The sequence below is a fragment of the Hoplias malabaricus genome, chromosome 4, assembly GCF_029633855.1.
Source record: "Hoplias malabaricus isolate fHopMal1 chromosome 4, fHopMal1.hap1, whole genome shotgun sequence".
Lineage (NCBI taxonomy): Eukaryota > Metazoa > Chordata > Actinopteri > Characiformes > Erythrinidae > Hoplias > Hoplias malabaricus.
In genome coordinates, this window is record NC_089803.1 from 65094167 (window position 1) to 65226258 (window position 132092).

At 39.8% G+C, this 132092-nt stretch overlaps 11 protein-coding genes across 18 annotated transcripts in view; 7 read left to right on the forward strand and 4 right to left on the reverse strand.

Moving 5' to 3' along the window:
* The first annotated feature begins 13057 nt into the window (after nt 1–13057).
* Nucleotides 13058–14388, forward strand: pou3f2a (POU class 3 homeobox 2a). The gene has a single exon (XM_066669097.1). It carries the CDS (start codon nt 13134–13136, stop codon nt 14202–14204), a length of 1071 nt encoding a protein of 356 aa, XP_066525194.1. The 5' UTR covers nt 13058–13133; the 3' UTR covers nt 14205–14388.
* Nucleotides 14389–20589: 6201 nt separating this feature from the next.
* faxca (failed axon connections homolog, metaxin like GST domain containing a) lies at nt 20590–32747 on the reverse strand. 2 transcript variants are annotated; one of them, XR_010802277.1, is made up of 7 exons: nt 32410–32747; nt 29707–29842; nt 28726–28922; nt 26765–26982; nt 26385–26501; nt 24151–25547; nt 20590–24098 (listed from the first exon to the last, which is right to left on the reverse strand). XR_010802277.1 is itself a non-coding variant. In XM_066669406.1 (6 exons), exons 1-6 carry the CDS (start codon nt 32607–32609, stop codon nt 25255–25257), a joined length of 1161 nt encoding a protein of 386 aa, XP_066525503.1. In that variant the 5' UTR covers nt 32610–32747; the 3' UTR covers nt 20590–25254. The 2 variants fall into 2 exon arrangements, 1 of the variants encoding a protein (XP_066525503.1); XM_066669406.1 differs by having other exon boundaries at nt 20590–25547.
* A 4191-nt stretch (nt 32748–36938) lies between these two features.
* ccnc (cyclin C) lies at nt 36939–44707 on the reverse strand. Its single transcript, XM_066668171.1, has 12 exons — nt 44538–44707; nt 42719–42825; nt 42356–42440; nt 41701–41770; nt 41551–41602; nt 40874–40929; nt 40285–40320; nt 40109–40200; nt 38975–39042; nt 38718–38797; nt 38381–38499; nt 36939–38279 (listed from the first exon to the last, which is right to left on the reverse strand). The coding sequence occupies exons 1-12, from the start codon at nt 44567–44569 to the stop codon at nt 38225–38227; spliced, it is 852 nt and encodes a 283-aa protein (XP_066524268.1). The 5' UTR covers nt 44570–44707; the 3' UTR covers nt 36939–38224.
* A 1675-nt stretch (nt 44708–46382) lies between these two features.
* ngs (notochord granular surface) lies at nt 46383–52064 on the forward strand. Its single transcript, XM_066669765.1, has 11 exons — nt 46383–46574; nt 47041–47200; nt 47294–47443; nt 47729–47848; nt 48788–48883; nt 49069–49203; nt 49336–49446; nt 49946–50056; nt 50141–50265; nt 50756–51004; nt 51365–52064. The coding sequence occupies exons 1-11, from the start codon at nt 46390–46392 to the stop codon at nt 51450–51452; spliced, it is 1530 nt and encodes a 509-aa protein (XP_066525862.1). The 5' UTR covers nt 46383–46389; the 3' UTR covers nt 51453–52064.
* Nucleotides 52065–52326: 262 nt separating this feature from the next.
* On the reverse strand, nt 52327–59823 carry pgm3 (phosphoglucomutase 3). The gene is made up of 13 exons (XM_066668496.1): nt 59694–59823; nt 58200–58408; nt 57912–58096; nt 57727–57794; nt 57028–57161; nt 55878–56073; nt 55334–55491; nt 55108–55191; nt 54892–54990; nt 54505–54624; nt 54247–54369; nt 53506–53679; nt 52327–53387 (listed from the first exon to the last, which is right to left on the reverse strand). The coding sequence occupies exons 2-13, from the start codon at nt 58404–58406 to the stop codon at nt 53310–53312; spliced, it is 1626 nt and encodes a 541-aa protein (XP_066524593.1). The 5' UTR covers nt 58407–58408; nt 59694–59823; the 3' UTR covers nt 52327–53309.
* Nucleotides 59824–62054: 2231 nt separating this feature from the next.
* si:ch73-352p4.8 (cystine/glutamate transporter) lies at nt 62055–72347 on the forward strand. Its single transcript, XM_066667257.1, has 13 exons — nt 62055–62273; nt 62440–62679; nt 63517–63643; nt 64203–64318; nt 65116–65241; nt 66477–66576; nt 67951–67995; nt 68169–68292; nt 68399–68502; nt 68615–68711; nt 71246–71395; nt 71806–71983; nt 72145–72347. Exons 2-13 carry the CDS (start codon nt 62463–62465, stop codon nt 72207–72209), a joined length of 1449 nt encoding a protein of 482 aa, XP_066523354.1. The 5' UTR covers nt 62055–62273; nt 62440–62462; the 3' UTR covers nt 72210–72347.
* A 1290-nt stretch (nt 72348–73637) lies between these two features.
* Nucleotides 73638–81228, reverse strand: foxm1 (forkhead box M1). 3 transcript variants are annotated; one of them, XM_066667254.1, is made up of 9 exons: nt 81081–81228; nt 79314–79721; nt 78414–78550; nt 78063–78254; nt 77820–77948; nt 77580–77639; nt 77228–77282; nt 76753–76937; nt 73638–76409 (listed from the first exon to the last, which is right to left on the reverse strand). In XM_066667254.1, exons 2-9 carry the CDS (start codon nt 79684–79686, stop codon nt 75618–75620), a joined length of 1923 nt encoding a protein of 640 aa, XP_066523351.1. In that variant the 5' UTR covers nt 79687–79721; nt 81081–81228; the 3' UTR covers nt 73638–75617. The 3 variants fall into 3 exon arrangements, with proteins under 3 accessions (XP_066523351.1, XP_066523352.1, XP_066523353.1); XM_066667255.1 differs by lacking the exon at nt 81081–81228 and adding an exon at nt 80391–80618; XM_066667256.1 differs by lacking the exon at nt 77580–77639.
* On the forward strand, nt 81204–83922 carry rhno1 (RAD9-HUS1-RAD1 interacting nuclear orphan 1). 3 transcript variants are annotated; one of them, XM_066667260.1, is made up of 3 exons: nt 81204–81310; nt 82008–82201; nt 82755–83922. In XM_066667260.1, the coding sequence occupies exons 2-3, from the start codon at nt 82025–82027 to the stop codon at nt 83529–83531; spliced, it is 954 nt and encodes a 317-aa protein (XP_066523357.1). In that variant the 5' UTR covers nt 81204–81310; nt 82008–82024; the 3' UTR covers nt 83532–83922. The 3 variants fall into 3 exon arrangements, with proteins under 3 accessions (XP_066523357.1, XP_066523355.1, XP_066523356.1); XM_066667258.1 differs by lacking the exon at nt 81204–81310 and adding an exon at nt 81710–81813; XM_066667259.1 differs by lacking the exon at nt 81204–81310 and adding an exon at nt 81820–81909.
* A 781-nt stretch (nt 83923–84703) lies between these two features.
* pex26 (peroxisomal biogenesis factor 26) lies at nt 84704–91055 on the forward strand. Of its 2 annotated transcripts, none has more exons than XM_066668644.1 (5): nt 84704–85054; nt 86092–86238; nt 87112–87329; nt 88340–88486; nt 89084–91055. In XM_066668644.1, exons 1-5 carry the CDS (start codon nt 84864–84866, stop codon nt 89260–89262), a joined length of 882 nt encoding a protein of 293 aa, XP_066524741.1. In that variant the 5' UTR covers nt 84704–84863; the 3' UTR covers nt 89263–91055. The 2 variants fall into 2 exon arrangements, with proteins under 2 accessions (XP_066524741.1, XP_066524742.1); XM_066668645.1 differs by having other exon boundaries at nt 84712–85054; nt 88916–89226.
* Nucleotides 91056–91748: 693 nt separating this feature from the next.
* Nucleotides 91749–99584, forward strand: usp18 (ubiquitin specific peptidase 18). Of its 2 annotated transcripts, none has more exons than XM_066668964.1 (11): nt 91749–91878; nt 93195–93270; nt 93444–93540; nt 94198–94337; nt 95625–95704; nt 96536–96670; nt 97128–97223; nt 97330–97488; nt 97589–97720; nt 98079–98119; nt 98282–99584. In XM_066668964.1, exons 2-11 carry the CDS (start codon nt 93219–93221, stop codon nt 98343–98345), a joined length of 996 nt encoding a protein of 331 aa, XP_066525061.1. In that variant the 5' UTR covers nt 91749–91878; nt 93195–93218; the 3' UTR covers nt 98346–99584. The 2 variants fall into 2 exon arrangements, with proteins under 2 accessions (XP_066525061.1, XP_066525060.1); XM_066668963.1 differs by having other exon boundaries at nt 98279–99583.
* Nucleotides 99585–126716: 27132 nt separating this feature from the next.
* ccnd2b (cyclin D2, b) overlaps nt 126717–132092 on the forward strand; it is a 14449-nt gene continuing 9073 nt past the window's right edge. Inside the window, 2 exon segments of the mRNA XM_066669098.1 lie at nt 126717–127194; nt 128516–128731. Coding sequence (XP_066525195.1) covers nt 126997–127194; nt 128516–128731 — 414 coding nt within the window. The 5' untranslated portion in view covers nt 126717–126996.

Genomic DNA, 132092 nt, shown 5'->3' on the forward strand with positions numbered 1-132092 from the left:
CCTCTATTAAAAGGTCTTTGGGCTCTGACGGGACAAGTCTGTTTTCATGAGAACATCAGCATCTTGTTTGTTTGATTCAAATAAAAGGTTATGATTATTTGACCTTAATTTTCCATTGAGCTTTAAGTGCTACTTCTCTCACAAAGTTGTTTGCAGAGACATTTGAATGAAAATTAAATAAATAATGTGTGGTCTCTGACTTTTGCACAATAACATACCTGATATAACTAGAATTTACAGAATTCAGACTGAAATGCAATTCAGTTCCTAGGCTATATTCAATTACTCAAATTTGGTAAAAATCCAAACCATGCATTAGATTAATCAATCACAATCAACTCTCTCTCTCTCTCTCTCTACCTCACTCACACACACACACACACACACACACACACATATGCATAGGCTGAACATAGGCTCAACTCTTAAAACAACCATCAGCCCATTTGCACTGTAGTGTGACAACCACAGCACATCTGTTAATGCAGAGTAATTATGTTTTCATTACACACCACATACACATTTTCACACATAGGGAATTGTTGGGCAAAAGAGTCATGTTATACAGTTTGACAAGTGGGTTAAAATTATGTACTTCAAGCAAAATGATAAAAAGACAAATCTTACCACACTAAAGTGATATGTGCAAAAAAGGAAGAAATAAAAAACACAGCATGAATGCTGGCTGATATGGTTATAAATATAAGGCCCTGCATTCATTCCTGATCTAATGTCCTAATCACATTCTCTGCAGCTCAGCTACAGCTGCAAGACAAGTGATACAGATAAGACACAGAATATAACAATTTATGTGGCAAGTGTCTACTTCTTATTCTAATCATTCAATTGTTTCTACTATGAATGTGTTATTATTTGATAGTTATACATTATCAAGCTCTGCAGGATGAATCAGATTTGTCAGATAGAAAATAAAGCATGTTGTGCTTTTCAAAATACACCAGTTTTAACGTGTACTGAATTTTTTTGATCAACTGAACAAAGCATACGTGTAGGGAAAAAAAATACTTGACTTTGTTAGAAGTCTGTTAGCTTTAATGCAAGTTCCAGACTCCACTCAGCTTAGTTAGAAAAGTTACTTTGCTTCTTTAGATTTTTGTCATGTTTCTGTAACTTTATAAGTGTGGACATTAAATTTACCTAAACTGAAGAGACAGAAAAATAAGAAAAAATATATAAGTAAGAACTTTTAAGAACAGGCCCAGAAGTAAATTGCTTTCATTAGTAACGTAGTAACGTTATTTACTTCACAATTTAGTGAGTGGTTATGCTAGTATTCTGCCCTGTCTAGCCAGCTGGCTCTTTTCATAATAAATGCAATATGAAAGAGTCACAATTTGAAATGCAATGTCATTTTTACAATTAACATTTTAAAATATAACATATTAATATTAACATTTATACCACAGTTAGTTCCGACCCTGCAATGTCTGAGAGACGTTCCAGGAGTGTCAATATTACACGTTAATGGCACTCTGACCGAAGCTCTTTGGGTATCACTTAGCAACCTAGCAACGACTCCAGCGCTTACAAGATAGAACTGTGCCTGGACTTTTTTACCCAACAGGGAACAGGTTGATTTTCTGTTTACGCACCTTATTTTGAACAGAGTATTTTTTTTAGTTCACCAGCTCAACAGCACGGCTCTGAAGCGATACTCTAAAATACTCACTTTTAACTTTAACCGAGAGAACTTGGCATCGTTAGCGCATGTGTTAAGTGTATGATATATTAGGGTGACCTCTTTACCCGGATATGTCCGCTTTTTTAGACTTAAAAAATGTCCGGCCGGAATTTCACAAACGTCCGGCATTTTGTTTTTCTAGAGCTTACATTGAATTTCGAGAAGCGTTTCGTTCACAAACTAGTCCCGCCCTCCCCCTACTCCGATTGGTTCGCTTGAGTGAGAAGGGGCGTGGTGAAGTAGCCTAAAATCTTCTGATTGGACGGTCTGACTGTAGCGCTACCGCTATTGGTCGATAACCTCTGTAAACATTTAATTGGTCAGTCTGCACGTCAGTAGTCCTTTTTCACGTCAGACAAAGCTCATGTACCTACCCTCATCTCGAGCAGCTATGCCGAAACGTAAACGTAAGTTCTCGGAGGAACTAAAAAATAAATTCCCATGTTTTGTGTAGCAAATAAAGATGTAAAAGACCTAAAAAGCACATGTAGGTTCAGCTAAGCATACAACGGCAGCGAGGAGCGCGACCCCATCACGCCCCCCAGACGTGTCATCTTTTTCACCATCTCAGCTCTGATCACCCTACGATATATATCACTACGATCCGAATCCGCTGTAATCAATGGTTAAATCATGACATTATATTGACTTGATGCGTTTATCTCTGCTTCTGTTCTGATTTAGACGGGTTTAACATCGCTCAAGTTAAAGATTCAGAGTTCGTTGAAAAGAGCGAAAAGAAATGGAACTATTTTTCCTCGCGGAAGCTTGATAAACAAACAAAATTTCACTGTCTTCTTTATCTTAAAACCTAATAATACACAGCGATAATGAACTGTGGTATAATTGCAATAATACATTCACGGTTTGTGCTATAACTTTATAACACACCCTCTCGTGTATTATTGCATAAATATAAAGTGGACATACATATACTATGTACCCTACAGCTAAATGTAGCGTGAAACTCTTGATGAATGTGTCTATAAGATGTGTTGTATTTATATAAGCTGCTGCCTAGAGTAGCATCTGTTTTGTTTGATGTACTGGGGATTAATAAGGGCTTATTGTGGTTCTCCCTTCAACATAATAGACTTTTCTATGCTACACCTACAATGACTATTCATGCTTTGCTCTGTATGTATTCTCTATTATTGATGTTTTTCAGAGACCTCATATAACATTTATTTATGGTATGTGTTATGCATAACCTTACAATCCTATTAATTATTGGTAATTTTCCAAGTGTCAACTTTACTCTAATACATGCATGATTGTTCATATTTCTTGATTGAAATTTGGTTTTAATTACTACACCCAGCAGGGTGCAGTGTTAGTGAGGTCTGTGTATAAATAAAGTGACTGTGGGTGAGAACCCAGGCAAGGACCACAGCTTGCCTGAATCACTTGATGCCCTTCAGTCCCAGCCAGAGCAGAGCCAACTGTGTTCCCCTGGGCCTGCAGTCATAGTGGACATGTGGCACAGCATGTGGATTGGCTCAAGGTGATTTCTATGATGCACCTCTCTTCTGCTGAACTGACTAACCGTTGGATCTCTCGGGGTTTATATTAGGCTTTTAATTCAACACTGGATTTAATCTCCTTTTCCAACACTCAGACCAAAGATGTTACAAACATCCAGGTGTCAGGGTTGGGAGCGACGAGGACATCATTTTAATTACAAAAAAAACAAAAGCAAACACAAAGCATTATCTGAAAATAAATGAGCAAACACTCACATACATAAGACCAGACAAAGGAACACTGAAACCAAGAGTCTGTATATACACAGGACTTCCGACAAGGAACACCTGGGAACATAAGAGAGGGCAGGACCACAAAGGAGACACAGGTAGGAACCTTAATGACAAGGAGGGGGGCAAAGGCTGAGACAAGGAAGGAGACAAGAACAAAACAAAACAGTGCTAGTGCTAAAGGAGCACATGACACACAGCAAGGAAAATCAGAACAGACAAAAAACAGACCAGGAATAACACAGAACAGGGCAAACGTGTGACACAACTGCAATGTAGTTGAACTTTGTGCAAATGAAGTAAGGCCAAATCCAAACCCCTTCATGTTTACAGTGAATAGATTCTTATTTCAAGCCTATGATGCCTTCACTTGCTATATATTATTCATTTATGTTCAGGGCATTTCCTTTATGTAACTAAAGACTTCACTGATTCTAATAGTAACTTAGAATGACAATAATCTTTCTATATTCTGTTTACTTCAAGAAGGAGGCATTTATTACAGTAGTGCAGTTAAAACAAAGAATCATTTTAACAGTGCAGTTACTATCTGTCTGTCTGTCTATCTTTCTATCTATCTGTCTATCTATCTATGTCTGTCTATCTATCTATGTCTGTCTATCTATCTGTCAATCTATCTATCTGTCTGTCTATCTATCTGTCTGTCTGTCTGTCTATCTATCTATCTATCTATCTATCTATCTATCTATCTATCTATCTATCTCTGTCTATCTATCTATCTATCTATCTGTCTATCTCTGTCTATCTGTCAATCTATCTGTCAATCTATCTATCTATCTATCTGTCTGTCTGTCTCTATCTGTTGGAGATTCAAAGAAGTAACTGCAGTGTACTGTAATGGCAGATGAAAAGGTAGTACAATTGTAGAATAGTACATAAAGCATCCAAAAGAACAGAATGTTTTAGATCTTTGGGTTTGTTTCCCATGTAATTCACATTCTTTATTTTAGTTAAACCTTATAAGTGTGAGTCTAAAGCAGATGCTGCTAAAAGGAAAAACTTGAGACACTGTAAAATATGATACACCTCTCTAAAGTGAATGTGTCAGCTGTTTTTTGGATGAATAACCAAAAATATATATTTTCTGAAATGCAAACATATTAATAACAGGGATTAACAAATAGTTAATAAATTAACCATGGCTTACATTAGCTGTTAATGGTGATTAGAATGATTTTCAAATCCTCGAGAGAAATGTAACAGAAACAGAAAAAATTTGAATTATTTTACAAAAAATAATAGTCTGCCCTCTGAATAAAATCTGTAGAGTATAAAGCCCTGGGTTGTGGTAACTGAAACAGACCATGCTGTTACTCTGATAACCCTACAGCGTCTTCCGCTCTGCTTCAGGTTTGCATGGCGAGGCTGTACTGAATGGCTCTTTGAGTTTTTTGGTTGGTCTTTTCTCAGGCACACACAGACTAGTCACTGAGGGCAGGTTGGGGGGCCTGTGGTTGCCATGGCATCGTAGGGTCATGCGGGTCGCAGCTGCAAGGTGCAGCTTTGTAGGGGATCGTGAGCCAGAGGGGGGTCCGCTAATCTCCCTCTCTCTCTCTTACACACACACACACACGCGCATTCTCACCCGGTCACAAACAAACAAAGACGCAGATAAGGCCGGACATACATTTAGACAAAGAAATGTACATAAATGGGTCAATACACGTACACGAAATGTAATAAACCCTGCTTCTTTTCTAACCTCCAACTTTCAGCAGCAGCTATGGCTCTGTCTCTTTTCTCTTCCTCACTTTCTTTCATTTTATTTTCACAGAAACACACACGCACATATTCACCCTGTGTCCACGGTCCTTTATGATAGGGGACAGATGGTGTCCTGTCTTAAACCACTCCTTTTCTTTTTTCTCTTTCAGAACGGGGGAGAGGGGCTCTTGGGAAAGTGACCTAAACGAGGTGAAAGCTTTAGTGAGGCTTGAGTGGATCTCAAGAGAGAGAGAGAGATGGGGGGACTCCGTGGTTTGTTGGCCCAACAAAGAGGGTAGAGGTGAAAGTCTGACACAAAGATGGTGCAAGGGAGAAAGAAAAGAGAAAGAAATAGGGAGGGAGGGAGACAAATATGTGAACTAGTGTATTGCTTTATTTGTTTTATTGAGACTTGTCCAGCTAGTCTCCCACAGCATGTGTCTGTCTGACAATTTAAAGGTGGTCTGTAATCTCGAAACAATAAAAGACCAACAGAAATAACTGTTTTGTTAACGGTCATTATTTACCTGTACATTCACACAATAACGGTCCTTAGTTCTTAAAATGGGCCAAAAAATACATTAAGATTTCAGTGAGCTATAGTACTGTATACTAGAAATGCTTGAAAGGCAAGTGAGGGCTGAAATCAACAGACCAGTACTTGTCTGTAAAGATTTGCTGATGCTGATACTGATAAGTAAATATTTAATACATGAATCCATTGGGATGATATGTAAGTGGTGGAGAAGCATAACACTAATTTCCTATTGATTTAACTGAATGAAATGCAAATTATTGTTTTCTGAATATTCTACCACAGTATAATAAATCTCTCTTTATATATCAGTCAAATAGAAACACTTGTCTGATGCTATTTTTAAAACAAAAACATTCAACAACTCTCATATGATTCTGATATAATTGTGCATTTCCCCTCTTTACATCTACACCGACACAGACATGTCCACTAACAGTCTTTCTGTTATAAAGCTGTCATCACTTGTCTGGTGTTGAACTATTGTAAATCTTGAATCGAGCAGCCAACTTTGGCTCTGAGTACACATTTACAGGATCATATCATATTTAGACATTCATTCATTCATTATCTGTAAGTGCTTATCCAGTTCAGGGTCGCGGTGGGTCCAGAGCCTACCTGGAATCATTGGCAGGAATACACCTGGGAGGGGGCGCCAGTCCTTCACAGGGCACCATACACACACACACACACACACACTCACCTACGGGCACATTTGAGTCACCAATCCACCTACCAACAAGTGTTTTTGGACTGTAGGAGGAAACCCACGTGGACACAGGGACAACACACCACACTCCTCACAGATAGTCACCTGGAGCGGGAATTGAATCCATCATAGGCGCTGCTGCATCGTTTTGCCCGATTTCCCTCCATGTTATCACTTAAAGACGCAGTGGAAGTTTAGAGCAGATTCTCTTACTCCACACCTGGCTACACTGGCCAGAGATTCACTTTGTTCACCAAAGCTTTTGCTACATACCAATTTACTCTAGCTTTTAGCCGCTGTAGCATGCCCATTAGCACTGAACTGGACAGATATACTGCCATTTTAAGCTGCGGTTCAGCCATTTATATTGATTTGGACTGATATACTCCAGCTTTAACCTGTAGTGTAACCATCCAGATCGATTTGTCCAGATTTACTCCAGGTCTAATCTGGGGTGAGCCCATCTATATCGATCCGCTTAGACTTTCATGGCTCTAACCTTCTGCGCTGCTGTGAATATTCCAAGAGACTTCAAAAGATCTAGAAAGGCATTCCCCATTTCTACCATAAGTAAAAGCGACACTAGCAAGGCTTTGCTCTGCCGAGTGAAGACATATTTCAGTGTTTCCCCCCAGCAAGTGTTCCACTAATGGTGTTAAGCTGGAGGATTGGGGGGAGGGGGCTTGTGTATAATGGCATCTCCTATAGTGTTTAAGTTGTGATTACAATTTTACACGGTCGTATACAGTCAGAAACAAGAAATATGAGCACTGAAACTATCAGAGAGAAAGCCCTCTATGTGCAAAGGTGCGGATGTGTGGTAAGTAAGCATCCTGCCTGGCTTCACATCATCCAGGTTGGTGCTTCACATTGTTGGCAACACTCTGATGTCCCAAAAATATATATACTTTGTCTAATAAGAAGCTTATATAAATGTAACTATCAATGAAGCAATCAGATTAAAAGTTATATAAAAAGGTTCTTATATTATAAATTATATTAAAAAGGTTCTTAGCACTCACACACCTCATTATTACAATGCTTCTTTGAAGAACCATCTATTGAAAGGTTCCTGAGGAAAATTTAAGAATGGATTCCAGAATTGGTTCCAGTACTTTACCAATCATAATCACCTTGTCTTTAGTTCATTAATTAACTTGTGGGAGATAATCTGCAGTCCACTGTAGATACGGGATACAACATGTGAAATATTTTATAGCTAAAACAATCTAATTTCAGAATTATAGCTGGTTATTACAGCTCACTCCCTCTCCTAGCTCTGTACAAACATCACACAGCATCACCCTTTCTCCAGAGCTGAATTCTCCTTTATGAATACATAACTTTCTTAGACAGTCTCCAAATAGAATATAAAATACAAGCTGCTCTTATCTGGTCATTTTCTTTTAGAGCCTCATCCCCTGGGCCGTAAAATGCACTCTGCCATTAAACTATCCGGGCAGTGTTCTAACTTCTTAGACTGTTTAGCAAGGAAGAGCTAGACTTAAGCTTTGCTTAAATCTGTGACAACTTCCAAATACCGTAATGGTTACGGAGTGACATATCATGGACTTAGCATAACTGCATAAGCCTCTCAGTCGAAGATTTGCTCCCGTTATGTAAATAATACCCCTAATTAGGCTGCTAATTACAGCATCCTGCACAAAGACAGAGACACTAGGGCCATGGGATTACCTAGTTAATCTGTTGATGTAGAGATGCATTCAGGCAAGCCAGCGCCACTGTCTGTCATAATGCGCATAAAATTCTCTTAGTGATGGCAGCATAATCCCATCCTCAACCAACCTCACTGATTCTACACCGACTGCTCTTTGGCGGAAATAATCAGCAGAGAAAGGTGACAGTGTTGGAGATGATTTTTAACCTCTGAAATCATAGGAGCCAGTCTGTCGGTTTATTAACAACTGAATTATAAGCCTAGGTTTCTAAGACATTTCTAACAGGTTAACCACTGGGGAGATTGACTGTGACTGGACCAAGCTGACTCTTGATAATGAGGTGTGAATTGTGACAGCGGTAGAGCAGTGCAGTCTGTCATTTTGGGTGTAGGAAATGATTTTTCAGAAGATTCCAGAATTCCAGAAGATTGGGTGTTTTTGTGTGAAACAGACAAAGTTCAGGAGAACTCACCAAGTCTGAATTGTTCAGTGTTCTTGACCAAAACAAGCTTTCCAAAATGCCTCTAAAAACTGCCTCATATAAAATATATATTAAATGGCCATGATGTAAATAAGGCACAGATGTATGATTGGTTTCATGTAAGATTTTGGATTGAAGCGTATTTTTAAATGCATTAACGCAAGGTGAACCTAAAGGTTATTTTTGGTGTATGATGATTTATTTTTTTATAGAATAAAAGTACATTGTTTATACTGTACACACTGTGATCCATTACAATGGTAAAGATATCAGACTACGTTTCTCTGTACCACATCATTGCACATCAAACCACTTTTAAAAACATAATGCAGACTTTTCTAAAATTTTAGGAAGAGCTTTTAAGGGCTAAAATATGCCTCTGTAGCTTAACTCTGAACAGTAGTTTTAAGCCTATCATTTATAATATCCAAAATCCATATACTAATACTGAAAACTGATACAAATCCCGCATCCCCTCTCCAATTTTTATTTTACAACAAATCTTCTACACACAAAATGCATTAATTTTAGGCATAATAAACCTGGTCTAAGGTGAAGCATAAAAGTGTTAAAAACAAGGTAAAAAAAAAAACACAATAATGCTCTCAAATTAAAACAACCACATTGAAATAATGTAGTACACAATTTCAATACGAAGAACCTATTTTTGTTAGACATTTAAAATGGGATGAACTCTTATTTTGTATTCACACTCAAATAATATACAAAATTAAATCAAATTACTTCAATAAATATTAAATAAATGTATTTATCCAGCAGATGGATTAATAGCTACTCTGCTACTGTTGTTTTTATTTAGGAGTTAATGGAAATAAAAGAAATATGCGTGTGCTAGAAATCTGATATTAAACACTGAGTTCATTTGTCAACTGATAGTTAGGCATTTTAATAAGCTTTTTTAAAGAAAATTACTTATAATATGGTGGTAGTTTATGACCCTATTCTGTGTATATGTCATTGAAAAATCATAACATATTCCATAATATATTTTTGATATTTGTTCCCACATATATGTACAGTATATATATAATTCTTACACAAAATAATAGTATATTATTTATAAAATAAAAAAAAATCCTATGTCATGATTTTGTGTTTCATCTTAACCAAATATTTTCCACAGTTAACAGTTATAACTTCTAGATCTACTATGGATTTCTAAAGAGAAGAGCGAGAGTTTGTGTTTTAGAAAGAATGGTCCAAATGGTCCATTACACAATCAGTCTGCTCAAGCCCATAGTAACCGAGAGGGGGGCTAGTTTTAACTCTACGCAAGTGGGCAGCTTTAGGTGGTGGGCTTTTGTGTACTGCTGAGCTGAGAGCATTTGATCTAATGAGGTGTGTGTTAATATTGGACCGAGTCTTTGTGTGGCCTATGTGTGTGTGTGGGTGTGTGTGAGAGTTTTCGGTGCTGACCCCAGTGTTGATGTCCTCAGTGGGAACCTGCTGCACTGAACTAAGCTGAAGGTCTTTTATAAGGAGGATAATGCCAATTCCCCTACAGCTGGCCAACACTATCAAAGGGAGAAGGAGTCCCGGGATTACACATTTAACAAGGCTTTTGTGAGGACTAATTGCATGTGAATGTGGGGACAGTGGGGGCTGCTAACCCAACCCCACTCATATCTACAACATGGCTCACCTCAAACAAGCTCTATGGGGAATGGATGGGGGCTGTGTGGTGCTGCTAAACATATAAGGAAATGTACAGAATATATTTGAAGATACACAATACACAACAATGTTCTGAGAATTTGTGAACAGGTTACAACAAACATATCAGACTTTCTTTGCTCAATTCTCTGTTTAAACTTTTTAAGTAGGACCACCTAGAGATAAATTTGACAGTTATAAATAACGTATTGAAATAATGTGATAATAGAAGGTGTTTTGATCGCGTTAGACAGGTTTTACAGAGTAGTTTGTGCAGTTAATACATACTGGTTGTTGCTGTGTGCCCTAATACTGATCTAAATCCTTTCTTTTTGGTTTTGAGTGCAGATTAGGTTTCAAGAAGGTCCCATTATATGTTCCCAAAACCTCTCTCTGATGCTAATGCAGTATTTTGTTATGCAACTGGGTGTAAATATTCTACACCCATGGATGGACAGATTACATGCTTTGTTTTTGTCTACAGTATTTTTTTTTCATTCATTTTCTGAACTTAACAGACTGGAAAAAAATAACATTATGTAAAAACATGTCTGTGGAAATGTTATGGTAATTTTTTTTACATTTTCAAAAATGTGTAATTTGTCCAATAAATGGACATTGTGCACGAAAATGTTTAAAAGTTGACAATTATAAGAGGTGTTCAAATTTTGCCATTTTTAGTATCTGGAAACATACACATATTAAAAATAATAATAATCCTGGGCCACAATTAATCATCACTGATATATCTGGCAACCAATGGGATATTAAATGAGCCCTTACATCCATGTAAAGGTCTGGCGTTCTCTTAACAATTAGATTTATATTTCTCACCAAGTTTTTCAGCTTTTTATTTAATGTCAAAGTGACTGAATGTAGAGTTTATTTCACGCAAAGCAAGCCTTTTTTTTTTAAATTCTGTGCTTTAGATGAGTGGATGTGCTGGAGCCAACAGCACCCACTAACTTCCACATCTGCATACACATAAACCATTAAGCTTCTCACATCACTGCATGACCGTGTTCAACCATCCTATTAAGCTATTATGGGCTTTGGGCAGCTAACAAACTGTTTTACCCAATTAGAGCATGAGAAATTGAATCACTGTGGCATGGGGTCGATATAATTACTGTTAATTTAACGCTGCAATACTTTATCACTAATTTTGTCGGCTAACTTTAAAAGAAGAAGAGGAAGAAGAACCAGATCAGAGGAGACAGATGTATAAACTTGTACCCTGTTTTATGCCGGAGGAGGGAAAGACTCGCCCTAATAACGAGATTCGCATCATTTATATGTTATTAAGTCGTGTAATTGAATGGCCTGGATTTTTCATATGACTCTATTAAGGTAATGTGTTTTCTGTCTGAGTCTAACACGAGTGTCTAAGCATGGAGGCCTTGTAATTATAACAATTACATCCCAATTACCACAAACGTCCGTTGGCTTTGAGTAGGCCATAGCCATTATTTCTCTTATCTACTCATTTGTTTTTACAGTAGTTACAGACTCGGCTGGTTCTAGATAGATTGGGGCTGTGGTCATAGCTGCAGAATGTGGTTCTAGACAGTTACAGGCTGCGGTTAGCATGTAGTTAGATGCTGGAATGTTCCGCAGTGAGAGCTTGAGACGTGAGCTCTGGTGGAAGTGGAAGATAATGCATCTCGCCTGAGGGGACCCGTTGGTCCCCTCAGCTCTTCTCTCCGGCCATTGTCCCTCAGCCCACCGTTAAAACACGGGCCTTTGGCGGGAAGAGAAGAGCCTCGCGCATCTGTGACGTGGACGGCGTTTCTTCATTCATAGCTCACCATAGCAACGGCAGAGGCGCGAGAAACACGCGGGGAATACGTGTGTTTCTGTGTGTGTGTGTGGAGTGGAAGAGGGGGTGTCATGGTATTATTGTACACCTTTCATTATTTATCATGGTTTTTATTGTTAGACCATATTATTATTATTATTATTATTATTTTATATAATAATTTATATTATCTTTTCTATATATTATAAAATAAACTTGTATTATTCTTGTTATTATTAGTAGTAATTGTATATTAAAAACAGTAATAATAACAATATTAATAATTATTAAATACTTTAATAATAGCATTATTATTATTAGCCTATTATTATTATTATATTATTCACGTAAATATAAATTTGTCAAAATTATTTCCGACTCTTACTGTAGGGCACGACTTTCTTGCTTTATTTACGCTACAAAAGTTTACTTTTTAAGTCCTTATTTCAAAATGTCGACTTCATTCAAAGTTCTTCGTTCTTTTTTCAAATCTCTGATGGCGCGAGCAGCGAAATATGGATTATAAATTCATATGAAACGATTTTTCTCTGCAGGTTAATCAATAAGGAGCTGATTTTTCTCGTATAAATCCGCTCTAAAACAAACGAACCCGGCGTGCAGAGCTGTAGCCCATCAGCTGTGTAATGTAGGCGGTGGATGTGAGATAGGAGTTTGAAGCCGGGTCTGGGCTGAGGCTGTGGACCGAACCCTGTCCTGAGGCTGAGGTGCTGCTGTGTGAGTCCTCCGCTCAAACTTCCCCTCATTGTTCTGCCCTCTGTGATGTGCCGCGCTCCAATCAGCGCCTCGCTGTCAGGGGCAACGGCGTCTGTCAGCCACCTCCGACCAATAGCGGCGCGGTGCTGCGGAGCGCGAGGCGGACCTCGGGGAGGGTGTGTGTGAGGGGGGGTGTGCGCGCGCCTCGGCGCTGGGGAGCCGCCTGTGGCACTAAAGTGAAAAGTGAGTAAGCGGCGCTCGCGCTGCCCCCCACCAACCTCACCAACACCACGACCACCACCTCACAACCACGACCACCATCACCTCCAGCAGCACCGCCGCCGCTCGCGCCTATCGCAGCCATGGCGGCTGCGGCGTCCGACCACTACGGCGCGTCCTCGGAGGCTGTGAGCGCGCAGCAGCAGGCTCCGTCCTACGGGGACGCGGTGCTGCTGCATAACGAGTACGCCACGCTGCAGAGCGGCGCACACGCGCTCGGGCACGCGCACCAGTGGCTGGCGGCACTCTCGCATCACGGGGACGCGCCGCCGTGGCCCTCGAGCCCGCTCGGCGAACAGGACGTGAAGCCCGCGCTGCAGGGGGACGGGGACGATCTCCGGCACTCGCCGGCGTTACAACAACAACAACAACAACAACAACAACAACAGCAGCAGCAGCGAGCCACTCACTTGGTTCATCCGCACGAGGGCGCGCATCACACGGCTTGGAGGACGACTAGCGCCGCGCACATGAGCGCGCACAACGGGCAGGGCGTGATGTACTCGCAGTCCGGCTACGGCAGTTTGACGGCGGAGGACGAGCACGGGCACGAGCACGAGCACCAGCACGGGCACGAGCATGGGCACGGGCATGGGCACGGGCACGAGCACTCGGACGACGACGTGCCCACGTCTGACGACCTGGAGCACTTCGCCAAGCAGTTCAAGCAGCGGCGCATCAAGCTGGGCTTCACGCAGGCGGACGTGGGCCTCGCGCTCGGCACGCTCTACGGCAACGTGTTCTCGCAGACCACCATCTGCAGGTTCGAGGCGCTGCAGCTGAGCTTCAAGAACATGTGCAAGCTCAAGCCGCTGCTCAACAAGTGGCTGGAGGAGGCCGACTCCACGTCGGGCAGCCCCACGAGCCTGGACAAGATCGCGGCGCAGGGGCGCAAGCGCAAGAAGCGCACGAGCATCGAGGTGGCTGTCAAGGGCGCGCTGGAGAGCCACTTCCTCAAGTGCCCGAAGCCCGGCGCGTCCGAGATCAACGCGCTGGCGGACAGCCTGCAGTTGGACAAGGAGGTGGTGCGCGTGTGGTTCTGCAACCGCAGACAGAAGGAGAAACGCATGACGCCCCAGTGTGGAGCGCTCGCGGAGGGCAAGGACCGCTACGACGACCACCACGATCACGACGACCGGACGCCGGTGCCGTGACCTCGCACGTGAACGAGCTGGACTTATCTCTTATTTGTGCCCTTAGCGGCGGAGGGAACGGCGAAAGAGAAAGAGAAGAGAAAAACAGGAACGCGGGGGGGAGCCCAGAGACCCCTGAGGCACGCCGCGCGTTTTCTTATTCAATACAAGCGGAGGAGGCGGCGAGGGTGCTCCGGGGAGACGCTGCAGGAACGCGGCACGCACTAAAAACACTCCGAGCGAGGAAGATGAAGGGTATGAGCCCGAGGAGGCGCTCCGTCTGGTGGGAAGAGAATAGTGGGTTTGGGGGGAGAAAGGTGCCCAGCACGCCATCTTCCCTTCATTAACACAGGGAAGAAAAAAAAGAACAGCGTGACAGGACTGAAGAGGGTCTGCCATTCCATTTCAGCCCAGCGACAAGGCTTATTGAAATATAATTATTATTATTATTGCTATTATTATAATTGATCTATATCTACACTCTTAAAGATGGGGTTCTGTAGAAGCATACTCACTCAAAGGTTACTCTCTGACGTTTAGCCTTTGTATGTTATATAGAGCACCTTATCAGTGCTATAGCACCCATTATCAGTGTTAAATAAATCATTATCAGTGTTATAGGGGTCTAGGCCTACAGGACCGTTTTCAGTATTATTCAACACTTGTGCAAAAATATAGGCTTCAGAACCCTTTTCAGTCCAATACAGAACCCCGTTTGTAAGGAGTGTATTTATCTCTGTGGTTTTCCAGGAGCACTGTAACCAAGCTGTCCTACCTCTGCATTTTTTTACACCACTGGTTTTGCTGTTAACAAAGGACTGCCAGGTTCTGTGACTGTGAGCAGGGTCCTGTCTCTCAGAGTCCAGTGTGCTGTCTCTCTCTGCTGCTGGACCCACACACAGCTCTGAGAGCTGAGAGAGAGCTGTTAGATGAGCAGCGGAATCACACACTGCAGCAACCTCCAGGTCTACGTTTATTTAGTACTGACCGAGGCACAGCGCCACAGCAACTGACCACAGACCAGCCACTGTCCTGCAGTGGCAACACGAGACTGACAGAGAGAGAGAGGGAGACAGAGAGAGAGAGAGAAAATGAAAAAGGCAGTGTTTGTAAACGCAGATGCAGTCTATATCCTCAGTGTTGACCTCTCTTCAACGTTTTGATCCTGTTTTCAACGTGTGGTCCTGCAGGCTTTGCACTGGCCCTGAGGAGCATCTGTAGACACAAGCTGACAAACAGTGGACATATCAAATACAGAGCTGTTATTATTCAGTGCAGAGAAAGTCTCTGCAGTGCAGAATACCGTTCATTTCAAGATGGGGTGATTGATTAATCTGGAAAATTGGGTTCTGGGCAAATAATAATAATAATAATAATGCAAAATACTGTGATGTGACTGGCCAGGTTTTACTGCCTTTGCTTATGGCTGAAATTTTCTATGAGCTTGTAATAATAATAATAATAATAATAATAATAATAATAATGGTGATGGAGGCAGTAACACCTTAATGTAAATCTCTACGTGTTTGTTTGTATTTTGTATTTATCTCTTTTTAATCAACCAAAATCTGTTGATGGGACCGTTTCTGTGAGCCTGCCTGCCTTTTCCTCATTCTCCTCAGTCCAGCAGCAGCAGCTGTTGTCAGAGAGCCTGAATCAGATGAGCACAGCCAGACTGATGAAAGAGACGCTGGGCTGTGGCCTGTTGTTTTTCACGGTTCAAGCTTTCAGTCGCTGGTTTTGTCTCGTTCTGTTCCCGGAGCCAAAGCACAATCTCCAAACACAGAGTGTAGCCGCAGAGTCCGAAACTGTGTTCATCACTGCTGATTCTCGAAGGAGAAAACCACGCTTGACTGTAAACTTGCACAATTTTCTAAGGAAAAAAAAAAAAAAAAAAAGGAAGAAGAAATTTTGTCAATTAAAGGACCACTTGCTTTTCCAGACCAAGCTGAGTGCATACGAATCATATTCAAATGTGTGTGTGTGTGTGTGTGTGTGTGTGTGTGTGTGTGCTCTGTATTCAGTGGTGCTGTAGTGTAATGTAGTTTAGTGTAATTTGATGTGGTTTAGTATAGTATTGTAGTGTAATGTAATGTAGTTTAATGTATTGTAGTGTTGTAGAATAATGCGTGATGTGGTTTAATGCAGTGTAATAGATTGCATTTTTATGAGTCTGTTTAGTGTAGTGTAGTCTAATGTCGTGTAGAGTGCAGTGTAATACGGTGTAGTGTAGTGTAGTGTAGACTATACAGTAAACACAGCGGGTCTGAAGCCCCTCATTGTTCTCTCTGCGCCGAGGAGTTCATTCAGCTCAGAGATGAACACACACACACACACACACACACACACACTAAGGTAGGTTATTTCACCACACGGACAATAAAAAAGGCCTAGGCTGACGTTGCTGTATTTCAGCCATCAATCGCTTTACAGTGAATTCAATCTGAGTTTGTTTTCATTGCGCTGAAATTAACCGTTTTAAACGAAATCATATCCATATCTTTTTTTATAGCCTACAACCTACAGCACACTGTGTTTATAACCAACCTCTGCAATCTCCACGTTCTCTCCAAAGCTCATATTCTCAGAAAGTAAACAGGAGCCTTTAGTTGTTTTAAAACATAAGATTAAATAGCGGCCATTTCCGACAAAAAGAAGTCCCCCGACCCCCCTCTGTTTTTAAAAATAAATAAAATAGATTTAAAATTATTTCTAAAAATGTCGCAATATTAATAAATATAATAATACACTTTGCACTGGATACAGGCATATTATCAGTCTATATCTGTAGGAATCATTAAAAATATAAACTGCCGTTAATTTTAAACTAATTTATATCTGACGAATCTTGTGTGATTTTAATAATTACAGTTTTCCTTAAAAAACTGTAATATTTCGACAAGAACGATAATAATAATAATAATAGAACAATATTTTATAAATTATTATTATATTTGTATTTTGTAAAGAAATTGAATTGAATGTGTGACCATTATCTGCTGCGTATTTGGAATCACAGATATAAATATATAAAAAAGTCAAACTACGACATAACTTACTTTCTTCTATTATTTTCTTTTCTATTCTATTAATTTGATTTTTACATATGTGTTGTTTTCATTTTTCCAGGTGTAATCTAGTCTTCAGTCCTACAATATGAATTTGGTGTATTTTTCTATTTATTTATTTATTTATATCTTTATTTATTTTTACTGATTAACACACACACAAACACACACACACACATTTTAATTATTTGGGTTTGACATATCAAATTAAATATATAAAACCCATTTGATAGTTCAGAGTCATTACAGTTCATGATTAACTTCTCAATATACATGTCTCATGGATACAGACCGTCTTCTCCAGATATACAGGCTCCCTATAACTGCTGAGACAGAGCAGTATACTTCACAAACTGCTTAGCCTTCCTCTTTCCCAATCCTCCAGCACACACAAACACACACACACACACACACACACTGAAGGCAGATAAGGGCAAGGCGAGTCTAGGCTGGTGTTGTAGCTGTAATATTTCTTCACAGTTTGTTTTGTTTTGTACTGAATCAAATCAAACCGTCTCTGGTGAAAAACACAGACCGCAGTTTAACGATAAGCCTTATATTGCCGATATGAACAAGAGGAACACGAGCCTTGCGCGCCACCTGGTGGCAACACACAGTCTTACATCTTCAAAACATTAAACGCAGACACAAGCTTTAATTTAAAGCTACAGAAAACACAGGCGAAATCAGGTGATCATTTGCTCTTTAAAACTGTGAGTAAAAGATGTGTGACAGACCTGAGAGGGCAAACGTTTTCTATTGGAATTCTTCTTTATCTTAGTTGTTATATTTGCTGAGCTTGTGTTCGGCCTTCTGCCTGAAAGTTGCTGCAGCAGCCATGTTTGTTTAATTATTTAATTTAAATATTTGAATCAGCTTGATCTTGTCACACAGTGTGACAGAGGATGTAATTACAGCTTTGATCCAGAGAGAAAATAACTAAATCCTAGAAATATCACCGACTTAAAGGTACTCTGAGCTGATAAGTATATGTCAGTGAGATATGTGTGTGGTGTTTCTATAGCCCTGAAGCATACTCTCTGGAGACTCTCTCAAGAATACTCAGCTTGATCTCTGTACTCTCTGTCATTGTGAACACATTGTTTTAAAGTGAACATTTATTTCACTTATATTTCTTGATTTCTAGGGCCAAGCAGCAACAGGTTTTTATGTAATCCCTGAGCTGTAGAACGTAGACAAAGTCATTCTGGTGTAAAATGGCTGACTGTAGAGAAACATAACAACTCATTTTGTTTACAGTGCTGGTGACCAGGGCCATGATGTCTGCCGGGGAAATATATTTCATTTACTGTGAAGAACATACAGAACTACATACAGTATACACATATTCCAAGATATTTATGTTGATTATTGTAAATCAGGGGTAAATCTAAAAAAGCTCTGTGTGTATCTACACTCTCAGAAAAAAATGTACAGTAGAAGTACAGCATTGTCCCTAAAAGTACAAACAGTTTAAACGTATCTTTAAAGGTACAACAGTGGTTTTAAAGTTCAGTTGTGATCTCTAAAGGTCTATTACATTCTCCAAAAGGAGAGGTGAATATTTGCAATCTTTCATTATAGATCTGTGTAAAATATAACACCATAAAATAAGTCCTGGACACGAAATGGGGCACATGAAATAAATTATAATAGAATATGATACAATTATGTTAATTCATTCATTCATTATCTGTAAGTGCTTATCCAGTTCAGGGTCGCGGTGGGTCCAGAGCCTACCTGGAATCATTGGGTGCAAGGCGGGAATACACCCTGGAGGGGGCGCCAGTCCTTCACAGGGCAACACACACACACACACACATTCACTCACACCTACGGACACTTTTGAGTCGCCAATCCACCTACCAACGTGTGTTTTTGGACTGTAGGAGGAAACCGGAGCACCCGGAGGAAACCCACGCAGACACAGGGAGAACACACCACACTCCTCACAGACAGTCACCAGGAGGAAACCCACACAGACACAGGGAGAACACAAAACACTCCTCACAGACAGTCACCTGGAGTGGGAAATCGAACCCACAACCTCCAGGTCCCTGAAGCTGTGTGACTGTGACACCTACCTGCTGCGCCACCGTGCCGCCCTTACAATTATGTTCCTTAACTAAAACCAATGACAGCAAAATGTACCACCACAGTGACAGTTTTTCTAAGAATGTATTCACTATGAATGTAATTTTTATATATTTTATTACAGTTTTGCCAAAATATCTCTCAAAAATAAAGCAACATTTTAATGCTGAGAGGTGTATTGTTTAGAGGAATCAAACACAGTGACAGGTTTCTGGGGACTATTGCCACTGTAGTCAAAATATTCACTCATTTCTTTAGTTTGGCCCAGTTTTGAAAATCTGGTGGAATTCCGCTTCAAAAAGTGGCATATAATTTAAAACATTTTCCTACAAGTGTAATTCTAACAAACACTCTCAGAAAAACTGTCAGCACAGAGGTGCACTTCGGGCGCTTTTTCAGTACCCGAGGATCTTTAATTGGGAACGTAACTGTGCAAAATTGTTGCTGTCAAAAGGAAAAGATACATCTCCAAAATAGGAAAAAGAAAACTAATATTAATTGCAGTCCATGTAAAATGTTTTATTCCAATTCCCTTTGGTCCATTCATTCATTATCTGTAACCCCTATCCAATTCAGGGTCGCGGTGAGTCCAGAGCCTACCTGGAATCATTGGGCGCAAGGTGAGGAATACACCCTGGAGGAGGCGTCAGTCCTTCACAGGGCAACACAGACACACACATTCACTCACATCTACAGACACTTTGGAGTCACCAATCCACCTACCAACTTGTGTTTTTGGACTGTGGGAGGAAACCCACACAGACACGGGGAGAACAAACCAACTCCTCACAGACAGTCACCCGGAGCGGGAATCGAACCCACAACCTCCAGGCCCCTGGAGCTGTGTGACTGCGACGCTACCTGCTGCACCACCGTGCTGCCCCCTTTCGTCCATTCTTCATGAAAATTTCATGCAATGTATAGAACAGGAATGTGTGAGTGTGTGTCGCCCTGTGAAGGACTGGTGCCCCTCCAGAGTGTGTTCCTGCCTTGTGCCCAGTGAATGAATGAATGAATGTGAAGAGCAGCTGCTATGTTCAAATGATACAATAAACTAAAAATCAACAAAAATGGAGATGCATGTTTTCTTTAGACAGCAATGATTTTCTAGCTCAATTTTATACATTTCCTATTTCAACTCTAAATTTTATATAGTTTTCTTTTCAAAAGACTCCCATCTCGTTTCCTTCTGGAGAACAGAATGTGGCACATGTTCAAAACTGGACGTTAAGGCAGCTGTTGTACCTTTTTAATGATACATTTACAACACGAATACCTCGCCTTACAGGACTGACGAAACTTGACTTCAGCAAAATAAACGTGATCATGAGACAGCAGCACAGGTATATTTCATTTTAATTTGGAGGACTTCATACAGCCGTTCATCTCTAGGTACTATACATTCATAGGAATCATTTTATTACAGATACTCATCATGTACATCATCCCCTTCCCAAAAAATCTACGTTAGATCCCTTTCCACACAAGGGTCATTTCTCTCTCTCACACACACACACACAAACACACACACAACTGAAGAACGAGGGGTCAGTGAAGGTTGCTAATATTTCACCTTTGACCTGCTTTCTCTTTTGCATTCTTCCCCACAGCTGTTACTCTGAGCTGATTTGGATTCCTTTGAGCTGTGGTTCGGTCCATTTATCTCACGAAGACTGAAATATCCTGCAGCTTCAATTTGACTTGAAAGTTCAGTGTGGAAGGCTGCACACTTCCAGAGCTTAAATGTAAAGAAAAGGTTTCCTGAAATGACTTGCCTCTTTGAATGTGGTGCCCCAGCTGCTGCCGCTCTCAGGTGATTTTTAATTCAACTTTAAAAGGAACACTCAAGCATGTAGTCGACCTTATCTCTCTGTCTGCCTTTCCTGTCGCACGGAATGGATCACCATGCAAAATATATTTACAGAACTTGATCAGATGTCTAAAAACATTCATATAAACAAACAAACAAACAAACAAACAAACAATGGGCAGGGCTTCAGTTCAAGTTTTCTGTTCGGTTCGTTTTTAAAAACCACGTAATCATTCCTTTTTTTTTTACATCTACATGTTTCTCTGCATTTGTTGCTGGAAGAACATTTTTGATACACTTCAATTACAAAAGAATATTTCCCAAATAGCTCCTAAACAGAAGATTATATGCGACGAGTTATTGTTAAAATCTGAACCCTGTGAGTCTCTGCAAATGAACAAGATCCACCATTTTAAATCTTCAAAAACTCTAACCCACTCACGCATTTTTACATCCATTCTGTACAAAAATATATTAATAAATAAATAAACGTCCAAAGAAAAACCCAAATAACACATGAATTGAAGAAATGAAACAGCACAAATCAACATCTGATATATACAAATAAGTCATGGCTATAAGATTTAAACTGAAGGCTGTGGACCACTCGTGTAGATGAATCAGTGAGATAACTGAGACTGAGAGAGGGAGGTCATGTTATTTGTGGACTGAATTATATTAGTGTAGTAGGCTGTTTTTGTTTCTGTGCCTTTAAGGGTGATATTCATTTTATATTTTTTCTCTCCATTTAAAAAAATTGCAGCTGCCTTTACAGTTGATCTATAGAAATGGTCCAAACAAGTGGCTTCAGAGTGGTGCAGTGGTGTAAATGTTGGCCCTACCACGACCTTTAGGTAAGGCAGTTTTACTAAAACATTTCATGTAAGAAAATGGGAGGGGCTAAACTGCTACAGGTTAAATGGGTGTTTTGTGGTTTGTTTTCTTCATACGGACTGCATGGATTGGGTGATAATGGCATGTTTTAACATATTTTCACACTTAAAAATGTATACATACTACATCCAACTGGTTTATAAAAAAAAAAAGATGTAATATTCCCAGAAATGGGCACTTTAAACAATAACCCATTTTGCACAAATGTTTTAAATATCACACAGTAAGGTGCTAATTATCGGTTATCATTTTAAGTCTAGTTCCATATCAGTGCATGTCCAACAAAGGAAAACTGAGAAAAACACAACAGACCCATGAACAATGTAAGGGAAATTATGCAAAAACAGGTAAGAGGTGCACAGTAGAGCTGGCCGTGTGTGTTCCTGTAAACAAGCTTCAGTTTTCCATGTTTGGCACAGTAAACCATTAATGCACCACATATAATGCCAGTTTAGAGTCGGCACCTTGAACGTACAGATGTACTATACAAAAGGCAGATTACTGAAGCTGCAGCCACTGTTCTGATCAGCTGTATGGGCTCCATGCTCATGGCCCCGTGTGTGTCAGCCACCCATGGGACAACTGCTTTATAAATTCTTCCTCCCAGTGTATTCATGCATGACTATGAGTCATTCATGCACCAGATGGACACACGCGTGCACACACACACACACCCTACCCTGCCCTGTCCCTCCCTTATCCACCACAATAAAATCACCAGTGTTGACTGAACGCTTAGCATGCATCTGCATATGAAACTCGTTTCCCTGGCACACCTCCCAGTAGCATTTGCTGAAATTTTGCACAATATGTTTGCATTTCACAGCACACAAAATGATCTGTTTGGCTGGAAAGAAGAACACAGCCAATGACTGAGCTAAATCGAATGGGCTAAGAGTTCCAAGCTAAAGCAGCTTAATGCTTAAGACTGTGCTCCAGGAACCTGGATATGCATCTTCACTAGGCATAAGCCTTCCGCTGGGCCTGGAACTAGGTATCAGCATACAGCACTTTTATTAGACAGAGTGAAATACTTCAGCACTATCAAAGGTCAAATCATTCAACACCAAATGACGGTGAGTATTCAACCTCTGTATGTGTGAGCCAATGTGAAAAGCTGGTCAAAAAAACATAGTTATTCTTGTCTAAGTGTGTTATGAATCTGTGCTTCGTGATTAGTTTGAAACGTCAGCACTCCCTTCTGGTTTAAGCCACACCCACTTTTGGGATATAGATTACGAAATGACATCAAACTAATTACCATTCAGGATTCACCTTGGATTCGTCTGCATTGAACGTATGATTTTTCAGAACAGAACAGAACACTCCAGATACAGATCCACAACAGATACATATCAAAGCACATTTATGCCATTTTCTGATCACAGTGTTAAGTTGCTACCTTTGGCTCAATCTAACTGTGTCTAATCACTTTAAGTCATTTAAGGTCCTTTTCATGCATGGACGCACATCCATTATGACTCATTTGACTGGAACAAGAATCAGCAGTTTAGTATTCATTCTATTCATTTCAAAGTATCCGCAAGCCTAAAAACAAGAATCCGAAGTTTTCCCAAGACCTTGAAATCTTGCATTCTGAGCCAAGAAATCTATCCAGTAGGTGACAAAAGCTGTGTGTTTATGTGCTTGTAACATAGAAAGGTAGACTCGGAGTTCACTTAGACTGAGGATGCATGTTGTAAAGAAGCTTTAAGAGTACTGGCAACACTGGTGAATTTACTGATTTCTGATTGGTGGACTGGAACCAACCTTCTTTGGTAAAATTAGACACGTATTATTCTCTTCTGTTGAAGCAAAGAAAAGCATCTTACGCAAACGTCAAATAAACTAGAAACTCTTTACAGGGAAGGACACTCTCAGACAAGAACCACACTCTCGACATCAGGCACCAATATACATTACACGTGTGTGCTGTTTGACAAACACGTATTGGCTGCTCTCGCCCTCTGAGCACAGAGAGAATATTTCTAGAATGTGGTGATTTCACTGTCAGTTTCTATGTAGCTCCTCAAGCATAATCACCGGAGCCTTGTATATCTAAATTAAATAGCAAGCTCAGCCGTGGCCATAAAAAAAAAACAATGGCCATACCAATGCAACCCACACCATGGGCAAAATATGTATTTTGTTGGGCCCATGATTTCCATGAGTCTAGCACAATAAGCCCATGCATGCATTAAGCACAACATACAAAGCAGATGGATTACACAGACAAACACATACAAGCGAAGGCTACACTGAACTATTAAGTTTTGGTGTACTGGCTTTTATATAAAAAAATAAAATAATTAATTATTTTTAAAAAATAAATAACTTAAGAGAAAGGCTTAGGCCTTTTTGAGGATGCCAAGGTTCATTTAAAACAAGCCACTGCAATTCCAGAATGATTACGTGTGCATTAGGCAGTTAAAATCATTAAAGAAACCCACACACAATTAAATGCAGACACTTCCATTTGTTCATCTTCATCTACGAGAATAAACCTTCCATTTAAATATTCCAATTGTTATGCAAGGACAAAAAGCACGACCACCTGGTAACTGTCAGACAACTATGGGTCATCAAGGATTTAAAGGGACATATTTAGGGTGTTTTGTAATAAAACTTCATAAGGTTAAAACTGATTTGAAGGCAGCAGAACAAGCAGGACATCAGCGTAAGACTGTGGAGGAGAACCAGACTTGTACACAGCAGAGTCCCAGGGCAAACGTTAGGTAAAACCTACTGGCATGAGGGGCCTTATGGACAGGTCGCGGAATAGTTCCTAAAATATTCACGTTCATATTAACATCCACACAATAATGAATCTAAGGAATTAGATCTGTTCGTCTCCAAATGAGAAGTGAAAACACGGTGGGAGGACGCAACTAGCACAAGCAGTGGTCTTTCACTATGGAGGGAATGATTCGGCTGTCCCTCATTTTGATTTACTTTTGATATTCACTTAAGAACTTTTCCTGACCTGATTTCTCCCTCCTACCAAGACTCAGAATTAGTTTGCATGTAAAATGTGACTATACTATATACCATACGCCACACTTCCAGTCTCGCAATCTTAAAGAAGCTTCACCTTCCTCATGAAGGTACATTTTGCTTAGGTTCCCCCACTTCTGACCGATGGGAGGAGCCTTAAGGAAAACAGACTGGCAGGACCTCTGCAGACGCCCCACAGTGGATGGAGTAATCAACACTTGAGCTGCTCCGTATCTGAGTAATCAGCCTCCATGTCAGAGTCAAAGAGGGAGCGTCCAGTGGGGTCGCTGTCCAGCGACGGTGAGGTGTTGGACTGTGAGAGCGTGCTGGGCTCTTCGGGGAAGCTGTCGCTGTGTGAGTACAAGCCCAGGTCGGGCAGCTGCGACGGAGAGTTGGGTTCATCACTTAAGCCATCGTAGTAGAAATCCTCAACATCCACAAACCACTCGGGCCAAAATTTCCTTCGGATTCGCTCACAGTACATGGCTAGATTTATAAATTCACCTACAGAGATTAAAGAGTTCAGTTAGATAAACAGACACAAATCAAAACAGATGCTCCAGCATAGCTCAGATCAGTCTGTTTACTATATTAGAGTCCTATTAGTCGTCTCTGTTAGAGACCAATTGGTTTATATTAGAGTCATACTGTTTCCTGTGAGCTTATGATTGTGCACATTTCTTTAATCAAGAAATAAATGATGATGAATTTGTATTATCTTCTTTTATATTCATTCATTCATTCATTATCTGTAAGCGCTTATCCAGTTCAGGGTCGCGGTGGGTCCAGAGCCTACCTGGAATCATTGGGCGCAAGGTGGGAATACACCCTGGAGGGGGCGCCAGTCCTACACAGGGCAACACACACACATTCACTCACACATACCCTCACACACTCACACCTACAGACACTTTTGAGTCGCCAATCTACCTACCAACGTGTGTTTTTGGACTGTGGGAGGAAACCGGAGCACCCGGAGGAAACCCACGTGGACACAGGGAAAACAGTTAAAATAGACAAATGAATTTTGCTTTCCTCTAATTTTCAAAATACGTCTTGCCTTATTTAACAGTAAGCTGTAGAATGAAAAACAAAAGCCTGTGGGCTACATAAGAAAACATTTAAGGAATAACTTAATTCGAATAATTTTAAAAGTTTGTAGTATATAAAATAAACAATAGCTTTAAGAAATTTCTTATGAAGTCCTTGGTGTATGTTTATCTATATAGGGTTTGACTAACAGTCAGTCAGTTCCACAGAGGAAAACTAATGTAAGTACATATAAAATTGGTCAAAGATATAATTCACGTACAGAAATTTGAACAAGGTTGATGACCTCACCCTTAATAAGCTGCTCCGGCCGCGTGCCTGGTAACGTCCACATGGCCTGGGCAAGATGACCAAACACTGCAGCATCAACTGTAGAAACCTTGGGGCCCATGAGGTACTTTTTATCTCCTTTAGTTAAAAACCAAAAAAGAAAAGAATATATTATGCTTTATGAAGGACACAACAAACAACTGGATATGCAGTACACTCCCCTTACCATAAGGTGTCTCCACTGATTTTGTATGATTTTTTTAATGTGTTTTGAAAGAGCTGATATCAGCCTGGAAATATTCTGTGTACACGTTCCAATTATCCATTTCCCTCATAATTACCTTGTACTTATCTCTCTCTCACACACACACACACACTATAGCACTCTCTCTCAAACTGACCAAGCAGAGTGGCGAGGGTGCGCATGTCCTTCTCCATCAGAGCATAGATCTCATCCTTCGAGAAGCGCCCAATGCCATGGCCGTACATTTCTTTCTTCACCAGGCTGCCAGTCACATGACTTAAGATCCACTTCAGGAGTTCGCTTAGAGGCCCGCTCACAGCCAACATGTTCTTAGTTTCCTCCACGTTATCAACCCACTGACAGTAGGCTATCGTCCTGAAACAGACACATAAACAGACACATAAAATAGTGGTAAAATTTCACAGTAAACAACGTAGATCCTACATTTGTCTCGCTCTTGTGCTTGCATTGCTTTAGGAACCAAAACCACAACTAATCCATTTAGACAAGGCCATTTTCCAATACTTCCTCTTTCCAATGACATCTCTGTTTTGATTGGTTGCCCTGTGTTTTGCCCGGACTTAAACAGTTTATTTGTGACTTCAGCATGAATGTTTGGGCCTAAATATCTGTATGCTGAGTAGAATGTAACGGTTAAGCTTATTGTCTCCATAACATCACAAAAACATCCATCCATCCATTATCTGTAACCCTTATCCAATTCACGGTCAGGGTGGGTCCAGAGCCTACCTGGAATCATTGAGCGCAAGGCGGGAATACACCCTGGAGGGGGCGCCAGTCCTTCACAGGGCAACACACACACTCACACATTCACTCACACACTACAAAAACACTTAATTCTAAACAGATTTTTGAATAAAGGTAACTTTTAAAAATCTAATATTTGCAACTTCAAATATCATTTTAAAATATGTTCATAAAAAAGTAAGAGAAAGCCTGTTTTCAATAATAGAGACCCTTTAAGAAAATAAGCACAGCATCAGTATCTTTAGTAGATTTGAAAGGTTGTTTATATCAAAATCCCAATGGAAAAACTGAAGTTGTGTTGACATTGCAATTTAGCCTATGAATACAGAGCTACAGAGTACACTATAGGACTGTCCCGTATACCATTTTTAGGGCTTCGGATCTTCTGTCGCAAACTTTGGCGAATATTCCAATATTCGGTGTGTGTGTGTGTGAGTGTGTGTGTGTGTTTGTCTGCAACTCCCACTAACTCTCTCCCTACCTCATATATACACAGTGTGGCTAAGGGCACAGAGTACATGAGTTAGCCAGAGCCTCGTGGGGGTGGTCTGGTCTAATTTGAGGTATAAATCCGACTAAATGAACTGTAGCATGGCGTTGTAGGTTGTTGTAGGCTTCGTTCAGGACTTTTATGTTGACGAGGCTGAATACGGGATTGAATACGATAGCCACATTTATAAAAAAAAAAAAAAATGAATTCCTGAATCTCAAAACTAAAAACCTAAATATTTGACTAAAAATAGAATAAAATAAAATGATAGGCCTGGAGCTTAAAATATAGAGAATAATCACATTTAAACCAAACTGTCATTGTCAGTTAACAGTATAAACCAAAAACAAACTGTGGAAATTATTCAGAGGATACAGGAGGTATTTTTGTCTTGTATCAGTCTATGCTAAATACACAAATGACAGTTACATACAGTATGTCCCTGCATTGGCCCCACTACCTCAATTACACACATCTTCATCTTCCCCTGCTGCAGCACACACTAATAAGCAAACCATACAATAAGCAACATGCTACAAAATGTCAGATTTATTAATAGGCTTATAGGAATGCACTAGTTGACATAGCAGAAGCAAAATATTGCAAAAAATATGGGAAACCCAGCTATTCTGCCTCATTGAAACTTGTGGAGAATGCAAAAAATTTGCCCCTGCACACACAAGCTATTCAAGGTCCTCACTGTAAAGAGCAGCAGTCTTGTGAATTACTGGTTTCTATTGTCCTTTATAGGTGAACTTCTACACTGAAACTAACAAAACTAATCTTCCTATGGTGTGCTCCTGCGATGTTTACTTCTTAGCTTCTAGCCTGAGTGGTAAAAGACATGGTGAGTTCCCTACCAGAAGAAGTGCTCCTCCACCATCTTGGTGATAGCCCGTGACACGGCTTTCTCCTCAGGACTCAGACTGCTGTTCAGATTTACACCGAGCTTCTCTTCCAAGAAGTCAATAATGAACTCTGAGCCATAGACCTGCTCCTGGTTGTACTCAATCCATGGCATCTTCCCTTGTGGAGACAACTTCCCGTCAAAGAAGTTCTGTGGAGATGTGTAAAACCAATGGGAAATTAAGACAATGCCTTATCCCTTACACAAAAACTAGACTATACTGCCAAAAGTATTTGCTGGTCTGCTTTCGCACGCATATGAACTTGAGTGACATCCCATTCTTAATCCATAGGGTTTAATATGATGTTGGCCCAACCTTTGTAGCTATAACTTAATATATTACAGCTATACTACATCTTTAATTTATTCCTGATCTAAACTGAAGGCTACATGAAGTTTGGAGGTCTGTAGCGACTGGCTGCAGAAAGTTGGCGACCTCTGTGCACTATGCGCCTCAGCATCCACTGACCATACTCTGCCATTTAGGCCACTTTGTGGACGAGCTGCTGTCGTTCCAAATCACTTTTCAATTTTACGAGTAAACTCGTTGCACAGGTGGCATCTTATCACCATAACATCCTGGAATTCAGTGAGCTCCTGAGAACAACCCAGTCTTTCACAAATGTTTGTAGAAGCTGTCTGCATGCCTAGATGATTGGTTTTATACACCTGTGACCATGGACGTAATTGGAACATCTGAATTCAATGATTTGGATGGGTGAGTGAATACTTTTGGCAGGTAAAAACATTAAAATTTTTTATAAAATAATAACCCAATTCTCTGCCAAGGTTATTTAGTTCAGCTAACTTATAAATAAATAAATATATCCATATGATTGTATCATAAAGGCACTGTTTTCTGTTTTCTTTTTTACGTATAAACTAAGCTCGCTGCTGCTGATTCATTTTATGTTTCTGACAAGTCAAGTAGCACCTGATAAGGCAGGTCTGCCATGCGCAGGTAGGTCTCCATTTTCAGACAAAAAGGAGACAGGCTGGGAACTCCATTCTTGGGTCGGGTGAACTGGTGAAGGATAATGGCGTCTTTGGAATCCAGTTCCTGCTCTTTTCTGTGAGACACGAGAACAGACAGTTATGAGACATCAGTACAGAGTCGGACTCTCTACATGAAGAGGCAAAGGTGATTCCTGCATGTCCAGATGCACCAAAAAACCAAATAAGCAAAAGAACACTGCTACAGAATTGGCACTGTCACTAATCTTCAGTGGACAGAGTCTGTGAGTGAATGTAATATCAGAATAAATCAGACATTATTAATTTAAACTTTTTTTGTCTGTATTATCATCATCAAATCCATGAGGATGTGAAACCCAACTCATCTGATCTTAGTTATGTTATGGAGATCATATGTCTTCTCATTGGTGGCTTTTAGCCAATACTTAAATATATGCACTGCTTTAAGATTAAAAAAATTATTTAAATGATTTTGGTACAGTTTTTATTTTCATTTGGTGTTTTATTGAGTTTTGGCAACTTAAATAACATAAGTGTTGTTCAAGACAATTTCCCGACTAACCCGAGCTCAATATATTCCATTAAATGCTAAAAAGCAAAAACCGTTTCTGGCAACTCAATTATTTGTATTGGATTACACCAATTTCTCATTCATTTGCTTTCGCCCGCCCACTCGGACAAGACAAATTTTACCGGAGAAGGCTGCTTCAGTTTGCTCCACACACACCTTATTGTGGATAAGGCACAAAAAACTACCAGGGTGAGGGTTATAATAATTTTCATGACCCAAATATGTGGTTTATTTATTGGTGTGTTTAGGTTTGCCCGTTTTTCTGTCGTGTTGATGGTCTGTGTTTGGTGGATATAGGCAGAATTAGCCGGCTAGCTTTCCTTAACTCTGTAAGAGACAGTGTTATAACCGCTAAGAACACTTTTATGACCCTAAGGTGCTTTTGTAATTTAATTATTTACTCACTTTGAGACTTAAAACGTAACAAGTTAAACAGAGGGAGAAAGAAGTTACAATTCTATTCCGGTTTTTATGAATGCTCTCATGTTTTTGCATCAATGTTTAAATTGTCTCACACTCAGTTGACTGAAATGGAGTCTTATAACTGAGACAGTTGAGAGTAGTTGGCACAAAACACAACACATTGCATTTATTTATTTGTTGACCCAATGCTTTATTTTTTAGTGACTCTACTTGACTCAGCACTACTTGGCTTTTTTGCTTTTCCATTAGGCAAATCAGGTACCTTTTATCTGAAACCAGGTTCTTTTATCCCTGCTTGCTCCTGGTTCCAGCAGAGAAGGGACTAAACCTTTACATGTAAAGACTGCAGAGCCCTGACTGGCCAGCTACAGCAGTAATCACATTTCTTTTTATCTGACTCACAACAGCAGCTCATAAAATTATGCTGTGGGCTTTTGAATAGGTTCAAACAGTCATTGGATCGGTGGCCTATTGGCTAGAGCTGGATGGTGCAACAAGGAAGGAAAAAAACTACCCTGGTCTGCCAGACCTGGGGAGCAAGGCTGTGTCATATTTTGACTCTTTCATGACCTCTTAATTCAAACCAACCAGAAAAATATCTGCATAGAGACAATGACACCCATTGTTCTGTGTTGACCCAGAATTACCCTGATCAGGAAGAAGTCTAGTAAAAATGTATTACCACACCTTGCAACAGCAGTTAATTTTACAGGCAAATCAACTCAGTTCCTAAGTTCCTAGGGAAAGCCCATGATGTATTATGCTATACACAGGAAACGGTCGCTGTCCAAATTGAAGTGGTGCTGAAACGTGCATAGGATTACTGCTGTAGCCAGTCTCTCACCGTGTTCTCAGAGCAGCAGGCCTCATATGTGACTCAAAACAACACTAGGCATGTTTGTGTACAAGCTGTTCCAGCTTAGACTACCACCTGGCTGATAGTTTGAATGAATAGAAGCATTCCACCATGTCATCATCAATAAATCAGCCCAAAGAAGCCGTCATGTAAGGTCACGTAATCTAATGTTTGTATGAAAGGGTGATGCTCTTCTCATTTCTAAAATGGCCAGGCTCTTTTAATCTTCCTGTAACCGGATACGTTTTGTAAAGGGCAGCATAGACCAAGACCATTACTCCATAAAAACATTACTTAAGAGGTCATTAAAGGTCGTTCTGAAACAATAGCAAGGTTGCAGCCAGGTTTGGTCGCAATAACAAGAGGCACTCTCCTCTGAGACCAAACCCTAGCGATGCTACTGGAACTGTTGTCCTTGACCAAACATGGAGCCCACTACTACAGTCTGCTATTATTGGGGGGGGCGGGGGGGGGCATTAAAACATACTTCACAATAAAAGCCCCTATACTTGCCCCCTTCCTGTAATATAAGGAATCACTAAGGACGGATTATGACACGTTTAACTGTTTTGAAGCTTAATTTGTCTTATTTTAAACGTAATTCCCAGTGTTTATCCTCCCTCTACTGCAGGCTAGCGTTAGCGCCTCCCTCGCACAGCTCAACAACCCTGTTACATTCAGTAAAATTAATATTTGTACAAAAACACAAGTCTCTGCATTGCTGTTCATATATAAAATCGCGGAGTTAATACGTATGAAGCCTGGTGACCGTGTGTTGAAGTCACCGAGAGGCTGTTAGACGCTGCAGTTACCTGACCACCAGCAGCTCGTAGAGTAAATACGCGGCGGCGGCGAGCAGCGCGCCCCCAGCAAGGCACAGCGTCCTTCGCCACCACGAGTCCGTCATGACCGCGGGGTCGGCGCTGGGCGGGCGACCGGCGAACACGAGCAGGCGGAGCCCCTCAGAGCGACCGAGCCCCAGCCCGAGCCCGAGCCCCGCGCCGCGCTGCATGCCGCCGGGCGGCCCTCCTCCGCGCGTTCAGCGACGGCCTCCTCATCGCCCGCAGCGCGCGGGGCGCGGGGCTCCACACTCCGCCGAGCCGCGGAGCACTCTCAAATCAGTCCGCCGCCACAGCGACAACAACAACAATCTCCTCCGCAACACCCCACAACCTCCGCCTCCGCCTCCTCCGGAGCAGCAGCTGCGCCGCGGAGAGTGGCGTCATCACGCGGCCCGAACCACGTGCGCACGCGCACCCCTTAAAGCTGAACTCATTTTAATAAAGAAATAAACAAACACAGAGGCAGCTGTGGTCTAGGGTGTGTGGGGTTAATCCACACTGAAGGATACAGTTAGCCAGCTAGCTAACGCCTTAGGGCTTACTTTCTCTTCTTATTGGACAGGCTGGAGTTCAGGGCTTAGGTTAGCTGGCTAAAAGAAATCCTGCTTTGTGGTATATGCTAGCAATGATAAAATCCTGCTTTGTGGAATGCTGTCCCAGCCCCACTCCCAAACAAATCACTGGGCTGATCAAGTAAATGTTTCACTGCAGATTTTCACAAAGCACTTCACTAATTTCCCATTTTCCCAGTTTTTTGAGGCAGCTTGGAAACTCAGGAGTGAGCGGAAGTTCAAGAATTGCTTCTGGACACTCTTCCTCATGGCTGAGCTGTTGTTGAACATAGATGTTTCTATTTCCATTTCCATGGCCCAAAGTATTCATGCCCAAGGAGGACCAAGTACTACATGGGATTGATTTTAGTTGATAATCTGACAGTTACTTTATAAACATACACTGATTTGATAACTTTTACCTCTTCTTGACATGAAATTTTAATGTACACGTGTGAATTGACTGTAGAAGTAATGATGGATACCTCCCCTGGTCTTTTAACTGATATAGATAATAGGATTAGATTGTAGGGCGGCACAGTGGCCCAGGAGGTAGTGTCTGAGGAGTAATTGTGTCTGCGTGGGTTTCCTCCCACGGTCCAAAAACACATGTTGGTAGGTGGATTGGCGACTCAAAAGTGTCCTTAGGTGTAAATATGTTTGTGTGTTGCCCTGTGAAGGACTGGCGCTCCCTCCAGTGTTTGTTCCTGCTTTCCGCCCAGTGATTCCGGGTAGGCTCTGGACCCACCGCGACCCTGAACTGGATAAGGGTTACTGACGATGAATGAGTGAAAAAAACATACGATTGTTTATTTCTGTTTATTTATTGCTTATTTTTAAATGTTTATCAGAATGGCACTATACAAAAAAAAGGATCTCCTTGGCCAATACTAATTCATGATTTATCCTTGAATATCACATTGGTCTAAACATACACCACTCCGTGACTGGTTCTCCTTAGCCCTGCAACCCTGTTTTCTTCTGTTGTCAGTGGCGCTTTTCATTACTTACAGTTCCACCCATTCGTTTTTTTGTTGTGCATTTTCTATTTTCAAGGCATACTGTTTTATACAGGGGTTAGACAATGAAAATGAAACACCTGTCATTGTAGTGTGGGAGGTTTCATGGCTAAATTGGAGCAGTCTGGTGGACAATCTTCATTAACTGCACACTGCACCAGTAAGACCATGTTCATCCAATGGTTCAAACACTGTGTCCTGAAGGCGGTGCCGTGTATCAGGACGAAAATGCACCAATACACACAGCAAGACTGGTGAAAGATTGGTTTGATGAACATGAAAGTGAAGTTGAACATCTCCCATGGCCTGCACAGTCACCAGATCTAAATATTATTGAGACACTTTGGGGTGTTTTGGAGGAGCGAGTCAGGAAACGTTTTCCTCCACCAGCATCACGTACACTGCAAGCCCGGATTTTATATCTACTTAAATAAATTATGTACGTTGAACTCAACAGTTTAAGTTTTATTGCATTACTATCAAATGTAAGTATATTATACTCATATTAGTACTCATTTAAATCTATAAACAGTTTTAAGTTTAATGAACTAAAAGTTGTACGTTTTAAATTGATTAACTTAAAAGCTTAAATTAAGGTAATTTAACAGAAAACTGGGGACCCCACCATTTTGGGGTTTTTTTCAGCAGAGATGGTTTTGTTTAAATTAAAGAAATTAAAGAATTAAAGAAATATCTGGATTTTAATCATGACTTTTTGATGAGTTATTTGACTACATATGGGCTAATTGGAAAAATCATGTAATTTGGTTTTGTGTAAACTATTCTTCTGAAGTGTATCAAAGATACAGATTGATATAAAATAAATCTGAATCAGATTCTGCACTACTTTATGCTGAAGGAGGCATATACACCAGAATAGTAAAAATACAGGCCTGGAATTCTTCAAACTATTATTGGACAGAATTACATGGTTTCCAGATGTTTATGGCAGATTCCAGTTTTTATGGCAATTAAAGCAACTCTGGTAGTTGGTGGACAACATATAATTAATTGTTTTGCTTGTCAATTTAATTTTTTCTGTTAGGATGTGACTCAGTCAAACCTCAGTGGGACTCCTCTGTGTTGATCAGGAACACCCTCAAGTAAACCCAAACAAAGTGGGTATCATCTTGAAAGGCACTGTGGTGATGGATGACCTGGCCAATTTACCCCAGGCCACCTGTCTTCTGTTTGGTCTCATCTATGCTCTTCACCTGGACTACCCTAAGGGCATGAAAAACACTTTCTGCTTTATTCAGCAGGTAATGCTCAACCTGAGTAGTCGTGAACTATCACCCAAAATTCAAACATTAAAGAATCAGCTTGCTGTGTGAAACTGAATTCAGGAAGGTTTTTGTTCCATGTACAAAATCTGTTGTTTATGTTTTTGCTCTGTTTGCCGTGTACACAATATGGCCTAAAATTTGTGTGCACCTGTTTGGCTCTAATTTTAGTAGAATTTTGTCATTAGGAAGCATTAGTTTAGAGAAGTCATATTCTCTGTCTTTTTCCTCCCCCAGTGGCTATATTATCTATGTCAGGACAGCTTTAGTTCAGATTTAAGAGCTCATTTTCTTATTTATTATTTTACATTTTAACCACTACATGGTAGCTATGGGGTAACTGCATTTAAACTTGACTAATTTTTTTTATTGTAATGTTTAAAATAAGTTTTAGTTGAATTTTAAGAGCTGTTTTAGAGGACATGTTCTCATGTATTTTTTTTTAATACATAAGAGATTTTGCTTTCATGAGGTAAACATGTAGAGTTCTGCTCAAAGTGTTATTAAAATAACATTGTTTTTCAGGATCAGTCATATTTTCAAAAAAAATATACAAGTCTTACAATTTTCTCCAGGAGTATAAATTTGAGTACAACTTTATATACCATTGTATATAAGAATGTTTCAGCAAATTTTCAGGGTGGTGCATTATGTCCCTTTGATGTTGTATTTCAAGGAAATAATAAAGCACAAAAAGGACTGTATTGGTCTGTCTTGTATTTTCATAAATATTTCTAATCAATAATAAAGTTAAATAGGATTAAAAAGAAAATTTAAGTAGAAATCAATTTCATTTACTTCAACTTATGATGTTAAGTAGAATTACTAGGTAAAGGAATTGGTATAACAAAAACAAAAAAGTTAAATCAACTTATCCTTGAGGTGTAAATTCCTTAAATTTAAGTAAACTCAACTTATCCAGGCTTACAGTGTAGTGACCTGGCCACTATCCTGCAAGAAGAATGGCTTAAAATCCCTCTGACCACTGTGCAGGACTTGTATATGTCATTCCCAAGACGAATTGACGCTGTATTGGCCGCAAAAGAAGGCCCTACACCATTCTAATACATTATTGTGGTCTAAAACCAGGTGTTTCACTTTCATTGTCCAACCCCTGTATATAGTTTTATATCCTTACCCTTTGAAGTCTTCCCTGGTCTTCCTTTTATAACCTTCCAATTATGTTTATACTTGAACTAAACAGCACAAAAAGTAAGCAAATTTGTGTTTGGTAGATTTTCTTTGTTGTAACAATGCTTCTTTGCAGTAAATAATATACCATTGGAGTCTGTCCATTTTCCTTTTAAGTGGTCCCACATGGAACATGCATTTGTGGGAGGAGCAGTAGAGCCGAGTATGTGGGTTGCACCCATGAAAAATGTGCCAAATCCTCTTTGCCAATGCAAACAGCCATGTTTGCAGCTTTAGGCTTGTGCTGGAATTCATTTTAGAATCCTTAAGAGATTGAATAAATATAAATACAAAATTTTGTTTTGGAGTACATTTCACAAAGCCCAACGTTACAGCACCTAAAATATACTTAGAGTTATATCTGTGATTCAGGTAAAGCAGTTTTGGTTACTTTGTATTCCTAAAACTCCCCTTCACACTTACAATAACTCTCACATATACAATGTTCAACCAGCAGCTTTATTGAATAAGGCATTCAATATGTGACACAATTGGGGGGGGAAGGGGAAAAACACTCATACTCCACTGACACACCGCTTATCAAATTTACATGAAAATCATATACACAATACCTCCTGCATCACAAAGGGATCATATTTGAGCTGGAGTACACACAAGGTGTTTAAACATTCTCACCACAACAGCACCGAGACCGAATTTTTAAAATCTCAGCCACTGTAGGATGCAAGGCCACTGTAAGAGACCCAATGACCACATGCCTCCAGTGATGCCTCCTTTCACAAATCAACAAAACCAATAAATCTCAAATAAAACACAAAAATGTATGTTGAATACTGGCTAGGAAGAAAATCTTGATTTATACAAAGCCTTTAGACTATTCTGAAATCCATGTACAGAACATACTACATCTAACAGTACAATAAGCCCATAATCTGTTTGCCAAAAAACATGAAATCAGAATGATTTGGTTATACACAAGTACAACAAACGTACAACAAACTCAGAGTAAACAAATCTGAAGAGTATTTTTTAAAATATACATTTCAAAAGCATATTCCCAAGTGCAGTTTTTGGAGAAAGCTGTGAATGAGCACTTCTAAAAGAAATGATAATAATAAAAATATAACATACTTTCTCATTCACAGTGCCTTCGTCCACCCACGAGAAAAGGGGGAAAAAAAAAGAACAAGAATTAACCCATTAAGGATTTGATTACACAGTACAAGGGTCCAATGAGATCACACAGCCCTGTGGCCAATCAGTTCACAGTCTGCCTTCTGTGGAGCAGACCATTTCCCTGAGGAATGCAAACTCTTATGTTTTTAGTGAGAGGCACACACACACCCACAAAAAGAAGAATGAAAAATGTATCAAGTTTTCTTGTTCCCACAGTGCACCTGCTTTATGGGATTTTTCAAGGAAGTTAGGACCAAGAACATAAATGAGCACATTTCACAGACAGGTGTGTGAGCTGTGTGTGTGCGTGTCCATAGATAATCCAATCGTAAATGACAGTAAAGGCATAACTCCGCAGAACATCAGAAGATTCCCATCATTGGTTAACTGAGGCCACCTTTGTGACTGTATACTGTAAGCACAGTCAGCATTCCATCTGCTTTTACTGGTGGATGAAGACAGAGAGAGAGACACAAAGAGAGGCTGCAAAGCAGGTCTGTGTTCCCTTCAGTTTGGAGAAGAGTTCAAATGACCAAGATATGCTGCTGTGTTTAATGTGGCCTGCCTGTGTTGACATGCCTATGCTGATCCAGCAGGGGACGCCTCATGATTGACTGTATGAGCTGTTCTGATTTCCATTGGAGCTCTGGTCATTCTCACTGTGGACCAATATAATAATGGCAGTAAACATGTGCCACATGTAAATATTCACTGTTTTTTATTTAACTAAGGTAAGGAGTTTGCTCAGTTTAGCTCATACCTGTTGGGTGGGGGCTTAGGCTTTGGCACCTTGTTTAGTACAGTAGGCATTTCTTTTCTGTCATCAAAATTTTTCCACTGATCGTAGAGCTTCAGAATGACCCTTATGATCTCCAAGATCTGTTTAAAAAATATATCACAAGTCATACTCCGGTAAATTCTTTTCTTAGTAATTTAATTTGACTTAATTGGAGCAATAATGTTAGTTTGTTTATTAAATTGTTAGATTAGTTAAAAACTTCTTTGCACAAAGCTTTGTGACTGAGTAATTGGAAAATACTCTCTCTCCATGTAACCACATAAAGTAGTGCCGACAAATATGTTTAATATGTTCCTACCTTATCCATGTCCACTGAAAGCTCTGCAAACCACTGCCGGGCATCTTTCTGCTGCACCACACATGCTACATGCAAACACGCTGTGAGGACAAGAGGATGCAGAAAAGAGGCTTTAAACACAATCCCAGTTGTGAAAAGCCATACATACTAAACACTGTATCACAGCACGAAGCAGCAAGAGTAAAATATAATAAAGCAGTCTTGTACAAGACTCTGACCAATACATGCACTAATTCAAAATGATTAAAATCACTTACCAAGGGCAATCATAAATGGTGGATAGAGCAGACACAGGTCTGTCCTGTATGTGTCATTCACTATCCTCCTGTTGTAACAGAAACACATATTTTAAACATATGCTGCATCATTCACACTGAAAATTATAGGAAAAAAATGCATGGGTCAAATCTTGCGCCTAAATACACGCTACTTTTTTAGCAGAGTATTTCTTTATAAATCAGTTTTTGCATTAGATGTTACTTAAGCACATTTCAGACCTGTTTTTGTGCATGGGCACCCTTTATATAGGACTTGTGTGGACTGTGAGGAGCTTTGTGTGTTCTCCCTGTGTCCGCATGGGTTTCCTCCGGGTGCTCCAGTTTCCTCCCACAGTCCAAAAACACATGTTGGTAGGTGAATTAGCTCAAAACTGTCCATAGGTGTGAGTGAATGTGTGAGTGTGTGTCACCCTTCGAAGGACTAGCGCCCCCCTGCATTGTGTGTTCCTGCCTAGTGCCCAGTAATTCCTGGTAGGAATCACTTAAGTGTGTAATCTTCCCACATAAAAAAATTGCAATACAATGGAACCTCTACTAACGAACGCCTATACTAACGAACTTTCCAAGATACGAACCAGGCATTTGAATATTTTTTGCCTCCACCAACAAACCACGACTCTAGAAATGAACCCGAGCCTCCGCCAAGCCAGCGGCTGGAAATGGCCATTGACCCCAATAGGCGAGTCTCCCAGCACCCAGACTTGAGTCATTGACCCTTTTTCTCTCGTTCTCTCGACCCTCGAGCTTTGAAGATTAGCAAATTGTAGCTTTAGCAATTTAGCATTAGTGTAAATAGCAGACATCGAAATTCGTGCTAAGTTAAGCCATATCTACACTTCGTCTCCCCACATTCACCGCCTACTCTCCGTTATTCCAGAAAGTGAGAAAGTTGTTTTACTTGAGCTAACATTATTTGACATTTACATTAATAAAAAAAAAAAAACATGTATCCCTAGTCAGGACGATTGTGGGACTCATTAGTTAAAATTATCTATTTAATTAACCTGGAAACCCTCACTGAAACTAAAACTTAAAGGAGTGCTCTGGCCAAGACTGTGAGCATTAACAAACGAAATTATGCACATCATAAACTCACACAATCACCTTTCTTACCATGCTAATGGAAGCAGCATATCCTCCTGCCCCATGTCCTGTACATACTGAAGTAAAGGTCTATAGGGGTGGTACACGATCAGACAGCAATCCTGAACACAGTAACATACATTAATCAGTGCACCAACACCAATCAGGGCATTTAGAAACACCTGCTGTTAGACTGGCACACTCACCATAAGCTCTAGTAGGTAGAACTCACATTCCAAGATCTATGATGGAAGAGATGGGGAATAACATGAGAGTCAGGGCTTAGGGAGTGAATGGAGAGACACAGATGAAAAGTTGATTACACGTCTCTGTAGCCCGATAAATCATGTGGCAACTGCACTAATCATAATCCCTGCCTTGATTGTCGACCTACACAAGCAGATCAATAAATGTTCCCGCAGCTTCTGGACAGCTGAGGCATTACTCTCCAAGCACATGACACACAGGCCAAAATGAACAACCTCATGAGTTATCAGAAAACACTTAGCACATGCATGCGATAGTAGAATCACTGCCACAATTTTCCACAGCAATGAGACTTTCACACCATGATGGCAAGAGTGTGTGTAGAGTGCCTCTACGCACGTCAAAAACCGTGACACACTACAAGACTAAGGAATGCTTCATCACTGAACCCATGCACACGTGTGTGTGGAAGTAGCGTTCCGAACAATCTAGTGAGTAAGTCATTTTCAAAAGAGTGACAAAACTCAACCAGCACATTACACGACCAAACTAAATTTGACATTTTATAATGTTGGAAGTCTTACTTACATGGTTCATTCTGTAGGGGAACTCCTTAGGAAAGGCATAAGAGAATCGCGTTTTCACTGTTGAGACAAACAAGATTGTGTGTGATTCTCAAGCAGAAGAAGCAACAGTCCCAAGATTAGTGACATTAATGTCATTAAAAAAAATTAAACAAAATATAAGAGGTATTTCCTTTAAATTACTTTGAAAATCTTTTGGAGCTGTGTGTATGCTTCTGAATGTGTAGAACTGCATGAAAATATTCAACTCAAAGATGCACAACAATATCAGAAAAATATCATTATCAGCAGGTATTTGCTTAAAAAAAATGTTCAGGCAAAATATATATTTTAAGATTTAACAAAATTTATCTGGAAGGGACAAACATTAAAGTGATGCTCAACTACTTCACTCAAGTTTCTGCATTTTGTTTGATTAATTTTACAGAAACAATAATGCATATCAAATCAAGTTTGATGTAACCTCAATCCCATTTTAGATAAGCTTTTATGTTTATATCAATACCTGCATCAGCAGATTAAAATATCAGATGTAAATATCAACCCACAATTTCCCAATTGGATTTTCCCAACACAGCTGTCAATTTTCTAAGTTATTTATTTCTGTTGCATTTTATCTCAAATGAGCAACAACTGTTTTTTGATAAGCTAAGTGACAATTTTTAATATTAATACACTTACACACAGAGGTTGCTGCAGAAATAAGGCGGGTGTTGGATACTACTCCAAATTCCTGCAAAAAGAAAACACCCACAAATGAAGACAAGTTGAGTTTTTCCCCATTTTCATAAGTAAAAAAACAAGAAATAAATATTGGAATGATCTATTCACCTCCACTTTTGATGCTAGAAACACACAAGTAGGAGCCATCAGTACCGGGTCTATACTTTTTAAAGAATACCTGGGGAAAAAAAATTATTGAAAATAAATTATTATTATTATCTTAACTTATTAACTTAAATTAAATGCACACAAATGACTGGAATTAATTAAAATTTACACATTTATAATAATTCATAATACTAAACAACTTATAGCTGCGGTTTTGTTTAATTTTATGCTACTTTTCACAATGGAGAGAAACTGTATGTTGTATAAACATAATGTTATAAAATCTTGTATATAATTTTATGGATTTGCCAAAAATTTAATTTGGGGAGATTCACCTTATTCTGTGGTGTAACAATGGTTTTAGAAACGGTCAATTTCCAAAATCAATTAAACATCTAAAAATGTGTCTGTGTTCATTAAAAATATGTCAATTTACAATTTTTTCCAAGAAACAAAATACACAAATGCCTTAAAATCAGTTAGATATAACTCTACCCCTTGATTTCTTGATTTATGAATATGTAATTAGACCCTGTTTTGATCTCTTAAAGGAACAGATGTCTTAGTGTTGCAGTGACTTGTGAGCACTACTTCTATTATTGGACATGAAATTACCCAACCCTGTTAGCTGTGTGATCGTGGAGACATTACTCACCTCGCATAAAAGCGTTTGAAGTAGACAGTCGCTGTAGCAATGACCTGCTGTCTGAGTTTCAAGTGCTCCCCCAAGGCCTGGATCACTGAGAGAAACATTTAAACTCATGAATCTCAGCAGTGCTTAAAAATCATTACTAAGGTTTAATTACAATGTAACAGAACAGGAGATACCTGTTTTAATACCATGTTAACATGCTCAGTTTCTTCTGCTCTTCAATTAAATCATATGCATATTGTCCCTTTACTTCATCTGTTAATTGATATTTACATTTATAAATTACAATACACTTTGATCTAAGACTAAAACACAGAACTAGTAAAACAAAAAAGTAAAGACATTTTCATTTATATGGTTCTTTACCATTTGCAAAGAATATCTGCAGCTTCCAGTACTCCTCTTCTGTGAGGAACTTCAGATCTTTTTGACGCTCTTTTAACAGGTCCTGCTTGTCCAGCACCCACTGCAGGCTAAACAGAGTGATATAAAAAATAGAAAATTAGAATACATAATTATATAGTGACATAATTTAAAGTGGTTTCCAATCCCAGTAATTAAAACCGACTGCAGTTTTGTTTAAACTGCTTTACATGTATTATAATTCAAGTCAGGTGACTTTTTATGCATTTCTTACTGGAGTTTATATGTAAATATTTAAACCAATCACAAACAGGTCGTCACAAATTACAAGCATTTCATTCTTTCTCTAAAGACTAACTCTATTTCCTCTTGTATATTCCTCTATAAGTGCAGAGAGCTTTGCATTTCAACACAAAATCTTCTAATCTTTGAGCTACTGGGATTTATAAATGTCATGGCAGTTGTGTGAAAAGTAGACCTTTCATTTTGCAACCTCAACAACATAAATTATGTAGGATCCTGTGATTTCCTCAACAATTAAGAGCTAGAATTTACTTGTAAAAGCAAGAAGGCAAACTGAGCAAGATTCTCCCTCCTTATTACAACAGGAATTCCATCAATTTCTAAAATAACCTACATAATTAATTTGCTGAAATGTAAACAAAGACACTGAGTCATGTGATGTGAACTGAAACTTTCAGTAAAGAAACCTATGAGTCAGAACTGTTCACTGTGATGGTGACAGGAACCAGATATTTGACAAGTTTATTGCCTTTAAAAGCTGTAGCCTTAACATATTGCATGGATTTATTACAAACACCGGTCCTGATGCCTGAGATATTGCTTTATTATTTTGCACAAATACATAATAGATACTTGCATGACATTGCACCGCAAAACCATGGAAAGAAAACCTTGTTTAGACTTACTGCTATTATCAACAGAACATTCAAAAACATTAACATTTCACTTGTAGTTTTTGACTGTAAATAAAGTAACAACATTTAGGTTGCAGACAGCACACTCCCAATCCTCACCACTGTCAATAATCTGAGCTTGTATTTTTTCTAGAATTAATCTTTAAACAATGAAACGTCTCTGAATTAATAGTTAAGTGCTTAACTAAACAACCAACTAGAATAGAGCTACAGACAATGCACTAATCAGCCATAAACTTTAAAATGACCTATTTTTCTACACTCATATTGATTTTCTCAGTCCCACTGACCATACAGACTCACTTTGTAATTCTACAATTACAGACTATAATCAATTTGTTTAACTGCATATATCATTAGCTGCATTTCATCGTTCTTCGTTAAATCATAGCTATCTGTGGTTGTTCTTATATTTTGATAAACAGGATTAAATTGAGATTTAAGAAGTATGCAGAGCCACAAATATGCCCAAGCCTGTAATTATAGAACAGCAAGGTGCAGCTATATATCAAGTGGAGCTGATAAAATGGACATTGATTTTAGAAACAATGGGGTAATATTAATGTTATGGCTGTAGCACAGTGAATGTAACGTTAACCGTTCCGAGCTATTTTGCTAAGGTGAGCTCCCAACAACACAGCAGGATTTTACCTCAAATTAAGCACAATCGTTTAAAACACACATTTATATATTCATAGACAGTCGAATAAAGTGTTATTTATCAGACAGGTAGTATAATTAAGTTATAAAGAGCTGTATAAGGTTATAATTTTGGACAGGAAAGCGGTTTACTGTTTCACGGCTTTATCTTCGCTAGCAACCGCCAGGCCCCGAAACAAATTATTTACTGGTTGCCACAGCGAGTCTGCACTGAAAATACTCACTAATGTGAACTCTGCCAGAAGTTCCCTGCCATTGTGCCCGGACTGAGGTAGAATAGAGAATCTTAAATGAACTTTTAACGCGTAGAAAATGGACTCGTACACCAGTTCAAACAGCAGATAACAGAAAACTGCCCCTACGCTTTGAGTCCGGACAAGAACAGGCTCCGGAGAGACACACAACCACCACTTTATTGCCCCCCTCAGGTCATTGACTACAATGCCGCAACACTCATTTGCATTCAATAACATGACAGATTTAGAAATTATTTTCAAGACAAAAATAATTTAGTGTTATAAATATTTGCTTATATATAAGTCTACACATTTGCCTTTATTTAGTATGCACTTATATATGATTACGTCATTATTCTCTGGCCCCGCCTCCACTTATTCCTGTGCCGCTCATATGCAGTTGACAGGATTGGATGCTTAAGTATACGACGTAAGAAACCCTGGTCTGAATCTAATCATTCGAGACTCTCATTAGAACACTGCAGTTTCCAAATGGAAATATATAAATTTAGATGTAAATGTAATTGTACATGTACATTATCCTCCTCCAATATTTACATAGTGCAGTTTCTGAGGTGCTGAACCCTGAGTAGTGATGACAGAGGCACCATTCTCCTATTACAGTTCAGTGGAATATCACAATGATTTTGAAACAGTAAATGTAATCTAGAAATACTATTGTGTGTTCAATCAAAGAGCTAATATTAAGTCATTGTTAACTGGTGGGTATCTTGGGTTTAAATTAAAATGGCCAATTTCTCACATATAAATATTCTGCCATCATAAACATGTCTGATATGTACTTAACTTCCTCCTTCGGAATGTGAACAGAAACGTAATCTGTCCTTATACACATAAACACATGTTAAGGTGAATTCACTGACATGGTCAGAGCAGCAAAAATAAAGCCGTTCAAGTGTTGTCACAATATAGGAAATTTAGAAAATTAACCCAAAAATATGAATTAGGAACTATTAATGGGTGGCATACTGGCAACACAGGAAGTGTTTACTCTCACAGAGCTCTAGGGTCCTGGGGTTGTGGGTTCAAACCTTACCTCGGGACATGGTCTATGAGGAGTAGGGTGTGTTCTCCCGTTGTCTGTGTGGGTTTACTCCATGTGCTCAGGTTTTCTCCCACAGCGCATAAACATATGATCGTAGGTCTATTGACTGTGTGTGTTTAATGTGTGAGTGTGTGTGTGTGTGTATATGTGTCCATGTAATGGACTGATTCTCTGTCCATTGTGTATTCCTACTTTACACCCAGTGATTTCAGGTATGTTCCGGCAATAGACTATGGAGCAGTACTGTCTTCTCTGGAGGGATGAAGCTCTGTATCACCAGTCCAACTCATCCCAAAGATATTGGATTCAGAACTTCCGAGAAGACAGTACTGTTCCATAGCCTATAGCTGGAGAAATTTTTTACCACTCAACCCAATCCTAGTTGAACGTCTGTGTTCAGTGGGTGTATTCACTCATAGAAAAAGATGTCTACAAACGTTTCCATATCTAGTGTATGATATCATTAGTAATACGAATGTGGGCGTGTCTGTCAGATATAAACAGTGTGTGAGCAATTCAGGGCCTAAACACAGTCCGTAAATTCTCCTCCCACAGGCCTCCACGCTCTAATTAAGAAAGTTCCCGCCTCTATTTTTATCCCCTAAAGGATCTTCTCGGCCTCCTGTGAGATGTTTATGATTTCTGCTCGCTCTCAGACTGGGGCTCAACATTCCAAGGGAGGCGTGGTCGTCCTAAAGGCCCGGATATAAGCCCCTCATTAAAGAGGAGCTGCAGTGGAAGTTGAGCTGTGTTGTGGAAGCCCCCGGTCTCACAATGAGTAAAAGCCCAGAGAGAATGTCCTCCTACAGGCGGCACTTTGAGGGTGCGCTCGCCGCCTCCTCCTCCTCCTGCCACATCCGGGTCTCCAGCCCGTCTCCCGTGCGCCGCTCCGCCAGCTACAGCCGCGCGCGCAGCAGCCGCCGCGCACTGTCGGGCACGCGCACTCCGCGCATCACCAGGTAAAGCTATACATATCTGATCTCATCACTTAACTTTATTCTCGTCTGTCTGTTTTTCCGATTCTTTCTATTCTTTCTTTCTTTTTGGTTTGTTTTGAAGTATCCGTCTTTATTCTTTATTTCTTCCTTTCTGGCTTGTTACTCACTTATTTACTCGTTCACTCACTCAGTATCTGTGTTCTCCCACTCCCTTCCTCACTCACTCACTCACTCACTCACACTATAGTCTCATATTCTTTCACTCACTAACTCAAGCACTCAATACTATCACATTCATTCACTCACTCACTCAGTCACGCACTTGTTCACTCATTCAATCAATAACCCAAGCACTAAAATCTCTCCGACTTGCTCACTCACTCAATCACTAACTCACCTTTAGCATGGTGAAAATTCTTTCTTGTTCAGTAATTGCATGTGCCGTATTTTGCACCTTGCCCCACTGACTGTTGTTTGTTCTTTGCAGCAGTGTGAGTATGGGTGCTCTGTGTGTTGGTATGGGCATTGGAGGAGCACTGGACCTGGAAGCTGCTGCCGCTGCCAACCAGGTATTCCTCAGCACACGCACCAGTGAGAGGCAGGAGATGGTCACCCTCAATGACCGCCTGGCCATCTACATCGAGAAGGTAAGGCAAGCCTTCCCTGTGCATTTGCCTGAGAAGTTGTGCATATGTTCTTTGTGGAAGGCCTAAAATAAAGTGCGTTTGGTTGTTTTGAAGGTGCGCTCTCTGGAGCAGCAGAACAAAGTGCTGGAGACTGAGATCGATGCGCTGAAAGGCCGCTTTGTGAAGCCCTCAGGCCTGCGCATGATGTACGAGGAGCAGCTGAGAGAGCTGAGAAGGATTGCTGATCAGATGAAAGTCCAGAGGGTGAGAGATCTATAGGATGATACATACAGGATAGAGACCCTCTAACACACCCTCATAGACCAGCCTTGTTCCATTTTTAAAGACCTGTTTCTTCCTTTTCCTTGCATTTTATTTTGACATTAAAGTCCACTGTGTAACCATTGGTAGTCAACTACTGTAACAGAAACAACCTGTTAGACTCTAAATGGTAAGAATATATAATAAACCATCATCCAGCATTCATCCAAATGTGTCTAAGTGCTCACAAAGATTTTATTTCGCTTACTCACATCTGTCTACCTGAAGGACCTTGCCATTGCTGCTAAGGAGGCCATGGCAGGGCAGCTAGAGATGGTGAAAATAAAGTATGAAGAGGCCCTGGAAGCCAGGAAGAAAGCTGAGCTGGAGATTAAAGCTTTCAAACCGGTGAGTTGGCAGCTTGAATTCTTCATAGAGTGCTCTCATGGTGAATAAACAACATAAAACCAAGAAGCTACACTATATGTTTAAGTTTGTGAACACCTGCTAAACAAATCAAGGGTTTAAACAAATTAATAGATATTGTAACATTGTGGGGCGGCACGGTGGTGCAGCAGGTAGTGTCGCAGTCACACAGCTCCAGGGACCTGGAGGTTGTGGGTTCGATTCCCACTCTGGGTGACTGTCTGTGAGGAGTTGGTGTGTTCTCCCTGTGTCTGCGTGGGTTTCCTCCAGGTGACTGTCTGTGAGGAGTTGGTGTGTTCTCCCTGTGTCTGTGTGGGTTTCCTCCGGGTGCTTCGGTTTCCTCCCACAGTCCAAAAACACACGTTGGTAGGGTTGGTGACTCAAAAGTGTCTGTAGGTGTGAGTGTGTAAGTGAATGTGTTGCCCTGTGAAGGACTGGCGCCCCCTCCAGGGTGTATTCCTGCCTTGCGCCCAATGATTCCAGGTAGGCTCTGGACCCACTGCGACCCTGAACTGGATAAGGGTTACAGATAATGAATGGAACATTGTGGTGAAGATTTTATAGTATTCGGCCTGAAGAACATCAGTGAGGTTAGGTGCTGATGTTGGATGATTAGTTCTGGATCAGAAACATCATTGCAACTCATGCTAAAGGTCAACAGAGAACACAGTGCCACTCCACAGCCTTGGTTTATTAAATTTTATTAAAAATAACTAGCACTTGCTTATGGGCATGTTGACCTTAGCCTCATGTGTAGATGCTCCAGAGTGTACCATTCACAATAAATGCAGTTGATTATAAAGCTTATAGACATGTTCTGTATAAGACAACTCTTGGTGTTATAAAGAAAAATCAAATATAATTACATACCTCTTAAACTTGTTTGTCTTTGGTCACTGATAAAGCTGTTTTGTTTTGCAGGATGTTGATGCAGCAACGTCAGCCCGCATTGCTCTGGAGAAACAGCTGGAGAACCTGGAGGTGGAGCTGGAGTTCCTTCAGAGGATTCACAAACAGGTTAAGGGCTCTTTTAATCATACAGTGACATTCTGTTCGTCAGTGTTTCTCAAACTAGAGCCTCAGATGCATCGTTTGTACTGTATCACTACTCTCTCAAAAAAGGTTCAGTAGAGGTACATTATTGTCACTAAAAATACTAAAAGGTGGGTTTGTTTCTGTGTTTTATCATTTCATTCCTTCAGGAAATTGAAGAACTGATGGCTCAGATTTACGGAACCGTGGCCAAGGTCGATGTGTCTTTCTCTCTGCCTGATCTTTCCTCAGCGCTCAAGCAGATCCAGTCCCAATACGACAGCATTGCTGCACAGAACTTACAGGTAAACAAATAATTAATATTTCCTCATAGTAACAGCAACGTTGCACTTGATTTTATTCTGGAAATTGAGTTGCAATATATTTAGAACAAAACGTTAATAATGCATGTGTCTCATCTCAAATTTGTTCCTCAGGAAATGGACGCCTGGTATAAGGCGAAGTTTCAGGACCTGAACTTAGCATCAACACAACATGTAGAATCCGTCCGAGGCCTCAGAGAGGATATCAATGCATACAAGAAAGACGTTAGTACAGAACTTCTATATTTTCCTTCACATATTACCAAAATGCTTTACAGTTTACAAAATGCTGATAATCAGAACAAAGAATTGCAGTGTCTATATTACACCTAACTGTAGGTCTAAGTATAGACCTAATTATTTCATGAATATAAATTTTTTATATGTAAAATATCATTACATATAAATATTCTAAAGCAATAGGATCAGTTTGCATATTTGTAATAATTTCATATAATAGTTTTCTGATGGAACGTTCCAATCTTGGGACATCTGGTTCCTTTCTCAAAACACCAAAGAATTTTATAAACTGATCAAACCACGCTGGATAAATTAAAAATGAATGTTCGGAAATCTATGGCATACAATTTTATCTATTATTTGCGCTACATGTACAATTATGCATAACATTTGAAACATTTATGGAAATCCCCTGTAACACGAACCCTCCAGGTTAATTCCATGTAGGAGCACAGCCATCAGTCGCTTTCTATTCATGTCATAGATCCAGAACAAGGAGCGTGAGCTTGAGCTCCTTAAAACCAGGAACGAGGCTTTGCAGGCCCAGATCCGTGAAGCTCAGGAGAGACACAGGAAGGAGGAGGACGTCTTAGAGGTGAATAAACCCCTACATGTCCATGTGGCATCTGAATAAAAACATCAATAAGTACTTACAAAATCTCATCTTGTGCATTTTTAGGCCCGCATTGAAGCTCTGAAGCTGGATATGAAGGCTGTGAAAGAGAAGATAACTCTGCTGCTGAAGGAGTATCAGGACCTGCTGAATGTGAAGATGGCTTTGGAGATTGAGATCACCACATACAGGTTGGCCCTGTCCCTAAGCCTTGAGGTTCTCTTTGAAGTGCTCAAGTTTGCAACATTAAAAACAGACACTTGAAAACAGAATAAGACATTTGGCTCATATTCCTTTAACTGTGATCATAAGAATAAGCTAAATAATGCATTTATGCTAACATGTGGTGTTGAATATACTTGCTGCTCAGCCTTCTTCTCTATTTCTGATTGGGGTCAGTGTCACCACCGTGTCTGCCAAATTATTATTTCATTATTATTTATTTGTATCCATGTTTGGTCATTTTACAATTTTGGTATATCAGGAGTATTTGGATATGTAGGTTTGCATGCTAGCTAGCCATAACACAGGCTGTTGTTTTCAACCACATACACTCACAACTCACTACCATTCCCAAGGGAATGACTAGTTTCAATAAAGAGTGATGTTTGCTTAATTATTGGAAGACCTTCCCAAAACACTGCTGCAGAGTAAATGGACTTTATTTCTGTGGTTATTTAGGAAGCTGATTGAAGGTGAGGATAGCCGTTTGACGACCATGGTGCGTGGCCTGTCTCTGATGGGCCACAGCACTCCTGTGAGCATGGGATTGGTCGGTGCATCAGGGGTCAGACTCAGTGGAGCTCTTGGTGGAACAGCTGCAACTTCATCAAAGGTCACGTCCTCCTCCACGGGCATCCAGGGGACAATGCAGGAGTTCACCCGCGAGCAGGCAGTGGAGGTGACAGAGAGGAAGACCGTCCTTATCAGGTAAAAGTAGTCGGATGTGCCACAATATCACAGATAATACAGCTCTTAGGAAAAGGGTAGTAAGTGGTGAACTGGTGAACAATCTCAATTTGAAGTCCACACTGCAGCTAAAGAAACCTTGGATAACAGAGATGTACTGGCTGGTGGACGCTAATTAAGAGAAGATAATCCTTTATTAGTCCCATAGTGGGGAAATTCACAATTGATAATTGATAGTAAAAAAATGAAATGAGGTCTTGAAATCAAACTATAACTTTAAATCCAATGTTCCTGAGGGCATTAGGAGTTTCCACTGAAATGATATTAATGAAACCCTAAACAGCTGAATGTGTGACTAATGCCATCTCTCTTTGGGTTTAGAACAGTTAGGACAGAAAAGGACGTTGTTCAGAGTGACACACAGGAATGCACCATCACCATCTCCGGAGCGGCGGATGAGACGGAGTAGACTTTTCAGAAAGTGCATGACCTTTACCTTGTAGTTCTACCAGAATCCACTTCCTTTCTTTATTCTACAAGCAGGACTTAAGTAAAAGGAAAACTACAAAATGGCTAGGACCGTTTTTAAACAGTCTAAACACAGGCCCTATCCTCAGATAATAATTTCAGTTTTCATTTATGCTTTAGCCATCAGTGAGAAAAGATATCTCTCCCTCTCCCAAATCACTCAGCATGATGGTAGACATCTATAAGCTAACATAAAAGAGCTAGGTGCTTATTGTTCTCCTCCAAGTGTGTTGATCTCCCCAATAGCAATTGGCAAAGGGTATTATTTATACATGACAACATTACACCACTCCCCCCTGAAATGTACAACCAATTCAATCCCAGCCAAAAAGGTTCAGTTTGAAGTGTTTTCCTCATCTGAGAATGGAGGAGAAAACAGATTATTCTAAAGAGAACGTGGTAAAGGCTCATGTCCCAAATAAAACGTGAAGCTTTAAGTTTAACCCTGAAGCATGGCAGATGACAAAATAACAAGCCATACTCCTCACCATCTACCTCCTCTCATGGTGCTACACTGTCACGACTAAAACTCCTAACAGTATTCAAGCTTTTAACCTCCTCTGTGTCCTCTGTATCTGTTACAGTATACGCAACAAATAAATCTTTCTGCAAAGCAACACTGAGTCTTCCTTTAACTGTCTGAAAGACAAGGAACCAAAATTGCTGCTTTGATGCTGTTTGTTTGGAGATTAGATTGTATTCAATATTTTAGAATACATGTAAACTGAGAAGTTATTGAACATAAAAAAAACCCACACAGTAATTATGATTTTACATTGACTTTAATAATGTTTAGAGCTCTCAACTTTAGAGCTCAGTCATTTTAAAATATCCTACTTTAGAAAGCATTAGATTAGACTTTAGAAAACATTAGAAAGCATTTATGCCTAGCTTCAGCTGTTCCCTTGACAAACGAGAAATGGATTATAAACAAAGTTTAAATTTCCTTCTTAAGATGGTCTTTTTTATTTGACAGTGTACAAAATCTACTTCATAGAAAAGACTGATTATCCAGTTGAGGAATGCTTAAAGTGCAACAGAGAAAACAGAATCCAAGTCATTAAGTAACAATCTCAAACATTCAGTTGTGTTCAATGTCTCATTTTCAGAATCAACATGCATTAGATTAGTGTCCCATGAAAAACTACACTTCAAAAGATATATATGGTGATACCATCCCTAATTTAAGGCCCCAGTTGTAAAAAATATTCATTATTCAACATTCATTCAAATAATTTGCACATTCATAGTGTCATCATTATGATTAATAGAACACTTTTATTACTATTATACACTGGCCAAATATTTGTGGACACCCGCTCCCTTCTCTGGAAAGCCTTTAGACAAGATGCTGAAATGTGTTTGAGAGAACATGATGGCATTTAGCCATAAGAAACTAATTCTGGATCAAATATGATATTTCAACTAATCCCAAAGCTCCATTACTACAGAAAACGCAGTAGCACTGCCCCACAGCCCAGTGTTGAGGAGCTTTACATCACTCTAGCAATCACTTCACATTAGTCATGGTAATCTAAAGCTCATGAGCAACTGCTCCAGGATATCTCACTTCATTCGGTTGTTTGGCTTTAAAAAGACTGATACAGTATGTCTACACAAGCTGTGTGCACATTAGAATAGCTGAATTCATTCATATATAAGGGGTGTCTACAAAAATAGTTGGACAAACAGGTTTAATACATACAAAAAGAGTGTATATTGCTGTTCATAGGACAGCACTGAATCTTTAAAAAGGTTTGTGTGGGGGTGTGTGTGTGGTGTGGGGTCAATTTAAAGGCTAAGGCTTCTCCCCAACTCCTCCAGCCAGGCAGTATACAGCCAGACTCACTTCATGCGCCAAGCCATCCGCACTCTCCTGCACACACAAGTATGTTTGAGTTACCAATGCAGCTGCATATGTCTGATATGACATGGATTAAAATCAACACTTCAAATCACATCATGAAACGTCATTATGTTGTGTATATAATTACCTGTGTGTCAGCCTCAGCATATACCCTGACCACGTCCTCTGTACCCGAGGGTCTAACAAAGGCACGGGCTTTTGTGTATTTCTTAACCAGAGAATCTATGGCATCTTGTAATCCTGCTGGTGTTACTGTACGTCGTTCTGCATCTTTCGTATCTATCACACGCCTGTCAGCTACCTACAAAAACAGAATATTAACATAATAAACATTCAAAGAGTATACAGGAGGTCCTCTGGTTACGTCAGTCCCGAGTTACGATGTTTCATAGTTACGACACATCTCCCACACTGCATAAAGCCTTGTTTCGACGCAAGTGGTTTTGCGTCGTAAACGTCGTAACGTGAACTTCGTGTTTGGTGTTGCGCGGCGGAAGAATACACGGTTACGCGGCTCGGGACCGAGGAGGATAGGATAGGATAAGTGCTTACAGTATGTTATTTACGTACAGTATGTACGTATGTTCCGACTTACACCGAAAATCGGTTTACGACGTGACGTAGGAACGGATTAACGTCGTAAGTCGAGGACCCCCTGTACATACAAAAGTCAGGCTACTTATAGTCTCGACCTGGCAGATTCTCTAGGGAGAGAGTCTGGTACATTTTCACAAAAAAAAAATAAAAAATTGTGGCCAAAAACTGCAGGAAAAGAAATTTGACTGACAAAAGGACCAATCACAAGTCTGCCATTTGGGCATGACATGTATGGGGAGGCAGATATTCAGGTAATGATGAAGACACAAACCTTGACTTTGAGTTGGCGGTTGGGTAGGTCTGTGTAAATGCTGTCCCATTCCTGGACAGTCATTCCTTTTACAGCCAGCACAGCTTCAATCACCAGCATATCTGAAATAGCATCGCCTGTAGCCTACAACAGGAGAGAAGCAGAGAGAAAGCCAGGGAGTCGTTAAAGCTTCAAAAAGAGTGAAGACATGACTGAGACAATAAAGACTGAGATTTTACAATAGGAATACAGGAAACAATATGGTTGTGGACATTGCACCTGGTTGATGAGGTTGATGGTGTTTTCTAGAAGCTCTGCTGCATGTTTCTTTTCATCACTCGCATTTGTGTCTTTGGCTAGCTGCCTGATCTGCTCCTCTGCTTTTTGACTGAACAGGACCTTTAATTGATCATAAGAGACCAGTTAATTTAATTGTAAGCATTTCTGAACAGGATTGAAAAGGATTTGTTGTAGGATTCCAATGTTCTGGAAATGATGCTGTGAAGGCAGAGGGATTGGACAAAAATTGATTTATATTTATCAGCAATTCAATGTAAAAGGCTCAAGAAAGTTGGCATCCATGTGTTTACAAGGTCTAAACAAATAATCCTTAAACTATATCTTTAAAGAGTTGCTGTCAACTACAGGTATTGCAGCTTAACTTACTGTTCCATGCCCATTGGCTTCAAAGTAAACTCCAATATCAAAGTTCTGAGCTGCGTGGTGAAGATGCTTCACACCCGTCTTTGTACAGCACACTGTGACCTATTTATTAAACATATGCAACAGTAGAGAATCAAAAAATGCAAAAAAAATAAAAGGCTCTAATGAAACATTATAAGTTATGAAACCTTAATAAACAAAAATAGCAGGACAATTTACCTTCATGATGTCTTCCAAGTATAGTGTGGAGCTTCCATTAGCATACGCTGTTTGTACAACAGCAATTTGCAGGTTTAGCCCTGCCTGGAAAGAAAGAAAGGGTTAATGAACAAGGTAGTAATTAGGATTTATTAATACATAGTTATTGGGTAAAATAGACCTATTTTTTATGGAAAGTTGGAGAGTGTATTAGTGAGGTGAACAGAGGATTTAAAGTGCTTTCTACCTGTGTCAGAAGCTCTTTGAGGTATGTGCTAATAAGAGTAGCAATTTTGTCTCCATCCAGCAGATGGAAGCACCCAACTGAGTCATTGTAATAGTAAACAATACGATCCGCATCACCATCGAATGAACAGCAACGCTGGCCTGCCTCCATACCCATACCTAGAGAATCCGAGAGACAGAGAGCGTGAGGGAGAGAGAGCAAAAGCGTATAAAAAAAGAGAGATTCTGTTACATTCTTTTAACTATCTTTGTAATATCCAAATACACTAGTGAAGTCAATGTCACTAGAAATGAGAACACAGCATTCCCTTTTCAAACCTAGTCTTCTACAATAAAAAAATGTAAAAAACCCGGCAAAATCATTTTCCCTTTGAACCTTATTACTGTGAAGTATTTAGGAGTCTAGAAAACAAGAAGCAGGGAAAAATTATTTTTTTTCCTCATATGGCCCCTGATGCCAATGCCATGATTCCATACACCCATAGACCTAACTTGCTAGAAAACAAAGTGGGAGAGTATTTTAACGCTAGGTTCCTCGCACAGACCTTTAGGAGATTTCTGTTGTACTTTGACGTAGTCAGCTCCACACATGTAGTTGAGTTTGCCATTGCTGCCATCGTTAAATAGCAGCACCTGCAGTGCAGATTCGAGAAATATCTCCAGCTCTCTCAGTTTCAGCGCACCAATCCCATTGGCACCATCCACCAGCAGCCTCTTCTGGTCATCTGTGTGATTCTTTGCCTGAGACACAAATGCACACATTATGCTGTTGTGTTTACTTATCACATTTTTGATTAATTTTGCTTTTTTTTTTTTAAACTACACAACAACAAACAATAGCAGATTGCTCATGTTGAAATATTTATACATTTTAAAGTGAAAAGAACTGTAGTCTAAAGTAAGGGGAGGGCTGTGACAATTCAGTTAATCCAGGCACATACTGACAACATTATTATAAAGTACTATAAATAGACAAAGTCAGGGTTTCACAGACTAGAGGTCTGCATTCGTACAGGAATTGAGGGTCCTGTCACAATATTGTGCAGTGTGGGACTAAATTTCAGTGTCCTGCAAAAAAGTGGGCAGTGACTGAGGGAGTGGGAGTGGGTGTAGAATAATCCTGCAAAAATTAATAAAAACTGTCTAAACAAATAAATCACACAATTATCACAATAAAAACCATAATAGAAAATAACAAAATTACCAATAAAATATGAATAAACTCATTCTAAATATCTGCAAAGCAAGCAATCATGTGATTCATGTGGGAGTAAAGTCTACAAATTTTTGGAGGGTGTGGAATGAACTCTAGAGGGAACATCTCACACAAAAAACTAGAGAGAGTGCTCTGTGTTAAATCCAATCCTTAAAATGACTCAATAAAGAAAAATGTCCTGGAACATGAAAGAACATGGCCATCTTTCAGAATGCACAGTTGTTCATGAGTGATTTAGAAAACAATATATTTTACCTATTGATTTCTCTGTAGTTATGAAGATAACATTAAACAAAAAAGATTATCCCCCTAGTTAATCCAACCACCGACATCAAAGCAATGAAACCTAGACCATTATCAATTTTTCAGCCATTTTACAGAAGGGCTCATTAAGAGCCCAGAAGGTAGGTAAATATCATGGGCTTACATGCAGATGTGTAACTCTAAGTCAAGGTGCAGAGGTAGTGAGGGGCTCTTACATTCTTGATGAGTTTAATGAAAGCTTGGGAGATTTTCTGATAGTAGCCCTGTAATGTGTCAGTACCATAACTACCATTGGTATTGCGACAGCGGACCATATAATGCAGCTGAGGTGTGGTAACAAGGCCATAGTCTGAAATAAACACACAAACAGAAAGAATGGGCTGTTACAATATTGAAACAGCACCTTTCACAAGTTTTCTAATTCTCAAATCATTCATTAGAACAGGTCTTTCCACACAACTGCATATATAAACTTAAAATAATCTGTATATTTAATATGAAATATAAGTTGGTTGAGTCTGTGTGCCTTTCAGGCTTTTATTAAGAACAGGGAAATGCATCCAAATAATTGGGAGCATGTTACTGAAGAAGCAGATTGAAATACATAAGTATAATTTATAGATATTTATTGGTATATTTTCCCTCCATTAAAAAAATACCCTTCTGTGTTTTCACCATTTTGCCTTCATATAGACAACTGGAATTAAATTATATGACAACATTCATCAGAAATATTTTCAAGCACTTTTTAAAAACATTTTTGAACCAGTAACACATGACCATATAAACCTAGGTGGTAAAATGAATTCTACCACAAAAACTAAATAGAGATATTCCTATATTAGTCAGTCATTGCGTCTGGTATCAGTCTGACTGACTAGTATTAAAAGTTAAAAGAGAAAGGCAAAACAGACCTTTACTGTTCCCTCCTAAACTGGAAATTCCATCCAAAACAGCCTGTGATAGGTTTTCACTGCTTGGCCTGAATGACAGTAAACAATCAAACAAGAGGGTGTACAGCATTAGTACCCTTGCTAACTTTGTGTCATAATACTAAAAACAAAGTCTAAATATAGAGTGAGACTACACATTGGGCTACCTGGTATCTCTGCCTATGAAGACGCTAGCTGTCTCACTCATGTTGATGTCTTCTTTCTCAATGATGTCCTTAAGTACAGTGCAAAGAGCCTCCTGCTCAGCATTGGCCAGCTGTGTAGCATAGCCTTCCCAGGCTGGGGTTACCATCTCCCCCATAGGGTCAATCAGTTTCACACCGTTGTCCTCCTGAAAACACAGAGGAAATGTATAGTCAGCAATGTATGTAACTAGCAGGTGGAAAAGCAGCATTAATATGCTTTTTGTACTGTTCGGAAAATGAAGGGCTGACCTCCGGGTTGTGAGAGGCAGTGACCATGACTCCGATTGTGGACTTGGTCTTTTTGGACCTCAGTGTGGCCAGAAGGCCCATGCGGAACATCACATGGTCCAAATCTTTTGCCGTAGTGCGGAACCCTGCCGTGCCGTACTGCAGCATCAGCCCCTTTGGTTTGGGATGCAGCAAGGATTTCTGGGAGACCTCCTGAAACTGGGCCATCTCTGCAAAAATCCCAAAGGAAAAAAAAATCTTAAGGCATTTTCTGTGCTCATGTTGTAGGTCTCAGATCATCTCTGATAATCTTTGAAAAGTAATGTAAACGAGACAATTCAATCTATAATAACTGCCCAAGCTAACAAATACCATCTGAAACCCCATGTCAGCAACTGACCTGGGTAGCAGTAAGTTTTGTTCATGGGTCACATATGAATGACCTCAAGGATCAGTGGTGGGACAAAGATGGCTTAAACACAGGGCTGCACACAACCCAACATGGGTCCATGTAGATTACATATATAGAGAGAAACTGGGCTGCCCCCCGTCTCCCATTAAGAGATCAGTCTAACCAGTGCGTATGTTCAACTTGATTCCAGTCAGCCCATGTTCAACCCATGTGCGTTTAACTGACTGGCTGGCCCCAATCCTCACTCTCAAATTATTATATAATTTTAAAGAACCTGTGAGTGGTGCCATTGTTTTCTATGAATTATACACTTGTACGTCACTGTACTTTGAACAGCCATGTATGCTCACCATGCTGTTGTCAACCAAACACAGTGAAACAGAGAAATATATTAAAAGATGATCTCATGACTTTGTCTAAGATTGATTCGACGAGAAATGGTATGGTTCCTACTTCCTACCATGGAACATTTCATATAAAAAATCATCTTAAATACTTGGTTTACATCCTAATACCCATAATGTGCAGGTAAGTCTATACCTATTTAAAGGAAAGGTTTATGTAAGATTTTTTTCTGCTCCTGGGGGGTGGGGGAGTGCAGTTATAAGGCAGTTTTTACTGTGCTGAGCCCAGTGTTGTACAGACAGAGCCTTTTTTTCTCCCAATTAGAGTTCAGTGGTGTAGCACAATAATAGTTAAGCTGTAATTTGAACGTAGAAATATTACATTAGGGTTCTTTAAGACAGGCCTGCATAAACAGAGACAAGGCAGCTTTTCCTCTTATAAATGTAACGTGCTATAGGGGACCAACAGTCAACAGCGAGGACTTAAGATATCAATATGAAAGACTGAAACAGCGCAGAAATCAGTAACTTACAGTATCATATGGCTTTAAAAGAAAGTGGTCTTTTCGGCCAGTTAGACCGCGGTACTTTGGCTACATGCAATCAGTTCAGTGAAACACGGTCTAGAATGAATGAGTCTCTATGCAAGCTAACTGCTAAACGCTGGTTATTTCTAGTAGTGTAACAAATATTTAATGAATAAACGCGTTGTTTATGTCTGTAATCTAGTACAACAAAATGTGTTTTTGTGGAACTCACTTCTGTTCAGTTCACGTAGCTCTCACCGTTCAGCTGAATCTGGTTCTGATGAACACTTCCTATTGGTGATGTGGCCGCTGTGAGGGTTGAGGTGTGTTCACACAGATCACATGCTGCACGCTTTCAAGACGCAGAGCAGAGAGAGAGCTGCGTTCAAAACCGCGCAGCACCACGTACTCATGACACTACACCGATCAGCCATAACAATACTACCACTACCAGTACTGCTGGATTTTTTAAACCCCTCAGTGTCGCTGTGGGACTAAGAATGGCCCACGAACCCAAAATATCCGGCCAACAGCATCCAGTGACGCTGTGGGTAATTAGAGAAATAATTCATTTATTACAGATGAAATATTACAAATTAATTTGTAACAATTTCACTGTAAATGCCATTTGTAATTTTTGTTCTGTTTAATGGGAAGATGCAGTCCTGTAGGAATTACAATGTTTAATATAAACTCCACTTTAGTCTGGAAGGGGGTGCAGCAGGTAGTGTCGCAGTTACACAGCTCCAGGGACCTGGAGGTTGTGGGTTCGATTCCCGCTCCGGGTGACTGTCTGTGAGGAGTGTGATGTGTGTTCTCCCCGTGTTCGCGTAGGTTTCCTCCGGGTGCTCCGGTTTCCTCCCAAAGTCCAAAAACACACGTGGGTGTGTCCATAGGTGTGAGTTGCCCTGTGAAGGACTTGCGCCCAATGATTCCAGGAAGGCTCTGGACCCACCGCGACCCTGAACTGGACAATGGTTACAGCTAATGGATGAACGAGTGAAGTCTGGAAGCAAGTGGAAGGCTGTATGTGTGTCGACATTGTCTCTTATTTCACATCTACATGGTGGACCAACAAGAAAAAACCATAGGGTGGACGCAGTGTTTATGAAGTCCAGAATCAATGCTGTGGCTGACTTTTACCAGGACAAAATACCTGTGTCAGTGTCAAGCAGCGACTACACGCTGTGTGTGTGTGTGTTTACTGTAACAAACAATGTATGTTTGCTACATATGGAAAGTCCTCTTCCCATTCAGTACTGTGTATCTTGCAAATGCATCAGGAATCTACAATGACTTCAGTCCTTTGAAAAAAATAAAATAAAATAAAAAAACAGGATATAAAATAAATCAAACAAGTTGGAGAGTTACTGATCCAAAAAATTAATTCCCCAGAAACATCTTCATTACTGTTAATGTGGTTGTTAATGTTTCTTTGAATTTTGAAAATCCCTTGTATTTTAAACCCTTTTTTATTTTTATTTTATATATTTTTTTATTTGTTTAGTTATATATTCACAAAACTTTCTATTAGTAGCTTACATACAAGCAATCTTCTTTGCTTCACTTCATGTGTACTGGTTACCTAAAAACAAGATTAAAGTTTAAAACCAATCTGGTTACAGATAAATATACAAGGTACCTGTTACACTTCACGGGTTTCCAGCAATTACACACATGGAGGCTGCATATTAACAAATATATATTAAATTCAGTCCTGAAGAAGAAACAAATATTTGTTCATAACCAAAAATGCAGCATAACATTTAAAATGCACACCCAGGCTTTGTATTTAATTATATTTAAAAAGTGGAGAGCAACTATTCTTTTTAAAGCAGATTGGAAAAGCTGTCAATATAATATAAAACTAATATAAATATAAAGCTGTCAATTATGCAGTAAGTGTTTCTAAATGGGTTTTATGCTGTTTCATCAATTCCAGTAAGTAGTACCTTTCAATGAGCTCATGCTAAAATTACATTTTTTAATACTTTCATGATCTGGAAGTAGTGGAAATTGCTATGATATTCCAACCCACTGCAGAACGCAGATGTGAGATTTAAGGTCCTGGATCACAACTAGAAAGAGATTTCCAGGAGATCTTGATGATGGAATATAGCAGATGACCACAGACAAAAGCTGGCTGTTCTTTTATAACACTGTGCTAATTCAAAATACATAAAAAGGGTCACTCTATTATCTTTCAGTCAACCATTAATGATGTGCAGAGAACACCCAGTAGGAGCTCATCTTCCTGTTCATGTGTGAGCTACCTGGTTTTTTGGATAAATGTGTCTGTGTGTAACAGTGTTACGCTGTTGGTGTTTTATTTCTTTATCTATTTATTTATTTAAAGCTATGAATATATTGGGGGGGCGGGGGGTCCTTTCCTGTTCCTGAGAGAGAAAACCAACTCTACAGCTGTTTCAGCAAGACAAGGGGCCTGAGGGGAAAGCTGGGGCCTGCGGGGCGTCTTCACATGTTGGATTCCTGTGTCATGCTGTTCACACATGCACACAGGGAGCATATGAACGCGTGAACACACACACACACACACACACACACACTCACTCACACTCAGAGTGGTGCTGTGTGGCCTTCGTCACTCTAAACTGTTTAATTGCTCATGTTGATGAAGTTGGGGAAGACTGCTGGCTTTGTTCCCCTCCTGAACTCTGAGCTGGGGGCCCGAGTTACCACGGTTACTGTTCTAGAAAGTACTGAGCCAGCTGAGGGTGGAAACGGTTTTCAAGACACAGTCAACATGAACATGTGAGACAGCACACAGCCTTCAGCAGCAGCAGTTAACTTGGTAAGTAGTTGCGTTACTAAACTACTAACTGGAACTGTACCAAATGGAACATATTATAATACTACAGTATAGAATAGGGGAAATGAGGGGGCTTTGCTTTCCTCCAAACTAGTAAACAAGTTCACTTCCAGCAGTTTGGCAATACAGTTTATGCATGGTTTTTCAGGGCGTCCATAAAAAGACAAAAGCATGGGGGGATCTAAAAGAGAGGCCGTGGCTGAAAGTGACAAGGATGAAGGAGTTCATCTCAGACGGAGGATCAGTCTGCTGCCTGCTGTCTCCTTCATTGTTGGCACAGTGGTGGGCAGTGGAATCTTCATTGCTCCCAAAGGTGTGCTGATGAACTCAGGCAGCGTAGGGCTGTCGCTGCTGGTGTGGGCACTCTGTGGGGTCCTCTCCACCTTCGGTATGTGCGCTTTTTTCTTTTTAAACAAATGTACTCTATATTGCCAAATGGCCAACCATTGTGTGAATTGTGTTCAAAATCATGAGTATTCATAGGCAACTTGTAGCAGAAAGAGACTACTCTGGGCTCTGTGGGAACAGTTTACATTAGCTGTTGGAGCATTTCTTTGCGGATTTGATTCCAATCAGTGTGTGTTTATGTATTGATGTAGCTAATATAACATAATAGCTGTATAAGCCAGTTGTACATTGCACATTTTACACAATGTTAACTCTGCACAACATATTCACACTTCACTGTGCTACTTGCATTATAGCATTGCACTGTTCTTAGCTCTTGTTTCTATATTTTCCCTTATATTTATATTTTATTCTTTGCCCTTGCATCTTTCATATTTCACCTTACATTTTATTTTATTTTTGTATGCTCTTATAGTTTGCTCTGCTTTACCATGTCCTGTACATGTTAATATACACTGTAAGGTGGATTCTATTGTGTTGTGTGTGGTGCTACTGGCTGATAAATTTTATTCTGGATCTAATAATGATAATAATAATAATATATAAGAATATGATATCAACAAAGACAGGACAGCAGATAATCCAAACTAATCCCAAAGGTATTGATGGAGCTCCACCAAAATGCAGTTTCAATACTTTAATCCCCTCTAGCTAACTCTTGGCATTGGGAACTTTGTGCCACCATAAAAAAGAACAATCTTCTGATTATGAGGCATGTCTAAACTTTTTGGGCAGATGGTGTGCTTTCAGTTCCTTTTATGGATGTCAAAACACAGATCTGATTTTTAGTTTATGTGATGTGTGTTGCTCTTTGTAGGTGCCCTATGCTATGCTGAGTTGGGTACCAGCTTTAAAAAGTCTGGAGGTCATTACACATACTTACTGGAGACCCTTGGTCCACTTCCTGCGTTCCTGAGACTATGGGCTGAGTTCATTTTCATCAGGTCAGCTGTTTTGTGTTTATTCTGTATTTAAATATTCTTTATATATAGAAGAACAGATTTAGTCATTTTGTGTACAAAGCACAGTCTGTTGAAGATGTCTGTCTGATTGCCTTTTCAAAACATACCCCTCATTCCTAAAGTCAACACCATTCCCATATACTAACATGCCTTGTTAAATTCAGTGTATTTATGTCACAAAACAAATATTAACATATATCTCCTTGCTAAAAGATATTTAGCCCTGCCTTTCACAGTGAATGTCTGAACTTCTTTTTGAATGAAGTGCTACACTGGGTAGCCAATCAGAAGGAGATTTATTTACATACATCTGTCTTAAAGGAACAGTAGCACCCATAGTTTATTGAACTGTGAGGAATATAGAGAGCTTGGAAAGTGTCATATAAGATAATACAGCCACAAAATACAACCACATAAATGTTATTAGGGGACCTGAGTAAAAAAAATAATTAAAGGAAAAATGTAGGCAATTGATCCTTTTAAACCTACCGTACAATGATTGATTTATTTTCTTTGGTCTGCTGTTTTTTCTGTGTTCTAGGCCAGCGGTGGCCTCTTATGTGTCACTGGCTTTTGGGCGCTATGTTGTAGAACCCATTTATATGCCATGCCCAGCTCCTCCAGCACTGGTCAAACTGGTCAGCATCTTGGGAATTAGTGAGTGGTTTTCAGTAACAAAATTAATCTTATTTTATCATTTGTTCATTGTTTTTTCATCTTTCAACATATAGCGGGTCCGAATGGAAAAAAAAAACTATTTTGAAAGTCCATGATCCAAGTAGCATATTTAATATATGATAATATATACTTCTATTTTCACATAGAAAAGCAATGCAGCGGTTCAATGGCTGTTTTTGCTGACAGATGTTTATTGCTGACAGATGTGGCTTGTGTTATATTGAAAGCATTGCAGAAATCTCAGTGTTGCGAAAGGCCTGCATTATTTCTGACCGAGATGATTTATGTTTCTTTAATGTGAGTATCTTGTCACACCCACAGACAAACATGTGATGAGTATGCATCTGATGCATTACTAACTTGTAACCAATGAATAGTTGCAGCTGGGGTGTGGAAGTGGTGGCAGAATTCTTGCACTGTTTACTGAATTCTCTGCTCTAAGACATCTACCACACTTATTATTTTTTATTATTTATTAGTTATTATTTGCTGAGGGGTGTTTGTTTATTGTATAAAGAGAATGATTTAAATGTTGTAACCTGCTGTGACATTAGTGTCAGGAAACGGATTAATAAACCACAATGGTGCAGTCCTAATATACAAACCTTCTATAAAATGGCAATCTTAAAAGAGAAGGAAAACGCCTTCTTAATGTAAGTTATCCTTAAAAAAACTATTCCAAATAATTCCAGCAGCTTCAATTTATGCAAATAAATGTGTAAACCAGACAACAACAATACACACTATTTAAGCATACTGTCATGTTTATATTTTAGCATTTGTGGTGGCGGTGAACTGCTGGAGTGTGTCATTGGCCTCTCGTACTCAGGTGACTCTGACCTTCATCAAACTCTTTGCACTGGCTCTAATCATTGTCCCTGGCATCATGGCTCTCGCTAAAGGTAGGAAATGTAGATTGTTGTACTCTGGTACACTAAAGAAGCCACAGGGAGCATTCTGAATATTAAATTACTTGTTATTTTCATTTTTAGTTCTTTACCATTGTCTTGCATAATTAAAGGCTAAGTACCACTTAATGGACCTCCATGAATATTTCACATTATTGTAGTTACTGACAGATATAAGTATGAATTAAAATGAAAATAGCAGCTTAATTTACTTTAAAACTGACAATTTTATTAAATTGACGGAAAAACCCGAGCTCGCTACGGAAATTCTTGAACGCGACCATGACGTCACTGGTGGACAACAGCTGAACAACGCCGCGGTAAAACACCGTTATGACTGAGTGTTATGACAGTATCTAGCTAAATAACCAACATTATTCATGACAATAGCCTAGCAATAAGCTAAACTCAAATTTAGAGGTACCGTTATTCTTGTAAATGTGATCGAAGTCCAACTCGAATTCATCCGACACTATAAACCTCCGTAATGCAGCTACGTAGCCGAGTATAATCTGAGCCACCAAGTTTAGCGAGTCAAGCTAACGTTAACTAACACCAACTAAAACAGGCGAAGTGAGTGTCCTTACCCTGTTTACCTCCATGTTACAGAGGCTCTTGAACACCTTTCGTTGGAGTCCTTACATGCCCATAATGTTGGAAAAGCGCCAGTGAAATGAGCTACAGATAACGGAGTGAGCGGATGGTCCTTTCCAAAGTGCCCGTTTAAAGTTGACAAATTTAGTCCATTTTCTGGATATTTTGGGATCTTTGGGCCATTTGTTCACAGATGTCCCACTGTACATTGAATGATTGCAGCCAAAAACAACACACCTTTTCGTCATTTTGCATTAAATTAAGTGCAGCTTCTAGAGTTGTTGTCCACCATCTACGTCACAGGCAAGACGCCTATTAGAGTTTCCCAACACCGTTGGGGGGGGGGGGGGGGACAACGGTCTTTTAAACCTTATTCCTTGAATCATTAAGAAATAACATGTTTTCTGACTATCAATAAACACAAGTTAGGAACTCAAATTCCACTGTATTTATTTGTTTAACACTTTCATAGAGCTGGTACTTAGCCTTTAAAATGGAATTGTAGGATGCACAGAAAATGTTTTATCTTGCAAGGTTCTAAAGAGTATAAAAAATATGTATTTTATTAATTTCCTTGACCATTGTCATCAGTTTTGAGTGATTTTAGATTATATTCCTTTTCTCCCTCACATCAGGACAAACAGAAAACTTCCAGGATGCATTTGACACTAAGACCTTCACCCTGACCAAGCTTCCTCTGGCCTTCTACTCAGGTCTCTATGCATATGGTGGATGGTGAGTATTCATTAGGAAATATAATCATTCAAAGTAGTCTCATGAAATACTCCATTTTAGAGAAACCCGTCAAATCAGAATTGTTAACAGTGTAGTGAATAGAACCAAATACTGCAATGCCCCTAAAAGTTCCTCAGACAAAGTTATTAAAATGCTGCAGATCACTGCAATGATTGACAGTCGTCCTAAGATAAGGTTTTCTCCCAGAACATTTAACAAATTTACAGTCTGGGCATGGACGTAGAGTACTTTATATTTTTAAATAATGCCTAAAAGTAATTGCAGTCCCAGGTTCATATCACCATGATTGTAACTGAAACAGAATCTATATGTTTCTCAGAAATGTGCCCATTCTTGTCATGGCGTTGCTTTAACCTGTTGTTAAATTCCCCTTAACAGAATGCTTTCTGAGGAAGCTGAAAAACACCTAGCTTTTTTGCCCAAGGTCCTTGGAAATTAAACAGTGACAGTGAAGTTAAAGAGCAGAATGCCAGTTTTAAATCCAGGGTAATCATTTGGAGGGTAAATTACAGGAATCGTAACTCATTTTGTACGTAGTAACATATTCTGGTTATGGGTTAATTTTTGTCTCAGACCTCCACAGGCTATTTAACATTTTTTAAAGCAAATTGTAACCTGGTTTGCCTCTTGTAATAGATCCTGTGAGATTATGTATGTGTACATCTTTCAGTCATTTTCTAGTGGCTGTTTTTTAGATACTGTGGTCTTCCACATTCCTTAACATTATTTAGCACTTCTACTAAATATCATTTGGTTTTTACACATCAGATTTGTTATCTGTGTCTCTAAGGACATGTTTAGCCTAAGGTTCAAAATTTTCCCCAAAAATATAGTCAGCCCTAGACATGTAATTAGTTGTTCTATGCATAAACTAACAGTGTATACACATAAACCTAGACACGAAACAGCTGAGCAGTTCAGTAACAGCTGGTTCTGTTAAATTTGTGCTGTACATAATGCAAAGGCATAGTATTCAAATCCTTCCAAAATGTGGCACAGGTGCAGGACACAAATAATACTAAAGAATAAATATGTGCACACACTGTTAAACAAAAGCTACCTTATTCATTCATTCATTCATTCATTATCTGTAACCATTATTCAGTTCAGGGCCTACCTGGAATCATTGGGTGCAAGGCGGGAATACACCCTGGAGGGGGCGCCAGTCCTTCACAGGGCAACACACACACATTCACTCACACACGCACCCCTACGGACACTTTTGAGTAACCAACATGTGTTTTTGGACTGTGGGAGGAAACCGGAGCACCCGGAGGAAACCCACGCAGACACAGGGAGAGCCCTACCTTATTCATGTACAGCATAATTATTGACATCTTCTTTATCTTCCAGGTTTTATTTAAACTTTGTGACAGAGGAAGTTATCAATCCAAACAGGTATGTAAAACTGAAAATAAAAATATAATCACCCCCAATATTACCTCGAATAACAATTAAACAAAATGGAATTTCAACAAAAACATCAATGATGTAGAAAGTCAGTAGAGTTCTTCGGTGATACTCCATGTTCCTGTAAAATGCCTCTAAACTCAGACTATTGTGCCCATCAGAAACATACCATTGGCCATCAGTTTGTCCATGATCACGATTACTGTGTGTTATGTCCTGGTTAATGTGGCATACTACACTATGATGACTGGAGACGAGCTGTTGATGTCAGATGCTGTGGCTGTAGTAAGTAATAATTTAAAAGTTTTTAAATATTAAATCACTTTATTTTAATTTGCAAAAAGGCAATTATTTATTGTTCCATTTATTGTTTTATATTGACTGTAAACAGACCTTTGCCAGCCGAGCTTTGCAGGGTGTGGCCTCAGGGGTGCCCATACTGGTCTCTTTGTCCTGTCTTGGAGCCCTTAATGGAGGGTTCTTTGGAGCACCAAGGTATGAATTCCACAACTTACACAACTACAAGATGTCCTTAAATTCTGGAATGAGTAAAAGCTATTATTTCAGTGCACAGGCTGAAATCACCAACGTGTTTGTGTGTGTTTAGGATGCTGTTTGTGGGAGCCAGAGAGGGACAGTTTCCAGCCATTTTTTCCATGATCCACATACGAAGAAAGACGCCACTACCTGCTGTACTGCTGCTGGTAATGTACAATAGCATTCATTTTTATTAGGTTTTTATGTGTTTTCTAGCCCAATGAGTATAAGTATGATCTACTGATGTGGAAGGATAGATCTGGATCACAAACCCCTGCTCATTCCAAAATTTCAAATAACACTTCATCACTCCAAAGAACAAAGTTCCACTGATCCACAGCCTAATGATTTATTCCCCTCTAGCTCACACTTAGCATTGAGAATTTTGCACACGCAACTGCTCTAATATAGAGTGTCCAAATATACGTAGGGTTTTTCTACTGAGATTGTACAAGCTGTCCACAGTGGGTACTCTTTAACACTGATAAAATCACTTATTATAAGGAGCAAATCTGCAAATTTAAGGCATGTGTATTTGTGTGAGAATATTTGGTTTGTTTAATTTTCTAATGACCTCTTTGTTGCCCTGTCAAGGACTGGCGCCTCCTCCAGGCTGTATTCCCACCTTGCGCCCAATGATTCCAGGTAGACTCTGGACCCACCGCGACCCTGAACTGGATAAGCGCTTACAGATAATGAATGAATGAATGACCTGTTTGTTCACTCATTGGTTCAGTCATTGCAGTGTTTGACCCTGATGAATATTTCCATCCATCCATTATCTGTAAGCGCTTATCCAATTCAGGGTCACGGTGGTTACCTGGAATCATTGGGCACAAGGCAGGAATACACCCTGGAGGGGGCGCCAGTCCTTCACAGGACAACGCACACTCACACATTCACTCACACACTTACACCTACGGACACTTTTGAGTTGCCAATCCACCTACCAACTTGTGATTTTGGACTGTGGGAGGAGGAAACCCACGCAGACACAGGGAGAACACACCAACTCCTCACAGACATTCACCCGGAGGAAACCCACGCAGACACAGAGAGAACACACCAACTCCTCACAGACAGTCACCCAGAGGAAACCCACGCAGACACAGGGAGAACACACCACACTCCTCACAGACAGTCACCCGGAGGAAACCCACGCAGACACAGGGAGAACACACCACACTCCTCACAGACAGTCACCCGGAGGAAACCCACGCAGACACAGAGAGAACACACCAACTCCTCACAGACAGTCACCTGGAGGAAACCCACGCAGACACAGGGAGAACACACCACACTCCTCATAGACAGTCACCCGGAGGAAACCCACGCAGACACAGGGAGAACACACCACACTCCTCACAGACAGTCACCCGGAGGAAACCCACGCAGACGCAGAGAGAACACACCACACTCCTCACAGACAGTCACCTGGAGGAAACCCACGCAGACACAGGGAGAACACACCAACTCCTCACAGACAGTCACCAGGAGGAAACCCACGCAGACACGGGGAGAACACACCACACTCCTCACAGACAGTCACCCGGAGGAAACCCACGCAGACACAGGGAGAACACACCAACTCCTCACAGACAGTCACCTGGAGGAAACCCACGCAGACACAGGGAGAACACACCACACTCCTCATAGACAGTCACCCGGAGGAAACCCACGCAGACACAGGGAGAACACACCACACTCCTCACAGACAGTCACCCGGAGGAAACCCACGCAGACACAGGGAGAACACACCACACTCCTCACAGACAGTCACCCGGAGGAAACCCACGCAGACACAGGGAGAACACACCAACTCCTCACAGACAGTCACCAGGAGGAAACCCACGCAGACACAGGGAGAACACACCAACTCCTCACAGACAGTCACCAGGAGGAAACCCACGCAGACACAGGGAGAACACACCAACTCCTCACAGACAGTCACCCGGAGGAAACCCACGCAGACACAGGGAGAACACACCAACTCCTCACAGACAGTCACCCAGAGGAAACCCACACAGACACAGGGAGAACACACCACACTCCTCATAGACAGTCACCCGGAGGAAACCCACGCAGACACAGGGAGAACACACCAACTCCTCACAGACAGTCACCAGGAGGAAACCCACGCAGACACAGGGAGAACACACCAACTCCTCACAGACAGTCACCCGGAGGAAACCCACGCAGACACAGGGAGAACACACCAACTCCTCACAGACAGTCACCCAGAGGAAACCCACACAGACACAGGGAGAACACACCACACTCCTCACAGACAGTCACCCACAGGAAACCCACACAGACACAGGGAGAACACACCACACTCCTCACAGACAGTCACCCGGAGGAAACCCACGCAGACACAGAGAGAACACCAACTCCTCACAGACAGTCACCCGGAGGAAACCCACGCAGACACAGGGAGAACACACCAACTCCTCACAGACAGTCACCCGGAGCGGGAATCGAACCCACAATGTGCGACACTTCCTGCTGCGCCACTGTGCCGCCTGATGAATATTTATTTACTTTAAATTTTACTGGAAAGGACATGTATACCATCACCTGATGTGGAAATGCATTTTTGCAAAACAAGAATGATGGGAAGGTTATCTTTTTTTTAATCCAACATTTTATTCACGGTTATCAATGTCAAACTGTTTACTATCTATGTCCTTACTGTTAACAGTACCCTCTTGTGATCATCATGGTATCAAGAGGAGAGATCTTTCAACTAATCAACTTTGCCTCCTTCTCACGCTGGTTCTTCATTGCCTTGGCGACACTAGGGCTTCTTGTCCACCGTTATCGGTTCCCAGACCACCCAAGACCCTTTAAGGTTAAAAACTAACTAATGCTATTTTTAATTGATTTTTCACCATTTTAAAAATGTAAATATGCCCCATATTTTAAGTTCATATTTTGTTTTGTGAGTTTACTTCACTAGACTTACATACATTTTATATTTTGAGCTCACATTTAATATGCGGTTTGTAATAAATATTTTATTAAAGTGTATAAAATGAAAATAGAAGTATTATTACGTGTGGTGTCAGATTATTTAAGTCCACAGTGCATCCTGTACTGGAGAAAATACTGTAAGATCATCATCTATAACCACATCCAGATCAGGCTTGCCAGTCAAATATTAGCATAGCAAATATTCTCCATAAATATTATTATTATTATTATTATTATTTTAAATACAGGAACCCAAACTTGTGAACAATGTACTGTGTTTTGTTCCAGGTTCCACTAATTCTGATTGTGACCTTCACAGTGGTGTGTTTCTGCATCGTGGGCATGTCTCTGTATTCTGACCCTTGGAACACAGGGGGCAGTTGTGCTCTAACACTTTCAGGAGTCCCAGTATACTACCTGACAATTAAGCGCTCTTATATACCAATCCGATGGAAGAAAGCCTTTAGTGAGTGGACACACACTTACATTCATTTGAAAATCCCTTTTTGACACCATTCTTATAAATGGTTAATAAAACCTACACCATGCCTTATTAATGTCAGCCAGTTTAAAATAGCAATAGTATCTCAGTAACTCATACAGATGTATCATTTCTGTGTTCTTTAGATTACTGCAGCCTACACCTTCAGATCCTGCTAGAAGTGGCACAACAAGAAGTTCAGACCTACTGACGGAACATGAACATTCCTTTCATTATACCACAAGATCATGGATTAGATTGTTGTGATATTGTCATTGTACAAAGAAAAACATGCATTTCCAAAATAGTAACTTTTTTATATAAAAAAAACCTTAGCTTTCAATTGAAGTCAATGTAAAAGATTTTATTTAAAATAATTAAATATCAGGTATTTCTATTGGTCCATTCTTAATGAAAACTTCACACATGAAGGAAATCAACAAAAATATAGATACATTTATTCAGACAACCGCACAATCTTAAAACATTTACATGTACTTAGACTACTTTTAATGTAGAATAATTTTAGTATAATTTAGTTTTGTTTATATAGAAAACTGACATTTTCAAATGACAACGCTTGAAAAAATCTTCAGTTACATTTTTACTTGTCAGTTGCATATATGTAAATCAGTCACATTTAGACATTTTATTCAAAACCATGTCTTTAAATTCAAAAACCACATAATGGAGCTGGCATGTAACACCCTGACTGCTCCACAAGGGGCGCTATTTCTCACATAATCACTGTGAACTAGCACCACCAGATTGTGGTGTGCTTAAAGATAAGCTGTTAATGCAGCAGGTAGGTGTCGAAGTCACACAGCTCCAGGGACCTGGAGGTTGTGGGTTCGAGTCCCGCTCCGGGTGACTGGCTGTAAGGAGTTGCTGTGTTCTCCCTGTGTCTGTGTGGGTTTCCTCCGGGTGCTCTGGTTTCCTCCCACAGTCCAAAAAACACACGTTCGTAGGTGGATTGGCACCTCAAATATGTCCATAGGTGTGAGTGAATGTGTGTGTTGCCCTGTGAAGGACTGGTGCCCCCTCCAGGGTGTATTCCTGCCTTGCGCCCAATGATTCCAGGTAGGCTCTGGACCCACCGTGACCCTGTACTGGATAAGGGTTACAGATAATGAATGAATGTTTAGTTAATGCATTTCGACTGAAGGTTATAATCTCAAAGCAATCTATAAAGTACAACAACTGCAACACTCCTACCCCAGGAAGAAATATACTTCACTCTTTGTTTACACTAGTTTTCCCACCCTCCACTGATCATTTCAGTAATTTCTTATGAGCCCAGTTCCCAAAGAACCCAATAAGGAATCTTAAAGTGTTCTTAATCCAAAAAAGCATTTTATTCATTAGACATACTCAATTATATAATAGTGATAAACAGTCTTACTTCTGTCCTACTTTTTACTATTCAATAAAACAAAATGTAAACATGTTGAAAAAATCTCTTTATTTAGATTTTATAGGTAAATTAAAGTGGGTGTGTGGGAGGGGATGTGTGTAAAAGGTGCTGGCCTTAAGCAAAATCAGCCACAAACAGAAGTGGCTTGTAAATGTGCCCCAAAGAAAAGACAAAGATTTAAATACTCTATATACAAAACAGAAGGGTTTAATGAGACATGGCTTTCGAAAGTTTAAACTTTAAACTGAACTTCTACAATACCATAAAAAATCACTTTATTTGCATAACATTTTTGACATACATGCATCAAAGTATTTGAAAGTTACCCACAGTCGCAAATGAATAGATTTTTTGCAATTATTAGCTTATTGTATTCGGATTGAAACGCAACCTTTGACTGGCCACACAAATCAATTTGCTAACAACTGTGTTTTGGAATTACTATCAATCAACAGCATTCAGAGATGGGATTTGAAGACAGATTTGAGGCTGAGATACTACTCTATATTTCCAAAAACCTTTTCTAAATAGTGAATTCTCAGAGATTATGGCACACATATTGCGGATACCACTTTTTAGCTGCACATGAACAAATAAGCCTAATGCAAAACAACAAACAGAAGTGCACTAAGGCCTGTCATTGAAGTATAAAACTACATTCTCTGAAATAGTTTATAATCCAGAGACAAACATCCAGCACCAGCATCTGAAATTATTAATGCTCTTTGGCTGAATCTTATCAAATGATCACAATCCAAAGCATTCCCAGAAGCGTAGAGGATGTTACTGAAAGCAAAGTTGGTATGAACCCTCATTAGTTGCCTTGATTTAAGGATTATTGTATGAGAAAGTTGTCTCCCATCTTTTTGACATAAAAGGTAAGTCTGAACACATTCTCTTAAAGCTCTTAGGACATGACCCATATATACAAAACAAAACCATGTAAATAGCATAAGGTATTGTAGAATAGTCTTTGGGTTATTATTGCAGTTCCCAAAAATCCAAAAGCAGAAGTCAAGCCAAAAAAAGGGAAAGTATAATGTATTATCGAGACCAGAGCTGCGTGATTGGCAGGGAACCTGTTATCATACCATGATACAGCCACTAGACTTTCTCTAGTTTATAGGTCGGACAAGTTGGTGTTGTCAAATCTAGAACATTCTCATAACTTGCAGATTTTAAAATCACAAACTGCACTTTGCGTGTTGACTTTTAATATAGGGCTGTTACTCTGTACTGGAGGCCGATTCTGATTATCAGTTAAAATATAGTGAAGGAGATTTAGAAGTATGCATATCTAGTCAATGAGCTGCCTAATATGAAATATACCCATTTGTCCACATTATCAAAAAAATATCAATAATGAAAAGCAGTTATAATCCAGGCACATTGTTACAGTATAATGAAACTAATGTGCTTTTGTTTTGCTCAGCCTCAGAACTGTATTAATTCCTGCAACCAAGTACCAGAACCAGGTTGTTCAGCCAAGGACCTGATTAAGGTCACAATAATGAAAACCAAAACTCAAAATTCTCTGCTGATCAAAGTAAGGGTTTGTTTTCAGATGGTTTTATTTTTATTCCTGTTGTCCTTTAATCACAGCTACACTGGATCTCCTTTACTTACAGGTCCTTTACTCTGTAGTAGTGTCTCTATGGATAATGTTAAATCTGTGCACCCACTTACCCCCGTTCTTCATAAACTGCCAAATACATACATACATATAATTAAAAATTGTGCAAATTCAATTCTAAATACATTCCTTCGACAGTTCCACTCTCACAATTCCTCTTTTAGAAGCAGAGTGAAACAAAGACACAGACAACAAAAAAATAATAAATAAAGACGCAAAAATCCATTGATGTTACAGAAGAACCATATTTTGTTTCCTAAAGAAGATTTCTATTTCAGGTTTTAATAGGCCCATCATATAAAGTGGTTCTTTGTAGACAGTAGATCTGGCTATTGCTCCTAAGGACTAATTTTGCTAGATTTATTTTTAAGAGTGTAGAAATAAACAGATACAGAGGAAACTAAAAGGTAAAGATCAGGGGGAATATCTATTTATATAACAATTACATTAAATAAGTGGAAGACAAAAGCAGTGGAAGGCAGTGTTAGCAGCTTGGGAGAGGGAGAGAGAGAGAGAGAGAGAGAGAGAGAGAGAGAGAAAGAAAATGTGGTGGAATGGTGGATGCAGCAAGTTTATTTGAGCTCGGGAATTAATTGGGACCAGCTAATGTTGGCCATGCCAAGGTCATCATCTTCCAGAGCAGAGAAGCTGATGTCTATAAGGATCTTACTGAGGCTGTCATTCATGGTGTCCAACACCAGCCCCTCAGTCAAGGAGCGGTTGGCAGCCCCCACTTGCAGCTGGCGCGAACAGCTGGGTGTGCTGCGCAGTGGTGAAGCTCGGCTGCAGGTGAGAAGTTCACGTGGGGAGTTAAAGAGTGGCAAGTCCTTGAAGGGCGTGCTGTTTAAACTGAAGGTCATGTGCTCGTGTCGCTGTGGAGTGTGCAGTGGGCCACTAGGTGTGCGAATGGGGCTGAAGTCTAGCACTGCTTGGCTGCTTTTGCCCAGTGGGGTGATCCTCCATGGCTCCAGACCGGTGGGTGGCTTGCTGGGTGTGGAGGAGGCCGGGTGGCTACTTTTGATGGGAGTTTTGAAGGTGTAACCTTGGCTAGGGCTGTCAGCCTGAGGCTCGTGTTTGAGTTCCAGATGCTCTGGTTCAGCTTCTCCTGTGTCCTGGCATGCAGAGTTATCCAAGGCCACACCAGAGTCAAAGAAAGTGCTTTCAGGGAAGAGCAGGACAGGCTCTTCATTGGAAGGCAGGACCAGGCTCTGTTTACGCCGAGAGCTGCTATTCTCCCTTTTTCTGGTGCAGGCTGCTGTAGCTCTAGGGGTTTCAGAGCTGAGAGGAATGCACACAGGCTCTTCCTTTATCACATCTGCTGTGTATGTGCACACATTCGCTGGGCTGGAATCGCTCGTCTGAACCTTTCAACACATCAAACAACTTGGTTAAGGCAAATACTTGGTCAAAATTAATTTTGAAGTAAATTATATAAAAGAAGGAATGAAATGTGCAATTATTAGTCATTGTACGATATACAACTAAATGTTTAACCCATTTGTGGCAGTGAACACACCCACACATGCACTAGGGGCAGTGAACACACCACTAGAGCAGCAGGCAGTTGGGTGTCAGGTGCCCTGATTTCACCCCAGAAAAAGACAAATGTATTGATTTTGAAGGAAATTGTATGTTGTTTTAATCTTCAGTTATTGTTTATTATTTTCCCTTCTCTGGCATCTACTTCGTCATGTGAACAGACTGTACCTTGGGGGCAATGCGGACCCTCTTCCCTCCTCCACTGGAGCTGGGAATGGAGGAGATGGAGCTGGGCTGGGGTGTGGAGAGAGGGAGAGGTGCTGAGGAGGACAGGAAGACTGACTGAGCCAGTGGAAGCTGGATGGGAACCAAGTATGAGTCTGTACGAGGCAGGAGAGGCTTCATCCTCCTCTCTGAAGAAAATGCAGATATTATATGAACAACTTTATAGGTTTATACTGTCGTTTTTGCACTTACGGTAATAAACAGTCAAATGCAGATTTAATAAGTTCCACTTGACCTACTAGCTGTTCTTTACACTGATTTGCTTTAATTAAATAAGGAAATGAAGGTTTATTGTAAGTTATTAATTTCTTTTCCTCAACTGGAAAGATCTGCTATCATTTCCTGAACTCCAGTTGCAAATAATAACAGTAATATTAATAATTCCAAAGTCCAGGGGCAAAGACAAGGGTACACCCACCTGTGCTAGTAGCTGGCATAATTTTTTTCTGATCAGGTATAACTCGCTTCTGGTGCTGCGAACACACACACACACATTAAGTTTTCAGGTTATGTACGCAACAGTAGCAGTTTCCTCCTGGTACAAAATTCAAGTTTCTGTCTACAGCTCCTAGTAAGGATGCAGATGTATCTATTCACAGAAACAAAGTTGGTAATGTAGAGATGAACATGCTTCCTGCTATCATTCTGAACTCTTCAAGTACTCCTGAAAAAGAAATCATCTCGCTGATGCTGATGGAGAGATGTGCCCTCACTGCAAGACTGCCATAAGAGGAGTTGTGGAAAAGAGCAAATTTAAAAACGGGTCTTACTTGTTGGTCACAGACCTGTGTGGTCTGAGGGTAAAGGGGAGCCGCTGGATCAAACATAGGCTGTGAGGGGTTTGGGAAACAAGAAGCATTGCCACATTCATGAGAAAACAGTTTGGTTTTTATGATGTAAGGAAACAAAACAAACCAAAAAAAAAAAAAAAACAGACCACATGTATTTTACTTGAGTGAATTGATTCCAAACTACACAGTGTTTAATATGAGGTCAGATGATATACTTACCTTATAAACCTGGTCTAAGGTAAGACAACGATTTGCCTCTGGTCTAATTGTCCAGTAAGATATTTTGTTGTCAGATGTGGTTTCCCGGATAAATATGTCATGCAGTGAAAGATTATGTCGAATGGAATTCTGACAAAAAATAAATTAATGGAAAATTTTTATTTAAACATACCACATACCATACTCAGCTGTGAAAATCAATATCTATATGGACCTTAAAAAAAAGAAGGCCTTCTAAATTACCTTCCAACCGGGTTTAGCCACATTTCGGAAATAAGGGAAGTGATCTTCTATCCAGTTATAGATTTCCTTCAGAGTCATCCTCCTAGTCTTCTTGCTATTGATGGCAAACTGTATCATTGCCATGTAAGAATACGGTGGCCTTTCTGAATGAGGGCCCTTTACTTCAGCCATCTCTTCCTCTGCATGCATTGGCTGAAAGAGGAGACAAATGCTGGTTTAAAAAACGTCTAATGTTATGACTGAAAGATGAAAAGAAAATCCTCCACCATAGACTAAATGTAGGGATCCAGTTTTTTTTGTTTTTTTTTAAACTTCTTTTCATTCAGTCACTTTGCACCTTTCAGCACATACCTGCTGAAGCTGAAGATTCTCTTTATCTGATTCCTTCTTTGCCAGCTCAGGATCGAGGACATCTGTGCTCATTTTTCCCAGCCACTGGATGTTTGTAAGACTGTTATCTAAAAGACTGCAATCTGCTTTTCTTTTCACTGACAGACCATAAAAATATAGAGAGAGTTGTGTTAAAATAAAATAAACAAAAATCTGTATGATCAAAGGGCTCATGGATGTAATATTTTCATGCAAGCAGCAGAATGAGCACAGGAAAAATTACAAACACAAATTAGGTATGTGAATATACATCATTAAGTATTTAAAAACGCTATAAGCCTAAATGTTTGTATACAGCGCCTATAACAAGCGATTACAAAGATATGCATCAACACCTCCCTGTGTTGTGTCCAAATGTGCACACACAGGTTGTATAATGTACACAGAAAAGGATTGCCAATAGTATAGGATGCTCTGGAGCTGCTGCACAAGCCTAATGTCAACTTGCTCAATGGCTAACGTGGGCTGTACAGACATTACAACCTAAGAATTTGGTCTGATGAGCAGTAGGGCAAGTGTGACAGAACAGAGTATCTTGGGATGAGCTGGTTTTGTACATTTGTGATCCAGATCAGCTCATCCAATATCATTACCTGATCTTTTAAGTTTTGTGTGACTTGACTGCAATGAAATTCTCACAATTTTCAAATATCTAGCGTGATCTAGTGTAAAGCCTTTCTACGAAAGCAAAGGAAAAACACATTAAGTTTTGATGCCCTTGAGTTCAGAGGAAAACATTGGCTGAAAGTGTCTACAAACATTTAACACAGTGCAGATGATCAACACATACAAGGTTTACTAGGATCCACCACAAAAATCTGTGGTTTCACCTAACAACACTAATAGGATGGGGGCTTTTACTTGATGTTACTCCAGACTCTGATGTGGCACTGACGAAGGGGCTACCTCCATTCTCCAGACTACTGCTGCCACTCAGTAAAATGAACTTGTTTGGCCCTTGAGCGCCACATTCCTTTCCTTTGGCAGTCAGTGCACCGATGACACTTTGCAGATCTGCTGTTTTGGGGATCACCACCACCTGTGTGTCAGGCATAGTAGGATGGTCCATGATACAAATGCCATGAGGAAAGGACTGAGCACTTGGGGTAGTGCCAGCTGTGGTCTGAGGTCCATCAGCCTTCTCAGCACGTCCATCAGCTTCACTTCTCTGAAATGGCAGCTTCCTCCTCTTGAGGATAATAGGCCTCCGGGGACTCTCCCTCATTCTGCTCATATCAGAGTGACTGGGCTGTCCAAGTGGTTGGCAGTCTGGAGGAAATACAAATTGTTACATCTCAGGGGTGGTCAACAGGGCAAATATATCTTGACAACAGGCCCCACGATATTTTGCTACACAGACATAGTGCACTACTGGAGTAAAATTTAAAGCATAAAGAACGCTGCACATCAACTGACCAAAATACACAGGATTGATTATACTCTTTAAACACGCTTGATATCCATGATATGCTCAGACATGCATATTTAAATTCAAAGGTTTGGGAACAGGTTAAACTCAGCATATGAATAGCAGGTTTGTGCATGTTTAAGGGTGTTACCTGTAGAGAATGTTAATTATTGTCATGTCAAATCTCATCTGACCACAGGTGTTCATCTTTTGCATCTGACCGCATCTTTAATGATGCCATGGATTACATCATAATTTGATTTTGCATGTGTTAGTAAAATCAACGTATAATTATTCCTGCTCAGTTTGATCAGATGCAGTCGTGTATCATGATAAAATATGATGTCCATAATTTGCCAATAACCGTTTATCACGATACAAACCAAATATGGTCATATCGCCCACCTCTATATCACCATTAACGTCAAGTTACAAATTGATACAAGTTACAGATATATTTGTAATTCACATGAAAGACGTACAGGACGACAGCTAGCACTAATGCTATCGTTAGCTTTCTTAATTGTCACCTGAAATGTTGAGCTGTCGTTCGCTCAGTCGACGCAAAATGCTTTCAAACGACTGTTAAGAAATGAGGCGCTAATTTAAGGTCAAAGCAGCTTAACGTAGAGGAGTATCTATCGTTATTTATCACACTATTGTAGATTTCACTTCGGTAGAAACTTAAGGAAAGCAGCGGAGATCAGGCCGTACAACCTTCGAATAAAAGCAAATCTTCTGACGTGCTCTCATTTAGAACACCCTGCCGTTAAACCTGGCCCTTTCTACTCTGTAGAGGCTTAATGCGCGCACACAAAGCGTTAAGACACATTTTGGGGCTTGTTTTTGATTAATGAGATGGAGACAACTTTAAGGGAGAAGGACAAGCTAATGCTGAACAAGAGACTGCGTCACTAACGTTAGGATAGCTATTCATGACCAATTTTCCTGTCACATTTTTTAAAACATAGAGCACTACTGAGAAACTGGAATATTATTTGCACTTGCTCTTATTTCACATCAGCTCCAGCTAGATATATATATATATATACCCGTCCTCCATGCTTACACAAAGAGCTTAAGCCTAATACTGCTGGGGGCAGCTACACTAATGGATTCAAACGAGAGGTGTTAGCCACCATGTTTTCACAGTCCGATCTGAACTCTAACCACGACTGGATTCAGCCATGAATAAGCGATCGATATCAAAATAAGCAAACCTTCATATTACGGCCAGCTGTGAGTGTATGACAGATCCTTGTCTCGCTGTAATAAATAAACAGTGAAATGTCTGCAGATGGAAGTCTCCGTCTTTTCTAAACATCAGCCTCTGATGAAGTTTGAATTTTGGCGCAGTGGCGCTGAGCACCGTCACGTGATGTGGGTCTGCCCAATGGGCTCGGTCCTGACATGGCTGCCAGGGTGTCGGCTCAACTGAATCAGAGCATAAGTATGAGTCGACTCTTTTGAATACCAAACCATCCTAATCTGTCCCGTTCAGTAGCACAATATATGTTTTTTTTTGAGTGTTTATTGTTGTTGCTCGTAAAATTGGCCGGAGTATAATGCTTTTTTTCCATACACTTTTTATTAACGTCGTTAATAAAACGTTTCTACCTTAGTAAATATAACAATTGCATTGTTTGTTTAAAAATAATCAAATTTTGTTATGTATATATATATATATATATATATATATATATATATATATATATATATATATATATATATATTTTTTTTTTTACTGGTTGAAAGAACGAAACTAGATGAAGAAACAGAAATCCGGCTTTGTGGAATATCCCCAATGTAGCAGACTCTGGAATCGTTCCCATTTGTTTTCCAAAGTGGACTTATCAATGGGAATCGACTCTCTATGTTCACTGAAATGATCCGACTCGGAGTCGAATTGTTCACTAAATAAACACCGGGAAGTAGGCTCGATAAACCTCGGAGGTAATAGAGAAAATATTTAAAATGTTATAACTTTATAGATGATTCACAACAAACAGTACACGACGTAAACCGATTGAGTGCGAGAGAGACCCTACTGTACTTTGAAAGTCATATCGCTGTGAACATTTTCTCATTCCTGAAATATGTCATTGCAGTCTTTAGAGATGTTGTGTTTCTCCCTTTTTCTGAAACAGGGTTATTATGACTTCCCATGCCACGCCTAACACGAAAAAGGACTTTGCTGAGTCCGCAAAAAACTCAACTTTTATTTGTAGAGCAGCCGAAGAATGGCCCGAAGCACGATTACGGGGAGCAGTTAAGAAGCGCCATTAATCCGAGGACATTTATATCAGAACAAACCCAGCAGAACAGCGCGTCTACTTCATGGGTAACTATCCATCAAACATGGGCAATTCATACCTCAGCTTTGTTCCAATTGGACAGGCTTGGCCGTGGGCTTCTGTAAGTTACCGGCCTAAACTCAGAAATCCTGCTTTGTAGAATAATAACAATAATAATAATAATAATAATAGTAATAAAATATCCAGTTTTGGAGTTTTATAAAATAGGATTTCTCAGGTTAGCCAGATAACTTAAAACAAAGTTCCTGTTATACAGATACCTGTTGGACAATCCTCAACGCTTTATTTATCTAGCTAACTAATAAAAGTGATTTTAATGTGGATTTTACATTATGATATTAGTAGAGTTCAGTAAATTTCTGTGTATTCCCTCATTAAACCAGTTTATTCTCCATGGAGCATGCCCTCCAGGAGGCCACGTTTAATATAGGCTTAGTACAGAATCTGTTACATCCCAGCCTCCAGGTGTCGAATCATTTAAGAAATTATCTTTTAAGATTGCTTTTTTAAATTACAGTTCACTCATGGGCCTCTCTTAAGCCAGCCCTGCTCTAAGGAAAGTGCTTATGTCTACTACAGGTGTCTCCTCAGTTCCTCTTACTTGAAGACAGAGCTGTCAGACGAAGTGTACGTGGAAAAAAGAAGAATCGACACCCCACACACACAATGAACTCAACCTCCATTTTGTCTTTGCCTCAAGTTAGAAAAACAACTGCATGCAAATACTCTGCATTATCATTTCAGACAAGTGCAGCACTTCCACAGCGAGGAAACAAGGCCCTCTGCAAAAAGACTGCTTTATGTGCTGCGGAAACCCCAAATGCTCAAAGTGTAAGGCATTTTCAAGGTGATAATAATCAGACTGTTTCTCCAAACAACCAGAATGAGGTTCCTACAGACAGTTCAAAACAGAGGACCTCTGTCTCTGCAAAGAGACAGACAGCAACTGCATCAAAAGCTACTGTAACCTCCTTCAGGGCCTCAAAAATTGTAAAAACCCCACTTGGTTTCAAAACTGGAAAATCAAGTAGTCCAGACTCTCTTGATACACCTACTTCAAACCGGAACTACACACCCAACACGAGCAATGATTTCACCCCTCCTAATATAGAGACTCCTGAAATGGCACACAGTGAACACTGCCATTCATCTTCCATTTTCCGTCTTCTCTTTTCTCCAACTCAGCCAAAGACTCCACCAAGAACTGAAAGCTTGGGCCTGTTAGTGAAGGACACACCAGAAAGAGACTATGGGTTAAAAGTGACTTGGAGAAGAAGAAAAAAACTGATGAATTTATTTACAGAACGTGGACAGCTATTAGTCAATGAAGCAATGATCAATGGTTGTACATTGTGATTAATAAAGGAGAACTGGGCTCAAAAATTGACACTACATTTAGTTTGATTGACCAAACTTCCAGTTTCTGGGGTTGAGGGTTTAATTATGACCTTGGGTCATTGCGTATGAGGAGTTAGGTGAGTTTACCCTGGGTCTGTGGGTATAATTTGGGTGCTCAGATTTCTCCAGCGGACTAAAGACAAATGTTGATAGGTGGATTGGCTACTCAGAATTGTCCCGAGTTGTGACGGGTTGAGTGTGTAGTGCCCTGTGATGGACGGCCTGAGTTGCTCCTAATAATTCTGGCTAGGCTCCAGGCCTACCTCGCCCCTGCACAGGATGAAGCGGTTACAGGACATGAATGAATAAAATAAAATTGGATTTTCTATAATACTGTATGTCATAATAAAGAAAGATCATGTATTTGCATTGCTTTTTTTTTACATAAATATGTGCTGCATATAAAAATGTCAGAAATGTTTATTTTGGATGCTAAGCTAACATCACACAATAAAATTTGTTAACATTGTATCTTTTGCTAATTATCCTGAAATACATTAATTGTCATTTTAAACATATTTATACAACGAATTGATTAAATACTAGTCATCTCAAATTTTAGCTTAAAGTACGTACATAAAATATTAGAAGCTAAAATTTCATATTTTTGCCTTTTGTATTCATGACAGTTGTCCCATATTTTAAAATAATATTTTCACTCTTCATCACCCACTCTAATAAGAAAACAAAATATATATCACAAATTCTACATGAGGAGAAAGAACACTTCAAGTATGCTATGTTTAAATATATTTGATTAAAGGGAAATTCGTGTTGTTTGGACAGGAATCATGGAGTTCAAGTACAATCTGTCAGGTGCAATATACTGATATGTAGGAAAAGACTGGAGATTTAATTTAATTAAGGAGCTTCTGCGGCAGCCTTGAATTCAAGTATGGATTTTTAAAGGTGTTTTAAACACACAGCTATAGTGTCCAAATTTATATTTATGATTTTAGCATATAAAGGACAGTGGGTTGTTAAGGGGCTTTTAACTTGTAAAGTGTCATTGTACGGAAACAGCTGATACTGTGGTCGCGTTCCAATAACCGTTTTTTGCAATGCCTCTTCAGAAGACGTCCTCGCTGTTGTGCTCTCCTGGCGGAGGAAGTTGTGCACTCCAGGACCACCGTATTTACAACATAGTTGGAACACAGCCCCCTGAGCTGCGAACATTCCCAGAAAACCCATCAGCGTTAACTTCTATCTGGACACTGATTGTACAAAGACCACCTATGTGAATCGTCACTCAGCGTGTGTCAAAAAAAAAAATCATATCTTTAAATCGTCATGAGGAGCTGCTCTTCGGCTTCGGCTCCAGGTCGTCTGTCTAATGTTACTCCTGTGTGTTTACTCGCCCCTGGACTCCTAGATGCTGCTGTCGACCAGTTAATGATCAGAAGAGACTTTCAGGCTTCATTCGATTCCTGTGAGAAAGGCCTGCAAAGTTTAGTCCACTCGGAAGTGCTTGAGGAAAACTGGTGAGTGAACTCTGAAGTGTCTGTTCGCTTCAGAGAACAGTGGTGTTGAGATCTCAATTATCTTTTCCCATGCAAATAGTTCCCTCCAAGCTAAAGACACAAAATAAGCGTTTTCACTTTACCATAGTACAGTACGCTGTTGTTCAGTCAAACACCCACCCCCACCCCCAAAAAATAAAAATAATTAAAAAAATAAATGAATACATAAAAATCCCCAAATTACTTAAATTAACCTAGATATAACTCTACAACTTTCCCTTCATTCAGTAGGTTATATGTAAATCTAGGAACATGCTATTAGTCCCTGCAATGCCTCCAAACATGGTTGCATTTTTCTCATGTTAGGAACGTAGGACAAAAATAAAACATTCATTTAGGTGGGTCCAGAGCCTACCTGGAATCATTGGGCGCAAGGCGAGAATACATCCTGGAGGGGGCGCCAGTCCTTCACAGGGCAACACACACACACACACACTTTTGAGTCGCCAATCCACCTACCAACATGTGTTTTTGGACTGTGGGAGGAAACCGGAGCACCCGGAGGAAACCCACGCAGACACAGGGAGAACACACCACACTCCTCACAGACAGTCACCCGGAGGAAACCCACGCAGACACAGGGAGAACACACCACACTCCTCACAGACAGTCACCCGGAGGAAACCCACGCAGACACAGGGAGAACACATCACACTCCTCACAGACAGTCACCCGGAGGAAACCCACGCGGACACAGGGAGAACACACCAACTCCTCACAGACAGTCACCCGGAGCGGGACTCGAACCCACAACCTCCAGGTCCTTGGACCTGCTGCGCCACCGTGCCACCCAAAAATTAAACAGAAATAGAAAAAGTAATTAAAAAGCTGCCGTTTTGATTAACTTTGGTGTGCTGTGAAACAATGATTAAAGTTTCAGTTTTGTGACAGAGATCAAAGGTTAATTGCATAGGATCTGGAGTAAAAGTTTGTAAATTTCATAAAGATTTGCTCCCATTAGAGACAGTTTAATTAACCTAAACGTTTGATTCTTGTAGGTCCAGGCATGGAGAGTTAAAAGCAGCACTTTGTATAGTTGGAATTCAAGCTTTGGCTGAGCTCAACCAGTGGAGTGAAGTCCATACGTGGGTGTTGAGGCACTATGATGAAACAGAGAAAATTCCTGCAAAGATCATGCAGATGTGGTAAATCAGTGCCTAACATATATGCTATGTCTGATGTTTGTTTGTTTTGGTGTACACTATTAACATTTACGCAAGCTGAGTTATAACATTTAAATGGAGTTAAATCAGAGCTGACCCTCAGAAAATTATACTGTTGGAATGCAGAATGTTCATAATTATTATGGATTCTAATTTAAGCTTTCCTCTGCCAATATGTTTAGTACTGTGTAAAACATTTTAGTTTTAATTTTCCAGCCTGAGAAGCCTGATATTATGGTTACTCCTCCTTTGTGAATGTATAAGAAGTCTTGATCAGCTATTACTTGTTGATTTTGTCCAAGTAAGAGAATATTAAGCAAGCAAACAGTGTAGCTGAGGCAAAACAAGGAAAGCACTATGTTGTGGAGGATCTTCGGCCTGCAAGCTACACCTGGAAGTGAAATATCAGAGTGGCGTAAAGTATGTCTATAGCCTTAGTATGTCACAGTATGTCTACTCCACATGTCTACACCACAGTATGTCTACTCCACAAGTCTACACGTCAAGTCAGGTAGTAGATCAACTACTAACTAATCAGAAAACAACTTGAGACATCACCTAAATTGGATGAGTATTCTAGATTTGTTGTTTATCAGAAGAGTGATGCATCAGAAACAGAAGAGGGTTCTTTCTCCTGATAATAAATAGTGTTCTGTGTTTTTTATGTTGTCATTTGTGTCACTTGCATTTAGGACATAATGTTATAAGCAAGATCCATAATGTGCTTCGTACCTAAACATCAGAAAACAGTAGTAATCCAAGGGAGAAAGGCCAGAGGTTTTGGAATGATTGTAGGTTATTATGTTGACAATGTAACGCCAAACAAATGACTTGTTTTTCTTTTTACCGTTACAGCATTCTTCTCTACACCAAAGTGGCTGAGCAGACAGAAATGCAGGAGTTGGTCCAAACCTGGTTGCAGTCCTCCAGTAACATGAGACAGCCAGGTTACAGCAGTGTGGCTGAACTTTACACTCTGCATTTTGTGCAGACACTGGACCAAACCACAGAAGCCACAGAGGAAATGGAGGATAAAGGAGAGGTTTCCCTTAATGAAGTTCATAAAGTACAAGGTATGGTTCATGACAGGCTTAAAAATGTGCAACTTACACTAGCTTATAATGCTAGTTAAAGCACGTGTCTAGTGTAACCGTGCGACATATGCATTCTGCTTGCAGGTAGGTCACACTGCAGGTCCTAAGTGGTCTTATAGTGGTCTATTTCCATTGATGGACAAGGTGGATGACCACTATTTAAATTTACGATGTGCAATTGTATGTGCCTAATAAAATAGCTAGAGAATGTGGTTGCAAAGTCTAATCAAGATTTGCTGGTCCAGTGTGGTGCAACTGGTAGGTTCGCTGTCACACAGCTCCAGGGTCCTGGGATTGTGGGTTCGAGCCCAGCTCTGGGTGACTGTTTGTGAGGAGTGTGGTGTGTTCTCTCTATGTCTGCGTGGGTTTCCTCCGGGTGACTGTCTGTGAGGAGTTTGGTGTGTTCTCCCTGTGTCTGCGTGGGTTTCCTCCGGGTGACTGTCCGTGAGGAGTGTGGTGTGTTCTCCCTGTGTCTGCGTGGGTTTCCTCCGGGTGACTGTCTGTGAGGAGTTGATGTGTTCTCCCTGTGTCTGCGTGGGTTTCCTCCGAGTGACTGTCTGTGAGGAGTTGGTGTGTTCTCCCTGTGTCTGCATGGGTTTCCTCCAGGTGCTCCGGTTTCCTCCCACAGTCCAAAAACACACGTTGGTAGGTGGATTGGTGACTCAAAATTGTCCCTAGGTGTAAGTGTGCGACTGCATCCAAGGTGTGTTCCCACCTGGCGCCCAGTGATTCCGGTTTTGTGGATTAGCGGTTACAGACAATGAATGAGTGTATGTGTGTATACCAAGGGATGTTAAGGTTATGGTTAAAATTAAGGTTGTAGTAAAGCTGGTACATCTCCACAAAACGAATGCAAGTCTATGCACTGTCCCCACAAATACAGGTGTGTGTGTGTGTGTGTGTGTGTGTGTGTGTGTGTGTGTGTGTGTGTGTGTGTGAGAGAGAGAGGAAAAAAGAATATTTCTAAACTCTATATGGTTCTACCTCAGGTTCACTGGCCCAGAGGTTGAACTCTGTGGTAAAACTGTTCTACAGAGGCCTCTCCACAGTTGGTGCCAATATCAGGTCTCACTCTCTTCGTCAGGCTTTCCTGCTTCTGTTCCTTTTGTACCTGCTGCTTGTACGCATGGACCCGGGTAAGGAGAGTAGTATTATTCACAATGACTGAAACTATGCATATATTTATCAGGTTGTTCATAAGGTGGAACAACAGCTAGTGATTTGATATAAGGTCTTAATGTAAAATCAGAGTTATAAAGGTATACAATGTCACATATAGTGTGTTCTAATTTTCACTTGTGCTCACCTAAAAACCTAAGCAGGTACATTAGTATTCATATTATGAAATGGATATTTTTTGACCTATTATTTAATAATTATCACTAGCATATTTTGGTGTAGTTCAGATGTAACACTGCATAATTTGTATTTGCAAAAATATATTTGATAAACCTTTGACAGTTCTTCATGTTTAAACATCTTCAAAAATACTAACAAATGTCATTGTGCGTGGCTTAGGTTTAAAATGCATTTTTTTTTTTTTAAAACATGTCTTTAATCCACAGCTTTACCTTCAGCTTTTCCGTGGATCCTTCGGCTGTATAGACTCCTCCAGCAGATGTGGAATTCCATGTTTGGACCATATTACAGAGCTTTTTCCTGAAAGAAAGATTTGCACACTGTGACATAAAGGAAAATGACACCACTCATATACTCTCTGTATGTGCTTACAGTGAACACAACAGGGATATCCATCCATCCGTCCATTATCTGTAAGCGCTTATCCAGTTCAGGGTCACGGTGGGTCCAGAGCCTACCTGGAATCATTGGGCGCAAGGCGGGAATACACCCTGGAGGGGGCACCAGTCCTTCTCAAGGCAACACACACTCTCACACCTACGGACACTTTTGAGTCGCAAATCCACCTACCAACGTGTGTTTTTGGACTGTGGGAGGAAACCCACACAGACACAGGGAGAACACACCAACTCCTCACAGACAGTCACCCAGAGCATGAATCGAACCCACAACCTCCAGGTCCCTGGAGCTGTGTGACTGTGACACCTACCTGCTGCGCCACCGTGCCGCCCACAACAGGGATATGTGAGAATTCATCTGGAAGAGTTGGGAGATATCCAGGTTCTTCTTGAGTTTTCTTCATGTGAGTGCAGAGAATGATGCAGCACTACAACTTTGTCATCAGTCTGACATGGTTTAAGTAGATGTATAGGGGATTGGGGTACTCTGCAATTTCCTTTGGGATCAATAAAGTTATCTTAAAGGAGAGGAGAATGTGATATGGGGAAGCTGAAAGAATGGAGCTGAAGGTGGAGAACATTCAAAGGTAAATTCGAGGTGAAGGTGATAGATGCCGCTATCTCAGCAAAGGAAAATCTTGCTTAATTGCAAACCAATTTAGGTTTTTAATAAAGTCCAATGTACAGATGGCGATGCTTGTGATGGCCTTGTAGATGCTATGTGTGCTTTACGAAGAACTGAACGTTATTAACACACAAAATTCACTAGTCTGCCCTGTCTGCATTCATGAAAAAGGATGAATTTTAAGTTAGGAGGGATTCTTTATCTTGATATTTTGTTTTTAAGACAAACTTACTGTGTAGTCTTCACTGTATATAGTTGAAAAAATATCCACTTGGACCTGATTAGTATGTAGTCTAACCATTTGTTTTTTGTCAAACATTACGCAACTAGTTTCCCACAGACAAGCGTTGTTTCGTTTCTGCGGTATAAAGTGTCAGGGTGTGACATAAGAACAGCGCTTGTACACTTTGGCTAAAAGCCAACTGAGTAACCTTCACTGAGCATCTTTAAAGCAAATGTGGATCTATGAGTGGGTCTAAAATACTCTTCATGTCTATATTTCAAAGTTGAATAGATCCTTAACAGATAAAAACATTTTATCATCAAATAAAATGTCAGAATTATATATTTTCTTATCATCTTATCATCCATATAACAGTTGAAAAACCGAGAGTAGTCATGACAACAAAAACAAACAATTTAACACTATTGCTTCCAACCAAAATTTTATAATGGAGTAGCACTATTGATTACAATGAACCTAAATTATAGAAATGTAATTCTAATCACAAACATTATTAGGCCTTTACGAAGGTCCTGCACAGCCTCAACTCCCACCCCTCTTTTTTTTTTAATCAAATATTCATATACAGTAGTGCATGAAAGTATGAAAATCCTTTAGAGTTTTCTATATGATCCAATTCTCCAGAGAACTTGTACTTTCATACAAGTCCTAAAAAAAAAGTAGATACAGTGAACCCAGTTAATGGTGCCCAATTACATATTATTATCATTCAGTTGACTGAGCCTGACTGTAATGCTATAATGCTATATAATGCTAATCCTAGAGGTTCATATACATTTGCCACATATGGAGAACTTTAATACTGCATCATTTTTCTGAATAAATAAGTAACCACATGTCTCATTTGTTAGATTTGGTTTTCTGTATCTAGTTTTAGGACTTTTGTGATAATCTGATGATACTTTTGGTCATATTTATGCAGAAGTATAGACAGTTCTAAAGGGACCACACATTTTTGAAGCTGCTGTCTGCTGTATTATAGCTCTCGTGTGCTATTTAAATTTGCTGTTGTATTACAAAAGAGAACATAAGACTCCAAGGGCAGTGTGGTATTGAACGTTACCCAAATATCTATTAAAAAAGCAGTCTTGCATGGTTTATGTGCCTCCATTGTTTCTGCTTATGTGGTACAAATTAGAAACTCACACTTGCAGCTGTACCCCATTGGTGTGTTAGGTGTAGAGACTTGTTTATTTACTTGACCACCATTTTATGCACCATTCCCACAAGTGCTCATCACACCCCACCTGCTGAAGTCAGTTATTCACAACAACCCACTGTGCTGTTTAACACAAACCGGTAAGAAAACATCTCTGAATATTACTTTGAGCGTCATGTATTTAAAGGAAACGCACTATCAATCCAACTTTTATTATGTTAAATTAAATTAATGGAGGGTAAGCACAGAGTCTGTCCAGGTTCTGTCGTTATGCTTTGATTACTTACCAAAAAAGCTAAATTATTCTGCCCTGTGTGACCCACATCTACCATTTTCATGGCCCTCTTGGAACATGAAACGATGGCACTGGAGTGACTGCTCCTGCTTCCCACATGAAATTAATATAAACCGGATCTTGGTGGCCTGTATTGCCCTGTTGAATATTTTTGATATTTGGGCCAGTTTCGGTTTATATGACCATTTTCAGTAAAGACCAGGCGCCCACATCGCTGATTACCTGGTGAATGCCCTCGTTTGAGGTTACAACACTTGCACTTTAAACTCGCCTGGAACAGGAACTCGGTGGATGATTTTTCACGGTGTAAACAGAAACCCACGAGCGAAACGAAAGCGAAAGTACCGAGATAGTTCTGTGTCGAACCTGAGATTCGTTTTGGATGAAGCTTTCTCAGATCCTCATGTCGTGTGTTTGACGACGACGAAGACTGGGAGCAAACGGAAAGGTTAGTGTTAGGTTTTGCATTGATTTTTAATCATGCCTTTTAAACCGTGATGTCAGAAAGAACACATCGCACTGTTTGTGATGAGGTTTTCAGCAGAGCTGGGGAAAACTAAGATCGAATTTTATTTAGAAATTCATTTAGAGTCGCCTTCCCTTAAACCTTCTACATATATAGTATATATCATACAGTAGTTCATATTTTGTACAAAACCGGTTTGAATGAGCAGTTTGAAACTTGAAGTTGTAGAAGAGGCTAAATGCTTCCTGGTGTTTGTTTCATTATGAAAATTATTTTTAAAAGGAATCACACCGAATTTACCAAATCTCCATTTCAATTATAAAGACGTGAACAAGAAGTTGTGAATCATTCAGAGAGGGGAGCCGTTGAAAGCGCCACTCTACGTAAACGTATGCGGTGTTGTTTACATAGCAACCAGACGTCATTAATGTCTAACCCATGACAGACACAAAGCCATCACATGAAATGGGTTAGAATATGAAGCCTGATGACTGATATTTTTTTATTTATTTTTTGTCAGTTTTGAGAGCAGCATTTTAATACACACAGAATTATCTACATCTTTATCTCTCTCTTTCAGATTTTCTTTATTTTTCGCATTACTGATTTGTCATCAATATCATCTATAAAAACACAGGTTGTAAAAATGATTTTATTTGAACTGTAGATTTCAACATCACTAGTTTCACCATCAGAAAGTGTTTCTGCAATGGATTATAAAAACGCAGTATATTTTAAACCGCATACTTTAGCTATGAAAAATGTACATAAAAATGTCTACTTTATGTCTCCAAGGAGTTTTTGATTGAATACTTGGAACAAAATAAAAGTTTATTTATTTATACCTGTAATACATGTAATATGTGTCTAATACATTTATATAATATTAAATAATATAATAATAAATGTTGCGGCACGGTGGCGCAGCAGGTAGCACAGCTCCAGGGTCCTGGAGGTTGTGGGTTCAATTCCTGCTCCGGGTGACTGTCTGTGAGGAGTTGGTGTGTTCTTCCCGTGTCCGCGTGGGTTTCCTCCCACAGTCCAAAAACACACGTTGGTAGGTGGATTGGCGACTCAAAAGTGTCCGTAGGTGTGAGTGTGTGTGTGTTGCCCTGTGAAGGACTGGCGCCCCCTCCAGGGTGTATTCCTGCCTTGTGCCCAATGATTCCAGGTAGGCTCTGGACCCACCGCGACCCTGAACTGGATTAGCGCTTACAGATAACGGATGAACAAATAATAAATGTTGTTGTCTGTTAGCATATAAATATTTTCAAATCCATTTTTCTCTCTATCATTAGCAAACTGTAATTATTTTTTATTGGATGGGAATGTCTTGGCCAAGTCGTACCCTATGGGATGTCAGAAGGATGTATGGTAAGCTTATTTATCTATTTATAAAGAGCTTTTGTGCAATATATTTTATCTTCTAAAGCACCCTATAATAGAGTTTGATGAAGTGGTGCATGGCTTCTTGTCAAACAGAGACAAAGCAAAAGGCAAAGATGAGTGTTTAAAAGTGTTTTGTTATCTTTTACACTTCCTCGCAGGTGTGAGGGGGCTCATGAACAGTGGTCTGTCATGCTGCATAAATGCTCTGCTTCAATGCTTTTCAGCCACAACAGAGTTAGTTGACTTGCTCAACAGGTTAGTAATGTTTCTTCAGTGCTTCTTATGTTATAAATACAATATTTGGCATTTATCTAGATAGGAAAAAATCTATAGGTCTTGGATGGTTAGGTTTTTGTGAGCCTCAATTTTTTACCTTAAGGGGCATTATGTCAGAAATCTTTTCTTAAACAAGATGTGTATCAGTCAATTTCACAGCTTCACATACAGTGCTTTAGTAACACCAATAGAACTAATTATCCTTTCTTTGTAAGAGCATATATGTCCAATCGGATGTCCAGTCAAAAACATGTATCTCCCAAAATAGTAGCTTTACAGGAGAAGGACAAAATGTTCTTAACATCCAATGAAATTGAATGGAGCATTTGTCTTGGTCCATGCATCATGAAATTTTCACACAGTGTGAAGGACAGATGCTTTGTTCAAATGCTGTAATAAGCTATAATTCAACAAAAATGGAGATACATGCTTTTAACTGGAGAGCAACAATATACAGTTGGTAAGTGTTCTTTATACATTAATGATACACCTAAAATACGCTCAGAAGGCCCAGAAGTAATGTGGCCTGTTTGTTTAAAATATTAAACTTTATTTTAATATTGAACAGCTAAACAGTTAACATTGCGCATGTAGAACAGTCATCTTTTTTCAAAGTGGACTGTATTGTATGTTTAGATGGCAGACACAAGATGAATCTGGAGATCCCTACAATGTTCCTCTGCAGCTTAAGAAAGCATTACAGGCAATGAAGGACCAACACCAGCATGCTCCTCATTATGACTTCCTAAACTGTCTTCACCATAACTACATTTACAGTATGTACATTTACATACTGTGCAGACTTTAGTAATTTACATTGCCATTGTCCCACTGCATGCAAAACAGTAATTGCACAATATCATAAAACTTTAATGCACTTCTAATTAACTTCTAAAATAGTGGTCATTAACCGTGGCCTTAGAAATACGACTTTCAGATGCATCTGTTTTAGACACAATCTATTGGAAAGCATTAAGTGAAATGGTTCACTGTTCACAAGTTCACCATGACCAATCCCAAGAGGTGGCTAAAGAGTTGTAATGATTCCCAGCATTGACATATGGAGCACTGGAACTGTTAAATAATCTCAGGAATGAGTATATAATGTGCAATTATTTGTCATTGTACAAAGTACAATGAAACGTGCCTTCTGGATTTAACCCATCTGTGGTAGTGTGTGGCACACACACACACTAGTGCACTAGGGACTGTGAACACACACCCAGAGCAGGGGGCAGCCATCCCTGGTGCCCAGGGTGCAGTTGTGGGTTCAGTGCTATGCTCAAGACTTTGGATCCATTAGGCCACAGCAGCCTTCTCAGAAATGTAGAAGATATAAGTGCAGCAAAGTAACTAGTAATAACTTTCAACTCAGCAGAAATTTGGACGAGTCTGTAGCCACAAACTTGAATATAATGTGTGCCTTATTTTTGAAGTTGCCAAGATATCAGTCACACCTGCTATAACTAAGTAACTGTTTCATAAGTTCCAGATTGGCTGGAGTGATGCATGTATGGTAGTGTAGTTGGACATGACTGGGTAGGGTGTTGGATACAAAGTTGAAGCTAAACTCTGGAGGGAAGTGTGTCTTCAGGACGAGAGTTGGTGACCACTGTTGTAGAGCTTAAATTAAATCATTTTCTTGACTGCACTTAAGGCGGCTCTACATTTCCCTCTTACCCAGAAAGCAGCCAAGACACGTTAGGTGTCTAAACTTTACCTCTTTTGTTTTGCCATGTAGTTTTTTGCCTACATTTTCTTGCCCTGTACTTTTGCAATTCCTTTTATACTTTGGCAAGCAATGACATAAAAGGTGTTTTAATGTTTAAGGATGCAGTTTGTATAGTGCTATGTGGCCAGAAATAAGCTTCCATTGCTTGCCTCATAGTTAAAGAAGCATTTGACTCCCTTATTTCTAAAATAATCAAAAAAAATGCCACACTCTAGTTTTATAGTTCTAGAAGTACACAGATGTAGATTAAGAATAAGAGACTTTTGTGAACCTGAAATTGGCACAGGAACTTCCTGTTTTCTCAATGAATAAATTTTATTATTTGGCGTAGGGCAATGTCAACATGATGCTGATGAATTGTTCCTTGCCATCCTCAACCTTATTCAGCAGCAGATGTCTGACTCAAACCTGGTGGGTTATGATGTCATTTTTAGTATTGTAAAATGTGATGTATTACTATACGTAATTTCATTGTCAGTGTTGTGAATGCTAGTTACAAATTTCTTAATTTTTACTGTAGTAGGAGAGAATTAGACAGACAGTGTCAGGAATCACGGAGCGGACTGACGGAAGCGGACGCACTCGCTAAAACACATTACTTTATTTAAAAACAAAGAAACTTTAACAGAAAGCTAACACAGGGAGCTAACAGACAGACACAGTGAGGTAAGCTGACTAAACTAAAATACAAAGAGCTAGACAGACTAAACCTAAAACAGAGAACTAAAGCAAACAGGAAAGAGACAGACTAAAGACCTTGAGTAAGCTAAGTAAACACAGAGAGCTAAAGCTAAACACCGAGGGCTAGAGAAAACACCACAGAGAGAGAGAGAGAGAGAGAGAGAGAGAGAGAAACATCACACTGCAACAATGGTGAGAGAAACAAATGACCAAAATACATGACACAGACAAGACACACCTGAGACAGATAACGAGGAGGACGGACAAGGAGGCGGAACAAAAGCGGGACAAGGGCGGAGACATGGACAACAAACAAACACAGCCATGTGCTAAATGAGCACATGGCAGGGACAACAGACAAGACAGAACAAGGGCGTGACAATTAGACATTTCTAGAACATACTTTAAACTGATAAAGTATGCTTTCAATAGAATAACATTTTTCTTATTTTGCATTTCCAGTGTTCTTTAAATAAATACATTAAATTAAATGTAAAATTAAAACACAATAGATGTATTACAGTCATCATTTATTATTTGTTTTTTGTTTTGTGTTCCCAGGCTGCAGAGATCAAAAGACTTTACAGAATCGAAATGGAAGCAGAGATTCGCTGTTTAGAATGTACATACAAACAGTGTGTCCCTACCTTTTTTCTCAGTCTGCCGCTACACCTCCGTGAGGGCAAGAACAAACTGGTAAAGAAATAAATACTGTTTAATAAAAAAAAGTCTTGAGTACCTGCAAACTAGGGATGCACAACAATACTCAGATCATAGATGTGTGGCCAGGTAAAATTCTTTTAAAAACAAATACTTGCACAAAATATGTGCTTTTGATACTGAGACTCAGATTTGGCCCATATTTTAAACAAGTTTATCACACTGTGGAAGAGCAGAATGTTTATGCGACACTTTACTAAGAACAGTAAGTGGCCGTACATGGGGACTGATTGTCAGTTACTTAAACAGCGTGTTAGACAAGCATACTTAATGCTTTCAGTATGGGTCCTCAGTAATGCAACTGGTGGGGTCCTCAGTAGGAACGAAAACTGCCCATCAGTCCTCTATATTAACAAAGTCCTACTCAATTAAGCATATGTGTCTATTGCATAAAAATGCCATATTATAGAGTGGTAGATGTTGTGTTTCCCAGGAAGAGTGCATCAGTTTGTTCTTAAGCGAACAGCAGCTAGAAATTGGTGAAGAATTCTGGTGTGACAGGTGTGACGAAAAGCAGCCAACTGCTCAGGTACAGTTTTAGAAATTTATAAATCAAAGATACATCATAAAACAGATAAATCAAAAAATAATCTAGAGAAGCAAATAAACCTGTCATAATTGTAATACTTATACAGGCATTTAAGATTGTGACCCTGCCATCCATCCTGTGCATCCATCTGAAAAGATTCAGAAGTGATCGTGGCTTCAGCAGGAAATTGGAGTGTGAAGTTAGTTTTCCCATGTCTTTCAATATGGCTGAGAATGATAAAAAAGAAAACCCAGCTGCAGAAATGGTATGTTTTACTGAGATGTATCAACTGCATTTACAGCATGGATTTAAATGCTAAACACTAATGAAACCTTATTTGGTATTATTTGTATTTCTGTTCTCAGCGTGAGGCTTCATACAAACTATATGCAGTTATTGTGCATTCTGGATCATGTGCCTTTGGACATTACACAGCATACATTCATTCAGTGCAGGAAGGTGCATGGTATTACATCGACGACAGCAGTGTGTATAAGGTGAGAGTACTTAACTAAATGTAATAAAAATAATTATGTAAATGCTGCTATTGTATGCAATGGTTTTGTCAGTGCAGACAAATCAGTGGAGAGGGGGTGGTCTCCTACCCTCCTCCAAAAGATACATAGTGTAGTTTCTGCAGTGCTGAGCCCAGAGAAACAACAACAGAGGCTCTGTTCTCTCTATTACATGTCAGTTGCTGTAATTTTAACTTAGAAATATTACTAGTTATTAGTGTCCCTTTTAAGCTTGTTCTCTGTAGCAGATTTACTGTACAACTCTGCACTTAAAGAACCACCATGACACAGAACTAGAATTTCAAAAAAATAAATTGTTCCTTTGTCTGCACACTTATAGGCCAGTTGGAAGGAGGTTCAGGGGACATATGGAGGATTTGGGTATGATGCCAACTTTTATATTGATGCCAACATTTATATTGCTACATTTTTAACATAGAAAAGTATAAGTAATTTCTAATAGAGCTGAGACAGATGTTTTGAATTAAATTTGTATTTTTTATGATTTCCATGTGCTGAATATGATCTTCTGGTTTCCAGCAGGACTGCATATATGCTACTGTACAGGAGAAACAGCTCAGAGACTGTACAGGAATCTTCAGGATGACATTTGGATCAAGATAATTAAATGATAATTAAATAATTAAAAAAACACATACTTTATGTTTAGATATTTACACTGTATCTCCAACCATTTGTAGAGGACCCATATAATTACACAGATATTCATTTGTGTGTGCGCAGTTTGTATAATTGTCTTAGAAAATCATAAAATGAAATGGGATAATCTGGAACAGCTGCACATGAGAGTAAAGTCACCATGGTCACTGGTATTCATGGGCTAGAGATGTATGAAATCCATTGCTGCTGGACTGAGGAGCAGTGGAACTGAGTTATCAGTGGGGCTTTGTCCAAGACTCCTCAGATGAGTTAAAGTGGGGGTTGTGTGTCCAGAACTAATCATTTAACATTGGTATCTTGCCTCACTAATATTTCAAGTCTTCATGGAAATGATTATATACCTAGAGTAAGGCCTTTCTAGAAGAGCAGAAGCTGTCGCAGCAGCACAGGGGCATAAACCTCCCCATTAATACCCTTGATTTCAGAATAATGTTGGATGAGCTGGTGTCTACAAATTGTTACTCATATAGTGTAAATATAAAGTACATTACATGCATTATTTATATGATCATATGTTTGTGTCTGATTTAATTTAGATATTTATAACAAGGTATTTGGTGCATGAATTACTAGAGGTGGAAGAAAACCAGCAAAATTATTTAGGAAAATGCCTATTTTTATATGAAACCAATGTGTTTTGGTTCACAGCCTAAATGGCCATTTACATGAAAAAACTACAACCATGCTTTGCCTGTCCATTTTATATCAGGAGAACCAACCAATAGGAATGAAGTAGGAGAGCTCACTTAATCCTGACCTTTGAATGCAAGCAACTTGTGTGTGTGAGAGCAAAAATAAAGTTGTGTTCACAGTGGGGCAGGTTTTTCAGTGATTTGACTTGATTCTTGTGGTACTAGTTCAGATGTCTTCTCATGTGAAGCTATATTTGGATTGTCTTTGAATGATGTATGATATATCTTTCTTATTATTGTGTATTTACATTTGTAACTGTGCAGCCTTCCATGTTGATGGATGAATGAGGAAGTCATGTTTATGTTATATTTAAAAAATAAAACATTTAAAGAGAATGTATGTCAGTTATATTTTAATAGGGACTTGTAATAGGACAATAATTTTCTTGATGAATAGGCTGATATGACTTTATATAAATGTACTTATTACACTGTATTGACAGAAGATGTTCACTGTCAGAAATAATATAAACTTTTTCTGTATTCCCTGTTTATCTTTTATTCTTATTTTTTCTCATTTTTCTATTGTATTACATAATTCTCTTGCTACAGACCAAGGGAACTTCATGGACCAGTATTTTAAAATTAGTATAGAATAGAATTACAGATAATCCACTCATTCCTAATGTAACAGAAGCACTTTTAAGGTGGAAAGTAGAAGAAGCCAAAGTGTGTTATTTGTGGCAGAAAGGTTAGCGCTAACACAGAGTTAAAGCTAATTGCTACTTTGGCAGGAAAAACCAGGCATGTTTGAATGTCTGTTTGGACATACCACTAATAAGTAAATAATATAATAATATATGTGTATCACATTGTTCAATAGGGATAGACACTAATATATTATTTTGATGTCTAGTTTTGTGTCTAAAATTTAGACTTATCATTAGCAGATGCTACATCACTATATGCCACTAAAATGTTCCTAATGATAAAAACATGGGATGAAAGTATTAGTCGATGTTAGATTAAACGATCAGTAACTGTGTCACATGATTTTCTTTCCTTGAAAGGTTTTGAATCACTGAATAGCTGTTTCAATGCAAGCAAATGCTGTTAAACAGCAAAAACAATGTATCAGAGGTAAAAGTGTCATGACTCCGTCTGTCCACAATGTGTCGCTGCAGGTACAGAGTGGGAAAATGGCAGTACTTCCCCTACATTGATGGAGGGTAAATACGGCAAACGTTCAGAGTTATGTAGAATAGATCAGTCATTGAGTAAGACAAGCATGAGGAAATAATCATGCTTACAAAATTACCATCTGTTTTATTTATTTTTTTAACTTTTAGAAAAATTTCTTCATTATTTTCCTTGTTATATTAGTTAAACGAGAGGACATAGGCCACACTTGTTCAAAGGAATAAACTAGTGGGTGTCAAACAAAATATTTTACTTTTGCTTTGCCATTTAAAAAAGAGGACAAGACACATAAAGCCTCTTTAGATTTATTATGCAGCAGTTCAAAATCTCTCTCCATTTATGTGTAAAAATCAGTCAGCAGGAATGTCAAAATCTTTGGGGCCACCTCACAAACATACTCTTCACAGGGAGTTGTGGCCTTGCCTCAGGATTAGTGTGGATCAAAAGATGAAACTTTTAAAAATCCTCCTATTCATGCACCTTTTGGCCCTCTTGTCCCCTGTTGCACTTAACCTGCCACCTGTCTAAGTGAGGCCTAATCCTTCCTACTCCTTCACCTTTGATGCAAGTAACTTGGCTTATTTATTAAAATGCTAAATTTTAAAATGTTGAACGTTGTACATCGTTCTTTGACTAGAGTGGAGCTATATCCTTTTGATCTGCAGAAGGTTTACACCTGCACTGTAAGCCAGTAAAAACAAAAGAATTAACCTAAAGCCTCAATAGTTAAGGCAGCTTCATCAGCAGTCTGCTAGGAACCCGTGCATTATATAGTGTTTGTCTTTCTAGTCTGTACTAAGTGCAGGTTTGGAAGTGTGATGGGTCGTTTGAGATCTTTGTGTTTCCTCCGAAACCTTACCATTGTGACATTCAGAGCCTTTGATGCTTTGTTGATGAATATCTGGACACTTCAATGTTTATGGACATGGGATGAAGAAAGTCATAAATACATAGTGGGGGGAAGGCAGTATGAATTGGTTATTCACAATGTGATTAAGTGTGTGCTGAAATAGAGAATTTAAAAGAAACTTTATTAACAACCACAGGTGAGCAAGCTGAAGGCGAATCTGGCAAGAAAAAGTTCCCTTTAAGCTTGAGGATGAAACCTTGAATAGAACCAAGACTTACAAGTAGGCCCTCACCTCCTGTGTCAAACAAATTATAAATAATAGAGTTTTAATATCCAGGAGCTGCTGCATGGTGACCACAAAGGCCACAGATGTAGTGTAAATGTATGGAGTGTAGCAAGTACTAGGAAAGGAGGGTAGATAACTGGTCTCAAGTCAGGTGAACATGATCCTCCAGCAGCCAGTCTTCCATCAGTGTGCCAGGAGCGTGACAGAAGGGCAGTCATTAATTCAAAGGTAGTAGAGAGGTGGCATTAGTTTGGGGTGTGTTCTTGGATTATAGAGAACATGAATATTGTCAGAGCGTGGTGATCTAACTACAACAGCCAGAATGAAAGGAGAGGACCAGAAACACTGGCATCTCCCTGTTCCACTATCAACAAACCTGTACTAGCAGTGGGGTAACAGCACCAGCATTCCTGTTTGCCACAATCGCCTATGTCATTAGATCCCTTTATCTCCAGCTGTTATCTAAGGGGAAATGTTAATTACTAAAATCTACACTAAACAAGTAAGTTTCCAGCCTAGACTTGAAAACTGTCCCTAATATTGACTGAAAGATTTTTCCAGAGTTGGAGGCTTTATATGAAAAAGATCTTCCACCTGCTGAAGTCTGAATTCTTGGAACTAGTAGAAAGCCAGTGTCCTGTGATCGGAATGGACGTGATGGTTTGTAACAGGACATGTACTTGCAGGTATTCAGAGGCAAGACCGTGAAGAGCTTTGTTGAATTTAATCAGAAGCCAGTTAAACGCTGATAGAAATAGGCTGAAATGATCAAATTTTCTGGTCTTAGTAAGGACCCTGGCTACAGCATTTTGAACTAGCTGAAGCTGACTTAGATTTTTGCTGGAACATCCTGACAACAGTGCGGTACAATAATCTCACCTGCAAGTAGATAAATAAAAGCAGGCACAAATTTTCTGCGTCCTGAAATGCTAGGGTATTTTTTAATTTAGCAATGTTTCTAAGGTGAAGAAAAGCTAGTAATGTCACATATATGTTTGTCAAATAATACATCTTGGTCAATTATGACACCATGATTTTTTACTGCTGACCCAAGTGCTACAGAGAAATCTGCTGTATTTAACCTTAAGTCCAACAGTTTACTTCTTGCTGCTTTTGGACCCAAAAAGAGAACCACTGAAAGTATTCAACATCCAGTGTTTTACATCTTTTAAACAGTCATTGATCTTATTTAATCCAAGTTTATTGTTTGTTTTGGCTGGTATGTACAGCTGCGTATAATCAGCATAACCGTGGAAACTGACATAATGTTTGCTTTTAACTGTGCCCAATGGCAGCATGTGTAATGTGAATAACAACGGTCTTAAAACAGAACCTTGAGGAACTCCATATTTTACTTTTGTATAAAATGGTACACCTTTTACCTTTACCAAACCAAGTATGTCAATTGCTCTGTGTCTGGGTTTTGACATGGGGTGTCATGGGCTCATGGCCATTTCTGTCAGATCCTGGTTGAGAAAACAAAGATGGCAGACACAAAGCAAAATTAGATTTATCAAACTTATAAAAACTTGATAGTCCAGTTTTGTATGTTTTTATTAGCACATTTGCTAGTTCCTACATCAATTTACATAGCATCTAACTAAGTAATTCACTCAACCAGGAGGTGGTTAACCAGTAACATTTGTCTAAAAAAATGACCTTGTTTGATTTTATATTTATATATATATATATATATAATTATAACCTTTTGGTTTTGTGTTCCCTAGTTCTGACATTGTTTTATTTACATAGATATGGGCCCATTAAATTATTCAAATGTGTTCATGGAAAAGCAGTGTTTGGTCTTTACTCAACATATTAAAAAGTCCACTATTTAATATCTTTTTAGCTTATTTTGTAGACCACTTGCTTTCTTTCATACCTCACAACAGTTTTTCCACTGCAACCCACCACCTTTAGTAGCGCTCACACGCTTTTGTGTTCAAAATAGTTCTTTGTTGCTGAATTACTGTATAAGTCCTTATATGGTGAGTATGTATTTATTGCTCTGTCTTGTGCCCCTGGCAGCAGTGTCCTCTACTCACCTAGATGATGTTTGTTATTTTTGGACATAACTGACCTTGTTTTGGCTCTAAGTTCAGGGCTGGTATATATACTGCCAAGGAGGCGTGACTACATATTGTAACTTCTCTAAGGTCTTCTTGATTTTTCTCATCAACCACAGGGCCTGTCCCATCTGAACAGGCCTATTTTAGCTTTCACAGTTCTCAAGCAGGGTATGTTAGCTGCTGAACCATGTAAGATTTCCCCACCTCAGCAGTTATGTAATGATTGCGCAATGAGGAAACTTCTGCATGTGTGGGGCCATGGGTGAAGTTAGTGTGCTTCTTACTGATCTTTGCTTTGGGATAATGCTTGCTCTTGTAATCCTCCATGCTGAAATGAGCAGCTAATAATGTACTGCAAGCAAATATAAGTTTGTTATTCATTTGTCCAGTTAGAAGTCTGGTGTAACCAAGTTTACTTAACAGTGCATTAAAAGGTGTCATAGCATGAGACTGAAACCGCAGTGAGAATGTGGTGCTTCACAGCGGTGACCATAGTGAAGTACATACATAAGCACTAAGCAATGAGCTTGCACTCATTGGTGCTGCATGAGTTTTGCTCTAGGTCTCTGTCTGATGATACAATGGAAAATGAAGTAGGCTGCTCTGGAAAGTAGTGTTCGTGTTTTGGGCATTGAATTTCGTGTCTGTCTGCTTGGCCTTATTGGTGTGTGATGTAGTTTATCCTGGTTGATGGCCTATTGGTCATTTCATTATAGCTCATGACCCATGTCAGCAGTCTTTAAATGCGCTTACTGAAATTAATTAGTGAAAAAATGACTTCAGATGTAGTTGATGAGCAAAAACGTGTTTAGTGTTTTGCTTCTTCAGTTTAGCACTAGAGGAATGAGGCGAATGTTACTAATGTTAAAAGTCAATGTCAACCAAATCATTTCTGTAAATACAACCACAGAACTTGTCTCAGTCTGCATCAGCATTATCTGTAAGATTCTGCATGCACACTGGTGTGGTTTCCACACAGTTCATCTTACTGTAAACTTTGAAAATGAAAATAACTTTTGTCACTAAAAACTGCAGACAGCCTGCATTATGCTTTTAAAGAAATGTCTATGGGAGAATTTATGGAACCAAAGAACCATGGCTTTAAAACATTTTTCGTATTCTTTTTAACATTGTACAGCTCTAGTTCGCCTGTACTCTTTTTTGTGTTCCTGTTCTAATGAAATGTGTTTCCTACTTTCGGCAAAAGCCATCTGCAGAAAGACGTGAACCGCTCTGGGCTCGTTCTGCTCCCTAGGAATTTGGATCTCTTCCTTTGGAGCCAAGAGGAGCTCTATTCTAGGTGATTTCTAGGAACAGGAATTCTGCACGTCCAGCGAATGTGGCTTAGACAGATGGGAGCATATTCTGCCTCCATTTTATTGGTCCTGTAGAAGTGATTTGTGCAAAATGGTTTTCAAATATGTGTGTGTTAGTGTTTTAACAAGATGTTTTGTCTGCACACCCTCTCAGCTAACAGAGAAGCTCATATCACAGCGTCCGATCAAACTGTTGAGAGCCCGTATCCCACTCCAGTGAAGCGATCCAGCAGAAAGCATGCTCTGCCTGTAAACACAAGGGATGGATTCAGTCTGTACATGCTACTACAAGGCCTACATGCTGCATCTGCTGAGACATGCCTGCTGTTCCCAGGCCAGGGCATTTATTTGCACACAAGATTCTCAGTCTAGTTTATTTCTGAGTAAATCTTTACATAATAAACTCAAGTCTCATTTCAAAATTTACTGAACTTTTTCCTTTCTTAACAACCTTCTTTCTCTTGTCACTGGTTATGTAACAAATCGTCTTCTGACACTGCTGGTTTACAGATGTTCTCTGCTTTAATGATATTATGTGTTAGGTCATTTACCAGGGATCCATTAACATACTTTATAAGGATGGAGGCCAATTTAAGTGCTCAGAGGAGACAGAGAGGAACAGAGAGAAAGCAAGAGATGATAAAGTGTGACAGAGAAAGAGAGCATGAATGGGCTTCCTCACACACTGATCATGAACATTTATGTTATATATGCTCACTGTCCATCCATCCATCCATTATCTGTAACTGCTATTCCAGTTCAGGGTCACGGTGGGTCCAGAGCCTACTTGGAATCACTGGACGCAAGGCGCAGGGAATACACCCTGGAGGGGACGCCAGTCCTTCACAGGGCAACACACACACACTCACATATTCATTCACACTCTCACACCTATGGACACTTTTGAGTCGCCAATCCACCTACCAACGTGTGTTTTTGGACTGTGGAAGGAAACCAGAGCATCCGGAGGAAACCCACGCGGACACGGGGAGAACACACCAAACTCCTCACTGAGCTGTGTGACTGCGACACTACCTGCTGCACCACTGTGCCGCCCATATTGTCACTGTCCAATTACAACACTGCAACTTCTTAGCTTTCAATGGAAGTCAATATAAGAAGACGTTGGTAGGTGGATTGGCGACTCAAAAGTGTCTGTAGGTGTGAATGTGTGTGTGTCTGTGTTGTCCTGTGAAGGACTGGCGCCCCCTCCAGTGTGTATTCCCACCTGCGCCCAATGATTCCAGATAGGCTCTGGACCCACCGCGACCCTGAACTGGATAAGCGGTTACAGATAATGAATGAATGAATGAATGAATTCCCAGTAATTCTGGAGCATTTATATTGATATTCAGTGGTTTAGTGTGAAATGCTCTATTATTTTTTCCTTCCTTTAATGGAAATAAAAAATAATAGAGCTATTCACACAAAACCATTTTGAAGTATTTGGCTTAAATCTTGGTGAATTAATTATTCAATAAAATTAAAAATTTAATTTTAATAGTATCTCCTATGGCAAATATTTAGACTGCTAAACATAAGTGATTTATAAATGATTGAGTAAGTTACAGGTCGGTTAATTTGCATTTAAAAGGGATATAGGCATATAAGCAGATAAAAATGTGTTGTAGCTGTTTAGAATATGGCTGCAGCACTGTTTTTGCAAGGGTAAATGAGAAGGCAAGACAGAATGTTCCAATGGAGGATTACTCTCTTTAAGATGTTTTTCAAACCATACATTCCCCATTGCCATCTTTTTCGTGAGTCCATATTTGGAGAGCCGCAGATATATTTATTTTCTTCCCAAACTGTTTCTCTTTCAGCAGCCACGACTTACCTTCACCATCAGAGCCTCTGGTTCTTCTAGAGATTATTGCTTGTTTTTCTGTGTTCTTCCTCCATGTTTCCAACCAATCTAAAGGCTCTCTGGGTGGATCTGTTTATTATTGCCTCTGCAGCTCTACTTTGGCTGTTTGTGGCTGAAATCATGTTACAGTAAATCATCATAAAACTGGGGCCAGCTTCACTGACTGAATTTTAGTGCACACCAATATTTTACACATTTCCTTGCAAAAATGGCTGTATATGTTGTTATAGAAAGGTGTTCAGAATTTAAACAGCTTTGTATACCACACAATTAACACATTTAAATGTTTTTTTAAGTATCTTAGAAATAATCAGGCGGTGGCTGAAACATTAAAATTTCTGATTTGCCATCCATGAGGCTTATTCAAAAAGTGCTGTCGATATGCAGAGATATGCAATTACATTCATTATCTGTAAGCGCCTATCCAGTTCAGGGTCGCTGTGGGTCCAGAGCCTACTTGGAATCATTGGGCACAAGGTGGGAACACAACCTGGAGGGGGCGCCAGTCCTTCACAGGGCAACACACACACTCACCCCTACGGACACTTTTAAGTCTCCAATCCACCTACCAATGTGTGTTTTTGGACCGTGGGAGGAAACCGGAGCACCCAGAGGAAATCCACGCAGACACAGGGAGAATACACCAAACTCCTCACAGACAGTCACCCGGAGCGAGAAATGGACCCACAACCTCCAGGTCCCTGGAGCTGTGTGACTGCGACACTACCTGCTGCACCACTGTGCCGCCCCTATGCAAATACAATGGTTTTTAATCAATAATTCAACTGTATTTGGAATATATACTAGATTAGTCTTATATATGGACTCAGGATTTAAGTTAAAATATGTTTTTAACTATTTTTAAACTTTGAAACTTTAAAATGACCTGCTCAAGGTTTACACAGAAGCAGGGAACTCTCAGATCAAGCTAAAAACGTCAAGAGCCCTGTATCCCAATCTCGCTGGGTGTCTACTGTTGACATTCCTGCTGCATTCCAGCTTTGGAAGTTGCCGCGGTGTCTGTTGAGAAATGATCAAAACAAATGTGCTCTCTGCCGAGCTGGGTGTGCAGTTCTGTGGGAAACTTCAGCCAGCGCTGATGAGGACACCAGTGGAATGTGTGGCATCGGCGTGCCTCACCAGGATTCTATCTGCCAAGGGAGGAGGGCCAGTGGAGAGATACAGTAGATGAATGATGGCTTTATAACATCTGCTTTCATCTACTTCCTATCATGAAGCTGTTGTTTTTTGGCTCCCATTGTGATGAGCATCTTTACATTTTCCAAAACATTGTTGCCAAACATTACTGTGTTTGCCTAAATAGACCCATGTCCAACATTATTATTGTGTGTATTTTTGTCCTCCTACACTTGTGGTCTGATGTTTGTGTGGGTTTATCTACCACAAACAGTCATAAGTCAAACTTAATGTGACTATTTTTAAACCTTTCTTCATCTCTTAGAAATAAACAGGCTGTTTTTGGTACTGAGCCTTTAAAGACCTCCTAAGGACCTCAGTTCAGATTGGCTGCCCTTTGTTCTGCCTCACTTAAATAGAATTTGTTGTTAAAATATTACTTGTTATGGTGGGGAAAAATGCTGTAGACTGACAGTTTTATAAAAGGCTGCTATATGCAGATGTGTCACCTAAGACTGTTTGGAGTGAAGAGCAAATGAAGTTTGGAAAATGATGAAATGATGAACTTAAACCCAATATTTTGTTTTTAAAAAGAATAGACAAATAGGTTTGTCTTGATATGAATGCCGATTTTGGCTGAATTTAGCTGTTGGTATTCATTTATTTTCAATGCATGTTTTCACATACAAAGTCATGTACAATGGAACTCTCTACGCTGAGGTGATTTATGTTTTGTGTTTTGAACTGTTCATACTTGTTACTAACTGGAGGGAATGTCTGTTTCAGTTGGGGCTGTACCTGACATTGCTAGCTGTTCATTTAAAAACATATTTTTTTACATAATGCCTGAACATGTTCCATGGAATGATTTTCTAAGAGCGTTCACAGGGATCAGACCTAAATAATAGGTCTGTTATTATTGATGTATTTATGTTTCATTTTCATGGGATAAACCTCATAAAATATTAAATGTACCAAAAGGTTTGCTTTCTTGTTAAACAATTCTGTGTGTGTGTTTATCTGTGTGCTTGTGTGGGGGGGGGGTGCAATTGGAGAAAGATGGAGGCTCTGTGTTGCTGCCTCCCCACATGCTGCTGTCTGTTTAGAACCTTTGATATCTGAGGAGAGTCCTGCTCTCCTCTCTGTGGATCACTGTAAAGAATAAGAGTGGCATTTAAAGTGCTTTTCATCAGTCAGACCTCTTCTCCCTGAGGTCACAGCTCATGTTCTGGTCATGTTTAGATCTTGCAGGGAAAAACTCATTCAACAAAAAGGTTCATGCCACTCTTTTTAACAAGTGCTCAGTAAGTGTAGAATGGGACTGAAGCCAATATACGGAGAAGGCTCTCCAGAAAGTAACAGTAGGTAGTATTTACCTTTAAAATTACTTCAAAATCATTGTGATGATCCACTGACATGTAACAGGAAGAACAGAGCCTACGTTGTTGATACTCTGGGCTCAGCACTGCAGAAAACAGGACAAAGTAACTTTTTGAGGTAGGCAGCTCCATCCCATAATTAACCATCCAATATCACTACCTGACCTCACAAATGCTCTTGTGGTTGGATCTAATTTTGACAGAAATGTTTCAACATGTACTGTAAACATTTGCAGGGGGACATTTACTTTTGTGCATAAATTGTACCTTATGATGGTTATTATTGCAGTCCACTGCCGGTGAGGTCTATGGGTATCCATGAATCACTTTTGGGTTGGGGGAGCTGTTTAAAACCTGGCAGATAACTTAATCCTCCTTGTTTGTCTCCTCGTTGCCTCCTGTGAGGATGTTCTGGTTCATATTTACTCCCCCCAAGGCAGCGGCGGGGTAGATGACATCATAAGCGTTTTAGTAATTGACCCACCAGCCTTCTTTAACGGCGGAGAACACACAAGTGGAGTCTCACACACACAGAGACATACGCACACACATACACACACACACACACACACACACACACAGGGGTTTTTCCAGAGAAGCGAGAGGCCCTGTTTAAGGGAGAGAAGACCAAGCCAACTTTAAATGTCACAAATGAATGAAGGGCCTCAACCCAAAATGAAATCCTATCCAGGGTGCCCCAGGGATGCTGTCTTTGATCTACATTAAGCCAGGCGCATATCTCAAATCACTGAAGAAAAGAGACATTACATCTTTGCCCTGTTATGACATTGCAGAAAGAATTTTCACATGTTCCTAGGATCTAGTGTATTTTTTTCGTCTACCCTTCAGTTTGGCAGGCATTCCAAACCCTGCACAGTCCTCTAATCGCAGGCCAAACACTAATACTGCTATCAGGACTTGATATGTTTTAAAAGGTCTTTGTAGAGTTTAAAGATACACCTTCCAGTGCCTTGGAATGAAAAACCCGGTAATTTCTAAGGAACATGCTGAAAGTTTCTATTATGCACACTACCACTGGATTTGATCTTAACACTTCTGTACACTTACTCACACAGAAAATGATAAACAATAATCCGCACACTTTGCTTCTTAGCTGTGAGTTTTAAGTCCGATTTATGCTGAGCATTTTTAAACAATGCCCTCATATAAAGGTGCTTTTCAAGTTTCTGTGCCAAAAAAGAGAGGGTTTAAGATACTGATATTACTGCAGGAACTTTCCAACGGCACTAGACTGCCTCTCTGTCACATTGATAAGACACTGGCAATGCCCATTCCTTTCAATACCCTGTGAAACATTTGTGCTCTCACCATAGAGCCCATTACCTCACTGCAGTAACATTTGATAGTGTCACTAGCAGTATCTGTGGTCTCATTTAACAGATGGGAGCTGGATGGACCTCTGCCTATGCACTGATGTAATTTGGTTGAGCGTGAGAGTGTGTTCTCAGACCAAAAGGTTCAGTCTGAAACACCATGACAACTAAGCACCATAACTCCCTCTGAGAATATTACACCTGAGTCAGCAGGGTATGGTTTGTGTCCTCCTCATTTAATGTTCATTTATGTTTCTTGAGAAAGTTCTTGTAATTTAGGTAAATATACATCTGAAAGACTAGTTGGTCTGCTACTTATTTTCATCGGGCATTGGTTTGGAGAAATTTGTTCCAACAGCAGCCGTCCTTCGTATTGTGTGATGAATGGACGAATAGAAATCTTCCCTTTTACACTGACCTCCAGTGAAAATTAAGGAGGTTCCTACTTCTATAAAGTTACTGGTTTGGAGATACATGTTTTGATTTTGAGCAGCAATGATATATTGATTAACATACTAGGAGGACAGAGATAAATACTACATGTCCTATCAGTGCCAGGGGTGTTTCTAGAATATTTATTGTATTGCAGCACACAAGAATTTAGAGTGGAACAGCTGTACCACCTCTGCATAAACACTAAATAAATTACTTTGCCTTTGGGTGAGAAATGAATAACAAATTAAGATTTTTTCCCTAATTATATTCATTTTGATTATATGCACTTTTTAGAAGAGTATTGCACCATTTGACAAAAAGTCCACCCACATTTCTTCCTCTGATCACATAATTGTGTAATACTTGCCTTCTGCAGTTCCTAATTTAATATGACATTGGCACATTCTCTACAATTGAACTAAGGATAAAAAGTCTTAAAAATGAGCAGTAATACTGGGTGGTGTTACCTGCTCTTAATATTATTTTATGTGGGCAGGGAATGTCAGAGTGCTTCAGCTGTGTAATATTATGGTAGGTTAGAGAATTATTATAAGTGGCCATATCCAAAACATATAGCTATGAGTATGTTGCGTGACTGATATTCTTTGAAATATTTACGAACCTACATTACTGCATTACTGCATTAGTGCAAAAACTAAACAGGAGCTAACTGGAAGCGTTAGCTGTTTGGAAAGACGCTAGGGCATTGTGGGAAATGTAGTGCCTGTAGTGAATTTGCGCGACTTGTTCTGTTTCGTTTTCTGTAATTTTTTTAAAACCAACAACAATACTATAAATTTGTTGTCGCCCTCAACTGGTAATCTTCAAATCTCCTTTTCCTAGTCTTTAAATGGAACCATTTCCCTCTAGCGACTACAGCACACACAGATGTAGGATATGCATGGGCATAATTCACAAAAGATTTAGCAATTTTTTTTTCTTTTCAGCTAGACTTTCCCTGAAACTCGGTAATCGGGTACATATTTGCAACAATTCCAAGCATGAGAGCTCATACAAAATGTGATTTGAAGACCAAGAAAACTTCATTAACAGGTACCATCAATAATATCTGAAGACTTTATGGATTTATATTGAATTGTCAAAAATACAGATAATAATAAAATAATAAATTAAAAAGTAATAAATTCACATTCATTGTTATTCACTGGTCATGAGCCCACCTGGAATCACTGGGCACAAAGCACAACCCAACCTGGAGGGGGCGCCAGTCCCTCACAGGACGACACACACTCACACCTATGGACACTTTGAGTCGCCAATACACCTACCAACGTGTGTTTTTGGACTGTGGGAGGAAACTGGAACACCTGGAGGAAACCCACGCGGAGAACACACCAAACTCCACACAGACAGTTACTGGGAGCGGGACTTGAACCCACAACCTCCAGGTCCCCAGTAAGTAAGTAAGTCAGTAAGTAAGTAAGTAAGAAAGTCAGTCAGTCGGTCAGTCAGTCAGTTGGTCAGTCAGTCAGTCATTAGAAGCTGTTCAAAACTGAAGCCAGTCTTTTATATTTCTGCAATTTTGTAATGGCTACTCAGAACTCTGCTGAAGTTACACAATAAACTAAGTTTGAGGGAATGTCTAGTACTGTCCTCTACAGTGAGTTCTCCCTGTCTACAGACTTCACCGATTCTTCCCTGCTCCTTTTATAAATCTTCAGTATACTGGGTCTGACTGCCCCAATCCTAGGCCTAGTTCCTCTCATTTCTTTGTCCCCCTGTTTATGCAATCACTCCTTAAACCACATTTGTTTAAACAACAGTGTTATATGACTATATGTATTATTTTTTAATATACACCCAATTTTTATTTATTTATTTATTTACAGGAATATGAACTCAAAGAACCATTTGAATACATTACACAGACATTTTCTGTGATGAAAAAATAGGAAAGTGTATTTTATACTTAGTATATTATACTGTTCTATATAACATCAAACTGAGTCTTCTCTTTTGTCAAAGCAAAGGATTCTTTCTCCAATACTGTATAAAGGCCTTTTTGTCAAGACTGTACAATAACATCAAATAATACAATAGAAGGCGCCAAACTGTAAAAGATTAAATAATAGCTTCTAAACAACTCCCATAATTAGTCCCAGAAATCTGCATTGGGTGGAAATGAACCCAGAGAGAATGAGCAACTTTGTGGATTTCATTCACACATCTGTTTTGAGGAGTGCTTCTTTAACATACAAGTAACACAAATCAAATTTATATTAGTTTTAAAGAAACAATAATAGAGAAATGAAGATCAAAATAAGTGTATTTCCAGGGAGAGGAAATCTACATGTATAGACACCTGTTTCTGCAGCTTTAAGGTGTGGTGATTGCTGGCACAGGCAGTGTGTACAGTCTACCTAGAAAAACATTTCCAAAAGAATGGTATGCTGTGGAGCAGCTACATATGAGCTCAGTCTCACCATGCCTAAAGACAAGCAGAGGCAAGGCTATATATCAAGATCTAAAACAGTGTTCACTGGAGTTGTATACATTTGTACTTGTTTGAGATAAACTGAAGTGGTGTTTGTGATCCAGAACTTCATCGGTGCCATCGGTACTGCACATGCATTCCTATTCTATAGAATTCTATAACACTTTCACAGCAGTGTTTCAACAGCTGTCTGTGCAAAAAATACTGATAAACCTCAGCTGATCCAAAGGGAAAAAAGAAATCCATCTGCTACATCATGTTTTTTTTGTGTTTCAGACAAAGGCTTTGTATAACCCTTGACTAAATTGAACATCAAATATGAATTAACAAATGCCATGGCTCTTAACATGATCTAAAAGTGCAAGTGAACATTTAACTAAAAATAAATCCCACACCCAATTAAACATTCATTCACTCATTATCTTATCCAGTTCAGGGTCATGGTGGGTCCAGAGCCTACTTGGAATCATTGGGCACAAGGTGGGAATACACCTTGTGGAGGGAGCGCCAGTCCATCACAGACACACATTCACACCTACGGAGGACACTTTTGAGTCACCAATCCACCTACCAACTTGTGTTTTTGGACTGTGGGAGGAAACCCACGTGGACACAGGGAGAACACACCAACTCCTCACAGACAGTCACCTGGAGCGGGAATCGAACCCACAACCTCCAGGAGCTGTGTGACACTACCTGCTGCGCCACCGTGCCGCCCCAATTAAACACCCACTCTTAAAATATTATAGACAACATTTTATCTATATTTAGCTGATATTTGGGACATTATTTGGACTTTACTTAAATTTTAAAATGGCTTTTTACACAGCCCAGCACTGGGAACTTTTGACTCACGCTTTTGATTGAACTCACACTTAACATTGAATTGCAGTATTAAATAAGATGTGCATGCATAAGTGTGTCTCTCGAAAGTGTTGGCAACTTGAAGTAGATGAATTCATTCATTTTAAGTGGTCTCCACAATGTTTGGACACAGAGTTAAGTAAAAACTTCAAAGAATGGTATGTAAAATTCAATTGCATATAGTGTTTAACCACTTGTGCATGAATGTAGTTTTCAGCATAACTCAGAAGCATGAGGAAATATCAAGTTCCCCCTTTTGCCATGTCCTGAGTCATCACTTTTCCTCTCACTGAGTATTTATATCGATAGGATATGCAGTGTGGAGAGCCACCCCTCTGCTTTCATTTCCTCCACAACAGTGGGATTCCAGACTGGGAGAAAGCAACTCTAACCATGGGTCCAACCAAAACACACGCCCCTACACTTCCTGTTACTGATGCTTATGTAAGTAGAGGAAACATCAGGAGCCAATGGGCAGTGTTGAGTAGGCCTTGGTGTATGTGTAAAGCTGGTAATGCTTCTTCTTTCTGATGGAAATTTCTCCAAGCTGAGGCTGTGGTTGAAGCTGTGTCTGAATGATTTTATATTCAGCTTGTCGTATGCTACCTTAATGCACATTCCACACAGCCACAAAACGTCCGTGGCCATTGTGTCTTGAAATTGGTGACTACAGATGTAACAATACCACATATTATATCAAGCTAACAAGAATGTTAGCTGGTTTGTAGTTTAGAGATTACATATTAACCTGTAGCTGAGTCATTAGGTCAAACCAATGTAAAGCATAGTTCCTTTAATGACCATTCATTAAATAATTTTCTGTAACCACCTTCCTACAGTTCAGGGTCACAGTGGGTCCAGAGTCCATTCAGAAACACACCCTGGACAGGCCATCAGGCCATCACACACTCATACCAATGGAAACGTCTGAATAGCCAATACACCAACCAGCATGTGTTTTTGAACTGTGGGAAGAAACCCAAGCAGACACAGAGAAAACATACCAAAGCCCTTACAGACAGTGACTTGAGGTCACTACCTGCAGCACACACATGCTGCTCTAGCCCAAGTGTAGATGTCCACAACAATTTTGTCCACTGGTGCGTTGTAATACTTCATACTCTAGTAGGGGTGGCACGGTGGCACAGCAGGTAGTGTCGCAGTCAGACAGATACAGGATACTGAGATTGTGGGTTCAACACACAGTGGTAGGTGAATTGGCGAATCAAAAGTGTCCATAGGTGTGAGTGAACGTGTGTTGCCCTGTGAAGGACTGGCCCTCCAGGGTGTGTTTCTGCCTTGCGCCCAGTGATTCTGGGTAGGCTCTGGACCCACCGCGACCCTGAACTGGATAAGAGGTTACAATGAATGAATGAATGAATAAATACTCTAGTAAACTGGGACTTTTACTATATTCTAAAATTTATTGAATATGGTAACTACAAAATTTCAGTTTTAAAATGGTGACTGCAATTTTTCATTGCCCATCACACTCAAATACAGATTTACCAGTGATTGGCTCAATGTGAACATGTGCCAGACTAGCCATAAGCCTATGCATATACTGTATGTGGAATACACAATGTAGGTCAGAGAGATAAGACATTTCCAGATATGGAGGCTGAGTCCGTAACTGTGACAGAAATTTCCCCGGAGGTCCAACTACGGTCCTGGGAAGTAATGACCAGGGATCACAAAGAGCATGGCAGCTGAGACCTCTTTCAGCTCTCCTCCTCTTCTCTTCCTCCCGCCTTGTCTCTCACTTGAGCTGGTCCACACCAACCAGCTTTCAAAGACCTTTAAATGATAATGTTAACAAAAGTGGAAACTCTCTCCCACTTCTCAGAGTCTGCTGGTGGGAAGAGCTGAGGACTTCCTCTTGACTTGACCCTGCTGAGAAGGTCAGAGCAGATTTTCCAAGGGATATTGGTTATTATTAGGCTTTATATGAGCACCCTCACATAAGTAATTTAAGTTATTGTGTGGGAATGTTTTAGTGAGACTTTGCTCACTGAATGTTCACTGGTAGCCTTATTTCATTAGCAGATATTTGTTCATACCAAATGTCTGATTAGGATAGCATAAATATTAAGCTTCAGTGAGAGCAGTGTTTGTGGCATGGGAAAATCATTGCTAACCTTGGTGTCAAGGGGTCGCTAATCTTGTAGCATTGGCTAATCATGAGCTAGCACTGCTATAATGACACTTGTTACAACTTTGAACATGATGTGAAATGTTTTGCTTTAAGGCTGTACTTTCTTGCATTTTGCAGAGGCTGGATATCAGCTGCAATCCAGACACTAATTCTTTGAATGCTTGTTCTTGGGTGTTGCACTCCAGCTGTTGTTTCATGCCAAAAGAGTTGTTAGGTGAGTATAGGAATGGTTGACTGCCTTCCCTCAGCTTAATTCATAAGACATTCAGGTTCATATGGATGATTTCAATTGCCAAATGGATTATATTCCTTTCTATGTACGTTATAAAATATGTGTGCACATGTTAACTCTGTCAGCAATAACCTCCCTTAAAAATGGAATTCTCTCATTAAAAGTAGTGTCTAAACACTATTGGACATTTAGTGTTTTGTATCACTGTTTTACTCAATGAATCATTGAACCTTGCAACACCATGAATTCCACTGTGAGGATCATTAAGTGGTGTCATTGAGGAAATTTCTCTGGAATACCAACCCACCCAGGTTTATATGAGCATACATCACATTCACCCCTCATTACTGATCTCTAGATCAAAGCCTTGTAGTGTGCAGGGGGTCACCCCATCCTCATTAGAGCCAATCTCTCATTTCCTCTTGATAAGCTTGGTATGCCTTCTGATTACAGTACGGCTTACATTGAATCTGTGATTGTGCGCTCCATGGAAAGACATCTGACACTGCAAGTTAGTTTCTTTAACTTCTGCCCTCTTTAGCCACTGTACTGTGGAAGACAGGGATTTTGATGGGTACCAGCAATATTGGATATTGGATATTGTTTAACTACTTGTTGTTGTAAACACTTACGTGTAGTAAAATCCATTAATCTAAAATAGGCCTCTTCAGAAGGATGCATTACTAGTGTAGGAAATTTGTGTTGTTCGCAAATGTATTTTGAAATTTGTAATTTAGAGTTGCACAAATGGTATTATAGCTACTGTGTAGGCTTTTTCCTCTAGATGTAAGAAGTAAAAAAATAAAACAATTTTTAAAGATACATGACAATTTACTTAAATTACTAATGATAATTGAATTTTTTTAATGTATACACAGTACATATCCTTGTAAATCTGTTGATCATTTTCAACAGTCAGTCTAATCCATTTTTTCTTGGTATTCTCCAATTTAATAAGGCAAGCAAATCACAGCAGGTAGTGTCGCAGTCACACAGCTCCTCACAGGTTTCAAGTCCTGCTCCGGGTGGCTGAGTTTGATGTGTTCTCCCTGTGTCCGCATGGGTTTCCTCCGGGTGGGTGTCTGTGAGGAGTTTGATGTGTTCTCCCTGTGTCCGCATGGGTATCCTCCGGGTGGCTGTCTGTGAGGAGTTTGATGTGTTCTCCCTGTGTCCGCATGGGCTTCCTCCGGGTGGCTGTCTGTGAGGAGTTTGATGTGTTCTCCCTGTGTCCGCATGGGTTTCCACCGGGTGGCTGTCTGTGAGGAGTTTGATGTGTTCTCCCTATGTCCGCATGGGTTTCCTCCGGGTGGCTGTCTGTGAGGAGTTTAATGTGTTCTCCCTGTGTCCACATGGGTTTCCTCCGGGTGCCCTGATTTCGTCCCTCAGTCCAAAGACACATGTTGGCAAGTGGATTGGTGACTCAAAAGTGTCTGTGCGTGTTCCTGCCTTTCACCTAATGATTCCGGGTAGGCCCTGAAGCCACCACTATCCTGAACTGGATAAGTGGTTACACGCAATTAATGAATGAATGAAAGCAAGTCACACCGAACTGTAGATAGCAAACAGGATAAGTAGTTGATCAATTATGGTTCACAAACTTTCAAGATTAAGTTGGGATTTTGTAGTATGCTATTTCAATTGAGGCTATAAAGTTGTAATAGAAATTATTCCATTGCATTGTATTAAACCAATTCCAATTCCATAGTGGAACAATGCTGTGCCTCAATTTAAGTCCTGTTTAAAGAAATGTAGTGGTATCTTCATCGTTCGAGCACTTGTGATATCATTGCTCTTTGAGGGCCTTTGAAGATGCTTTACTTACTGTGATGCATTTCCCCCAGGAACTCAGGCATGGCCAAGAAAATAGTATCAGGAGGCATTTGGTCAGTGACGAGCCCTCAGGATGTTGAAATGCATGAAAAGAGTTGAGGACATTGCTCTATTCCTGCTCCAAATGTTGGTAATATTGACTTATTTTGGCTTTTTTCAGATGCATTAATTAAGGAGGGACTGACTTCAAATTTGAAGATCACAAACTGCCTGAAAGTAAATGCATACCAAAATTACTACAAAACTCAACACCTTGAGATACAAATTAGGTAAATTAAATCAGTGAATAAAAACGTAAAGACAAGTTCAACTTCAACCACAAACAAGCTGTTGGCTTCTTACTCAAACAGACCATTCCACATTAAAAGATTCAGAGCTTCTGAATGAACACAAAGAGTGGCGCTCCTTTTTGCCATAAGAACCGTACGTATTGTTTTATATCATTTCATACTGAGATCATATATAGCTCTGTCCTCTGTTCCACTCACTGTAGACTACAGCACAGACGCTGGTGACAAGCCTGTTTTGCTCTTTATGAGGAATGTATTTAGTCCGGCATCAGTGAAACCCAGTGATCCTTCTTTGGAATTCAATTAAACAATAAAACAATCAAGTGAATCAGTGGCTGAAGCCAAAATTGCGACAGATGCACGGAGGGCTTTTCATAACTCAAATACTTCTGTGCTCCACCGCAAAAGTTCAGACAGGACTGATTGCAGGGCATTTTTCTGAAGCTTACTTTTAACTTAAGCTAACAAGCTAAGAACACGGGCTGTTTTTATAAACTGTAACAGGTGTTTCATCCTTAACCTGCCATTGTTTCATTTTGAGTGTTCTTTATTTCCTTAAATTAGACAACAGCAGTTTACAGTTTCAACACATCTCCAAATCACTCCACGATCAGTTTGCATTAGCCAAGGAATAACATCATTTTTGGTTCATGTACAAATCTAGAGACATAATATTAGCATGAGCCTGTCAGTGGAGCCGAAGTGGCTGGTGGCTGTTGTTGTACTTGCTTCATTACTCCATAAATATGGAATCGTAAACTTGAGTCAGTCCTGAGATCTAATTTATGAATAATTAGTATTGAGCTCCCACACAAGAGCAAAAAATAGGCTTCCCCTTTGTGAACTGCCGATTTAAGGATTTGACCTTTTAAATGTGAGCATGCCTTTTTACAGCACCGTTTCCCGATCTATTCAGGATGAAATAAGAACATGCAGAAAACGTGCTTTGTTCTCACAGACAGCCTGAGTAAATGCTTAATAGTGACTATTCTGAACCTTTCAATAGAATCACTTCCTTAAATTTCTTGAGATTTTTTAAATCAGATTACATCCATTTCACACAGACAATTTTGTTGACCCATGCATCCCTAAATTTTACTCCCTTCCTCCTTCTGAAGCCTGCACAGCTACACTCTTATAGGTGTTGAATTTCAGAATGGTTTTAACAAAAAATTACATTTATTCATTCATTCATTCGTTCATTCATTCATTCATTATCTGTAACCACTTATCTGTTCAGGGTCGCAGTGGGTCCAGAGCCTACCTGGAATCATTGGGCGCAAGGTGGGAATACACCCTGGAGGGGGTGCCAGTCCTTCACAGGGCAACACAGACACACACACACACACACACACACACACACACACACACACACACATTCACTCACACACTCACACCTACGGACACTTTTGAGTCGCCAATTCACCTACCAACGTGTGTTTTTGGACTGTGGGAGGAAACCGGAGCACCCGGAGGAAACCCACGCAGACACAGGGAGAACACACCACACTCCTCACAGACAGTCACCCAGAATCACCCGGAATCAAACCCACTATTTCTATTTGCCCCAGAATTCATCGATCAGCCAAGCTCTCTGGTTTCCAAGCACAAATTCCAAGATATATTTTGTAGTTTGTTTCAAACCACACTGAGTTATTAAGTAATTTAATAACACTATTTGCTAAGTAATCTTAAATGTGTGGTTTCTGACAAAATAGGATAAGCTGTGCACCACAAACCTAACACAATAGTTGGGTATTGTCTGTATTTTATGTTGCAAGGCATGAAAAGTACACCAAACAATTCTTGGCTGACCCACAACTATTAGGCTAGCAGGAAAGAGGAAAGAGTAGGAATTTTTGTCTGAACCATTGCTTTAAATGGCTTTTATGTTGTTTTCATAATCTAAAAAAAATGTCACTGTGTTGTGTGCGTGTGTAATATCCTGCCCTGCCTTGCCCCTGTCTCTGGCAATATTGCGTTCTTGTTATAAAACCCATTTCTGATCCTTGTGCTTTAGTTTTGGTTTTGGTTCTGTTAGTCCATCCTTGCTCCTCCCTTGCTCCACCCTTGTCATGTCCTGCACCCAGGAGTGCTCAGTTACCATGGTTACTGTTGGTTTCCTTGTTTTCCCCTGTGTTTAAATCCTTTATCTTACATTATTATTGTCACGGATGTTAATACACCCAACGACTCTCACTTGCATCCTGCTTCCAAGCATTCAGCGTATTAAGGCACATTTGACTGTAAATTTGCTTCACACCTTATTGTTTTCGAGTGTGCTGTACGTTGTCCTGTGGATGTAGAGAGAGAAAGAGAGAGAGAGCGAGAGAGAGAGAGCGAGAGAAAGAGAGAGAGAGAGAGAGAGAGTGTGTGTGTGTGTTACAGTTCTTCTAATAAGATCTTCCTCTGTTTAGAGATGGTAGGATGTGATCTCATACTCCAAAAATTCAACCTATGTCACTCAGCTCATGGCTGAAGCCAGGATTTTCCTTTGTGCTGAGTCTCTCTCTCTCTCTCTCTCTCTCGCTCTCTCTCTCTCTCTCAAATATCTCTCTCTCCTCTTTGAATCCCTAATGGTTTGGTCCTTATAAGTGCCCTTAACTTATTGTATTGTACAACCACTGAGCATAAGGACCTCATGCATCAAAGTATTTCAGCTAACTACACAAATTCAAAGCAGAGGGGATACAGAAAATGTTGCCAAAATGGTTTAGTTGCATCAATAAGGAAGGGGTGGGGTGAGGAAACAGAACCAGATTGAGACTCATCTTCTGGAAATTACTATCCAGTTAAAAACAATTCTCACACAGCTCATTCTACAAGTTCATTTTACATGTACCTTATGAGGAATGGCTTAAAATATGATTGTGTGTGTTACAGGAAATACATTGATTCATTCATTATCTGTAACCGTTTATCCAGTTCAGGGTCACGGTGGGTCCAGAGCCTACTGGGAATCATTGGGTGCGCAATACACCCTGGGGGGGCGCTACATGAAATACAGGCCATATAAAAGTTATTTCCTGCAAAAAATGGAAAAACTGAAGTCACATTTATTATCCAGAACTAACCATCCAGCATTAGTCAGAGTGTTAAATGCATTTCTAGAATAGTACAGGCTGTTACTGAAACAACAATTAGGGTTAAGATTCCTGTTAATAACTACTTCTGATTGGACAAGAATGATAATGTTGGATGACCGGTAACTGAACATGTTTGTGCGTATTTTGGCATATGACATTTAAGACTTTCATTCATTCATTATCTGTAACACTTATCCAATTCAGGGTCACGGTGGGACCAGAGCCTACCTGGAATCATTGGGCGCAAGGCAGGAATACACCCTGGAGGGGGCGCCAGTCCTTCAGAGGGCAACACATTCACAAACACTTTTGAGTTGCCAATCCACCTGCAACATGTGTTTTTGGACTGTGGGAGGAAACCAGAGCACCCGGAGGAAACCCACATGGACACAGAGAGAACACACCAACTCCTCACAGACAGTCACCCGGAGCAGGAATCGAACCCACAACCTCCAGGTTCCTGGAGCTGTGTGACTGCGACACTACCTGCTGCGCCACCGTGCCACCCACACATTTAAGACTTGAGATGCTTAAAATTAAACATCCAAAGAGTCTTTGAAACCAAAAATGGTTTTATAAGAACCTTTTTGAAAACCTTTATTCTTCAAGATGTTAAAGAATTGTATGTAACACTGAGACCAATATAGGCGGACATAATACAAACGTGTTAGTGAGACTTGATGTTATCTACATGATAACTTAATGTTGTCAGACAGGCAGATGTTATTATGCTATTCATGAGTATAAGTCTGCATTTTCTCACATTGATTTGCATCCGAAAAAGATAGAATTTGTTAGTTCTTTGGCCAAAGCATATCTTATTAGAATCACAGCACTCCATAAACTATAATTAGCCTTACCCTAGAGTAAGATTTACTGGAGAGTTTCAGTCATATGTAAACACCAGACCCAGCTAATCTTGGCCTTCACCCGCAGTTCAAAGTTAAAGCTGGAGCTCAGCTCTAAAGCATAGTATATAACTCTATCAGTACTGTATCAGTACTGTAAGTGCTAATATCTAGAGTGCAGTGAATGAGGTGGTAATCATGTGGAATTCCAGCAGCCTTGTTTCCTGCCATTCTGCATTGCCTATAACTCAATTAGTTCACTGAATAACTGTGCTGACACAGTGGTGCATTCCATCCATACAGCACCTAACACAGTTTAACTGGTGACCCCATACTGTCAGCACTAATATGAAAACTACAGACTTGTATTTGAGAACTGTGGTGACTTTTTCATAGAATTTGCAACCAACCAAAGGACACACAGCAAAAAGAAGTAGTTGTAGTTATTAAAAATTGTTGCCAGCCTTAAACAGAACTTGAAAGAACATGGTGTGGGATGCGTTGTAAAAATGTCTAAGCTAGTGAAGACTTTTGAATGATTCAGAGTAAGGCAATGAAGGTACAAGTTAAATAAAATAGATCAGTACATGATTGGCAAAGTGTCTTAATTTTAGCATTCCTACAACACTGTTATCTCTCTCTCCCTATCTTGTGTGGCTGTCCTGACAAAGTAAGCTGGTATGCAGCAGGAATCTTTGGATCAAGGTAATTTCACGCCTCCACACATTTTCCCAGGCTGCTGAGCATTCCTTTTCTCCTTCTGTCACCTGGAGAGCACTGCAGGGGTTGATGTGTTTTCATAAGATACACAAATAACAACAACCATCGCAGACATTCACACACTGCTGCTGCTGCTTAGACTCACACTTAATAAAGAAATAGTCCAACATCTCGGTCTTTGAGTCCAATCACGAGTGTCATATTAACAGACTCGCACTTATCGCACAGGCTGATAAGAAACACTTGTGTGCTGATTCATGATTGAATTCCAGGGTTTCAGAGGCAGGTAAATCACCTTTTGTGAAGGAGTCCTCAGAAATCAGTTCAGAACCCAGGCTTAAATAGACACATAACACTCAGCCATTAGCAGTGTTTGTAGCAATTTTGACCACTACTAAAACAAGGTGTATAACCAGAGCACATCAGAGAATGTAAGTGCAGTTAAAGGATAATATCAGATAATCTGCAAAAATGAAATTGAAAATTGCAGCTGAGCTGTGTGTCCAGCACTGACCTCTGTAATTATGACTGAACACATGGCGGTCTGTGGAGTCAGCTTCTTTGTGAGTGAATTCATTCAAAACATGCGTCTGCTTTTTCGTGAATGAAAAGTGAATGCGCTGCACAGGGTCAATGTCCCTATAAACAGTCTATCGACACTCTGAACTGCCATGTGACTTTCATGTGAGGGCTTTAATTTCAAAAGTGTTTGTGTCTGCGCAAGTACTAAATCCTAGGACGTCTTTATTTTACACATAAAATGTATCAGTTATTTATTTCAAGCCTAGAAGGGTACTGCTTATACATTATTCACTAATCACCATGAACCTAATTAAAATTAAATTACATGGTTTTTGTTGACTTTACTAAGAGAAAATATGTGAACACATCCTCTGCGGGGAGCTCAAGTATGGTTTTGTCTCTCAGCGTTAGATTTTATCGGTGTCGTAATGTTGGCTCCAGGCACATTTTATTGAGAAGTTTCTGTTTAGAAGAATCTTGGTAATAATTCCATCTGTTAGCTAGATCTCCCTCAGTCACAAGATGTTGCCAAGTCTAAAACGTGCTCCCACGGGGACAAGTGAATCCAGCTAACTCTTATTTTTCTCCCAACACAATGCCATCTGACAGCTGAACAGGTTTTGAGGAGAACATTAATGGTCCAATCATGTTTACAGGCAGCTGTCTTGACATTAGTTGTGCTGGACTGTGGTTTGGGAGCAGTCCAGGGTTGGGGGCTCTGCTTAAGTGTACCTCAATCATCATGGACTATTCTGTTGACTATTCTCAGTCCAGCTGTGACAGTGAAGTGTTTAAGAACTCCAGCAGCACTGTTGTGTCTGATCCACTCATGCCAGTGAAATACACACTACCACACCACTAAAAGAAGTCTCAATATTATTGCTGAATGGTATATATTTAACCGATGCACTCTAATGACATAAATGGCACATACTCAGTTTTTAGTCAGAATCCCAAACAGAGTGTAAAAAAGGCTCAAGGACTGGTAATAAATAAAAAAGGAACCCATTTGGAACCCATATGGTTAATCCATTTGATCAGGCACCTTGATTTAATATGTTGTTGCTGCCTGAAGAAAATATTCATTCATTCATTATCTGTAAGTGCTTATCCAGTTCAGGGTCGCGGTGGGTCCAGAGCCTACCTGGAATCATTGGGCAGAAGGCGGGAATACACCCTGGAGGGGGCGCCAGTCCTTCACAGGGCAACACAGACACACACACACATTCACTCACATCTATGGACACTTTTTAGTCGCCAATCCATCTACCAACGTGTGTTTTTGGACTGTGGGAGGAAACCGGAGCAACCGGAGGAAACCCACGCAGACACAGGGAGAACACACCGCACTCCTCACAGAAAGTCACCCGGAGCGGGACTCGAACCCACAACCTCCAGGTCCCTGGAGCTGTGTGACTGCGACACCTACCTGCTGCACCACAGTGCCACCCTGAAGAAAATATATGTCACCATTTTTTATGATTTTAAGTCTTGCACGCAGGTGCTGTCCTTCAGATTGAGTGAAAATTTCATGATGAATGAACCAATAGAAATGCTCCAAAATTACTTTTTACATTGACTTCCATTGAAAGTTAAGAGTTTTTTTCCCCCTCCTCCTATAATATTGATGTTTTTGTCTTTGAGCAGCAACAATATGTGGAAAGGATAAAAGCTGTAACAATTAAAGTCATGGCAAATGTCAGATCTGTTCAAGACAGAGTTATAAATGTGTCGACATGCTATTGTAGCCCAAATGGTTCACAGAGGTTGTTTTCTGTTACTTTTCCAGTATTGTCTGTCCTGTTTTAACTATATAATATATATTATTGCCTTGGAAGCTGCATCAATGAAAAATTCTTATGACACTACAGCAAACACAAACCAAATCTAGACAAAAAATTTCTGAGTTGTAGCAGCTGTAAGGGTGTGCATCATGTCAGCTCACTGGTCTCTTTTCCCACACATGGTGTTACACGTGAAGCATTGTTTCTGTGCACGTGATGGGGAAGTAAAGAATGTTTTCAGCAGCCTTGCCTAATGTCTGTATTCTATTAACCCTACACTGAACCAATGAAAAGCATAATCAACAGGATGTTTGCATTTGCCTTAAGGAGGAGTATATTTGCAGAATACCTACAGGTGTAACAAAGTTAAGGAGGTGTAGATAAGGACAAACTCCTGTGTTTAGGGGTGTGTTTAATGCTGCGTTCAGGTGCAAATTGAGAAAGCTGACATCTCTCCATTCAAATGCTTGATGAAAGATAAGCCACCACTTGAAAAAAAAGCAAAGAGGTGTGTAAAATTCTTACAAAGTAAGTATATCCTTTGTTATACAAATATAAAACTAATAATATTTTATTTATTTTAAATGATCACCAGGTTTCAGATTATTTTTGGTGAGAGTTCCCCACTTGTAAATACAAACATGTCAAATGTGTGACTGCAGTTTACAAGTCTAACAATTGATATTTCAGTTTCCAACATCACTTTCCAAAAATTTTCAAAAATTCTGTACGCAAAATGAAATCAAGGTGGAAGATATATATATATATATCTTCTTTACCCTTAGTTCACTCAGAAGCATATATTTGTACACGATACATTTTTGGAACATTTAAACCTTTCACTCACTCACACTCTTACTCACACAGATCTAACAAAATGCTCCACCAGGGGGCGATATATTGTGTTTGAATCACTGATCCAGTGTGTCCTGCCTTTTTAGATTTTCAACAACTGTTGCGAATTTACACTTTCCAAGCAATTTATTCAGCGGCAGTATGACTCCGCCCCCAGCAAAATATTATAGAAGAGGTGGAGCTAAAGATGGTAACACCGTCTCCATTTGCAGCTGTTTGGGTTTCTTGGCTGTGGAGGGTTATCAGGACGTGTTAAACCGCGTTTAGATGTTAGGCTCATGAGGTAGAAAGACAGAAATGAGGTAGTCAAAAAGAGGCAGGACAGTGCTGCACAAAGCCCACATTTCCTTCCCCTCACGTAACGCCGGGGACTGGGTGTGCTGCTGCTGCTGCTGCTGCTGCTGAGAAGAGAGGAGAAGTTAAACCTCAACATGGAACTGTTCTGCGACGAAAAAACAACGACCACCATCAGAGCGAGAAGAGACCCCAGTATTTTCTGCAATGACCGAGTCCTCCAGAGCCTGCTGACAGTAGAAGACAAGTTTCTCCCGCAGGCCCCTTATTTCTCACGAGTTCAGAAGGACATTCAGCCTTTCATGAGGCGGATAGTTGCCACTTGGATGTTGGAGGTTTGTAGCCACAGCTCAATTCTGGTCTTTCACACTTTTTTTTGGCCCGAGACTCTTCACTTCTGGCGTTTGTTTAATAAATATTAAAACGTATAGCCATTTATCACTCTAAGCCACAAAGTGTAGATTTGACATTGTCAGTGCCAAGGTTGGCATCATAAAATGCAGTACATTTAATTAAATGAAGCTTTAAATGTACGCATATGACAGAATAATTACTGTAATAATAACAACTGCAAATAACTACTAATTATTTAGAGAGCAAGCCTCGTTTAAAAATAAACGGTCGTTTTGGTAGAGCGTTTTATAAATCCAAAAACATAAATACACTGCATGAATAGGGAAAATTAAATGAAAAAAAATGTGGAAAAAAAAAAAGAGTCGAAATGTGAGAGGCGTCGGAGCATAAGGGGTATGCTATGTTTTTTCTCTCCCTGCTAGCTCTTGAAGTGTAAGCTATGTGTGATTATAAGAGGATTTATGCCCACAAAACAAAACTACTCAAACATTCCTCTCAACCTCGATAGTGTTTGCAAAGAGGGGACTATGAGCTTTATTTACATGTGAATTTCGTGTACTTTCACCCTACAGAATAATTATTGTGATTTTTTTAAAAATCTTTATTAGCCAGTGTGCAGTTGCTAGCACAAACATCCGATATTAAACTAAAAGTTTTCTTTGTAAAGAGCACAATAGCAGCAGAGGCGAACGAATAAAGTTTATTTAAGGCTTTATACAGCTTTCCAAGGAGTTGTCATTAACGTATTTTATCGTTAAAACGTTTTTAAACCTGACGAATCACTTAACCGCGGCTGCGTGGGCGTATTTATCCCCCGTTGGCTGCATAACTTCCTATTTCGAGTCGTAAATGAATGAATGTAAGAGATATTTTTTTTAACTGAGGGTTTTCTGTCTCTCACTCAAGGAAAGCGTTTTGCAGAGGTGAATCTTTATTTTTTACGCATAGAAATGAGTGGTAATGGACATTTGGTAAAGATTTAAGTAGCCTTTGTTGTGTAATTAAAAAAATACAATTTGGTTCCTTGCAGAACAATTTAATTAATGTTTTAAATCCATTTTATAACTGATTTTGAAGTTTAAAAAACCTCAATATAAAGACTTTTGTGGAATTGCGATACAGAAATTTTTTCACATTAATTTTTCAAATTTTTTAATCTCTTTTTACAGAATTAGAAAACAATTCTTTAAAGAGCATAAGCATTTATTATATAGCATTGCTCAAAGAACCATTTGTGGTGCATTTTTCCGTGGATATATTGTACATTCCTCTTTGACAGACCTCATTTTCCCTATTCCAAAGGTTTGTGAGGAAGAGAAGTGTGATGAAGAAGTTTTCCCTTTGGCTATCAACTACCTGGACAGGTTTCTCGCAGCAGTGCCCACAAAAAAGAGCTATTTACAGCTCCTGGGGGCTGTGTGCCTCTTCCTGGCATCCAAGTTAAAATCCTCTCAGCCATTATCTGCAAAGAAACTCTGTTTATACACAGACAACTCCATCACATCTCAAGAGTTGCTGGTAAGATTTGAGACATTCTTTAGTTTCTTATTAACTTCAAATCCTTTTTATATTTGTTCATTATTTGTCTACTTTATTTATGTAATGAATTGTACATTCATCATTTTGCTCTTGAGAATTAAACAGTGTGAGTAGATATCTCCAAGATGTCTTGCACAGTAATGCATGTTCTATTTAAATTCATCCTAATGAAATTCACATGAAGATTTAAGACCATGGCCAATGTGATCCAACCAGGCATACAGGCATAAGCCACACCCCTCCCATGGGGCTGGGCTTGATTTTCAGTCACAGCTACCTCTATAGTACAAAGATACAAGTTCACAACTGAAACCTCAGTTCTCTGCATCAGAACTGAAGTATCTCATTATGGGAAACCCCCTCTGTGTGACCTACCATGGAAGCGGAGATGAAAAAATGGCCACCCCCTGAATAACTGAGCAGCTCCCCAGCCAGCAGTTTTCAAGCATGCATGTTTCCCTATGAAATGGAAGGAGGGACAATTGGCAGCGGTGGGTCCAGGGTTTCAGCCAGTAGGGCTTTGTAAGTCCTATAAGTTGTGAGGTGGGGACTTCATGTACTGAACTTATTCTATGTTCCACAGACGCTTAATTGGACTGAGATCTAGGGCATTTGGAGGCCAAGTTAACAACTTTTTCATGTTCCTCAAAACATTCCTGAAGAGTGTTTGCAGAGTGGCAGTACGCATTATCCTGTTGAAATAGGACATTGTCACTAGGGAGTATTTTTGTCATGAAGGAGTATACTTGGTCTGCAGCAGTAAAATCCACATGAATGACAAGATGCAAGGTTTCCTAGCAGCACATAATCAAGAGCATCAGACTGCCTCTGTTAGCTTGCCTTCTTCCCATAATGCATCCTGGCACCATCTCTTCCAACTTTTTCCATTTCTTCAAGGTCCAGTTCTGATATTCACAATGCTAAAATACATGCTTTTGCTGGTGGACAGGGGTCAGTTTGCTCTGCAGATACATAGCCACATACAGAGCAAGTTGCAGTGCTCTGTGTGTTGTGATGCTTTCTTTTTTCATCAGAGCCAGCATTAGTTTTCAAGATATTTGTACTACAGTAGTTCTTTTGTGAGATTGGACCAGGCAGACTAGACTTCACTTCTCACATGAATCAATAAACCTCTGATGCTCATGGCCCTTTCTGTGGTTCACCAATTGTCGTTCTATAGACTTCTTGGTAGGTGCTACACCCTGCATACTGAGAGCAACCTAACAGATGTGTCGCTTTGGAGATTCTGTGACAAACTTATCTAGCTTTCACCATTTGGCCTTTGTCAAAGTTTAATTCAAATTTAGCAAATTAATACAACCCCTTTTGCTTGCATTTTGTATTCACACTGAGCCTGTATAACTGTGATGTGGTTAAACTGGAGGTGGTTCATACTGAGTTCACAATTGGCCCAACCATTAAAGGTTTTGCTTAATCATAGTAATCACTAATTCACAGATACTGACGAAACCAAATGATAGATCAGTGTTGTCTACCAAGTGATATATTTGTCTTTACTGTAATAAATTAAACACTTAGGAAATCCAGCGGTTATTGTATTCTATTTGAATATAGCCCATCATTTGAAATTTCATTGACCAGAAACATCTAAAGAAAATACATAGCTGTTCACACAATCAACAGTATTAAACCCATACATTTCTGTTTTAAATGAGATCATGGTAGTATTTCCTTGAGGTTTGTCTATTTTCAAACACAGTAATTGGTTAAACCTGTTATACCAATCATATATTTAATTGTTCCAAAGAAGGCAAATGCATCATAACTGTTTATCACTTGTATTATTAACATAAGCTGATTAGCTTGTTACTAATAATGCTCACAGTCAGAGTTGTTCATGCGTTATTTATCAATTTGTAGTTAGAACATGCCAGTCTCAAGAGCTTAACTTAATAAAGTCTTTTATTTTAATTTAAATGTACACTTTTTCATTCTAGTCATTCCCATTAGCAGATTTAAGGGCACAGTTCCTGGCCCAGCTAATCCTAGATAGACATAGCAAAGTTAACCAAATGTCATCAGATGAATTGTTTATGTAGAATTAAATGGCTAAGATGTAGTTTCGGCACAGCACGTGGTCCAACGGGTCCTGGGTGCTGGGGTTGTGAGCTAGAGCCCCGTCTCAGGTGACTGTCTGTGAGGAGCTTGGGGTGTTCTCCCAGTGTCACACAAGTTAGTAGGGTGATTGGCCATGCCATATTGTTCATTAGTGTGAGGGTGCTCCTAGTGATTCTGGGTAAGCTTTGGACCCACTGCAACCCTGAACTGGATAAGCGGTTGCAGACAGTGAACAAATGAATGAATTTATTTTTGGGCATCGGCAGTTGAACAATATAAACTGATGTAATGTTGTGAGTCCCCTGAAATTTTGTATAGCAAACAACAATACAACATTTTAGTTTTTATTGCAAACAACAATACAACAATCGATTTGACATGGAACTACAGCTTACTCTATAAATGTATAACCTATAATTCAGCATTTTAACATCTTGTGGTTAATTCTACCATGTATGGATCATTTTATTACACTGGAGCTTTTCGTGCAAAGAGGAAAACATCTTTTTGTCTCTGTTTGTTGCTGAGATATCAAGTGGAGCATGAAACTGTGCAATGTCAGTATGGTGTGTGGGTAAAGTGAAACAGTGGAAAACTCGGAGGCTGACTCAGTTAGCCCCAGTATTCTGCCAAATCTGAAAGGCTCTCTCCTCCACTCATCTCAGAATTGTTACAGCTCTTTCTTTGTATGATGTCCTCATTCTTCTGGGTTGAATAGAGAGCATTTACCCTCCTTTCTTAGACAGGTTTGGAATGCGATTCATAGGACACCCTGAAGAGATCTGTTGTCTGCTTTCTCTAGGCTGTTTGGATCCAGTTGCCCCTCCCCAAAGGTTGCACCATAGGCAAAGTCTCATAAAAACATGAAAATGTGAAGAGTAGAAGGATAGACTTGTTGACAGTGGTGACAGGTGCCATGAAAAGTTCATCAGGCTACAGACTAATCCAGGCTTCTGGGTCCATTATGGTCCACTACATTTTGAAGATAACGCTAGCAATATTCAATAGTAATAATGTTACCTTATGAGTTAAATTGGGTGAGAATGATGTGCTGTGCTATATGCTATGGCTTGTGAAGTCTTACAAAAATAGCAATTCCCTTCTTTCCTTTAATTTCAAAATGGAGAAGGGGTACAAAACTATTAAGTGCCCCTGCCAAAATCCTTGTATGAAGAAACAGTTAAATGAAGAAAAGGTAAACAATGGAGTTAAGAGCACTTATTTACAGATAGCTTAAGCTAGGTTTTAAAGAGTAAAACTG

Coding starts and splice junctions, on each gene's coding strand:
- pex26 (XM_066668644.1), top strand. CDS start 84,864: ATGAGGAGCTGCTCTTCGGCTTCGGCTCCAGGTCGTCTGTCTAATGTT. Junction 85,055..86,091: donor GAAGTGCTTGAGGAAAACTG/GTGAGTGAACTC, acceptor TGATTCTTGTAG/GTCCAGGCATGGAGAGTTAA. Junction 87,330..88,339: donor TGAAGTTCATAAAGTACAAG/GTATGGTTCATG, acceptor GTTCTACCTCAG/GTTCACTGGCCCAGAGGTTG.
- foxm1 (XM_066667254.1), bottom strand. CDS start 79,686: ATGAGCAGAATGAGGGAGAGTCCCCGGAGGCCTATTATCCTCAAGAGG. Junction 77,640..77,819: donor CCTTAGACCAGGTTTATAAG/GTAAGTATATCA, acceptor AACCCCTCACAG/CCTATGTTTGATCCAGCGGC. Junction 76,410..76,752: donor GGGTCCGCATTGCCCCCAAG/GTACAGTCTGTT, acceptor ATGTGTTGAAAG/GTTCAGACGAGCGATTCCAG.
- rhno1 (XM_066667260.1), top strand. CDS start 82,025: ATGCCACGCCTAACACGAAAAAGGACTTTGCTGAGTCCGCAAAAAACT. Junction 82,202..82,754: donor ACAGCGCGTCTACTTCATGG/GTAACTATCCAT, acceptor TGTCTACTACAG/GTGTCTCCTCAGTTCCTCTT.
- usp18 (XM_066668963.1), top strand. CDS start 93,219: ATGGGAATGTCTTGGCCAAGTCGTACCCTATGGGATGTCAGAAGGATG. Junction 95,705..96,535: donor AGATGTCTGACTCAAACCTG/GTGGGTTATGAT, acceptor TTGTGTTCCCAG/GCTGCAGAGATCAAAAGACT. Junction 96,671..97,127: donor GTGAGGGCAAGAACAAACTG/GTAAAGAAATAA, acceptor TGTGTTTCCCAG/GAAGAGTGCATCAGTTTGTT.
- si:ch73-352p4.8 (XM_066667257.1), top strand. CDS start 62,463: ATGGGGGGATCTAAAAGAGAGGCCGTGGCTGAAAGTGACAAGGATGAA. Junction 63,644..64,202: donor GCTGAGTTCATTTTCATCAG/GTCAGCTGTTTT, acceptor TCTGTGTTCTAG/GCCAGCGGTGGCCTCTTATG. Junction 66,577..67,950: donor CTCTATGCATATGGTGGATG/GTGAGTATTCAT, acceptor TTTATCTTCCAG/GTTTTATTTAAACTTTGTGA.
- pou3f2a (XM_066669097.1), top strand. CDS start 13,134: ATGGCGGCTGCGGCGTCCGACCACTACGGCGCGTCCTCGGAGGCTGTG.
- ccnc (XM_066668171.1), bottom strand. CDS start 44,569: ATGGCAGGGAACTTCTGGCAGAGTTCACATTA. Junction 42,441..42,718: donor GCAGATATTCTTTGCAAATG/GTAAAGAACCAT, acceptor TGTTTCTCTCAG/TGATCCAGGCCTTGGGGGAG. Junction 38,280..38,380: donor CCTAAGCCCCCACCCAACAG/GTATGAGCTAAA, acceptor ATTGGTCCACAG/TGAGAATGACCAGAGCTCCA.
- faxca (XM_066669406.1), bottom strand. CDS start 32,609: ATGCAGCGCGGCGCGGGGCTCGGGCTCGGGCTGGGGCTCGGTCGCTCT. Junction 26,983..28,725: donor GTGGAGGAGCACTTCTTCTG/GTAGGGAACTCA, acceptor TGTCTGTTTCAG/GACGATAGCCTACTGTCAGT. Junction 26,502..26,764: donor CACCCTCGCCACTCTGCTTG/GTCAGTTTGAGA, acceptor TTTTAACTAAAG/GAGATAAAAAGTACCTCATG.
- pgm3 (XM_066668496.1), bottom strand. CDS start 58,406: ATGGCCCAGTTTCAGGAGGTCTCCCAGAAATCCTTGCTGCATCCCAAA. Junction 58,097..58,199: donor CTGCCTCTCACAACCCGGAG/GTCAGCCCTTCA, acceptor CTGTGTTTTCAG/GAGGACAACGGTGTGAAACT. Junction 53,680..54,246: donor ACCGCCAACTCAAAGTCAAG/GTTTGTGTCTTC, acceptor CTGTTTTTGTAG/GTAGCTGACAGGCGTGTGAT.
- ngs (XM_066669765.1), top strand. CDS start 46,390: ATGAGTAAAAGCCCAGAGAGAATGTCCTCCTACAGGCGGCACTTTGAG. Junction 47,201..47,293: donor TGGCCATCTACATCGAGAAG/GTAAGGCAAGCC, acceptor GTTGTTTTGAAG/GTGCGCTCTCTGGAGCAGCA. Junction 50,057..50,140: donor AGGAGGAGGACGTCTTAGAG/GTGAATAAACCC, acceptor GTGCATTTTTAG/GCCCGCATTGAAGCTCTGAA.